Source organism: Oncorhynchus keta, chromosome 14, assembly GCF_023373465.1.
Source record: "Oncorhynchus keta strain PuntledgeMale-10-30-2019 chromosome 14, Oket_V2, whole genome shotgun sequence".
NCBI classification, from domain to species: Eukaryota; Metazoa; Chordata; class Actinopteri; order Salmoniformes; family Salmonidae; genus Oncorhynchus; species Oncorhynchus keta.
The window spans coordinates 28,177,226-28,321,404 of record NC_068434.1 but is presented as its reverse complement, the minus strand read 5'-3'; the positions used below and the strand labels follow the sequence as shown (position 1 = coordinate 28,321,404).

The following is a 144,179-nucleotide window of genomic DNA, read 5'->3' as shown; positions in this document are numbered from 1 at the left end:
TGTCTCAAATTACTGTCTCCTATATCGGTAGGCCTCAAAGGCTTCTAAAGCCATACCTTATGGTTTTGAGTCATGTATTTTATGACTGACTTCTGTACATTACTGGGAAGGAAATCCAAGAAAACAGAGTTAGGTAAAGATGTTAGCAGGTGCTCCATGTCAGGAAACATTGTCACCGTTTCAGAACATAATAACAACAAATAGAAGGACGTGCCATATCTCTTGACTGCCTCACCTAAACCGATAATGATGGATAAACTAAACGAGGAGATGAAAAGGCAATGGCAGCTGGACCAAATAAATATTATAGTGAAGGGATTTCCCTATCACATACCTGATGGCATGGGACCTCGTGAGGAAGGCCTGGTAATGCGGGAGAGTTTCTTTCAACAGGAGTGGTCATGATAAACACTACAGCTTCCAGCTTAGCTGTCAGGTCTTCATCTCACACCACAAAATGATGCTGTCAATTACTTAATTGAATAGTATCAGAATATTTGACCCCCCCATATTTTCTTTAGTTGTTGAAATACCAGCTTGATTGAAGTGGATGTAGAAAATCTTAACTTTTCTCTAATGATAAAATTACATGTATATACAGTTAATAAACACGATAAATGGTAAATGCCTTTACTTAGATCATTCCAGTGGACTGTTCTGTCTTAGTTTGTAGAGGAGTGAAGAATAATACTACCTCCAGTTTATTAGTTACACTTATTAAGGCAAAACAGGACCCCGCTTCTCAGTTATCCCTAAAATCTTAATACAACACGCCCATTTGACAGCTCCGTTTTACAGCCTCTTGAATAATTAAGTTTTACACCTCAAATTCCTGTAGTCGGTAATGTTATGCAACCTTTATGAGGAGAACAACATCATTTTGAAAGCAGTTTTGAACAAGCTGGTCTTCATGCCAAGTGTTGCTTGTAGTGGTGTTAACATGAATTCCATTTCAGTGCTGCCTCGACTGTGGAGAACAAGATGTGCTCTGCTGGTGTGTATTTAGGTTCAGGTCTGCTGACTCTAGTGGCTGATATCCTGGGGACAGCCTAGTGATCAGTGGGAACAGCGGTATGGGGGGACTCCTGTCCTGATCCATCCATACCCAATTTCCACTGTGTTTATGTACCTTGGTGAGCTCCAATCCCTACTGAAGTGTGGTACCATTCTGAGCCAAAACTTTAAATCTCCAGTAGGCTTCACTGCTTAATAATAGCCAAAGAGTTCCAGCTGAAGAGTTACAGGTAGCAGGGTTAGGCAGAATATCAGTAATAACAATGTCGCCGAAGTGTTTTATTGTGCATGTTGTAGTCAAAAAGTTTGATGTAGATCTAATAAACCCCAGCAGCAACACTAAATCTGTAAGCAGTCTGAGGTAGTTTTCTGTTACCTGATAGAGCCCAGAGATTCTGGAGTAAACTAAACTGGGTGATTATTAGGAGATTCTGATGGATCTACCATACTCTAAGGACTGAGACCACATACCTAAGCAGCTCTCCCAGCGAGCAATGAGGAATCGGCCCAGAAGCGGCCTAATGCAAATTTAAATGAAAGAATACAAAATTACCCGATTTAGTCATTTTAAATATTATTGTTATACATTTTATACATACAAAAACATTTTGTGTTGGAGGAAACACCATACAACTGGTGACCGTGTTAGCGTGCACACGCCTGGCCCGACCGCAGGAGTCACTACAGCGCATTGGGGGACAAGGACATTCCGGCTGGCCAAACTCGGACGGCGCTGGGCCAATTGTGTGTCACCACATAGGTTTCCCGGCTGCAAGAGGCATGGGTCTCGAACCAGCATCTGTAACAAAGCAGTTTGCACTGCAATTCAGTGTCTTAGACCACTGCACCACTCGGGAGATTCTATCCAGAAAGTTTTTTATGCTTATCAATTGCCTTGCACAAAGTATCAACATACTCAAATACTACTTAAACAGGACTCTTATATACATTTAATTTAAATGTTAATTGTACTTGTTTTATCACAGAAACAATGAGAAAATATGGATAAATAAATAATGAAATGTTAATTATATAAAACAGCCCATGCATTCGTCTGCCAGAGAGTAGCCCAAATCGGGCCGAGCCACAAGTAATATATTTGGGCCAGATAACTCACACCGGAATCGGCCCGAGCTCAATCCTCGCATCCTAGCCATAAGTAATACTGCCGAAGGCGGCCCAGACTCGGGCCACATGACATAGGCCAAGTCTGAATCTCCGACGAGTGCCCGGACTCTCAGCGGGATTCAGCCCAGATCCACTGTGCTAGCTGGGCTATTGCTTTATTTATGCACTGTCCTGTTAGCCATGTCTCCTATTTAAGCTATGTTCTACCTTCTGTCACGATCAATGATATGCAAAATTGATTAATGCATGTACAGTAATCTAAAAGTCAGTACTCATACAGCACTTAGTGAGGGGATTCCTTTTTCTTCTTGATTGGAATGAAAGTGGAAGAAGTTGAAACGACTGTAGTTATGCTTAGCCGCCAAATATCTGACAGAACTTGAAGCCAGGAGACTTTCTTTAATGATGTACTGTATGTCTGATGTGTCTTCACTCACTGTTCTCCATTTCACATTAGTCTGCTAGCCATCCATCATTTTATTCAGATCAATTCCTGCTTAATGAGTATATTTCCAAGCCACAGACAGTGACCCTAAACACCTGGGCGTACACTCTGTCCAGTTTATTTGGCCAAAGTCACTAAAGTGTGGTGTTTTCCTCCCCAATGTTTGAGAATAGCATCTGTATTTGTGTGTTCCTGCCAAGAAACACACAACTTTCTGTGGTCCCAGAAGCCCAGTCGCCTTGTGCAGAGATGCATCCAAAGAGCAGAGACGCTGATGACTGATTTCAACATCTCCCATTGAGAGACCTTGACAACCAGAAACACTGGTGACCTTTAACCTGACCAGGTCCAATCCTCTCAGCTGGACAGTGTTATATTGCTCTATATAACCATTTTTAGATATAATCTATGTAGCCCTCCCCTCCTGGTGGTTCATCATTCTGGCACATTGTGGGCAGAGTTAGAGTCGGGGCACTACTACTGCAGTCACACACAGGTAGACCACACTGAGCTCTTTGAAAGTTCAGCCTGTTTGTCTTGGATCATTAGAACTCAAATAAGCAGACCAGAAGTTGGGTAAAATACTCAGGCCACCATGCTCCCCAGCTGCTCCATGGGGTTCATCCCCAGACCAGAGAGAGTTACAGCATGGACAACTTCTAATGAGATACTGATGGTCGAGAGCATTTAATCACCAAGACCTACAAAACTGCGGTAGAGGATCATGAGGTAGTAGGATGTGTAAAGATGCACTGGTACAATGGGATTAATTGACTGTGACAAACATTTGGTTGTTCTGTATTCTTACTTTTTATAGGAAATTTCTCCACACTTGACATTCACCACAAAGAGAAGGCTGTATTGTTGGCTGGCCTTTTTCCTTTATGTGTCCCCACTGTGATTGTGTTTGACATGAGCTTACAAATCAGTCGTGATGATTTCCTCTCTGAAAACAATAGTTAATCATTTTCTGGAAGGCCTTGGCTGCCTAGATGAGGAAAGCAGAAGGAAATCACTCTGCTTAGAAAGCCTTTGGAAAAATAAGTCATTCTTGACCCTGTAGCCTCAGCTTCCTCATTATATGTAAGCAATAAGGCACAAGGGGGTGTAGTATATGGCCTATATACAACGGCTACGGGCTGTACTTACGCACTGCGCAATGAGGAGTGCCTAAATACAGCCCTTAGCCGTGGTATATTGGCAAATACCACAAACCCTGACGTACCTTAATGCTATTATAAACTGGTTACCAACGTAATTAGAGCAGTAAAAATAAATGTTTTGTCATACCTCGTGGTATACAGTCTGATATACCACGGCTGTCAGCCAATCAGCATTCAGTGCTCGAACCACTCCGTTTATAATGCCATATTAAACATGAGGGCGTCCCTGACTGTCTGTGGGTTATCCACAGAGAGATTCCCACTCACACCTGTCCAGCAACTCTTCACCGCCTATAAATATCTGGCCTTTTGGATTGACAAACATTTTACATTTAAAAAACATATGGTTGAGCTAGTTAAGAAGCTGAGAATTAAAGTAGGTTTATTTTATAGATATAACAACACAAGGCAAGACCTAAATGCAGACATGGGAGGCGAATGGTTTGATCTCTGATATTTATTATTTATTCATTTATTTTATTTATTTAACCTTTATTTAACCAGGAAGGCAAGTTGAGAACAAGTTCTCATTTACAATTGCGACCTGGCCAAGATAAAGCAATGCTGTTTGACACATACAACGACACAGAGTTACACATGGAGTAAAACAAACATACAGTCAATAATACAGTAGAAAAATAAGTCTATATACAATGTGAGCAAATGAGGTGAGATAAGGGAGGTAAAGGCAAAAAAAGGTCATGGTGGCGAAGTAAATACAATATAGCAAGTAAAACACTGGAATGGTAGATTTGCAGTGGAAGAATGTGCAAGGCAGAAATATAAATAATGGGGTGAAAAGGAGCAAAATAAATACATAAATAAATACAGTAAGGGAAGTGGTAGTTGTTTGGGCTAAATTATAGATGGGCTATGTACAGGTGCAGTAATCTGTGAGCTGCTCTGACAGCTGGTGCTTAAAGCTAGCGAGGGAGATAAGTGTTTCCAGTTTCAGAGATTTTTGTAGTTCTTTCCAGTCATTGGCAGCAGAGAACTGGAAGGAGAGGCGGCCAAAGGAAGAATTGGTTTATATATATTATAGTCCAAGGGGTAGGCAAAAGGCAAGAGTTCATAACCAGGTCAATGTCAGAGTCCAAAACGGCACAGGGCGGCAGGCAGGCTTGAGGTCAGGGACAGGCAGAATGGTCAGGCAGGCGGGCTCAGTCAGGACATGCAAGGGTCAGTAGGAGGAGGATGAGAAAAACAGATACTGGGAAAACCAGGAACTAGGAGAAAACGCTGGTTGACTTGGCAAACAAGATGAACTGGCACAGACAGAAAACACAGGTATAAATACACAGGGGATAACGGGGAAGATGGGCGACACCTGGAGGGGGGTGGAGATAAGCACAAGGACAAGTGAAACAGATCAGGGTGTGTGTGACAGTATCCCCCCCCCCTCGAGGGACGCCAATCTGGTGTCCTACCCGGGTGCATACTTGGTTGACCAGGGTGCCGGCGGTGGAAGTCGGCGATAAGGGCTGGGTCCAGGATGTCTCTAGCGGGGACCCAGAACCTCTCCTTCAAGGCCATAACCCCCCAGTAAACCAGGTAATGGTAACCCCTGCCCCGTGGTCGAACACTCAGGAGGCGTCTCACTGTGTACACCGGATGGCCATCGATGACATAGGGGGATGGGTGGGCCTGGAAACAGAAGACAAAGGGCTGTGAGACACGGGCTTAATCCTAGACATGGAACGTAGGATGAATACGGAGAGCACGGAGTAACAGAAGACGGACAGCTTTGGAACTAAGGACTCTAGAGATGGTGAAAGGACCAATGAAATGGGAGGGAAAGTTTGCGGGACTCCACCCGAAGGCGCAGGTCCAATGTGGATAGCCATACCCTCTGCCCAATACGATAGCGAGGAGCCAGAGTCCGGCAGCGGTCCGCTTGTTGAGGATACCTGGAGTTGGTCTTGAGAAGAGCTGCCCGAGCTCCGTCCAGGATCCAGGAATGTGAAACCCCATCCTCGTTCATCCGGACTCGTCCCGTCAGCTTGTGGTTGAGGTCGATGCATTTGACGTTGGAGTGGGGGCTATCCTGTCCCTGTGGTGGACCAAAAGCTTCATCCCTGTGCCTTTCTGTCCCATAGTTTCTTTCTGCAGAATTGAGACAATGACGCAAGTAACTGAGAACTCCTAGCGGTCAAGATGGCACTAGAGGGGTGGAGGGACTGGCTGGAAGGAACAGAACATCCATTTTTGGTTTGGACCGACCATAAGAATTTGGAATATCGCCGCACAGCCAAATCGCCTTAACTCCAGGATGGCCCGGTGTTCTCTGTTATTCACCAGATTCAACTTCACCATTTCCTACTGCCCAGGATCCAGGAATGTGAAACCTGACACACACTCTCTTGCCTACACAGTTCCGCTGCCACACCCTCTGATCCCGAGACCATCCTCCCTACCTCATGGCTTCAGTGGGCCGGGGTATTGAGACCCTGGTCCACAGGCACAACGTTCCCAGCCTGTCGCTGGAGGGGGCCCAGCTAACCGGTTGTTTGTCCCTAATTCAGTACGGTCCCAGGTCCTGAAATGGGCTTATTCCTCCAGGCTTACCTGCCATCCGGGTTCCCGTCGAACACTGACCTTCCTCTGACAACATTTCTGGTGGCACACAATGGTTCCTGATGCCTCTGCCTTCGTCACATCATGCACTGTTTGTGCTCAGAATAAGACTCCGCGGCAAACTCCGTCTGGCCTCATTCAGTGTCAGGTTTCACATTCCTGGATCCTGGGCAGTAGGAAATGGTGAAGTTGAATCTGGTGAATAACAGAGAACACCGGGCCATCCTGGAGTTAAGGCAAGGCAGTTAAGAACAAATTCTTATTTTTCAATGATGACCTACCCCAGCCAAACCCTAATCCGGACGACGCTGGGCCAATTGTGCACCGCCCTATGGGACTCCCAATCACGGCTAATTGTGATGCAGACTGGAGTCGAACCAAGGTCTGTATTGACAACTCTAGCACTGAGATGCAGTGCCTTAGACTGCTGCGCCACTCAGGAGCCCAGTACAGTGTGCAAGATGGACATTTATTTTGTGAGACTGGGGGATTGCTGTGGTTACTGTGGTGGGTTGAAACTGCAGACTGCAGTGTATCAACTCTAATTGATTTGTCACATGCTTCGTAGACAACAGGTGTAGAGGAACAGTGAAATGCTTACTTACTGGATAAGATAAGATAACAAATTGAAATAGTGACACAAGGAATAAATGTACAATGAATAACGAATAAAAAGAACAAGTTAAATAACATGGCTATGCTGTGTATAGGCAGTAGAAAAAACATGGCTATATACAGAGAGTACAAGTACTGAGATGATGTGCAGGGGTATGAGGTAGTTGAGGTAGCTATGTACTCTACATATAGGTAGGAGTAGACAATAGAAAGTAGCAGCCTGTGTGTGTGTGTGTGTGTGTGTGTGTGTGTGTGTGTGTGTGTGTGTGTGTGTGTGTGTGTGTGTGTGTGTGTGTGTGTGTGTGTGTGTGTGTGTGTGTGTGTGTGTGTGTGTGTGTAGGCAGAAGGATAGATAATAGACAGTAGCAGCTGTGTATGTGGTGTCTGGCATCAGTGTGCATGTGTGTGTGTTGGGGTATTGGGGTGTCAGTGTAAATATGTGTGAGTGTCTGGGTATAGTCCAATGTATGTGCATAGAGTCAGTGCAAGAGAGTTAGTGAAAAAAAAGGGTCAATGCATATTTATTCCTGCTCACAGAGCACTCTGGATAGAAGAGGAATCCTACTGATGTTATTGTTTCCCATGTTCTGCAAACCTGTGCAATACTTTCCAGATTCAAATATGGACTTCTATCCCCAAAAAAGACTCCAGGACGAGACTCAGTTTGGAGGGTGAAACCAGAGGAACCACAAAGTGGAAATTTGCTATTTTCCACTGCATATGAGATGAGACTACTGTACAATTGGTGGGCCTGGATTCAACAACCACAGACTACAACATTATTTCCATACACGTTTCACAAGGCAATTTGATAAAGTAATTTCACATTCAGGCTGAATTTCCTGTAATCTGAAGGGATGGTAATTAGATTTAAGTATTGTTAAAATTATATTACATAATGTATCATCATAGCATACTTGTGGAAAATGTATTGGATAAAGTGCATTGAATAAGTGTATCCATTGTCCATATCATATACTTGAATAAGAATTCAAAACCATTTAGAGCTCCATTTAAGAAGTCTATCTCAGGCCACAGTACTGTAGTACTGTAGTTGTCATGTTCGTCGTAAGGATCGGACCAAAGCGCTGCGTGAGTAGAGTTCCACATAATTTTAATAAATTGAAACTCACTGAACAAAACAACAACCAAACGAAATGTGATGCTACTGATGTGCACTAAGGCAACTATACATAGATAAGATCCCATAACACAAATGAGGAACATGGCTACTTAAATATGATCCCCAATCAGAGACAACGATAAACAGCTGTCTCTGATTGGGAACCATATCAGGCCAACATAGGCATACAAAAACCCAGAGACATACAAAAATCCTAGACATACAAAAACTAGAGTATCCACCCTAGTCACACCCTGACCTAACCAAAATATATAGAAAAACAGAGATATCTAAGGTCAGGGCGTGACAGTACCCCCCTCCCCAAAGGTGCGGACCCCGGGCCGCAAACCTGAACCTATAGGGGAGGGTTCGGGTGGGCATCTACCCTCGGTGGCGGCTCGGGTTCTGGACGCAGCCCCCCCTCCTCCTTACGCTGATCCCTCCGCTTCTGTGGAACCGGCTGGAGGCCCCGGACTGGGGAACTTTGCTGGAGGCCCCGGACTGGGGACCGTCGCTAGAGCCCCCGGACTGGGGACCGTTGCTGGAGCCCCCGGGCTGGGGACCGTCGCTGGAGGTTCCGGACTGGGGACCGTCACTGGAGGTTCCGGACTGTAGACCATCTCTGGAGGTTCCGGACTGTGGACCGTCACTGGAGGTTCCGGACTGTAGACCATCTCTGGAGGTTCCGGACTGTGGACCGTCGCTGGAGGTTCCGGACTGTGGACCGTCGCTGGAGGTTCCGGACTGTGGGCTGTTGCTGAAGGTTCTGAACTGTGGACCGTCGCTGGAGGTTCCGGACTGGGAACTGTCCCCGGAAGCTCTGGACTGGGATCTGTAGCCAGAAGCTCTGGACTGGTAAATGTCACCGGAAGCTCTGGACTGTGGAGGCGCACTGGAGGCCTGATGCGTGGGACAGGTGGCACCGGGCTGAAGACACGCACCTCAAGGCGAGTGCGGGGAGGAGGCACAGGACATACTGGACTGTAGAGGAGCACTGAAGGTCTGGAGCGTAGAGCTGGCACAATGCGTCCTGGCTGGATGCTCACTTTAGCTTGATAAGTGTGGGACGCTGGAACGGGACGCACTGGGCTTTGAAGACGCACTGGGGATATAGCGCGTAAAGCCGGCGCAGGATATCCTGGTCCGAAGAGGTGTACTGGAGACCAGGAGCGCTGAGCCGGCACAACCCGTTCTGGCTGAATGCCCACTCTAGCGCAGAAAATGCGGGGAGCTGGAATAGAGTGCACCGGGCTATGAATGCGCACTGGAGACACCTTGCGCATCACACGGTGCCTGACCAGTCACACGCTCCCCACGGTAAGCACGGGGAGTTGGCTCAGGTCTAAACCCTACCTCCGCCAATCTCCCCGTGTGTCCCCCCCCAAAATATTTTGGGGCTGCCTTTCGTGCTTCCGACATTGCCTTGACTCCTCGTATCGTCGCTGTTCCTCTTTCGCTGCCTCCGTCTTCTTCCATGGCAGGTTCTTGTCCCCTGCCATTACCTCCTCCCAGGTCCAGGATGTCCTCCACTCACTTTTCTCCCGGGCCCAGGATCCCTGATCTTCTTGAACACACTGCTTGGTCCGTTGTTGGTGGGATCTTCTACCACGTTTGTCGAAAGGATCGGACCAAGGCGCAGCGTGAGTAGAGTTCCACATAATTTTTATAAATCGAAACTCACTGAAGAAAACAACAAACAACCAAACGAAACGTGAAGCTAAAAAAAAAAAACTCTAGACATACAAAAACTAGAGTACCCACCCTAGTCACACCCTGACCTAACCAAAATATATAGAAAAACAGAGATATAAGGTCAGGGCTTGACAGTAGTTGGCTTGAATTCAAGTAAAGAGAAGAGACAGTTACCTAAGAGCAGGAGTACGGTGAGTCTGAATGGTTATGGCTGTGGTTCTGGACTTGACCAACCACTCACTCAACTGCATAGAGGCGCTCAGTGGACCACATCAGAGGGACAGAATAGGATGGAAAATATCCCCACAGCCCTAACACACACACACCCCTATCCCCTCGGCTCCCTGGTCCAACAGGCTCTGCTTGAGCTCATAGTTTGGCCCCACCTCTGCAGTCTCTTTGTGCTCATTGAGGAGCTCCTCCACAGCTACAGGACACAGGCCCACCATTCCTCCTTCTCCTCCACAGCTACAGGACACAGGCCCACCATTCCTCCTTCTTCTCCACAGCTACAGGACACAGGCCCACCATTCCTCATTCTCTTCCACAGCTACAGGACACAGGCCCACCATTCCTCCTTCTCCTCCACAACTACAGGACACAGGCCCACAATTCCTAATTCTCATCGACAGCTACAAGACATAGGCCCACCATTCCTCATTCTCCTCCAGCTCCTCTTGCTCTTAAGATCAAAGAGTGCTGTGTTTAACTTGGCAGCACTGAAGAGTGAAGCACTTTCTTTTACTCCTTCAAAGTTCTTCATTGAGAGTTATAAATGCAACTAATTGGCAATGATGACTCAGGTTGAATGGGTTCTTCTTCCGGTGAGGATATGAACTGATTATATCACTGACAGCACACCCACCCATTCAAACCTTATCAAACACAACAACATTGTGTGAAACTGCCAATGAGATGCTCAACATGAAATGCTATCAATCTCTAACTGACTCCTTGGAGTTGATGTGCACTGTACACCTTTAAGAGCAAAGTGGGGCCTCCTGAGTGGCGCAGCGGTCTCTCGACCTTCGCCTCTCCCGAGTCCGTATGGGAGTTGCAGTGATGGGACAAGACTGTAAATACCAATTGTGGAGAAAAGGAGGAAAAAGTTTTAAAAAACAAATAAGAGCAACCTGGTCTTAGAGCATTTCGTATTATTCTGTACGTAAATCCAAGACACTCTATTTAGTGTGATATGTTAGGTTTCGTATGGTATGTATTAATTTGTGGATGACCATCACCCATATCGTATTATATGTTACGAATTACAATTCGTATTATATGTTGCGAATTTGCTAAACGTACGATATGTTACAAACTTGCAAAATGTATGATATGTTAATGCTCTTTAAAGGGTCTTGATCTTTTGCTCACTGAGTCGAATGGAATCATTGCCGTTTTGAAAGTCATTGGCTCATAAATCCACAGCAGTCTTCTAAATGAACAATAGATTAACTGTTCACCTGCAATGACTACATCTTGTTAGCATGAAAAGTGGTGTCCTGTCATTGCAGACATGTTCCAACAACATTTACAGGAAGGTATTTTAGGACTTTATTCTAGGCAGGAGTTACAAGAACTGCTTGTCAGATAAGCCCCAAGCATACTTATATTTCTAAACGTGTATGGGGGAGAGGGAGATGGGGACAAATCCAGTATAGATAGAGTGAGTAACTTATTGGCTATAGGCAATGTGAAAACCTGTCATGTGAACGCTGGGAGTCGGGAAGCAAGTACAGGGTGTGCAAATGTAATAATAAATAGACCATAGTACAAAACAAGAAACATGAACCGCGTACAGACATGAAACAGATAGAGAGACAATACTACCTGGTGAATGGAACTAAAGAGGTGACATAAATAGGGGAGGGAATCAGGAAGGTGATGGAGTGCAGGTGAGTGTCATGAGGCGCAGGTGCGCGTAACGATGGTGGCAGGTGTGAGTAATGATGCGACAACTGGCGACGTCGAGCTCCGGAGAGGGTGAGCGGGAGTAAACGTGACAAAACCTTTCTTTTACCTGACCGTTTATTTCAAGGTCAGCCTCCCTCTACCTCGGCAAAGGAAACAATAATAATATGTTCAAAACTCCACACAAACAGGTCAAATACTTTGCCTTGACTTTTAACACCACTCACAGGAGCATTCCACTGTCATGACCTCATATGAGGCAACAGGACCAGAGGGTAGTAAACGCCACAGTGACTGCCTCTGTGGAGATGGCTTTTCCATCCGTGTTCTCGTCTCCACCCTCAAGGACTGTCTATGAGGGTGTGAGAGAGAGTCTGTGCGATGCAACAGCAGTCACCGTCCTTTACTCTGCACTGCAGACTCTGGCTTAAGTGGTTCAGAGTTACAGTACATGTACTGTGAGGACCACTTCACACTGGGTTCTCTTATAAAACAGTTGCAAAGCCCCGATTGAACATGAATGATTATGTAATAAGTGATGGATAACAGGCACACAAGCAGACATATAAATAAAGGATCGATGCCACTGAATGAAAGTGAGAGTACATTCCCAGGGTGTTTCTGTCTGCAGAGTTCTTCCCCTTTGGAGAGAGGGGTTTTAAGGACACTGCCAAGAGAAAGCCAGTGGAAAGAGCTGACACATCCGTGGAAGCTAAACATTGGCTGCCACTTCATGGAAGGTATGAGTAACAAATATTAGGTAACTGTGCTTTTCCTTCTACTTTCAAGTGGTGAAGATAGTAATATGAGACCTACAGTGCATTGGGAAAGTATTCAGACCCCTTGACTCTTTCCACATTTTGATTTGCATTACAGCCTTATTCTAAAATGTATTCAATTGTTTTTTTTCTCATCAAACTACACACAATACCCCATAATGAAAAAGCAAAGACAGGTCTTTAGAACTTTTTGGAAATGTATTAACAATAAAAAACTGATATCAAATTTACATATGTATTCAGACCTTTACTCAGTACTTTGTTGAAGCACCTTTGGCAGTGATTACAGCCTCGAGTCTTCTTGGGTATGCTTGGAGCACCTGTATTTGGGAAGTGTCTCCCATTCCTCTCTGCAGATCCTCTCAAGGTTGGATGGGGAGCGTTGCTGCACAGCTATTTTCAGGTCTCTCCAGAGATGTTTGATCGGGTTCAAGTCCGGGCTCTGGCTAGGCTACTCAAGGACATTCAGAGACTTGTCTCGAAGCCACTCCTGCATTGTCTTGTCTGTGTGCTTAGGGTCGCTGTTCTGTTGGAAGGTGAACCTTTGCCCCAGTCTGAGGTCCTGAGCGCTCCGGAGCAGGTTTTCATCAAGGATACAGTGCCTTGCGAAAGTATTTGGCCCTCTTGAACTTTGCAACCTTTTGCCACATTTCAGGCTTCAAACATAAAGATATAAAACTGTATTTTTTTGTGAAGAATAAACAACAAGTGGGACACAATCATGAAGTGGAACAACATTTATTGGATATTTCAAACTTTTTTAACAAATCAAAAACTGAAAAATTGGCAATCATGAGTTAAATGACTGTATGGGCACAAAATAATATTCACCAGGACTTGCATATTAATCCCCATTAAATACATGTTTACATTCCTTAAGCGCTACTTATAATATGGTTGAATTAGAAGCCTACATGTAGCGATTCAATTACATCCAAGTGCTTTGTTTTGATTAGGTGTGTGACTAGAGAAGCATACTGCCCATGTGCAGAACAATAATGCTTTTCAGTAGGAGCTTTGGTAATTACAGCTTTAAACATCTCCAGGGGTTCAGTAACATCCTGCCTGGAAAAGCAGCCACTCTGTTGGTTGGCTGCAGAGTAGCAGCCTATATTATGAAGTCTACCTATTTGTGAATTCAATCAACAGGCCCCCTATTGTTCCAAACGGAAACAAGCTGCCAGGTTGGCTGAGTAAAACCAATGAAATGTTTCATTAGACATTGGTACTGGATGAATGCAACTTTTGAGCTCTCAGCTATATTTTTATGTCTTAATGTCAAGTCTACAGAAATGACATGTGATCTTTACAGGAACATCTGTCACAAGAAGTTAGAAAGGAAATAATCATTTCTCATTCTGCCACTAGGAGGAAATTAAACTCTTCACTATCTTAACAGCCTGGTCTCAGAGTGATTAACAGCAGCCATGGACATTTACAGACTTCAAGGTTCATGCAGCTTGAAATGTAATGCACACTTATATTTAGCCTCTCCCGTTTGTACTTTTACAACACCAATTGCTCCTGCAAACCTCTCCTGACTGTTGCATGAAATACTGCTGTGGATGGTTGTAAAATGTAGCTAAACAAACGCTCTGCAACCTCACTGTAGCCATTTTGGACTTACAGTATACTGTAGACAGGCTATAGTCTAATGACAATATGGAATGTACAATACGTTGTCATGACCTGTGGTGGACTTCAGTGTTTAATAAAGGTGTTTAGAGAAATGTGATCATATTGCCCTGGGAGGTTTGTACTGTGCTAGTAGTATCTTGCAGGGTGTGTGGAGTACAGGCATTTTAAGAAGACAGAGCCATAACCATGTATCTAAATATACCAAGGTCAGTCAGATACAGATTCACAAGAATAACTCTTGGGAATGAGAGAGAGGACTTGTGGTGTACATTCTCAATGGATCAAGCCTGATCCTTGAAACCATTCAAGGGATCATTGCAAGGTTGAGTCAAGAAGAGACGGATGATTTCACAAACAGCCAGTTGAGCTCTTCAGGGTAAATGGCACTTTGTTGAAACCTTCAATAAATCGGTAATTAGAGCTCCCTCCCCCACAGCAGAGATCAGACAGGTGTTAGCTGCAATGGTCAATGGTTTCAGGCAGGCCATGCCAGCGAGAGCACACTCCAGGCTTGCTCCTCAGTCTGTTCCAGGGCACTGGCAGTGATGCATGGTTATCAGGCCCCCACCACCAGCCCTCTCCCTGGGGTCATGTTGCTGGAGGCACTGCCCCGCTGGAGCCCAGCCACCAGCACTCTCATTTCCAAGAAGCTCAGCTCTTATCCCATACATCCTAGACACTCTTAAAGTCTCAAGTCTCTCAAATGGAGCCAAATACGGGAGAAAAAGATAGAGGATTGCTAATTATTACTGAATGACTGCTCTGCCAAGACAAGCAGTCCTTTGGTGTGTTATGCTGGCTTTTATTTTCTCTAAGTTGTTGGTACATATAAGACATTGGCCTACTTTTAGTTGCGGTAAAGACTTAAATTTATTGGATTCCTTTTTTATGTGCCATTCTACATTGAAACAATACTTAAGCAATAAAACCCAACTCTTTCTATTTTGAGACGAAGTATATTTTATTGAGCCTGACCACACCACTATAAGTATATACTATATTTTTATAATCTCAATGATGATATTGATCAAAGATGCTTTTCACAAACTTTAGCTACATGTGTGTATCCACTTAAATCAAGCTAGAGATCTGCATCGAGGGAAGTCTGGTCAAGTGTCCACTTCCTTATTTAAAACGTGTGAAACAGCAGTGAAACAGATAGTGTATGTTGTAGGTGTTAAACACTTGCTTGCTGTTGTTGACTCTCTACACATGGTGCAGGTAGGCTGTCATGAGTGAGCTGTAGGCCATTCAAGGTCACCAGGCTACCCACTGCATTTTCCCTATGATGAATGCGAGGGTCAAGACCTCTAACCCTAACCCAAAGGTTGCGAGTTCGAATCTCATTACGGACAACTTTAGAATTTTAGCTAATTAGCAACATTTCAACTACTTACTACTTTTTTACTACTTTGCAACTACTTAGCATGTTAGCTAATCCTAACCTTTACCTTGTTAGCTAACCCTAACCTTAATCATTTTGGCTAACCCTTCCCCTAACCCTAACCCTAATCTTAAACCTAACCCCTAGCCTAGCTAACATTAGCCAGCAAGCTAACATTAGTCACCTATTCGTAACATATCATACGTTTTACAAATTGGTAACATATAATATCAATTGTAATTCGTAACATAGCATACGAAATGGGTGATGGACATCTACAAATTAATACATACCATACGAAGGGTTACATATTGTATCATACTAAATGGAATGTGACGGATTTACGTACAGAATAATATGAAATGCTCTGAGACCAAGTTGATACCACGTGTATTACACAAATTACTACCATTGCTAGTGGCTGTATCCGTGTTACATTGTGCATAAGAACAGCCCTTAGCTGTGGTATATTGGCCATATACCACACATCCTTGGGCCTTATTGCTTAAATATAACCTATCTAGATGTGTACAATGTCATTGAGTCCTTGGCTATTTGGGTCCAGTAGTCTGGCAGAGCACAGAGGAACAGCTGTCCAAAACATGAACTTTTGGTGAAAAAGTTCATTTACAAGTGTCTGGTTACAGGCGTTGCCAGCATGGCATCTGGTTCAGCAGCAATAGGAAGGAAGAGTGGTTGGGCACTCCTGCTGTTACTGAGCCTGAAACAACCAAATTCAGTGGGGTTTCTACCTTGATCATCACATTTCTGCCACATATTATGCATATGTTGTGGTGGAATCCACCTACCAAATTGTTTGTATAAAAATGCCCACTGGTTAACTGTCTCTCACAACTGGCACCCTGAGGGTTATCATACGGAGGCCCAGAGTGATCAACTAGACACCACAACATGGTCCTATTTTTACATTATGTGACCTGTGTCATGTCGCCAGTGATATTTTAACGTAGACCAAGGTGTTCTCGTTGCTGGTAGACTTCGCCTTGGCGTGAGAAAGCAGACACGGTTCCAGCAGTGAACAGCATGGGGCTTGCCTGAGCATAATCACCGGTGCAGGATTGACAATTACCTGTCCAACAGTGCTGTAAATCTCAGCCTACTGATTACTGGACAACTGTGGGACTGGAGAATGGAAAGTTAACTCATGCTAATGGGGCAGAAGGCTGCAGAATAACCCTAAGGGGGTGGTAAAGTTCCACTGATTATCATTACATGCAAGCTGTGTGGCAGTGTGTTGAGGATGCAAGTATGCCTCTTATGCAATATTTTTGCCACACATTACATAAAGAATTGATGAAACAATGTTAATGCTGCTGGGTTTGTAGATTCCTGAAAGGTTTTGACAATCACTGGAAAAAATGACTAATTCTGTCTTCTTTGTTCTGTTTCTTTCATATTGGTGTAATTGTTTTTCTACTTTTTCATATTTCTCGCTGAGAAGAAAACAGGAAGTGCACACCTCTTTTGAGTAGTTATGTATGTTGAGTTAGATCTTTGTGTAAAACTCTCAGGTGCTTTGTCTATTTGTAAGAGGGCAGACTATTTCTCCATCACTTGATTTATTTTTCTGAATTGTGTGAAAGCAAGTCCTGGATGGGAAATTGATGAGCAACAACATCTGACCTGGCATGGTTACTATCTTTATCAAATGTCTGTGCTATTCTGCCAGACATGAACTAGCATCAGACCCAAAACAGTAGCGGAGCATGTTTTAAATGAAATAAAACTGGATAATTATGGTCCAATTCCTTGTGGTATTTTCACCTACTTCTACCATGTATGAACACTTTGGGGATTTGTAGTAGGCCTCTTTTTCTCCAAACTGCAGTCCCTGAGTATAATGTTAGGAAGCATTGCTGGCTGGATTGGGGGGACTTTCATCCAGTTTTTTTGTACAAATGAAAGAACAGATCCCTGAGTGTGATCCAACCTCACATATTTTTAAATTGACATTTCTGAAAATGTTGACTCAGGCCCTACTCAATATCCTTCTTTATACCTGCTGTTTACAAGAAGCCTTGTGATCTGATTGTGATCAGATCTTCCTGACCACCTCCGGAGGTAGTCAGTCAGGCACACATTGTGTCTGGATGTCTTACAAGTGTAGAAGGATCTGGACAGTGAAATTATTTAAATCATTATACCACCCTCTAAAATCATTGACAGGTGGCAACATTGACTTAGGCCATCAATATGTGTCTTAAAATAAATAAATATAATTTGGAAAGAATAGCAGTGAAATAATTAGCATAAATGGTGGGACCAGGACATCAGAGGGGTATCCTTCGAAGCAGGTTATATGGCAAAGAATCCTTCAGAACTAACCTGCTCCGGGGCAGGCTAACTCATAGGTAACTCCACTTACCCTGAATGAAATGACTAAGGCACGAGTTAAGGACCAGTGAAATCAGATTCCTCTCTCTTGCAAATATTGAATCAGGATAAGGTAAAGCCCAGAGGCAAAGGTACAGGACGGCAGGCAGGCTCAGGGTCTGGTCAGGCAGAGGTCGGAAATCCAGATAGGGGCGATGTTACAGAACGGCAGACAGTCTCAGGGGCAGGCAGAGTTGCCAGTGCGGGCTGGTTCAGGGTCAGGACAGGCAAAGGTAAAAAACCAGGAGGGTGAGAAAAAGAGAGGCTGGGAAAAGACAGGAGCTGAAAGGACAAATGCTGGTAAGCTTGACAAACAAGACGAACTGGCAACAGACAAACAGAAAACACAGGTATAAGTACACAGGGGATAATGGGGAAGATGGGTGACACCTGGAGGGGGTGGAGACAAACACAAACACAGGTGAAACAGATCAGGGCAGGGCAGTACACCCCCTCCCTCCACCTGGCGTCCAACCTGGGCGGATACCTGGGCTGATACCCCAGGGAACACTCGAAGGGAGATAGGCCCGTGGCAGCGAAGGGAAGGGTGTTGTGGAGTCCCGGTGGAGGGGTTGGCGGAGACCAGGCAGCACAGGGTGGTCTCAAGGTCCTGGTTAGCTCGCTCCGACTGGCCGTTGGACTGGGGGTGGAACCCAGAGGGCAGGCTGGCCGACAACCCAATGAGGGTGCAGAACGCCTTCCAGAACTGAGACGAGAACTGAGGACCCCGGTCGGAGACCATGTCCACGGGCAATCCATGGAACCAGAAGACGTGCTGCACCATGAGCTGGGCCGTCTATTTGGCAGAGGGTAGTTTGGGGAGAGGAATGAAGTGGGCGGCTATAGAGAACAGATCCACCACAGTCAGGATGGCAGTGTTGCCATCAGATGGGGGAAGACCTGTGATGAAGTCCAGGGAGATGTGGGGGACAGGCAGAGGTTGGAGGAGACCAGCCGGAGCTTGCCAAGGAGTCTTGTTCTGTGCACAAACTGTGAAAGCGGCGCAAATGCGGACATGTTCGGGACCATGGTAGGCCACCAAAAGAGCTGTCGCACAAGGGCCAGGGTCTGACAGGCATCCGGGTTGTAGGCCAACCTGGAGGAATGGAACGATGTCAGGAATCAGGCCCCCCCCCATACTTGGATCCCGGCCAGTACGAGAGGGAGAAGTTGAACCGCGTGAACAGCAGGGTCCATCTGGCTTGCCTGAAGTTGAGATCTTTGGCGGTGCGGAGATACTTCAGCTTCTGGTGGTCAGTCCACATGATGAACGGATGTTCCGCACCCTCCTGCCAGAGCCTCTATTCCTCCAACTCCACCATGAGAAGCTCCCGATCCCCCACATTGTAGTTCGTTTCCGTGGCGTTGAGGCGATGGGAAAAGAAGGTGCATGGATGTAGCACGAGGTCAAGGGAAGAACGCTGGGATAGGACAGCCTCCAAACTGACGTGCGAAGCATCGACCTCCACCACGAACTGACGAGATGGGTCCGGATGAACCAGGATGGGAGCTGTGGTGAAGAGATGTTTGAAGTCCCGGAACACCCGGTCAGCCGCTGTTGGGTGAGGTTTGGGTGAGGTGAGTGCTGACAGGGGGGGAAAGCCAGGGTGCTGTAACCCCAGTTAAAGCGGATATAGAAATTGGTGAACCCCAGGAAATGTTGCAGCTGCACCCTGGACGTAGGCTGAGGCCAATCAATCACTGCTGTCATCTTCTTGGGATCCATCTGGACACTCCCAGCAGAGTTGATGTAACCCAGAAAGGGGATGGTGGAGTGATGGAACTCGCACTTCTCCGCCTTCACAAACAGCTGATTCTCCAGAAGGCGTTGAAGGGCCTGCTGGACGTGGAGCACATGTTTTTGAGAGGAGCGGGAGAAGAGGGTATCATCAATGTAGACGAAGACGAACCGGTTCAACATGTCACAGAGAACATCATTCACCAGAGCCTGGAACACAGCAGGGGAGTTGGTGAAGCCAAAGGGCATGACAATATACTTGTACTGGCCACTGTCCGTGTTGAAGGCTGTCTTCCACTCGTCCCCCTCTCGTATCCGCAGCAGGTGGTAGGCATTCTGTATATCCAGTTTGGAAAACACAGTGGCCCCCTGGAGCGGCTCGAAGGATGAGGAGATGAGTGGTAGTGGGTAACGGTTCTTAACCGTAATGTCGTTGAATCCCCAGTAGTCAATGCACGGGAGTAGGGTCTTGTCCTTTTTCTCCACGAAAAAGAAGCCTGCGCCAGCGAGAGAGGAAGAGGGATGAATAAATCCAGCAGCTAGGCAGTCCTCAATGTAGGTATCCATAGCCTTGGTACCTGGTCCCGACAGAGAGTACAGATGTCCCCGGGGCAGCATAATGCTAGGGAGAAGGTCAATCCCGCAGTCATTGGGTCGGTGCAGCAGAAGCGACGTGGCCCGGGCCTTGCTGAACAACTCCCAGAGGTCCTGGTACTCCGCGGGAATGGTGGAGAGGTCCGGGACATTTTCCAAGTCCACAGGAAGACATCCCAGGGCAGGTTGTGCTGACTTCAGGCAATATAACAGGCTCCAGCCCATGATGGTACCAGTAGACCAGTTAATGAAGGGATAGTGTTGTTGGAGCCAAGAGAATCCCAATACCACGGGAATCAGAGGGGACTTAATGAGCAGGAACTGGATAGCCTCGCTGTGGTTCCCAGACACGCATAGGTGGATGGGAGTGGTGTTGTGGGTGACTCGGCCTATAGAGCGCCCGACCAGCGCTCTAACATCCATGGGAATGGAGAGGGGCTGAGTGGGGATGTTCAGCTCAGACGCCAGGGTAGCATCCAAAAAAACTCTCGTCGGCACCAGAGTCAATGAGAACACAGAGAGATTTGGACTGGTCCCCACAGCAGAATGGTATGAAAAGGGGTGCAAGCAGGGGAAGCAGGAACATTCTCCATATGGCCCTTGAGTCCTTGCCCCTACCGGTGAGCCTGGCTTCTTTAGAGGACAAGAGGACACGAAATGACCAAGAGTCTTTGTGTCGATGCTGTATTGGCGTTCCGCTGGCGACAGCCCAGCTCTGCCTAGTGGCATAGGCTCAGGAAGTGGTGAACCGGTTGTCTCCGGCATCCCTTGGGACAGGTCGGGAAGCCTCGGGTCCTCTTGGCAACGTGACCATCGGGAGCTTCCGGGTTGACTCGTAGGCAAGGTGGGATCCATGGGCGTGCGAGCAAAATTGAATTTCCTCTCCCTCCGTCGTTCCCTTAGTTGCCCATCAATTCGGATGGTCAAAGCGATGAGGGAATCAAGATCTGTAGGTAACTCCCAAGCAGCAAGCTCGTCCTTGACCTCCTCCAAGATGCTGTGCAGGAAAATATAGAACAGTGCTTCCTGGTTCCAAGCACTCTCCGCTGCCAACATGCAGAAACACGGCAGAAGCCCTGCCGAAGCTGGATTAGCCTCCAGGCAGCTTCTCTCCGGGAGAAGAACCTTCTTCACCTCTGCCACGAATCCCTCCAGACTAACTCATATGGCCGGCTGCTATTCCCATACAGCAGTAGCCCAGGTGAGAGCCCTCCCGGACATCAGCGTGATGAGATAGGCTATCCTGGAGCGATCCGAGGGGAAGGAGGAGGGCTGAAGCTCGAAAATGAGGGCACACTGATAAACTATAACTATAAACACTCAACAGGTGCTTGACTCTCCATTGAATCGTTCTGGAGGAGGGGTAAACAGGGCTCCCAAGAAGGTGGAGCGGCCGATAAGACGGCGCTGCTAGCAACTGGGTTACGAAAGGGCTGTGGAGCTCCTTCCCAGACAACCCGCAGAATTGCTCCAGCAAACCGTTCAATGGTTATGGCGTTCAGCCAACTTTTGGACCCCCTCCACAAGGCCACAAACCAACTCCTCGTGCCTCCCGATGGTGGTTCCCTGGGAGGAGATGGCATCACGCAGCTGGCCAGGGTTTGCTGGGTCAGTCACGGCCAGTTCGCACTATCAGGATAAGGTAAGACCCAGATGCCGACTGCGTTGAAGTAACAAAGTTTATTACAGCAACAGAGGCAAAGGTACAGGACGGCAGGCAGGCTCAGGGTCAGGCAGAGGTTGTAAATCCAGATAGGGGAAAATGTACAGGACGGCAGGCAGGGGCAGGGGCAGGCAGAGTGGTCAGGCGGGCGGGTTCAGGGTCAGGACAGGCAAGGGTCAAAAACCAGGAGGGTGAGAAAAAGAGAGGCTGGGAAAAGACAGGAGCTGACAGGACAACTGCAGGTAAGCTTGACAAAGAAGATGAACTGACAAAAGACAAACAGAAAACACAGGTATAAGTACACAGGGGGTAATGGGGAAGATGGGCGACACCTGGAGGGGGTGGAGATAAGCACAAAGACAGGTGAAACAGATCAGGGCGTGACAGATTGTGTCAATCATAATGTGGACAAGATCAGAACATAGGACCCATGTTAGCACCGGGTAAAACGGGGCTTTTGACATCACCTCTTCTGGTCACCCACACCTCTAAATCCTTGTAAGGTGAGTTTTGTAAGGTGATGATGCCAGTAAATAGATGCCAGTAAGTAGTTGTATTGTGACAAAAAGTTTAATCATTCATTTCCAAAATTTCATAATCTGTCTGTATCAGCAGTGGGGCAAACTCACAAATGTATTTTTCAGATGAATGCCAGCAAAGCCACTACACAACCCACACTAAACAATACATTAATTACACTATAACAGTGACAAACAGAGCCCACAAACTGTTAGGGGCTACACGAAGCTGTCCCAACAGCAGACCCAACACCTTACCACTGCTACACAAGGCTTTCAGTGAAGCCTTGTCTGGCAGCGAAACAGTTCATTCAGCCTCATTTACTGCCTTTAAAAAAACATAGCTGATATGGCTGACTTGCTTAATAAACAAATGTGGTTTCTACTGACAATTGAGATGTACAAACTCTGGCATAAGGGGACGATGAGAGGATACGAGGTAATCTGTTTTTTCGATTAAGACATTAATGAGCGAGCTAGGACGGACGTAGTCCATAGAACTATTTGTTCAGCACTTTTCAAATGTACAGTAACAGCATTCAGAACATGGGCCGTTCTTACAGTATTCTCATGGTACACCAAGTCAGAACTGTAGGATAAATAAAGCGGCATAAGGAGACAATGAAAGCTCTTACAATATTTGATTATGCCATTTCTCTAAAACATGTTATAGGCTACATGTGCACCACCAAGTCAGAACAGTAGGCTACATTATGAGGGGAAAATAGACCAAATTATTATGGTGAGGCACATGGGCTACTAACAGCTTACTACACAACACACACTTACATGCTGACCACGCCACGAGCGTTGCAAAATAAATATAAACATACATGTTATTCAATTATTGCACCTTCACTGCTCGCGCGCACCAACAACCATCTGCGTTGTCAAGAGTTAAAATAGTAGTCAGTTCTATTTCTGATGCTGAACGCGATGAAAGTCCTGCCTCTCCCATCTCCTCATTGGTTTATAGAAACAGATACCCACGTGTCATCTCCTCATTGGTTATACCCGGTCGTTGTGGTAACTATGAAAGTTAGATGCCAATTACCATATAAAGTCCAAAGAAGAAAAAGCCTGGAAGGAGGAGAGATGACTAGAAAAGATTTGGATGACCGTTTTGTGTGGATTAATTGTCGGAGTAGAGGACCTTGTGCATTTCAGGTAAAATAACAACTCAATGTTTATATCCCAGGACGAATTAGCTAGCAACAGCAAGATAGCTAAATATGACAAATTGGCTAGCAACTGCAAGCTAGCTAGCTAAATTGCCATAAATGTTTAATGCTTTTCGACCTGTCCCCAAATTAATATAATTGGTTCAGAGATTGTTTTGTTATTTCAACCTGCGTGTTGTGATCGCTTTGGTGTATGGGGACAAAATCAATTTGCGCAGGATGGCACGCGGACGGTTTGGATACTGTGTTAGTATTACTTTCTTAGCTACAGTATACATATCTCCCTGGCATATTACATAATTTATGCAGCAGCATAAAATACATTTTTGGACTCAACTTGTTGTGCTGTGCTCACTTGAACAGGAAGGTGGCGCGGCAGTCTTGCGTGGGCAAATTTTGTCATCAGACTTTGTCATCAATGTCTGGCATTCTCTGGATTTATGTTCGAGAACTCAGACAAAAACTAAGTCAAATCAAAATGACATCAGTGATCTTCAGGTTGGAGCTCTAGAAAAATGCCAGAGTTCCCAACTTGAAATTCAGAGTTAGATGGCCATTTTCCCAGTCAGAGCTAATTTTTTTCAGAGTTCCAAGTTGTCTTGAACTCACTGAAGTCTGAGATTTCCCAGTTCCAAGTTCCCAGTTGTTTTGAGCACAACATAAATCATGCTGGATTGACATCATGGCCAATGTTGAATGTTTATCCTTTTAAGCTTGGAAAAGAGACTCCACTGAATAGCATTGCCTTGCAATGTTTACAGTTAGCCATTGATTCCTTCAAAACCACTCATTGTTGAATTTGCAATTTCCAACTTGTGTAAAGTTTATGTCCAATGGATGATGAGCACCGATATATTTAATCTATAATTTCTCTTCATTATTTATCTTCCTATGACAAGGGTTGAAAAGGATTTGCCAGTAGTTGGTCAACTTGATTCATGATGATAACTACCATGATGATAACTATAACTATCAGTGCATTCAAAGATACTGTACATATGTGATTTGACGTAATTTTATCTGTGGCCAATGACCTTGAGCCTTCTTGGATGGGCACTTGTAATGTAACTCTATGGCAGCACCCAGGGGCTTGAATTTTCGAGCTCTACCCGTAGATTGACAGAACACTGAGCCAATCACGGTGCAACTAGAGAACATTTACCAAGACCTACTCTCCATATTTTCTGCTGGCTGTCCCATCACAGAAAGCACTGTGCTAGGATGGAACACCAGCATTTTGGAGCTGCCTTACTCAAGGGGAAAAAAAGAGACCAAGTTTATATGCGGCTTTATAAGTCAATTATATATATTTTTTTACATTGTTTGCAAACTGATAGGTGATATTTACTGCCAAAACAACATGCAAAACAGGCCCAAAAAATTACAGGTCTCTACTGACCAGCAGTTGTTGCTCAGCCTCCAGGAAGTCTTGTCCCTGCAGACAGGTAAACGGTGAGAGGGAAGGTAGGGTGGAAAGTGATGCTCTCTTAAACAGACGGGGATGGAATGGGATGGGGGCAACTTGATATGGGTGGGTATGAGTGGGTTCGGAGTTAATGGGAACATGGTGGGTGGGCCCCCTCTCAACAGTGGAATATGATGTCATCGGCTACATATTCTATAAGCAGACATATGAAGCTTTAATACAGGCCAATGAAAATAGATCCTGAACTGAAACTAATTTATAATGTACATACTCCCATATGTTGGAAGGGAACATTGTCTCGCGCCGTCAAGGGAACTGCAATGATTTACCAGTACCACCCAGGGGGCATGTTTGAGACTTGATTGAGGGGGCATGATTGAGACTTCCAATGAAATCTTGTCTGTTGCAGCTCAGCTTTTTACCCAAAGTTTGTTTGTTATATTATTATGAACAGTAATGAAGGAGAAGACTATATGCTCTGTTACATAGTAGTTTCAATTAAATGTATTACACAATTAATATTTTTTATTTTAGTCATTTAGCGGACGCTCTTATCCAGAGCGACTTACAGAAGCGATTAGGGTTAAGTGCCTTGCTCAAGGGCACACCTACAGATTTTTCTCCTAGTTGTCTTAGGCATTCGAACCAGCAACCTTTCAGTTACTTGGCCAATGCTCTTAACCGCTAGGCTACCATTGCAAATTTGCAATTTGTGTGTGCATCACTGGATTTAATGGCTGCACATTGAATGGTGTGATGGCGTTTAAGGTTCTCTCAATGACACAGTTATGAGGATTGTTTTTCGTAGCTGCCATAGTGACCAGTAAACATTACCATCTCATCCTTTATGCCTAATTGGTGGGCCAGTGGAAATGGAATGACTAAGAATAAGAATATGTTAATCAACACATTCACTTATGTCTTTAGTAACTGGGCTGTGGGAAATTATTGTCATTTAGAAATATTTGGCTTCATACATTTGGCTTCTCGGTTGAGCATAACATTGACTAAACACTTACTAACAAATCTTGTTAATGGTTCTAAAAACATGTTTCCAACAGCTTTGTATTTATTCACCCTCTTATATAGTCTGAGAGCATGTTTAACTTTAAGCAGTAGGACAGGAATGCACTTGGACTGATTCATTGAATACTGAAGAACATTGGAAAGAACATTGGAAATTACACAAGATTTACACAGGCACGCCATTGACATTTCTGTCAAGACTCATGGCAGGAAAACATTGCATTACCCAGGTTTGTCAGTCGGATGCAACACCACCAGAAAGTATGCTGTATTAGTGGTCATCTCAAAGTTTTGAGAAGTGCAGTGTCACATACAGTAAGTATTCTCAATGTGTAAAGGAACAGTATTGTTGTCTATTTAAAAAGATTGCTCATTCTGTGGCGAAAGTGCCTACCCTCGGCTGAAGTCCTCTACCACACCGAGTCATGATGGTTGAGAGTATTACTTAAACTGCCATGTAGACAAAAGACTGATGAGTTATTATGATGGTCTGAAGCAGATGACATTACTCATGCTGCTATTTTTGAGGATTCCAATGACAGAATGTACATGATTTTGTTATTTCATTTCTGACCTGTGATAAGATGTGTTGAGTTTCTACAGTGGTTGTTAGACTTTTTGTGCCATGAGTTAATTGGGGGGGGTATTGTTTTTGCTTTGTCTTTATGGGGTATTGTGTGTAGATTGATGAGGGAAAACAACCTTATTCTAAAAGCAATTTTAGAATAAGGCTGTAATGTAAGAGAATGTGGAAGAAGTCAAGGGGTCTGAATACTTTCCGAATGCAATGTATTTTTAATATTAGGATATTATTTCCTACCAGTATTTGGGATACAGTAAACTAGACCTAGTAGCCTCACTTTGCTCCCAAACCTCTCTTTTGCTGGAAGGCTTAAAGTTGTAATGCCGATGGTTGCGGTCAGAGTTCCATAGCTTCCACACAGTAATTGGATAAAATGTTGTGCTCATTAGAGTGGAGCCCATAGTGTGGCCATGTGTCCTGACATCCTGACTGTTAAAAGCAGTAAGGGAGACGTGGTTAGAAACCATCCTCAGCAGGGACAAACCAATGCTGCTTCACTTCCACAAATACTCTACTTTTTATAGCACTGTGGAAAAAGACCCCAAGACTGCCGTGATTGCATGTGTTAGTAGACATTTGTAAACGTAAAAACTTTATAAGAGGCCTACATTTATTTTATTCAACCCAAATGAGGTGTAGTCATGCTGTTTTTCCCAGACAATGATGTTGATTTCCCTTTTGATGCTACTTTTACTTGATTTGTGTGATTGCTATTGTCCTAATGATCCTCCTCCACCCATTTCCAATGGTTCAGACTGCATATTGACATGGTACTAGGTACACATGTTCTACTTGGTAACTAACTACACATGTTCTATAGGTTTTATAAATGTCTGTCTAGAAGCAAATGGTGGAAGAAGTAAGGCCCTAATGTGTGCTTATCACAGAAGATATACTGTACAACAGTGCTTGGAGATGTTGGACCAATCAGTTTGACACAGTGGCTGAGATATTGTTTAATCACACCATTATTTATTGCATTGGAAGAATAGCAATGTTTTAAAAGCTTTGATTTACTGTACATTGTCTTCTAAAACACAAGAGGGCACTATTTCTCCAAGTATCAACACGGTTCCCATAGAATAGCCTCACTTGCCATGTTAACAAGACTGCCCACTGTGCAAAAACTGGTTGAATCAACTAGTGTTGTCACGATACCGAAATGTTACTAATGATAAGATACAAGGCCAAGTATCAATACCGAGTTGTATCATGATACCAAGGGGGAAAGATTCAGTTGTGGGTAATATGGCACAAGCAAAGTTGATAGGCTATGTAACAAAACAGATAATTAATCTATAGGCTACTTGCATATGTAATGCATGTGTGAAACTTACTCCTCAGCCTTAGTGTTCCGCTTGCATCACCTCAATATCTAGCTTTTGGGGCAGAGATCCCGAGTTTGCGCCAGGTATGGGCCGAATCGGGAAGAAGTGGCCCTCATTAAGCAAGCACAGTGATGTCATTTACACATATCATTTGTTTTAAGTGTCAATTTGTACTCATGTTCTTTCCCAAACTGGGTACAGCACCTGTCAAACTCTGCCCTCAAAACACAGGGATGATTATTCACAAAGGATAAGTATTATCAGAGGACCTGGGAATAAAAATAAAAATAAAAACATTAGGTTTTTAGGGCTGGGATAATAACCTTTCTGCCAAGTAAAAAATGACTGACATGGCAGGTTCGGATGAGACTAACATTATGGATGTGGTGATTTGTGCTTGTGCACATAATTACATTACCTGAGCTCCCCCAGTAAAACGTATCCCGTCCGACAGATTATTTCACTTATAATTCACTGTATCACAATTCCAGTGGGTCAGAAGTTTACTTACACTAAGTTGACTGTGGCTTTAAACAGCTTAAAAAAATTCCAGAACATTATGTCATGGCTTTAGAAGCTTCTGATAGGCTAATTGACATAATTTGAGTCAATTGGAGGTGTAGCTGTGGATGTATTTCAAGGCCTACCTTCAAACTCAGTGCCTCTTTGCTTGACATCATGGGAATATCAAAAGAAATCTGCCAAGACCTCAGAAAAAAAATGGTAGACCTCCACAAGTGTGGTTCATCCTTGGGAGCAATTTCCAAACGCCTGAAGGTACCACGTTCATCTGTTACAAACAATAGTACGCAAGTATAAATACCATGGGACCACGCAGCCGTCATACCGCTCCGGAAGGAGACACATTCTGTCTCCTAGAGATGAACATACTTTAGTGCGAAAAGTGCACATCATTCCCAGAACAACAGCAAAGGACCATGTAAAGATGTTGGAGGAAACAGGTACAGAAGTATCTATAGCCACAGTAAAAACGAGTCCTATATAGACATAACCTGAAAGGCCGCTCAGCAAGGAAGAAGCCACTGCTCCAAAACTGCCATAAAAAAGCCAGACTACGGTTTGCAACTGCACATGGGGACAAAGATTGTAGTTTTTGGAGAAATGTCCTCTGGTCTGATGAAACAAAAATATAATTGTTTGGCCATAATGACCATCTTTATGTTTGGAGGAAAAAGAGGGAGGCTTGCAAGCCGAAGAACACCCTCCCAACCGTGAAGCACGGAGGTGGCAGCATCATGTTGTGGGTGTGCTTTGCTGCAGGAGGGGCTGGTGCACTTCACAAAGTAGATGGCATCATGAGGCAGGAAAATTATGTTGATATATTGAAGCAACATCTCAAGACATCAGTCAGGAAGTTAAAGCTTGGTCGCAAATGGGTCTTCCAAATGGACGATGACCCCAAGCATGCTTCCAAAGTTGTGGCAAAATGGCTTAAGGACAACAAAGTCAAGGTATTGGAGTGGCCATCACAAAGCCCTGACCTCAATCCTCTAGAAAATGTGGATGCATCCCTCTAAAGACACATTTTCAAAAAATCGACTAGCGACTTTTTCTGGTGTTATTGGAGACTTTTGGAGACTCTGACGTGAAAGAACTTATCGTTCTTACTCTTCTCAACGAGCAGCGGGTGCTGCCGGGGGCCCCACCCCCATCCAAAAGCACTCTCAGGCGGCCCAGTCCTCGCGCAGCAGTCCCTCCCAGCTGCAGACAGGACAGGAGATGTTCACCCCTCCGCGTCCAGACTGCAAACGAATCGCGCATGCGGGAAGCCGCCGCTGGCTGATCCCGCCCTGGCTTACATTCAGGGCGGGATGTAAATGTAAAATGTTCTTTGTCTAAAATAAATCACTGCACAAAAATAAATCGCTGCATTTGACTCACACAGCCTAAGTCACTTACTCACCTTGTCCACTGTGTGTGTGCCTCTCTGTGACATAAGCTAAACATCTAGCTGGCTAGCTCATCATGTCTCAGTCTAAACTGTACATATAGAAATTAATGGGAATCAAACCCTGAATTCAAATGCTGGTTGAAGCCATTTATTGGAGATGATACACGGGCATCCTGCCTGTATTGTAAAGCTGATTTAGACTCCAAACTTAGTGATGTAAAAAAAACACATGACAACTCAAAAACATACTCAAAAGGCAAAGCCTTATAACAGTTCCAACCAAAACAAGCTGCCATTTATGGTTAAAAACAATTGACTGCAAAAAAGGCTGAGGCCACCATGGCATTAGCTATCGCTGAACACTGTTCCATGCTGGCATGTGATCACATTGGAGAAGCATGTAGAGCTGCTTTCTCAGACTCCACTGCTGCTACCCACTTCAAAGTGCACAGAAATTATTAATGGTGTTCTAGGACCATACTTTCTGAAAAAGTTGGTCGCAGATGTGGGTGACCAGCGTTTCAGCCTCCTCCTTGATGAGTCCACGGACGTAAGTGTTTCTAAGTACCTGGGGGTTATGATAAGGTACTTTAGTGACACCAAGCTGACAATTGTATCAACATTTCTGGGGCTTGTTGAGTTGGAGGGAGGAGATGCCAAATCTATAGCCCGTGCTGTTGTGGCTTTCCTCGAGAAGAGAAACTCCTGGGAATAGGGACTGACAATGCCTCTGTTAGGACGGAGATTAAAAATGGGGTCCTTAAAGTGCTGAAGGAGTACTGCCTCAAATATCTGGTTATTTTTTGCTGTGTGTGCCACTCTCTGCAGCTTGCTGTAAGTCATGCTTCCAATGACATCATCCCCTGTAGTGTGGAGTACTTGGTACGAGAGACTTATACCTGGTTTTCAGTGTCTCCAAAGTGCAGGGAGGCCTAAAAGGCCATGTATGAGACCATCAACTGTGGGGAGAAACCTTTACAGATAACCAAGGTGTGCCACACGTTGGATCTCCATTGAACCCGTGGTTTCACCCATTCTGGACCAGTGGGAGGAGCTTAGGCTGCATTTCACAGTCACCAAGTCCAGTGAACACTGCTACATGGCTGAGGTTTTATACTCCATGTACAGTGATCCTCAAAACATATTGTATCTGACTTTTTTGAAGTCAGTGCTGGGTGAGGTACAGTTGGCCATCAAGGCTTTTGAGGGAGAGCAAGTAGATCCTCTTAAGCTACTTGGCAGCGTGGTTAGTCCGATCATGTCTGTGAGCAGCAGGGTGCAGAATCCACTGGCACATGTTGATGTACTCAAAGGGTTAATAAATGGATACATCCGGGCCAATAGATGGATACATCTGTCCCAAACCGTACCTTGTTTACCTTTTTGAGTCAAAGGCAGCTGAGCTCCACCTTGCGCCTGAGGATGAAAACAATGTCCGAAAGCGGTGTGTAGACTTCATCATCTCCCTCACTAATGAGTTGAGGGTGAGACTGCCGGACAACATCGAAGCATTGCAGTACATGTCAGTTTTTAATGTGGAGGAAACTCTAAAGCACAATAAGAGCCCTGGAGAACTAGAAAAAATAGCCAAGCTCCTTGGCTACTCCTCTGCAGAGATAGACAAGGTTGTCCAGCAATGGCGAGCCATCCATCTTAGTAAATGGAATGAGACAAAAAACACACTGGGCTTCTGGAGTGAGATGTGGAAGTTCAGGGATGCAGCTGATATCAACCCGTTTCAAGAACCTGCCATGGCTGCTGTGTCTGTGTTGTCCTTGCCACACTCCAATGCTGAAGTTGAGAGAGTATTCAGCCAGATGAGTGTGGTAAAAATCTAATTTGGAAATTGGATGTGCTTGCAGACCCATAACTCCATCCTGTACATTCGTTATGGACTGAAGCTGTCTGGTGAGGCTTGCTATGAGCACCAGCTGCCTGATAATGTTTTGCAGCTTTTTGGCACATCAGCTGCTTACTCATTTAAGTCAGCTCCCTAAGTTGCTGAACCTGCCATAGAGAGCCTTGACCAAAATGACAATGACCCACCCACTCTTTCTGTGAGCCAGCACAGCCTGTGTGTGTGTGGAGGGGGGTCTGGAAAAAAAACAAGTCACCTAAATTCAGGCCAGACCAGTTACCATAATTTTCTCACATTGTCATTGACAGTTTATTCTATTGTCTCTTTTTGGTCCGTTTAGATTGTTAATGTAGATTGTATACAACATTTTTTTTTTTATGTTATGGTTAAAAATGTTCATGTTTTACTGTGACTTGTTGTAGGCTCCTAAGTGGACCATAAGGTTAAAAACCAAACCAGATTAAGATTTTATTTTATTTTTATAAAATAAAATAAAACATTTTTTTTTAAAGTAACTCCACCAGTGTGTCTCTTTTGGGTTACTTTTGCCGGTCCCAAGCCCGGATAAATGACGAGGGTTGGAATTGTGAAATAAAAAAAACAAGAATCGACAAAAGAAAGTTCATTTGTAGTTCTAAACATATTTAGGGTGTTTTTTTTACATTTTTTTTGTCTCTCCCACGACGTTATTCCTCTCTCCTACAGCGCTCATCACAATTATTTGCACATGGCCAATTATGCAAATTAGGCGATGATGTCATTTTGCTACTTCTAGCGACTTTTAGGACAGCCAAAAGCTACGTTCCTTACTGGGGAGTTGGCAACACTGTAAGCTGCTCTTATTAGTAGCATACAGTTGATCAGACTGAAAAATAGTATCGTTTTCATCCCATACAGCATGTCAGATTTCTAATGTTCAGGTGTAGCCTAGGCTGCTGCAAAATGAATGGAAGGTGGAACAAATTGAGCCTTTTTTTCAATTCTGATTTGAATGTCATTGAGAACTTTTTTTTTGCAAACATCCTTTCTGAATTTAAAAGTCATCCTCAAAGTAATCTAGTTTTTCAAAAGTATCAGTAATCTGATTACAATGTTTTCACTGGTAACATAACGGATTATAGTTACCGTTTTTGTGACCCCTCCACAACCCTGCTGATATTCAGAGTTTAAATGGCCAAGTTGATTAGTCACAGAAATCAGGACTAATAAAGCCAATGCAACGGCCTGTTTTACAAATGGTGGGACTACAACATGGATCGGTATTCAAAATTCCATTGTGGGCCGACATGTTACCTCGTGCTTACTGGGGTGTAGCCTGCCATCTTTTGGACATCTTGTTGTTGTTGTGTTTTACAAACAGTAGGCTCACCACAGATGGGCATTCAAAAAATGGCATTTCAGGCAGCACTGTAGCCCTCAATGTCTGGAAAATATGAATTTTCAACCTTCTGGAAAATATATATTTTAAACATATGGAAAATACCTTTTCACCTTTCATTCAAGAACCTACATTTTAACCTTCAACCTCTGGAATAGGAGGGGGGCATTTTTGGTATCGTCACAGGCAGCAGAACAGCAAAGACCAGCCTTGGAGGTCGTGCTGCAGGTAACTGAAACAGTTCAAATATAATTGTGTCATAAATGGCTAAGTTTAATTTCATTTTCTCATTGGTTGACTTACAGTTAAAACACATTTAACGTGCATTACTACCAATGACTAAAGCGGACAGTAATACACATTTTCCAAAATAGACATTTTATGATGAATTTGCTGGCATTACATGTGTATACAGTGACACTGAAATGTTGGTTATTTCATCATACAGCTAATAGAAGGGAGGGTGCAGTCGAAATTCTAAAGAAATGTACACTGCACTATTGCAGCCATGATTTTGCTGAGTTTGTTCAGCATGTTTAATTCACACAAGTTTTATTGTGCATCTTTTATATGAATATTCATCTGCTTCCTCTTTCCCTGTTTCACAAACACCCACTGAATGTGGTTCTTCACATTTTGGGGGTTGTGTGTGTGCACACTGAGTATGCTTTTGGTTAAACAATAAATAGTTGTTGTTCAGCACGATGTCTTTGTTGCTTCCCTCCCTCTATGGTTTTTAACCATGGAATTTTGAAACACATTTAGAAAGATGAATGGCTAAATCAGAATACGACAGCCTACAGACTAAACGTGATTAAGCAGAAAGGGACATTTTCTCTGATGTCCATGTTGTGGCCCTGCTAGTGGAGGCCAACTCCATTCAGCACAGAGTCCAATGAGAGCAATGAAACTCAAATGGTCTTCTACTTCCTGCTTAAGATGGTTTAGTCCAGGCCGGGGGAAGAAATGCTTCCTCATCCGTTTGTTCTTGTAACACAAGCACCATATGGCTCACTGCTTCGATGAAGCTAAGGCCATAAACTTAAACACACATAAGTACAGTACATTCAGAATAACACCTTATAGCTGATTCATGTGACAACAATGACTTAAAAGAATAGGAAGACACAAGATAAAATAATATTGACAAACCTGTAGCATTTTCACAATATAAATAGCTGTACGCCATTCTAATGCTATAGGACCATCTTTGGCGTGTTCATTGTGATAAATCCAACAAAACAGAACAGATTTTTGACTAAACCATGTCCTCACAGTTTAAGATCCATTTCAATACAGTTTATATTGTACCACAGATAAGGGTACAAATATCAGTGAAATCCTTAGGGATAATACTGTTTGCCTTGTCTCATGATTAGTGCTTTCTTGGCTTGGCTTGGTTGGCATGCTCGGTCTCCCAGGCCGGGAGCCTGATTCTACAGAGATTGAGGAAGGGGACAGGGGCCTCTTAGGGGAAAACACAGTCAGTTCCACGTTGCAGCTGAGGGGGGCTCAGTAGGGGTATCTAGAGATGGAGATGTAGATGATGAAGATGCTCTGGTATGTGATGCGGCCCTGTGTGGAGAGGGTGGTGGCCTGCACCCTCAGACGCACCAGGCCTGGTCTCTGCAGGGGCCGTAGGGTGAAGATGATGCCCCTGCCTGCCTCATCCCTGATGCTAAATAGCTGGCCCCCTGCCCCCGGATCCCCCTCGCTGCCCTGCTCCAGGATGGTGAAGGATGTTCTCTCCTGCAACACCCCCGCCTCAGAGAAGGCCGACAGGCGCACCACGTTGTGATTGGCTAGGATGCCGAGGGGGAGGGTCAGCAGCTTGTACTGCAGTAGCAGAGGTGAACCTCCAGAGGCACAGTCCCAAGAGCAGGGTCTGTAGCACGTCCTGCCATGGTGAAAGAAGAGTCAACTGTTACACTTCCAGAGGTTCCGATACTGTTGCCAGCTGGCTCTAAAGTTCAGTGACACATACAATACACAAATACCGTACACAACAACCAATTCATGGTTTTGTGGCATCAATGGTCAGTGACTTATTACATAGCTAACTACACAAAACATGACTATGGTTGTGTGATAAGTAACTACGGTAACTACAATATTACAAAAATACCCAGGAAACAATCTGTCTAACTAGCCACACATTGCAACAGGCCCATTACCCTGGGCTCCCTCCTTTCTGATAGGATGCAGGGCAGGGCGTGTCCAGACACTGATGTCCTCCACGAGTGTTGAAGCACATCTGGTTGTGTCCACACTGGATGCCTTGTACTGCACACTCATCAATGTCTGCAAGCATCAGAAAGGAAACTCAGTACCTGTGTATGTTCGTGGCAATGTAAACCCAGTTGTGATGGGTGGTTATGTGTATTTTCTCCATACCTTTACAGCTCCTGCCGTTGGGTAAGAGCTGGTAGCCTGTAGGACAGAGGCACTGGAAACTGCCTATTGTGTTTCGACACTCATGTTGGCACGGCTTCCTCAGCAAGCACTCATCCACATCTGTACAGAGATCAATGACATGATGAGGTAAGCATCGGTGGTATCAGATTAAAGTCCCTTGCTTGCGGCCTTTGCTTACAGACGTTCAAGGAAAATTAGAAACTTCTTCTCCATCTTGTCCACAAAAAACAGATGCCAATTAGATGACAGAACCAAAGTGCTTTTGGTGGTTTGGGTTATTTAATAACAACATCTTTATGTGGGGAAATGCTTCCAAAGGGACTTCTACTTTAGGGGGAGCAACACTCACCGACACATGTTCCATCTCGGTTGGTGTAGCCTATGGGGCAGCTCTGTCTGGTGATGCGGGATACCCCATGATGCCGTGAGAGGATGGGCCTACCGAGCGATGACACCAGCTGTGGGCGCAGTCTTTCCCTGATGCGGGTACCGTTGGAGAAGGCCTGTCCTCTCTCTAGGCCAGCACAGGAGCGCCCATCCCCCAGTAACACAGTGCCTGGTGGGCAGAGGCACCGGAAGCTGCCTGGCACGTTACGGCACTGGTGGGCACAGGGACTCGGCGTCTGTAGGCACTCATCAACGTCTGAAAGGCAAAACAAGACTCAGACACTACTTTCTATTGGACAGTAGCATATTGTGTTGTGGAGTAAAACATGACTATGCCAAAATGAAGTGTCTTACCCAGGCATGGACGGCCCACCCCCTGGGACCGATAACCTCTGGGGCAGACACAGCCGTACCCCCCAATAGTGTTCTGACACATCTGGCTGTAGCGGCACATGTGGCTCCCATCCTGGCACTCGTCCACATCTGTGAGACAAAACGTTGGTAAAACCAGGGCTTAATGAATGTGAGGGTCATCATTCTCATGGCACAAAGCTGTACCTGCATGCAACAACAGCCAGAGTAACAGAGACATTAATTATGAATGGCATCATACCCACACAGGCCCCATTCTCTCCCATTCTCATGCCAGCTGGGCAGCTGTCGAAACACTGGTAGCCTCCCTCTGTGTTGCGGCACTGCTGGTGAGCTGGGCACACATTCCTGCTGCACTCGTTGATGTCTGTTTACAAACAAGCATAAAGGAGTTTGAGATTCCATAAGTTAACTGCTTCCATAACTTACAGTTTACTGCTTCCTGGTGTGAAACATTTGAATCTGTTGAAAATATCATCAGTGAGCTGCAGGGGCCACTGACCTAGACATCGGTGCCCAGAGAGCTGGTAGCCAGGGTTACAGACACAGCGGAAGGAGCCCAGGGTGTTCAGACACTGCTGTTGACATGGGGAGAGAGACGACTCCTGGCACTCATCCACATCTGAAACTCACACCACAGCCCTACCTCTGTTACTAATATGCCTTATACAGGTGATGAGCGGTTGAAAGAAAATCCTAAATAAACTTTTAATTTGTTGCGAATAGACTTGCCTTCACAGCCGGTTCCCATGGCGCTGGGCTTGAACCCTGGGCCACATTTAGCCTGGCAGCGGTACGTGCCAACCGTGTTCACACACTGCTGGTTGTAGTGGCACATGTGGGAAGCCTGGGCACATTCATCAATATCTGCAGAGAGGTACCACAAATTTGAAGTGAAACATAAGAACACTGTCTACAATAACAGTGTTTATACATTCACAGCGATACCATCAGTTCAGATAATCTCAGAACCAGATATTGTGTGCACTAGCTACCTGACTATTTAAATGAATGTAAATATGTGTGTTTTTCTATCTGTCACAATAGATTGCCTTCTAAATACAGCTTACCAATCAACATGATACCAGCCATATACAGACAGATCACCTAATGTAATTACGTATCTAAATAGGAGACATAAAATGGTGTGATAAAGTGTGCAGCATTCAGTGAGTGTTTCCTGTGGCTGACCTTGGCATGTGTTGGTCTTTGGAGAGATGGTGAAGCCGGAGGGACAGACACAGGAAAAGCCACCCATCACATTGTTGCAGGAATGAGAGCAGGGCGATTCTGCAGCACATTCATCCTCATCTAACGATTCAACAGTTACAGTTTATTAAGACTTTCTGCATGAGTTCATTGTATTGTAATACTTTGTAATTGTATTGTTGTAATACATTCTAATTACACTGCAATACAAAATATGATTGGTCAATCCAAAAAGGGTATTTGGATTATTTTAATTTCAACAATTTTCTACTGTATACATTGTTGTTTTTTAGCTTATTTTTTATTTTAAATCACAGAAGGCAAAAGTATACAAAAACATACCAGCACAGTAAGAGGCTGTATCCAGGACGAAACCTTTCGGACATGTTTCTCCATCACCATCTAAAAATACAGAGCACCACCTTAAGTCTATGAACCGATTAAATTGCAACTTACATTTAAACAACTACAATGACAAAAATGCAACATGTTTGCTACAGTACATCAGTTTAAAGTCAAGTGTTTGTCTGTCTTGTGTTTGTCTGTCTTGTGTTTGCACTGACCTGGTAGGAGGAGTGAGGCTGTCATCTGGAACTCCAGACTGAGAGTGAATATGCTGTAGATGCCACTCATCTGGGACACCTTAAGCAGCTGCAACAGGGGCCCCTGGCGCTCCTCTCGGCCCTCGTAGATGATGGAGTGGTTACAGCGCAGCACCATGGGACCGCCTGCTCTCTGATGTGCCTGGGACGACCACGAGTACAGCTGTCCTGGTCCAGTCTGCACGTATGACTCATCAAACTCCTCCAGGACACAAAGCAATCATCATATTAGAGATAGAGTGTCATGGTTAGTCACGGTCAGGGACTTGAGCTGGCTTTAGGATGAGAGTGTTAGTCATTACACACCTGCAGATTGAGATGGGAGGTTGATAATGTTGGAGGGACAAAGCCATTGATAACGATGTCCATTAGGAGAACCCCCTCTGAGTCCAGACCTCTGGCTACATGTGTTACCCGAAGGCTCTCTCCTGGTTACACACACACACAAACAGAACGTTCAGATACAGCATAGAATAATACAAATTAAAAATAAACTTGTTTTGAACATGAACTTTCCACACCCAAAATATTAACTTCCCATTATTTACAACCACTTCCTGGAGCACTCACAGACAAGACATGCCTCTTAGTCAAAGTCCAGAGTAGAAAATGCAGTCAAGCGTTTTGATTCCATCAGAGTACACAGTATCCCGTAAAGCAGAAATGTATATTAGCAATCACACCGTCTTCGCTCTCAGACTCATTTACCCAACTAAGAGAATACCATCAATATGACCAATGGGCAGAGCATTATCAATTATAGGGAGTACTATGAATTAATTTACCCAAAATATGTTATACCGTATTTGGTAATACTTTACTTGACACCCAGTGTCATAACACATTACCACACGATCATAACTATGTCATGTGTCATAACAGCTGACATAACATGGCCATAACTGTCATGACCCATATATTTACATCTGTTGTGATATATATTGCATTATTTTATGGCTGGTTATGACACCTACATTACTGTCAAAACCCACATTTATTCAAATTAGAATTTTCACTGCCAAGAAGTTAACTTTCATTTGAAGATCTCTTTTAAATCCTTTGTTTTGATGTAATGAATTCTTTACAGTCATGTTGTTTTCATCATGTTTTAAATAACTTGCAGAAAATACACTTTATGACCCTGTCATGAAGCATTATAACATCCTGTGTCACTTCACTTGGACTAAGAAAATACACTTTGACACTGTCATGAAACATTATGACCTTAATAATCATACAAGCCAGATAGGCCTATCTCGTACACGCCCTTATATCAGTCATCAGTCACAAAGAGGGTGTCTTGTCCTGCTGCTGAAATCTGTTCCTGCATTCATCTCAGTCATCAGCAACAGAGCATTGGGGTAAGCTGCATGTCTGACATCGATGTGTGCACAATTACAATAATAGCAGGTAAAAAAATATATTTATATAGAAGTTTTGACACTTAGGTGCCATAACATTGTATATAGACTTATTTTTCTACTGTATTATTGACTGTATGTTTGTTTTACTCCATGTGTAACTCTGTGTTGTTGTATGTGTCGAACTGCTTTGCTTTATCTTGGCCAGGTCGCAATTGTAAATGAGAACTTGTTCTCAACCTGCCTACCTGGTTAAGTAAAGGTTAAAAAAAACATAAAATAATGCAATTGTGTCACGTTATAACAAGTTCAAATCAAATCCAATTTTATTTGTCACATACACATGGTTAGCAGATGTTAATGCGAGTGTAGCGAAATGCTTGTGCTTCTAGTTCCGACAATGCAGTAATAACCAACAAGTAATCTAACTAACAATTCCAAAACTACTGTCTTATACACAGTGTAAGGGGATAAAGTATATGTACATAAGGATATATGAATGAGTGATGGTACAGAGCAGTATAGGCAAAAATACAGTAGATGGTATCGAGTACAGTATATACATATGAGATGAGTATGTAAACAAAGTGGCATAGTTAAAGTGGCTAGTGATACATGTATTACATAAGGATGCAGTTGATGATATAGAGTACAGTATATACGTATGCATATGAGATGAATAATGTAGGGTAAGTAACATTATATAAGGTAGCATTGTTTAAAGTGGCTAGTGATATATTTACATCATTTCCCATCAATTCCCATTATTAAAGTGGCTGGAGTTGAGTCAGTGTCAGTGTCAGTGTGTTGGCAGCAGCCACTCAATGTTAGTGGTGGCTGTTTAACAGTCTGATGGCCTTGAGATAGAAGCTATTTTTCAGTCTCTCAGTCCCAGCTTTGATGCACCTGTACTGACCTCACCTTCTGGATGATAGCGGGGTGAACAGGCAGTGGCTTGGGTGGTTGATGTCCTTGATGATCTTTATGGCCTTCCTGTAACATCGGGTGGTGTAGGTGTCCTGGAGGGCAGGTAGTTTGCCCCGGTGATGCGTTGTGCAGACCTCACTACCCTCTGGAGAGCCTTACGGTTGAGGGCGGAGCAGTTGCCGTATCGGGCGGTGATACAGCCCACCAGGATGCTCTCGATTGTGCATCTGTAGAAGTTTGTGAGTGCTTTTGGTGACAAGACAAATTTCTTCAGCCTCCTGAGGTTGAAGAGGCGCTGCTGCGCCTTCTTCACGATGCTGTCTGTGTGAGTGGACCAATTCAGTTTGTCTGTGATGTGTATGCCGAGGAACTTAAAACTTGCTACCCTCTCCACTACTGTTCCATCGATGTGGATAGGGGGGTGTTCCCTCTGCTGTTTCCTGAAGTCCACAATCATCTCCTTAGTTTTGTTGACGTTGAGTGTGAGGTTATTTTCCTGACACCACACTCATAGGGCCCTCACCTCCTCCCTGTAGGCCGTCTCGTCGTTGTTGGTAATCAAGCCTACCACTGTTGTGTCGTCCGCAAACTTGATGATTGAGTTGGAGGCGTGCGTGGCCACGCAGTCGTCGGTGAACAGGGAGTACAGGAGAGGGCTCAGAACGCACCCTTGTGGGGCCCCAGTGTTGAGGATCAGCGGGGAGGAGATGTTGTTGCCTACCCTCACCACCTGGGGGCGGCCCGTCAGGAAGTCCAGTACCCAGTTGCACAGAGCGGGGTCGAGACCTGGGGTCTCGAGCTTGATGACGAGCTTGGAGGGTACTATGGTGTTGAATGCCGAGCTGTAGTCGATGAACAGCATTCTCACATAGGTATTCCTCTTGTCCAGATGGGTTAGGGCAGTGTGCAGTGTGGTTGAGATTGCATCGTCTGTGGACCTATTTGGGCGGTAAGCAAATTGGAGTGGGTCTAGGGTGTCAGGTAGGGTGGAGGTGATATGGTCCTTGACTAGTCTCTCAAAGCACTTCATGATGACGGAAGTGAGTGCTACGGGCGGTAGTCGTTTAGCTCAGTTACCTTAGCTTTCTTGGGAACAGGAACAATGGTGGCCCTCTTGAAGCATGTGGGAACAGCAGACTGGTATAGGGATTGATTGAATATGTCCGTAAACACACCGGCCAGCTGGTCTGCGCATGCTCTGAGGGCGCGGCTGGGGATGCCGTCTGGGCCTGCAGCCTTGCGAGGGTTAACACGTTTAAATGTCTTACTCACCTCGGCTGCAGTGAAGGAGAGACCGCATGTTTTCGTTGTTTTGTCAGCTGTTATGACATGATTATGACTGTGTCATAATGTATTATGACGCTGGGTGTCAAGTAAAGCGTTACCTGGTATACCATATAGCCTATGTTTTATACAATTCCTTTTTGCAATACAACCCAATGAGAATGAAAGTAAAAAACAACATAAGGTTGCAAAGAATTATATTTCTGATGAACTGGACAGTATTAAAGTGATACTGAATATATGGTGTTTGGCTCCGTCCAACAGCACTTTATGCTTTTGGTTCAGCCTTTTCCACAGTGCTAAATGTTTCATTTACGTATGAAAGCGTGTCAGCACACAAACCATACACATCCCAATGACAAAAATACAACCAAATTTTGCGTATGGGAAATGCGTGAGGGTGAATGGCGAGAAAACATTTTTACCTTATAAACTTCTTCGGATCCAAACATGTCATACTCTAATAAAAAATAAATGAAATACTAAATACTTCAAGTTCATTCCCATACATGAAAGTCTGTCTTAGGAAATAAGGAGGATTCTTAGAGGTTTCAAAGGACGGCGTAAACCATTGCTTTACTAAGGCTTGTCCTCCACATCTACTACATTTGACCTGTAACTAGTACACACTCAGGCTCTTATAAGACACCCACTGTGAATGTGTCATCCTGTCTGCTTTTCACCTTGCTCTGACTTCCCACTCCTGATTATTAGTCTATACTTCTACCCACTTGATAAACTTTAAGTGTGCCTTGTCCTACAAAATGGTCCACCCACACAGACAGTGTGGTGAAGAAGGCGCAACAGCGCCTCTTCAACCTCAGGAGGCTGAAGAAAATTAGGCTTAGCATCTAAAACCTTCAAACTTTTACAGATGCACAATTGAGAGTATCCTGTCGGACTGTATCACCACCTGGTACGGTAACTGCACCGCCCACAACCGCAGGGCTCTTCAGAGGGTGGTGCGGTCTGCACAACGGATCACGGGGGGCTAACTACCTGCCGACCATGACACCTAGAGCGCCCGATGTCACAGGAAGGCCAGAAAGATCAAGGACAACAACCACCCAAGCCACTGCCTGTTCACCCTGCTACCATCCAGAAGGCGACGTCAGTACAGGTGCATCAAAGCTGGGACCGAGACTGAAAAACAGCTTCTATCTCAAGGCCATCAGACTGTTAAACAGCCATCACTAGCACAGAGAGTCTACTGCCTACATACAGACTTGAAATCATTGGCCACTTTAATACATGGAGCACTAGTCACTTAATGTTTACATATCTTGCATTACTCATCTCATGTATATACTGTATTCTATATTATCTATTGCTTGTTAGCCTGTGCCGCTCTGTCATTGCCAATCCATATTTTTATATAATCTTATTCCATTCCATTAATTAGATCTGTGTGTATTAGGTATTTGTTGTGGAATTGTTAGATATTACTTGTTAGATATTGCTGCACTGTCGGAACTAGAAGCAAAAACATTTTGCTACACTCGTAATAACATGTGTACGTGACCAATTACATTTGATTTGGACATTTTTTACAAGCTTATCACCTTTTTGTACCATGAAAACCATTGATTCTTACAACTGATTCATGACTTTCGGATTACTCAGTGAGACTTATCTTCTGTACTGTCTGCCAATTGACTTGCTAGTTCAGATACACGTCTGTCTAACTGAACAGGGACTGGTAAGGACAGCCTTGTAATGGAATCAGGATAATTAAGGTACAATGAATGTAATACCTGTGAATTGCAATATGATGAGCTATTTGCAGCATTTACACAATGATTTAGCATTTTGTGTAGGCCACTAAAGTCTGCCGTGCAAGCTCCACATTCTAGTCCAGTAAATAAATTATACAAATAATAATTTTCATGATATGGAAGGAGCTCCACCCAGATAATACATGACATATTTTACAATAAGCAATTTTTAAAAAAGTAAATTATACTGTATAGGTTCAGCTTGAATACTTTCTCCCGTTGCTCTGTGTAACTCCAGCGATCAATTATGTTGACCGGATTAACGAGATGAATTAAGCACTTGCTATATACAATTTCATTTGTCTAAACTCACACAATCTATTCCATTGTACCACCAGAATGTCAAATAAGCAGGTAGAAGCAAAATCCCAGATGCCAGTGAGTCTTGTCGTCACAAAAAAAGACAGTAGCTGTCACTACAATTTCACAGATCACAGAGAGATATGTACTGTATAAACTGAAGTGAGAGCAAATCACATTGTTCAGTGGAAGCTGCTGTAGCGGAGTAAATGGAATGGCATCAAACACATGGAAACCATCCCCTTTGTGTCCAGAGCCTGGAGCCCTTCTCTCCTTCCTCCAGCCTCCTGTGCTGTATGACCCAGGACTGATCCACCGCTCTGTGCCGGGCCTCCTCCAGCACATGTTCCTTCTCCTCCTCTGTGACACCGTAGTGGATGTTGAAGTGAGTCCTGTTTTGCATCTGGATGTCAGCGAAGCTCCCACCACAGTTATCATCTGGGACACGGTCATGTTGGCGCCGTTGTCCAGAACCCGACCCACTACGGTGTGGCCGACCACTCCTAGGTCCCCCTCCACAGCAGGTCAGGCTTGATGAAGTAGTGAGTATCCAGAACGCCCACCATGAAGTGCAGGCCTGACAGGTAGACTGCGTGGTTTAGGACTGCTGCCACACAAAGGCTGTCCTCGCTAGCAACCCCAATGATGAGATGATGACATCATCTCTGATGGCAAACTTGACGTCCTTACTAAAGATAGAGGAGATGGCAGAGAAGCGGGGCCTCCGGCCATGCCATGCCCCCAGCTGACCACTCACCTTACTCATAGGCAGCCGGTCCAGAGTGATTAAGTTCTTCAGGTGTTTTGGCAACTCACACTGGATACCCAACAGAACCTTACTAGGGTCCCAGTCTTGTGTCTTGGTTTGAGTCCTAATCATTGTGTAGGTTTGCTCCATGCTCTCCACCTCCGGCTTGGGATAACCAGGGACAACATTGTGGAGCTGAAACCCAAACAGTAGCAACCAACTGCTAATATCTGTAGCGTAGCTGTTGTTGAAGGAGTACAGGTTGAAAGGCTTGGGTTGATGCTGAGCTCCATCCACAGGTTATGGTTGGGAGTGTTTCACCTCCCAGCCACCACATCATACATAGTCCCTCCTCCCCAGGTGCACCAGATTGGTTAGCGGGTCATAGAGACCGCAGAGGAACCCGATGATCAGCTAAAAGGAGAGTTTTAGTCTTGGTAATTGTCTCTGTAAGTGGTGTAGAGCATCTCCTTGACAATGTGTCCGTGGCTACTGAAGATGGCCAGTGGCGTGCCAGAGTTATCACAGGCTACGTAGTATTCCTCCCCGCTGCTTAGCTCCATGGCGATGAGATGGTGTCCCTGCAGGTCAAAGTAGAGGGAAGTGATCTCAGAGCTGGAGTGGTTGAACATGTCGGTCACCCTGGTAGGTTTGGTCTGGTCAGGCCAGCATAGAAGAACTGAAGCTGCGGGCCGTCACGGGTCCTGCCTAGGCCGTTATAGCGGTAGTGAACACTCCTCTCCGACACTGTCATTTGGAGCAATAATCAAACATGACATTGTCCCGCAGGCGAAGGAAGCCATCTTCATCCATTTCGTACTGAATATCTCAGAGTCTTGTCATGCGGTCTTGTAAGTCATAGCGCAACGGCATTAGTCTGGCACTGTTGCCATGAATCAGTCAATTAATGTTGCCGTTGAGATCGTAACTATAAGCTGACTATTAGCATCATACTTGTATGAGTAGCGTGTGATGTTATCCACACCAGTCCTGATCAGCGGAGGCTGGTGGGATGAGCTATTGGAGGACGTGCTTATTGTAGTGGCTGAAATGGAATAAATGGAACAGAGTCAAACGTGGTTTCCATATGTTTGATACCGTTCCATTTAAACCATTACAATGAGCCCATCCTCCTATAGCTCCTCCCCCAAGCCTCCACTGATCCTAATCTCACAGATAATGATGAGTCCCCTTTTGTCATACTGCACTAGACTTCAGGATCTCATACTGGACCTCCATCACTTGTCTGTTGGCATTAAATATCTTACTGTGCTTCATGATGTGAATCAGGTAAGTTCATGAAGTTCATGAAACTGAATTTCCCAAACTGTTCAATATTTCCAGACACGTCAACATAATGGTAAAGGTCAATGGGAAGAGAAGTTTCATTGATCATGGCCTGCATGCTAGTGACCCGGTAGTTATTATTGCTGTAGTCAAATCTGCCAATCACCAGACCCTCCACACTAAACCTATAGATCTGTCTCCCAACCAGAGGACCTGTCCGTCTGTAGAGGATGGTGCACATGAAGCCCTGGTTCATGAGGTTGTGGTCTTCACCCCCCTCCTCCTGGAGATCCTTACGACTTTTTCCACATTTTGCTAGGTTACAGCCTGAATTTAAAATGGATTCAATTGAGATTTTTGGGGGGTCACTGGCCTACACAAAATACCCCATAAGGTCAAAGAGAAATAATGTTTTTTTGTTTACAAATTAATGAAAAATGAAAAGCTGAATGTCTTGAGTCAATAACTATTCAACCCCTTTGTTTATGGCAAGGCTTAATAAGTTCAGAAGTACAACTTTCCTTAACAAGTCACATAACAAGTTGCATGGACTCACTCTGTGTGCAATAATAGTGTTTAACATAATTGTTTGAATGATTACCTCATCTCTGTACCCCACATATACAGATAATTGTAATGTCCCTCAGTTGAGCGGTGCATTTCAAACACAGATTCAACGACAAAGACCAGGGTTTTCCAATGCCTCTCAAAGGGCACCTATTGTAGATGGGTAAAAATAAAATAAAAACAGACATTGAACATCCCTTTACGCATTGTGAAGTTATTCATTACACTCTGGATGGTGTATCAATACACCCAGTCACTGCTGTAAAGATACAGGTGTCCTTCCTAACTCAGTTGCTGGAGAGGAAGGAAACCAGTTAAAACCAGTTACAAAGTTTAATAGCTGTGATAGGAGAAAACTGAGGATGGATCAACAACATTGTAGTTACTCCATAATACTAACCTAATTGACAGAGTGAAAAGAAGGAAGCATGTACAGAATAAAAATATTCCAAAACATGCATCCTGTTTGCAACATGGCACTAAGGTAATACTGAAAAAAATGTGGCAAAGCAATTCACTTTTTATCCTTAACATAAAGTGTTATGTTTGAGGCAAATCCAATACGACACATTACTAATTACCACTCTCTATATGTTCAAGCATAGTGGTGGCTGCATCATGTTATGGATATGCTTGTAATAGTTAAGGACTGGGGAGTTTTTCAGGATAAAAAAATAAATGGAATGGAGCTAAGCAGAGGCAAAATCCTAGAGGAAAACTTGGTTCTGTCTGCTTTCCACCAGATACTGGGAGATTAATTCACCTTTCAGCAGGACAATAGCCTAAAACACAAGATCAAATCTACACTGGAGTTGCTTACCATGAAGACAGTGAATGTTCCTGAGTGGCCGAGTTACAGTTTTGACTTAAATCTACTTAAATCTATGGCAAGACCTGAAAATGGTTGACCAGCAATGATCAACAACCAATTTGACTGAGCTTGAAGAATTGTTTAAAGAATAATGGGCAAATGTTGCACAATCCAGCTCTTAGAGACTTACTGCTGTAATCACTTCCAAAGGTGCTTCTACAAAGTATTGACTCGGGGGTGTGAATACTTATGGAAATTAGATATTTCTGTATTTAATTTTCAATAACTTTGCATGCATTTCTAAAAACATGTTGTCACTTTGTCATTATGGGGTATTGTGTGTAGATTGGTGAGAGAAAAAAGTAATTTAATCGATTTTGAATTCAGGCTGTAACAACTAAATGTGGAATAAGTCGAGGGGTATGAATACTTTCTGAAGGCACTATGTTTTGTGAGAAGCTGCTGTTGTGTTTCACTGTTCTTGTGTATTATTGAGACAAATTTGGGGACAATAAAGGACTAGGAATCTGAATTCTCAAGTGAACAAAAATGAACTGCACTCAAGGAGAAATATGCCCTCTGCTGGTTCTCTTACAATGTACATGCGTAGGATCTTAATTAGACCACTTTATAATTTCAGGAAAATAATCCTGCAGCAAGAGGAAATGTGCATTATTGTGATGAATATTAATTAAATGATAATTTGTTTAGGTGTTGATACATTTTTTTGTTAGAGCAAATTAAATCTGACAAGTTTCTAAGCCCTGTCTAAGCTGGGGCGGGGGGTTCTACTAAGCTATATGGAATTGTTTTAAGATTGTCATATCAGGGATCATTTTGCTATTTAATTTGGTATTTTAAGACACCTCGAAGTATCACAAAAAAATATTTAAAAAAATGTAATTTGATGAAACATTATTTTTGGCCTTACTGCTATTTGGCCATAGAAATGCATTGAATAACAGAATCACTACATGAAACAGCGATATAAGAAAGATGAGAGGAAACATTTGTTATTTCTTTCTTACGTGTATTTAACCCCTTATTTTTGGCACTAAACAGTCTCCGTATATACTACCATTCATTTTTTCAACTGCTACTGGGGACCTTCAGTCTTGTGGGTCCTGTGCAAAACAACAGACATGTACATGTTCGTGAGAGTCTCACCTTTCCACAGAGGGGTTAGTGTGTAGCCCAAACTGTTCGGACGCTACAGACAGAAGATGGTAGATCGGCTGTATCGACTTCAGATGAGTCCCAAGACGCTCGTGAGAGTCTCATCTTTCCATAGAGGGGCCAAACAGACGCTACAGGCGATTTTGTGAGAAGACCGATCTTCAGGATGTCTCATGGGCTGACAGACACCGTTCTAGCTCTGTCACCACAGATGCTGAAGTGCGACATGGGCAGACGCAGTGGATTGAGACGCATCCAATATCTATCTTAAACTGACTGATTTTTATGGGGATTGATTTTATTATGCTAATTCAATATCCAGGGGGGCACGGACATCGACCTTAGGGGGGGTCAAAGTGGAAATTATAAACTTGAGAAGCCTGTTTAACCTTGCAATACACTACAGGTTTGTATTTCCTGCTATTAAGAACATTTCTTGCAACAACAGGGTGATCCAATTAAGATCTTACACCTGTACAGATTTAAAGGGAACATTCAGTTCAGTAGAGACAAACACTGTTGTAGGACTACATTTAAAGTAGAGTAAAAAAAATCAAGTTATTTTGCAGAATGTAACTGTATCTGTTCTTAACTGACCTGTGTCAAACTCCAGTTGGGACTCCTGTCTGAACAGGCCCTGGGTCAGTGAGTAGCCGTTCCTGGCTGCTCCAGTCTGCAGCACTGTGGTCCAGTAGATGGGAGCAAACACAGACACGAGCGCCCGCAGCAATGGACCTGCAAAACATCCGTAGTAAGACCACAGCTTATATGGAAACATCTCTAAGAGTATGATAGGTCAGGGTACAGACATGCTCAATGACAGTGACTGAGGGATATATACACAACGTCTTCACAACTTGATTAAGTTACTGACTTGATTGATATTTCTAAACAGAATCCTCTCCCACTCCCATACTCACCCACACTAGGGGGGATGTTGTCCAGGTGGGCCTGCAGGGTGCTGGTTCCCTCCTCTCGGTCCTCTGTGATGTTAACCTCCAGGAACGACACCCCAAACTCCCTATCATTCACCATCCCTATCAGGCTGCCCCTGGCCTTACGAGGGGCCTCCCCTTCAGTCACCAAACATAGAGAAAGATGGAGGGGGGAGAGAGAGAGAGAGAGAGAGAGAGAGAGAGAGAGAGAGAGAGAGAGAGAGAGAGAGAGAGAGACAGATTGAGAGAGAGGGGGGGGATATAGTACTAATCTTTTTATTTACATTATATAATTCCATTGTTAAACTCAGCTGCATCTGTTTGGAGTGACAGGAGATCAGTTCAATCAGTCGTACCTGGACAGAGTCCAGTCTGACATCTTCTGGAGTCCATACTGGGACCGTCGCATGATCGCCCCCCATTGACTGGCTCTGGATTGTTGCATAACCTGATTCGCTCCTGAACCCCTCGTCCACAGGTGGTGCTGCATGGGCCCCACTCCTCCCAATTAGAGTAACCTCCCTTAACTGTGGCAAGAGAGAGAGAGAGAGAGAGAGAGAGAGAGAGAGAGAGAGAGAGAGAGAGAGAGAGAGAGAGAGAGAGAGAGAGAGAGAGAGAGAGAGAGAGAGAGAGAGAGAGAGAGAGAGAGAGAGAGAGAGAGAGAGAGAGAGAGAGAGAGAGAGAGAGAGAAAACATTTAGAGAATGAAATAAAAAATGTGTGTAATTTTAAGAATACTCCTTTTTCATGTTTTCACAACAGTATTTGGATGTTGGTGTGACTGTGTTTATGGTCCACTCATCACTTACTCTGTATTTTGAGAGAGACAGTTCTCTCCGCGACTCCAGCCTCACTCTCAGCCACACACTGGTACTCCCCTGCATCTCCTCTCTAACACCGATGGCGACAGATAGATGTTATGGCATAAACACATTTAACACAAGCACATTATTATTGTCCCTCTGAAATATGAGGATTGATATTGCTGGTGGGGACCCTCATCCTTTCACTCTTCCAAATAACATCATGGAATGTAGTGACATTACCCCAGTGGTTCAGCTAAATGTGAGTGTGTAGTGTGTGTGTGAAGATTGTGAATGTGTGAGTGTGTAGGCTTCTACTAGAAGCTGCACTTGTCATATTCATATGCTAACAATAACCTGCATTAATTGGCCAATTATTAACTACGACATTTATAAATCAAGCTGATGATGTCTTAAAACATCTTTGTTTAATCCTCTGTATCAACTTTGTGTACGTCAAAGATAATAGAAAATAGGTGATCTTGACTTCCAAACTGATCATCATGTCCTGTCAGCATTATATCCTTCAGTGAAGTAACATTCTGGTATGACGACCAAGGGATGAGTCTTTTAGGTCCTGCCCTGTTTCAAAGTTTCTAAAAGGGTGTGTTAGCTTACTGACGGGTCAGAAATACGTTTCCATCTGCTGAAGTATGGTGTACTGTTGAATGCTGCTGAATAAAGTCTTGCTGTCCTAAGAAGTCCCGTTTGAGTTTCTTTGAGTGCGTCAGTCAACTCTACAATAAACATTGTGTTCCACTGGCTGTTTTCATTTTTTTTTCTGTTGAAAAGGACTGATGCATATTTCCGATTTTTTTATGGAACTTCTATCCCTCATTGACGCATTTAAAAGCTGACATTTTCTAAAAAGGAAAGTTTATGGTTTTTCCGTTAGCTCGTTCGGCAATAACTCAGTATGACAACAGAGTATCACAGAGCTCTCTGTGAGAAGAACTATTTGTCTTTGAGAGTGTCAGCTGCAGGGTGTACTATTCCAGCATTAGCTATAGAGGTAACAAAGTTAACAACGTTACAGCCGGCAGAACAGGGAGAGAGCCTGGGAACATCCATATCTGAGCTCCCTCCTTCCCTCTCTAGCTAATACTGTTAGCCTCTGACTGAACTCACGCCATTCTGATTACGGCCAGACTCGGACACTGCAGTTATTGTAGGTCACACAATGTTCCATGACCCAGGATTGCAGATGGAGTGCAGATTGACTGCAGTCAGTGGTCCATCCTCTCACTCTTAAGCTGACTTCAAAATTGTCCATCATTTCTTGTGTAAGCCTACTCTCTTTTTGTTTGTACAGACATTTTTTAACTCAATATATGAACTCTCAAATTCAAAGAACACTGGATAAAAATATTTCTGAGGGAAACAGATAGGACACGTGATGTGTTACCGTGACGCTGTAGATGGCCAGGGAGCCATTATGGAGGGGTTGCAGGCGAAGGGAGCGGAGAAGGGGACTGCCGTCACGGAGCCAGCGGAGGACAGGACTAGGGTTTCCCTGGACAGGACAGTCCAGCATGGCGGTGCCACCCTGGGCCACAGTCTGAGAGATGTGGGCCTCTCCCTTCAGAACTGGAGGTTCTAAGGATACATGATACACCCCTTACATACAGTGTACCCCTATCAACAAATAGAACAATACAAATATAAACAGTCTAAACTCTGGTCATGTCTTTAAAGTGCTCACCTCTAATGCGGACAAATGAGAGTGCTCTAATGGTGCCCACACTGTTCTCTGCTAGGCACACATAGGTTCCCGCATCACTCATGGTCACATTCTCTATGACCAAGGAGCTTCTGCCTGCCTCATCCACACTGGAACCTGAGATAGATAGAGTTAGATAGATAGATAGATAGATAGATAGATAGATAGATAGATAGATAGATAGATAGATAGATAGATAGATAGATAGATAGATAGATAGATAGATAGATAGATAGATAGATAGATAGATAGATAAAGATCTAGAGAGAGAGACTATTGCAGCAATCAAGATCATTATATCAATCCTTAAATCAATCATAACAGAATATGTAGCCAGTGGAGTACCTGGATAGGGGCTGTTGTTAGCGGTCCAGGAGATGACAGGGGTAGGGGTGCCCTGGCCATGGCAAGACAAGCTTAGACTTTGGCCTTTGTTCAGGGTCACGTCACCAGGTAACTCCTTGAAGGCGGGCCTCATGTTGACGGACAGGCGGGTGTCCTGTCTCGCTGTGCCTGCTGTGTTGGTGGCTACACAGGTGAACACACCACCATCACCTGGCTACAAGGGACAAAAAGTTGATCAGAATCTTCACCTAAATCACCTTGATTATACACTGTAAAGTAGAAACGTCTCTGACCTCTGCCCTCTCAATGATCAGCTCTCCTGATCGCAGAACAGTAAATTTGCCAGGCAGGTTGGGCACGGTGTTATCGTCCTTCTCCCATGACACCCTGGGCTCTGGCAAACCCTGAGCCGCACACGGCAACAAGGCCTGGAAGCCCTGGACAACAGACAGCTCTGGCTGACCAGCAGGAATCATAGGTGGGACTAGAAGAGAAAGAAAGACTCTGTTTATTACTGGCAAATCAGTTACGCCATTCACTGTTAATCCTAATGTCAGGTTAAATTACGGTTAAATCTGTCTCATGCCCTCAGTTCCTATCCACTCACTCATTATGACAAGCCTCATGTCATGGCTGGCCCTGCCAACGAGGTTTTTTGCAGAGCAGGTGTACAGGCCAGCATCACTACGTTGTGAGGCCGCGATCCTCAGGGTGCCGTTGGCAAAGAGCTGTATGTGTGCCCCCTCTGTGACGGGCCTGCGTTCCCTGTGCCAGGACACCTCCGGCTGGGGTTGCCCATCTGCCACACACTCCAGGCTCACTGGCTGGCCCAGCACGGCCGTGTACTCCACACGAGGAACACTCAGTACTGGGGGAACTGGAGCAACACCATCACACATAGTTGAACCTTTCACTATTGAGATATACATTATTTACATTTCTCTGAGGCCCACAAACATTCAACTAATCACCAACAAGTGCCTCCATACTTTTCAGACAAAATGTATATGCTCTGTAGAGGTGTAGTGTGTTACCTTGCAGCACGAGCCGTGTCCTTCCCATTGCTGTGCCAGCTTCATTCTGTGCCAGGCACTGGTAAGTGCCCGCATCACCCAGTGTGACCCGAGAGAACTTCAAAGCTCCATTTGAGAGGAGAGCCAGTCTGTGACCTGTAGAGCCATAGAAAGAAGACATCACTATTCAGAAGCAGCAGAGTATAACTGACCAATGTGTTATATAATGGCTTGATTTCTGATCAAGTGTTTAAAAGAGGACATTCTCACCAGTTAATATGGGAACACCCTCTCGTTGCCAGGTGATGGAGGGTCGAGGGAAACCTTTTACCTCGCAGGGCAGAACCGTCCCATGATGCAACACTACTTGTACTTCCTCTGTCATGGGCCTGATCTCAGGGGGCTCTGAGTCGGAGAGGGCAAATCCATTGTCGTTGTTTATCATATACAGACGAACCATTGTTAAATGGCAAAATTAAGACAGAGAGTTAAAAAGCAAAAACATTAACCATTACTGTATAACCTTAACAACAATCCACCCGAGGACCCACCTTGCACTGTGAGAGTGATGTGTTTGTGGGCCACCCCTGCAGGGTTCCGGGCAGAGCAGGTGTACCTCCCTGCATGACTGGGGGTAGCAGCTGTAATCTCCAGCACCCCTGGATCCAAACAGTACAGTACCACAACAATGAAGACCAAAGTACTAACATGACAGAATCACTGATGGCCACAGTACCATGTTACACTCTGAGCAGCAGTTGGACCTACCTGTGGGCAGGACCCGATAACTCCCTCCTCGGGAGCCCAGCTTGGCTCCACTCTTGGTCCAGCTGACACTGGGCTCTGGGCGGCCCTGGGCATGGCATGGCAGCACCACAGGGGCCATTTTGATAGCAATGACTGTTGTGATGTCATCTTCAATGGTGGGGGGGGCTAAAGGGAAAGAGAGAAGAAATCTCAGTCTTTATCTTAGATTAAATGGCTCTCTACCAATGTTGGATTAGGACCTAAAAGCAACAATACCTTGTAGGATAACCTCAATGACACTGCGCTCCTCTCCAACCTCATTGGCTGCTGTGCATTCAAAGTATCCCTCATCCTGATTGGATGGAGAGAAAAGGACCAGAGATCCAGAGGAGAGTAACCTTGAAACAAAACAAAGTCACACACAATAATTCAAAATGAATCCTTTGTATGTATGTCCATTGTTTTATAACTCACAGGAGGACAGGCCATTCTGCTCCACGTACCTGTATGTGCCAGACTGCTGGTTGAGGTCTATGGGAGTCCCATTCCTCTTCCAGGTGACTTTAGGTGCAGGTATACCTGTGGCCTCACAGCTCAGCACGGCTCTCACCCCTGTGGTCACCGTCACGTTGAAGGGACCAGGGTTGATCGAGGGACCAACTACAGGGACCCAAGTCATAAAAAAATAGATATGTATGGCATACAAACCAATCTGACTGTAAGGTGCTGACTGTAATGCAAGTGGCTGAAAACCTGAATAAGAGTGTCTGATCCAAAATGTTCATGTAAAAAGGTCAATCTACTGTATTATGGTGTGATTCTGTTTTTCTCTGAGTTGTATTTATTTACCAAACACGCGTAAGTCCATCCCATGGTGATCTGATCCGGCCTGATTGGACACGGTGCAGTAGTAGCGTCCAGCATCACTCAGCTGAACAGCCTTTACACGCAGAGAGCCTTCAGACAGTGTGGTGTACCTGGGACACAGGACACACACAATCAGTCAGCTCCTCTGACAATCTACACATCTACAGTCATACAGAAGATGACATTCTGCTTTATGTGTAAAGACAGTATCCCAATAACCTCTATTAGCTAAGTCAGTGGAACAAAAAGTAAGAAGCCCTTACTTGTTGTCATCAGGACTTATAGGGATGCCATCTTTCCTCCACAGGATTGTAGGTGAGGCCTCCCCCTCTACTTCACAGGGCAAGACTGCATCCTGACTGATATGTGCAGTGACCACAGAGCTGCTCTCTCTGATGACTGGTGGCACTGGGGGGAAAGAGACATGAAAATACACATTATAATTGATTGAGGTTTATACTGCAGAACTATTCCATATCACTGAACGCATGATCTCAATCTTCTTCCTAACTCATCATGTTATCAACTCACTGAGGATCTCCACAGTGAAGAAGAGGTTGGTGCTTCCAGCCATGTTGGTGACCACACAGCTGTACTGGCCACTGTCCTGAGGCCTGACATCCTGGATCTCCAGGTACTGACCCCCGGCCAGCCTCTGGATACGACCCCCCAGCTGGGACCAGGGGAGAAAGAGGGAGACGGGAAAAGAGAGAGTCAATAACGTTTTGTACTATATTGTGTGATTCCTGCCACCCTGTTTCCATGACGTCCAGTCTGACCTGTAATTTCACGTCGTCCTTGTACCACTCTATGTCTGGTGGAGGGTCACTGTCAGCCTGGCACTCCAGAGTCAGGTGTCCTTTGGTTGGGACTGACAACGTTCTGACATCATCAGAACCAAGAAGAGTTGGGGGAACTGGAGCAGGGAAACAAGCGTTGATGATTAGGATCAGGATTTGATTTATAAGTACCTTGCTATCTATTAGCAGGATTGACAATATACGGCTAGGAAACACATGTATCACCTTGAACACGGACCCAGTGGTTACTTCCATCCTCGCCTGCTGGGCTGCTAGCCAGACAGGTGTATAGACCTGCATCCTCCACCTAACAACAGAGATATCACTGGTATGATCTGGTGTTTACCATTATACAGCAGTGAGGTCTGAATGTCAACAAAATGCTGTGTCATTACGTTTGTGACTTACTTGCACTTTGGTAATCCTGAGGAAGTGTCCGTCCTCCTCTACTATCTCACTATCTCCCTGTAGAGGGCGCCCATCCTTGAGCCAGCTGAGGGTAGGAGAGGGGACGCCCTCTGCAGTACACTCCAGCTCCAGAGCAGTGTTCACGGCCACCATCAACTCCTCTGGAGAGCTGATGGAGATCTTTGGAGGCTCTGTACAAGAATAGAAAATGACACCATTGTTAAACAACATTCCTATTGCTTCAGCGGAGCTTCAACTTTTCATCTGTGCGTAGGTGCTGTTTGGGTGAATGGAGAACGTTTGTTCTGCCTGCTCACCCAACACAGTGAGGTTGAAGCTCTTGGTGCTGCTGCCAGCCTGGTTGCTGGCCACACAGCTGTAGAGGCCTCTGTCAGAGAGCCCCACGTCAGGCAGCTGCAGCCGCGTCTCCTGGCCGTCAAGCAGCAGGTTGCGATGCAGGGACAGAGGCTGGCCGTCCTTTAGCCATTTCAAGGAGGGAGGGGGGACACCCTGCGCCTCACAGGTCAGCGTCACCAGGGACCCCCGCACCACTGTGACCGGCTTTACAGGCTCCACATGGTCCACACCTGGAGGAACTGAGACAGAGACAGGCAGGCAGACAGACAGACATCCGTTTACAGGTATAACACTTACAGCTCATTGGTGTATTCATCAAAAGGAGGTGGGTAAGTTAGTACCTTGGACCTGTACATCAAAGTTAAGCTCAGCGAGGCCAGCACGACTGCGTGCCACACATGTATAGACCCCAGAGTCTGACAGCTGCACTGGAGAGATCCTACACACACAGAGGGCATACACATTCACTTTCACCTCACCTGAAACTCAGGCATACTTACTAAAACAATATCCTGTTTATTCCTTCATTAAGGCAGCTTTGTGAGAGAGCAACCAAACTAGACATCTGTCATGTATAGAATCTTACCTGAGTACAGTGTCTGCGGAGAGGAGGCGGATACGTGGAGAGAGGAGCAGGGGGCGTCCATTCCTGAGCCAGCTGATCTGGGGTGGAGGGTTACCTGCTGCCTGGCACTCCAGGGTCACCACACTGTCCTGGGTGGTCTGCACCTCTCTGGGGGCACTGGTCTCACCCGAGATAGAGGGGGGCACTGTGCGGAATTACATCATCATTATTACCAAGAATCCAGATTGTTTCTAGGAAGCTCAGTACTAATTTAGTTAGGAAATATTTTCTTTAACACGTAGATAAAAGACAACTGACCCAGTACAAGGAGGGTAAAGATCTTGCTCTCCTGGCCAGCAGGGCTGACCGCCAGACAGGTGTAAGTCCCAGAGTCCTCAGGCCTGAGCCTTAGCAGGGTTAGAGTGCTCCCATCAGGGGATATGCTGTAACACAGAACACACACACATCAGTGATTACGAAGCAGGGCTGGACATTCAGGTAAATTTGCCAGTGTCACACAGGTCCAGTGCCAACTGAAGGCTACTGGCCCCTCCAAGAAATAAAATATATATAAAGCATTTTATTATCACATAAACCACATAGGTGAAGTGAAATGTGTTGTTTTACAGGGTTGGCCATAGTAGTACAGAGCCCCTGAAACAAATTAGAATGATTAACCCTGCTCAAGGTCACATCAACACATTTTTCACTTTGTCGCCTTGGGTATACGGTCTGCAACCTTTCGTTTACTGGCCCAAGGCGCTAACCACTAGGATACCTACAGCCATATGAACATTTGACAGGAAAGCAAATGATGAAGCATCATTTCAATAGCAGGTGATTTTTCTCTTTCATTGGCGAGCTAAGCAAGTAGCCTATACAAGGTTAATACAGTCATTGGCAAGTCAAATTCAAGGTCTTTCACTTATTTTTTTGAGCACTTAATTGTAATTTTCAAGAACCAACATTTTATATTTCACTGTTGTAATAGTCTACCACTAAGCCACTAAGCATAATAAGCATACTGCATTACCGCTAAGCATAATGCATTTTTACATTCTAAAATATGTCAGAATAATGTGGGCATTGCCTGACTAAATAGACATCATGCTCCGGACACAAACTCACTAATTAAGTCTTTCCATGTGGTCACTAGTCAGTCTCGCCATTTGAGATGCTGAAGAGTTATTGAGGGGTGTCTGTATCATGTTTAACTCTTAAGGATCCGTCCTTTTTTTCAATTTTTGTCCAAAATGACATACCCAAATCTAACTGCCTGTAGCTCAGACCCTGAAACAAGGATATGCATATTCTTGGTAACATTTGAAAGGAAACACTTTGAAGTTTGTGGAAATGTGAAAGGAATGTAGGAGAATATAACACAATAGATCTGGTAAAAGATAATACAAAGAAAAAAACAACCATTTTTTTTGTACCATTTGTATCATTTTGGCCACTAGATGGCAGCAGTGTATGTGCAACATTTCAGACTGATCCAATGAACCATTGTATTTCTGTCCAAAATGTTGTATCAAGACTGCCCAAATGTGCCTAATTTGTTTATTAATAATTTTTCATGTTCAAAACTGTGCACTCTCCTCAAACAATAGCATGGTATTCTTTCACTGTCCTGGCAAATATTCTTGTTACTTACAACCTCATGCTAATCACATTAGCCTACTCAACCGTCCCGCAGGGGACCCACCAATCCTGAAGAAGTTTTAAAAACTAGAAGGTGAACAAAAATAGGTTTCCATTTGAAATGAAATGCTTTGCATGGAAAACAAAGTTCAAGCCAACATTCAGTGTTGTCTTGCTCATAATAACTTCACAACACCCTTCAATTTAAACAGCGGGAAACATACGAACGTTTCTACATCTCTCATGAAAACTGATCAGAAATGAAATCACAGAATAATTATATTGGAGTAGTAGAACCTCTAAAGTACAAATAAAGAAAACCATTGAATGAGTAGGTGTGTCCAAACGTTTGACTGGTACTGTATGTTTTTTTTAAAGGCAGTAAATTATACTGAATGAACTGTTTCGCTGCCAGACAAGGCTCCGCTGATAGCCAAGTGTAGGTGTTGGGACTGCTGTTGGGACAGCTTTAAGTAGGCCCTAACAGTTTGTGGGCACCATTTGTCACTGTTATAGTGCAATTAATGTATTGTTTAGTGTTGTGTTGTGTAGTGGCTTGCAGGCATGCATCTAAAATACTTTGTTGGAGCTTGCCCCACCAAGATTTACATGATCAAATCACCACTGGTGATAAATAATTGACATAAGGAACAGACAGCTAAGGGATTTCATCTGCTTGTTTGTCTTTAATCAGTTATATAGCCTAGTTTAAAAATAGCCTTATTACAATATTTCCTTCACTGGCCCAAGCGGGGCGCTGATGGGGATGCTCGACTGAGCGTTTTCAAAACCTCCCCGGGCCAGCAGGCAGCCCTGTATATCGAACCCTGTTAAGAGAATAACACTGATACACATACAGTTGAAGTCGGAAGTTTACATACACATAGGTTGGAGTCATTAAAACTCGTTTTTCAACCACTACACAAATTTCTTGTAAACATACTATAGTTTCAGCAAGTCAGTTAGGACATCTACTTTGTGCATGACACAAGTCATTTTTCCAACAATTGTTTACAGACAGATTATTTCACTTCTAATTCACTGCATCACAATTCCAGTGGGTCAGAAGTTTACATACACTAAGATGACTGTGCCTTTAAACAGCTTGGAAAATTCCAGAAAATTATGTCATGGCTTTAAAAGATTCTGATAGGCTAATTGACATAATTTGAGTCAATTGGAGGTGTACCTGTGGATGTATTTCAAGCCCTACCTTCAAACTCAGTGCCTCTCTGCTTGACATTATGGGAAAATCAAAAGAAATCAGCCAAGACATCAGAAAAAAAATTGTAGACCTCCACCAGTCTGGTTCATTCTTGGGAGAAATTTCCAAATCCCTGAAGGTACCACATTCATCTGTACAAACAATAGTCTGCACGTATAAACACCATGGGACCACGCAGCTGTCATACCGCTCAGGAAGGACACGCGTTCTGTCTCCTAGAGATGAATGTCCTCTGGTGTGAAAAGTGCAAATCAATCCCAGAACAACAGCAAAGGACCTTGTGAAGATGCTGGAGGAAACAGGTACAAAAGTATCTATATCCACAGTACCACGAGTCCTATATCGGCATAACCTGAAAGGCTGCTAAAGCAAAGAAGAAGTCACTGCTCCAAAACCACCATATAAAAGCCAGACTACGGTTTGCAACTGCACATCATTATGTTTGGAGGAAAAAGGAGGACGCTTGCAAGCCGAAGAACACCATCCCAACCGTGAAGCACGGGGGTGGCAGCATCATGTTGTGAGGGTGCTTTGCTGCAGGAGGGACTGGTGCACTTCACAAAATAGATGGCATCATGAGGCAGGAAAATTCTGTGGATAATTTGAATCAACATTTCAAGACAACAGTCAGGAAGTTAAAGCTTGGTCGGGTCTTCCAAATGGACAATGACCCCAAGCATACTTCCAAAGTTGTGACAAATGACTTAAGGACAACAAAGTCAAGGTATTGGAGTGGCCATCAGAAAGCCCTGACCTCAATCCCGTGGAGAATTTGTGGGCAGAACTGAAAAAGCGTGTGCGAGCAAGGAGGCCTACAAACCTGACTCAGTTACACCAGCTCTGTCAGGAGGAATGGGACAAAATTCACCCAACTTATTGTGGGAAGCTTGTGGAAGGGTACCCGAAACATTTGACCCAAGTTAAACAATTTAAAGGCAATGCTACCAAATACTAACGGAGTCTATGTAAACTTCTGACCCACTGGGAATGTGATGAAATAAATAAAAGCTGAAATAAATCATTCTCTCTACTATTATTCTGACATTTCACATTCTTAAAATAAAGTGGTCATCCTAACTGACCTAAGACAGGGAATTTTTACTAGGATTAAATGTCAGGAATTGTGAAAAAAACGGAGTTGAAATGTAGTTGGCTAAGGTGTATGTAAACTTCCGACTTCAACTGTACTTAGGCTGCCAATTGTAAGTGAGAGGGACTCACTCTATCTCTTGGGTGTCTGAGCCCTCCAGAGTCACTCCATTCTTCAGCCAGCTGAGGCGGGGTGTGGGTGTCCCTTTCACTTTGCACTCCAGAGTCAGCTCATCGCCCACTGGGGCACTCAGGTCAGATGGATGGCCAGAGTCCAGGATTGTGGGGGACACTGAAACAAAAGATAGGCACTATGACTCACAACACTGACATGCAAAAGGTCTTTGATTCTCCTCACGACATGTGATTCTCTTGGGTGTAATCTAATTTACAATGTGTAGGGACAATGGAGGTAAAACATTTAAAAAGTTATCCTTTTTAGATAAAACTACACTAAATATATTCTCATGTCACCAAATCATTTATTAAACCACAATGTCTTGCAATATAGCTTTATCAGCACTCTGTAGGGTAGCACCATGGTGTCGCCAGAAAACAGCTAGCTTCTGCCCTCCTCTGGGTACATTGACTTCAATACAAAACCTAAGAGGATCATAGTTCTCACCCGCTTCCATAGACTTACACAGTAATTATGACAACTTCCTGAGGACATCCTCCAACCTATCAGAGCTCTTGCAGCATGAACTGACATGTTGTCCACCCAATCAAGGATCAGAGAATTAATATTGTACTGAAAGCATAAGCTACAGCTAGCTAGCACTGCAGTACATAAAATGTGGTGAATAGTTGACTCAAAGAGAGAAAGACAATAGTTGAAATGTTTTGAACAAATTAAGTTCTTTTAAAAAATGGAGGACCGAGAGAGAGAGTGAAAGAGAGAGCTGGCTATATTTCCCCCCAAAAAATGTCACTTTCACTTTAATTTACTTAGGTAGCTAGTGCAGCTGTCACGACTTCCGCCGAAGTCGGCTCCTCTCCCTGTTCGGGCGGTGTTCGGCGGTCGATGTCGCCTGGCTTTCTTGCCATCGCAGCGGCTCCATTTTTCATGTATCCATTTGTTTTGTCTTGTTCCCTGCACACCTGGTTTTCATTCCCCAATCAATTCATATGTATTTATTCCTCTGTTCCTCATCATGTCTTGTGTAGAATTGTTTGTGTTATGTGTATTTTGATATTGTGGATATGGTTACACGCATTACTTTTTATCTATGTTCCGTGTTTTGGGCACATTTTATGTTATTTTGTGCTGTCAGTGTGACCTGAATAAAAAGTGTGCCTGTTCACTACACTCTAATCTCCTGCACCTGACTTCGCCTCCAATACACACTCCTAACAGCAGCTAGCTAGGTTAGCCTACTCAAATACCCGGCTCAAATAGAGAGGCATACTATGTTAGCTAGCTGGCTACTGTATGTCTATCCAACACTGGAACTCTTCCAAGTCAAGGTAAGCTTTGGCTTTACTAATTTATTGCTACTGGGGCCCACCGGCGTAACTGTTAATTGCTTACTGACTGTACTACATGATTATAGTACGTTTACTAACGCGTTAGTTCTATTAGTTATGCTGACTATGACGTTACTTTTGCTAATATGTTGACAACAATGTAGGCTGTGTGTAGCGGTTATGATATGAAGGTTTGGCTTGAAAAGGTTTAATCGCCTGGTCACAGACAGCTGATGTGTTGTGCATTGATGTCCATAAGCGAAGGGAAAAGGTGAGAGGAGGAGAGCACGTAGATGCGAGAAGTAATACAACAAGTTGTTTTGTATCTGGCTCTGAAAATTAACTGTTTGTGTGTGATCAGGGGTGTATTCAAACGGAAGCCAACGAAACACGGATAAACATACCTGAATTTGTCCAACAGGAACTCTAGTTTGCAACTGTTGGACTAATGATTACACCCTAGATCAGCTAGATGCAGGCAAGAGTGTGCAAGGCGATATTAAATGTGTTACTGTCTGTCACTGTTTCCTGAAATCTTTCTTTCGACCTGTGTGCACTTACGTTTGTAAACTTTCATTCATATGCTATGTTATAGCAAACTCATGATGGATATAGGGAAAATTTGAGTTTCATGTAGTAGTCTAAATCTATCGATGTTACATTGAACTGGGTGAATGTAATATGAATGACAGTCATCTAATATGCTGTAATAGAAATAAAGCCATGCTTCTAAAAATAAAAAAAATCATACTCCCTCATCTTGAACGTCACCGACTGCCACTGTTGTGGGGGAGTCTGTAGCCTACCTTGCACTGTGAGAGCAAAGTCCTTCTGAGTCTGTCCCTCCCTGTTCTTGGCCACACAGGTGTAGGTTCCAGCGTGAGAGAGGGTCAGAGGACCCAGCTCCAGCCTGTTGCCTCGTACCGACCACTGCCACTGCAGACTGCTCTCTGGGAAAGAAATAACCACACAGGTCAGGCTAAACCAGCAGCTGGAGGTCTCATTCATTCAAATGCATTAATACACGTGTCAAAATGTGATCTTGTCAAAACTGAACTTTTCACAGTTCATTTATAAAACTACAGTTTCTTACCAATAGGGATGCCATCCTTCAGCCATGTTATACTGGGTACTGGGACCCCTGTAGGCTCACACAGCAAGGTGACATGGGAGTCCAGGTTTTGGGTGAGGGACTCATGAAGAGGCCCATCCAGGACAGGGGGTACTAAGGAGGAGAACAGAATAGAAACAATGATATTCATTATACTGTGACATCTGATATGCCAGTATTACCATATGTAAGACACAGATCTAATGGAGGTTACATGGGAGGCAAGTCTCACCATGAACAGTCAAGCGGAAGGTCCTGTCCACTTGTCCAGCCACATTGGACACCTTGCAGATGTACATTCCACCATCAGCCACCTATGGACCATGAACCATAGTCAGCATGAAACAGAACAACAGTGTTTCACTTTGATGCTTAAAACAGGGTTAATCTCATGCCCTTAGTTATCAGTGCTAACTCTTCTAAAGCAGTTAGGACAGCACCAACTGAATGTGATGACAGTGTGTTCACCTGCACTCCTATGATCTCCAGCTGATGCTGCTCCACTTTCAGTCCAGTCCTAGCTGCCAGCTGCAGCCCGTTCCTGTACCATGTGACCTCAGGTGTTGGAATGCCCTGAGCTTCACAACGCAGAGTGACAGATGACCCCACCTGAGGGGTCAGGACCTCTGACTCAGAGTCAAGGCGGGGCTTCAGCGTGGGCAGGACTGTAAACCCATAGGAATAAAATAGACAATATTTAAGTGCTAATTAAGATATTGTAGCAAGTGAAGTTTGACACTGAAGAGGGCAGCACAGTTTCTCACCATAGACACTGAGCAGGATGCTCTTCTGGTCCTGGCCTGCTGAGTTGGTGGCAGTGCACACGTACTGTCCCGCATCCTCTAGTCTGGCCCGGGGCAGCTGCAGCATCTGACCTCCTACAGTACAGACAACAATACGTAGTTCAGAAGGCATAGTTCATGTTCAGTGAATTAATCAGAATGACAGTACAGTAAACTAGATGGCAGGTATCAGAGGATGTCAGCAGAGAACAGCAGAAAGACAGTGTACAGTAGACAAATCACAGATAAAAGTAGACAGTAGACAAATCACAGATACAATTGAATTGCTATGCGTTTATTGTGTATGGTTGGACGATTGAGTACACAATGAGTTATGGAGTGTGTTATGGGCTCTGGGCAGTGTGTTGAGGAGCCAGCTCTGACCTGGCAGGATATGGATGCCCGTGCTGAACTGGAGGACCTGTCCATCTCTGGTCCATGTGATCTCTGGAGGAGGATACGCCTGGACGTCACACAGCATGGACACCATGTGACCCTTTATCACACTCACCTCCTCCTCCCTGCCAGCTACCATCCTTGGGGGAACTGGAGAGGAACAGGAATACATCAGCTCACACTCAGCTAACACGTAAACACATTCACAGGATATCTCTGTCCTTCCTGTGTGAATTGTAGAAATCAGCTTGATGTGGCATTTGAAGAGATGTTTGTACTTGTGGGCTCCATCTCACCTTGCACAGTCAGACTGAAGAGTTTTTCCACTGCTCCAACCTTGTTCTCAGCCACACAAAGGTAGCTGGCCATGTCTGACACCTGCACACTGAGGATCTGAAAGACAGAATAATTAATAACATAATATTATAGACCTGCCCCCTGAGACAGATGAAATAAGAGAGGGCTGTATATTGAATTAAATCAAATGAGTGACACCAGTGCAGGACGGGGGCCATTCTATTCCAAGGGAAGTCCTTATACTGTACTAAGCAGTGCAGTGCTTTGGTATACGGGATTCTGACCTGTAGTTGTCTCCCGTCCTCACTGATGCTGTGGTGTTGTCCGGAGGGCAGCGGTGTGCCGTCCCTCAGCCAGGAGATGGCTGGTTCTGGGTGACCCGTCACGTCACAGTGGAGAGCCACGGTACTGTTCACCACTGCTCCTATCTCCTCCATGAACTCATCCAACTGGCCCGTTATCACTGGGGGGACTGGAAAAACAGGACGCCAAAAGAGAAAAACATTCGGAAATGGCGCATCCGTTTTGCAGGTTTAGGCATTAAGGCTTTTGACTGTACGAGGACCATGATTGAATAATAAGTTGACAGAATAACAGGGATAGTAACAAAGCGTGCCTACCCAGAACTTCCAGGTCAAAGTGCATGCGGTCCTCCCCTGCCTCGTTCACTGCCTGACATGTATATTTCCCAGCATCCTCCTGCTGGACCCGTGGAATCTGGAGTACTTGCCCACCTAAAGGACAACAACATAACAGAGCATCTTATTGGATCACAGTGGAGCTGATGCTGCAGTAGTGCCATACTGGTCGTTGTACCAGTTTGATATCGTAGAACTAGACCTAGAGGGCATGGTCCCCCTCTCACCTGGCAGCAGTACCACTCCGTCAGCGGTGGAGAGCTTGCGTCCCTCTCTGTACCAGCTGAGATGGGGCGGAGGGATGGCGTTACTCTCACAGGACAGGCTGATGGGATGCCCCAGGACCACCTCCCTTCTCTCTGTCATCTCATCATCTCTAACCCCTCCTCCTCCCTCCTCCTCTTCCTCCTCCTCTCCTCCCAGACCCCAGGCTGCTGCACCGTTACTCCCCCGATGGAAGATGGGAGGAACTGGAGAGAGAGAGAGAGAACGAATGTTCAGTTAGTTTCACAAGAGTGCAGTGAGATTATGTTGCATAGTGTGAATTAACTAATTTTACCAAAGGCAGACAGTTCAAATTCCATACGTGGACACTCACCCTGAATAGTGACGTGGAAGTCTCTCTTGTCCTCTCCTGCAATGTTGGTGACCATGCAGGTGTATTGTCCCTCATGGGAGAGCATGGCATTGTCTATGTGAAGAAGGTGACCACTCTCACGGATACCAGTGTGGGAGTTCCTAGTCAACAACTAGAAACAGCAAAAATAAATACAAAAATGTTTCAAATAAGCAGAAATAGACATCTATTGCGTTAAATGAACTTGTGTGAAATGCAGTAGCTAGACAGAAACACAAACCAACCTGTCCATCTTTGAACCACTGGGTCTTGGGTTCAGGGAAGCCTTTAGCCAGACAGGACAGGGTTAATGAGCCGTTGATCCGGACTTTCTCATCTCGGCTACCGAAACTCAGAGATGTAGAGTCCCCTTCAATCTGGGGTGGAACTGATCAAATCAAACAGGCAGTCAAATACCTCTCTGGTATTTACGTACATTGAATTCTAATGATGTTAGACTACTGTTCAGTACATACACCAGAATCAACCCTCTCCTTGTCTGGTTCCCTTACCCAGCACACTGAGTGAGTAGTGTTTAAGAGTGGTGCCTGCTGGGTTTGAGGCTCGGCAGGTGTAGAGACCGGCACTGTCGCCCTGTGCTGCCCCCAACCTCAGTGCCTGCCCACCCCGGGTGTAGGTGAGCTGGGCACTGGACACGATGGGCTGGTTGTCCTTCAGCCAGGTGATACTGGGCATGGGAGAACCTTCTACATCACAGGGCAGAACCGTGGGGAAACCCAACACCACAGACACCTCTGAGGTCTCACTGGGGCCCATGATGGTGGGGGGAGCTGGAAAAACAGGCGGAGAGAGGAGGAGCGTGAGAAGAGAGAAAGGTGACATTCTAAAGGTATACTGTAGTATAGAAGGTGAATCTGCTTCAGCGATAAACATTGTAATTATTTCTGAGATGCAGAAGGAAGTTTGTGTTGTTGGTATGAGGTCATTGAGAAGGAAACATGAGAGAGGGAACAGTACCTTGCACAGTGAGTCTGAACTGGCGCATCTGTGTCCCAGCGCTGTTACTGGCCAGACACTGGTACAAGCCCTGGTCCCTCAGTCTGACTGCCTTCACCTTCATCACCTGGCCCTGCTCATGAAACTCCACATGGGGGTCCCCGTCCTTGGACAGCACCCTGGAGTAGGAGGGAGAGGGGTCAATACTCCAAAGCCTGACAGTGTATTGACTAGGCTAATCCACACACAAAAAGTGATATCTGACACATGGGGTATGTACAAATGTAGGATATTAATTTGAGCTAATTTTGCTACAGCAGGAAAATAATCCTGCAGCAACAGGAAATGTGAATCATTATGTGGATTATAATTCATGGATATTTTTGTTGGGTCTGATACATTTTTCATTTGGACAAATCAAGTCTGAAATTTCAAAGTGGAAATTACAAACTTTAGAATCCTTTTTAAAACTAAAATACACTACAAGTTTGTATTTCCTGCCGTGCAGGAAAATTCTCAGCAACACAAGAGTAATCAAATTACGATCCTACAATTGTATATGAGTGTGAATAAACAATTTAATTTGATGGGTAGTAGCTATATGCACAAGTGTCAATGTCAAGAAAGACTCACTCTCCATCCCGGCTCCATTCAACTTTGGGGGCTGGGCGCCCACTGACCCGACACTGGAACTCTACCTCCTGTCCTGACACCACTGACAGATCCTGTACCCTGGACATCCCCGAGATCACTGGTGGGGCTAACTCACACACACACACACACACACACACACACACACACACACACACACACACACACACACACACACACACACACACACACACACACACACACACACACACACACACACACACACACACACACACACACACACACACACACACACACAGAGAGAGAGAGAAGTTAGGCCATGGTAGGATGCAATTCAAACTTAGACCTGGAATTGCTAAAATATACTTAAGAATAAAAAGTTAAAGTATAAATCATTTCAAATTAGTGACACCAGCGCAGGATGGGGGCCATTTTCTTGTATTTTAAATTTACGGATAGCCAGAGGCACACTCCAACCCCCAGACAACATTAAGCATGTGTATTTAGTGAGTCCGCCAGTCAATGGCGATATAGGCGACACGGGCAACTGCCCCGGGCAGCATCTTGCAGGGGGCGGCATGGTGACATTTGTACGATCGGTTTGCTATCGCTCATTTGCACGTCACATCAATGATATCATGTCACCGTGTGGGACTGTGGGTCAATTAACCTTGTCGGAGTGGGTGCCCTGATTCTAGTTTGTGAGCTAGGCAGGCTACTGCCTGGGAAGGTCTCCACTCAGAAGTACAAGACGGGGAGGAAGGTGGGGTTAGCTTAACCTCAGGTCTCCCCACTGAAAGCCTGAGGTTGGGGGAGTGGGGGAATCTATCAAATAGCGCACCTCTAACTTTGTACAGTACTAATGCAATTAGTAAAATTAGTCACATTCCGAAATGCAACAAAATAAACCACAATTCATAATACTGTGAATATATAGTTTCACAGACATATTGTTGCATTTTTTTTTAGGTTTAAGCGAAATGGTTAAGAATAATATAAAAGCAGTCTGCACACCACCAAGGTGAACTGGTTTAGTCTTGACTCTTGGTTGACAGTGTTGGGGGATTCGGTAATGTATTGATGCTCGAGTGCCAAATCAACACAAATTTGTATTTTTTAAATATTTTTTTCTATTTGTCTTTGTTACTTCTTTTTGATATTTAGGAGTCTTATTTTTGTATATGTTTTAATTATTATATAGTTTTAAATGTTACGATTATTTATTTGCGTGGTTCTAAATGTCTGAATAAAAAGTACAGTTAGTGCAGGATAGTTTCTGTCTTTGTTGGTGGGGGGGGGGGATTCGTCTAGGGAGCCGTACAAACTAGAACCGCCACTGCCGCCAGGTCAGAGACAGTAGGGATGACCAGGGATGTTCTCTTGATAAGTGTGTGAATTTTACATTTTACAATTTTCCTGTCCTGCTAAGCATTTTGGGTATCAGGGAAAATGTATGGAGTAAAAAGTACATTATTTTCTTTAGGAATGAGTGAAGTAAAAGTTGTCAAAAATATACATAGTAAAGTCGAGTACAGATATCCCCAAAAAATGACTTAAGTAGTACTTTAAAATATTATTTTACACAACTGACTTTGCTTAACCTTTAAATAAGTCGCTCTGGATAAGAGCGTCTGCTAAATGACTTAAATGTTAAATGTAAATGTAAATGTAAAATCAATGGGAGAGGTAGGACACCGACTTGATTTTAAGCACTATGAAGGCTCACCTTGAACAACAATGTTGTAGTCCCTTTGGGCCTGCCCAGCTGTGTTACTAGCTATGCAGCTGAACTGGCCACCGTGCTCTGTCTGGACCCGGTAGATTCTCAGAAGTCTCTTCCCATTCTGTAGATACACTCCAGGGGAGTCCACCACCTATACACAGCCAGACATACATTGTAAGTGCTTGTTACAGTAAGATCAATATTGGACTGTGATAAACTAAATGACCACTTGGTGTCACTGTGTTGCTAGATACAAATAACATGGTTGTCCTCGAAGTCAGTAGAAGTATGGTCACCTATACCTATACGTAAAAAAAAAAAGTGTTTTAAGAAGTGTATTTGAATGCCTGGTAGGTGACTCACATTCTGCCCGTCTTTACTCCAGGTGATTGTGGGGGAGGGGATACCAATGACATCACAGCCCAGAGTGAGTGGCTGCTTCAGGGTGACTGTCAGGTTCAGGGGCTGTCCATCATCCTGGATCTCAGGGGGAACTAGAGGAGTATGAGAGACATACATCATCCAGAAGTCCCTTTGTTAAGACATTTTATTGTTATCTGAACTCACATCAGTTTTGAATAAAGATGGAATTGATAAGATCTCACCATGCACTTTCAACCGGGTCTTCCGCTCCACAGAACCTGCATCATTGCTGGCTACACATGTGAAGTCCCCACTGTGACTGGCAGATGCTGAACCAATCACAAGAGAGCCGTCCTGTGCCACAGAGAGCTCTGATTGGTCAGGGTGTATCTCCAGACCGTTCTTGAACCAGCGTACCTTGGGAGGGGGTGAGCCTGCGGGTGTGAAGATAGCAGAGAGGGTGGTGAGAGGATTCTTTATCGATTATAGCTGACAGAAACAAACGTTACTTCTGTCTGCGCCCCCACCTACAGGAAGGGCTGAATGGGAAAGTGTCCCAGACTGGAAAAAGCAGGCCCTAAATTTACAGTGGGGCAAAAAAGTATTTAGTCAGCCACCAATTGTGCAAGTCCTCCCACTTAAAAAGATGAGAGAAGCCTGTAATTTTCATCTTAGGTACACTTCAACTATGACAGACAAAATGAGAAGGAAAAAAATCCAGAAAATCACATTGTAGGATTTTTAATTAATTTATTTGCAAATTAAGGTGGAAAATAAGTATTTGGTCACCTACAAACAAGCAATATTTCTGGCTCTCACAGACCTGTAACTTCTTCTTTAAGAGGCTCCTCTGTCCTCCACTCGTTACCTGTATTAATGGCACTTGTTATCAGTATAAAAGACACCTGTCCACAACCTCAAACAGTCACACTCCAAACTCCACTATGGCCAAGACCAAAGAGCTGTCAAAGGACACCAGAAACAACATTGTAGACCTGCACCAGGCTGGGAAGACTGAATCTGCAATAGGTAAGCAGCTTTGTTTGAAGAAATCAACTGAGGGAGCAATTATTAGGAAATGGAAGACAAGACCACTGATAATCTTCCTCGATCTGGGGCTCCACGCAAGATCTCACCCCGTGGGGTCAAAATAATATAATATAATAATATATGCCATTTAGCAGACGCTTTTATCCAAAGCGACTTACAGTCATGTGTGCATACATTCTACGTATGGGTGGTCCCGGGAATCGAACCCACTACCCTGGCGTTACAAGCGCCATGCTCTACCAACTGAGCTACAGAAAATGATCACAAGATCGGTGAGCAAAAATCCCAGAACCACACGGGGGGACCTAGTGAATGACCTGCAGAGAGCTGGGACCAAAGTAACAAAGCCTACCATCAGTAACACACTACGCCACCAGGGACTCAAATCCTGCAGTGCCAGACGTGTCCCCCTGCTTAAGCCAGTACATGTCCAGGCCCGTCTGAAGTTTGCTAGAGAGCATTTTGATGATCCAGAAGAAGATTGGGAGAATGTCATATGGTCAGATGAAACCAAAATATAACTTTTTGGTAAGAACTCAACTCATCATGTTTGGAGGACAAAGAATGCTGAGCTGCATCCAAAGAACACCATACCTACTGTGAAGCATGGGGGTGGAAACATCATGCTTTGGGGCTGTTTTTCTGCAAAGGGACCAGGACGACTGATCCGTGTAAAGGAAAGAATGAATGGGGCCATGTATCGTGAGATTTTCAGTGAAAACCTCCTTCCATCAGCAAGTTTTCTTTTCTCATTTTGTCTGTCATAGTTGAAGTGTACCTATGATGAAAATTACAGGCCTCTCTCATCTTTTTAAGTGGGAGAACTTGCACAATTGGTGGCTGACTAAATACTTTTTTGCCCCACTGTATCTGTTGGACAACAGGACAGATAGAGACTGAGAGCTCTATCGGTGGGCTGGGATACTTCAAGGTTAGAAATTAGCACATGAACGCCAAACACAATATGTTTGTAGATGCCTGATTTAAAGTGTTAATGTCGTGATTTACTACCAGAATCATAGCTTGAGGACCCTGGACAGTAAGAATAGTGGTTGGGCCAAAAGTTCTAAGCCTTGATGTGATGTATAGGCACCTGAAACAGATGTGTTTGGAGCTTTACAATGGGGAAAAGGGCCGGGAGCAGTGGCAGGAGTCTGGGATGGATATAAAAGTGGAGCACGGGACGGAACAGGGTTAGGAGGGTGCACCTTTACCCGATATACCCCAGTCTGAGGTCTCTCTTACATAAATAGGACTGGCCATACATAGCTGTGCGGACATCCAGTCCAGCTTTTTGCATTAAGAGCAAAGAAGGAAGTAAATCCCTGTCCCATCTCTATTTACAGAACATATCCAAACACAAGAGAGAGAGAAGGCTGTATGGGAAACTAAACACATATTTCATCCCCCGTCCAGAAATACTGAGGGGACAGAGAGGAACCACAGAGAGGAACCAAAGGTAATGTTATCACCCGGTCCCACGCGGAGCACATGTTTACACTTTACAGCACTGACTCAAATGTATAATCTCATTGCTGGCAGGAAATACAGATGCTCTGTTTAGATTAAAATAATTAAAACCTGTTTCTTATATTTATCTTCTTGAGTTCACTACGCTTCCTTCCATTATATCTTTAATTTTCTTTTTTAAACAAGTACTTCCATTGTTATGGGGCATTAAGTGTTCCTGTTGGTAAAACATAATCATTTCCTGATGGCAGAATCTCCTTTCATCTTGCCATCCAACATTCACACAGACAGACACATTTCTTCGATACAATGGGGGATGAAAAATCTATTGTCTCCTAGTTTCCTTAGCCAGACACCTAGAGCTGCCTGCCTGGAGCTGTGGCTGCCTGCGAGCGTTGCTGTGAGGGCCCTGTAACAATACCAGTAACAGTGTGGGCTCTACAGGGAGGGCCAGTGGACCCAGCCTCCTCAGCAGAGGAGCACCACAAACATCTCTGTCCATTATCTGGCAGCAGCAGCCTGTAATTAGGATTCCTCTCCCAGCAGGTCCCCTCGCAGAGCGAAGAGGAAAGCAGATGTGGCCCGTTGAGGGAACAGGCAGAATGATGTTCCAGCTGTTGATGTGTCCGCATTAGCCTACTCCTCACCTTCTCAAACATGCCCCGTTACCATGGCACGGCTCCATACAAACAACACCTATTTAAGTGCCCTGTCAACAAGAAGCTCAATGGGCCCACGCATAAGAAATAATGCACACACACACACCCTTTCTCAGCCATGCTGAGTGCTACCTCCCCCTTTGCCAATATGCTAAAATAGAGAAAGAAACAGTATACAAATGAATGAAAGCACACCATTAGGATAGCAGGGGTATTGAAACACACAATTGTTTCCACAGACTAATGAAAGCCTCTGGAGATAGCAGAGCAATGCTTTGAAGGTACAGTAGCTAGATAAGTCCACACCTTTGTCCTACATTTCATATGGAGCCAAAACGGTTTCATCCAAACATACCTGGAAAAAGATTCACTAGATCTGTTCACTTTGGTCAGGCTGTGTAAATTGTGTGTTTTGTCTGACACCAGACTTGCACTGTATGTTTCCTTCTAGCGTGTATCTGTTTCCCGTAAAACGGACATACTGTACATCATAAATCTTATCCTACCTTCAGCAGGACAGGGAATGGTGACCTTGCTGTTAGACACTTTCTCCATGATGGCATCTCCAGCCTCTGCGAAGGACGGGGCCTCTGTGGAACCGATAAAGGACAGAGCATTATGACAACACAGGGAATAAGCTACACTGTATGACCAAAAGTATGTGGACACCTGCTCGTCAAACATCTCATTCCAAAATCATGGGCATTCATTTGGCGTTGGTCCCGCCTTTGCTGCTATGACAGCCTCCACTCTTCTGGGAAGGCTTTCCACTAGATGTTAGAACATTGCTGCAGGGACTTGCTTCCATTCAGCCACAATAGCATTAGTGAGGTTGGGCACTGATGTTGGGCGATTAGCACTGGCTCGCAGTCAGCGTTCCAATTCATCCCAAAGGTGTTCAATGGGGTTGATGTCAGGGCTCTGTGCAGGCCAGTCAAGTTCCTCCAAAACCAATCTCAACAAACCATTTCTGTTTGGTCCTTTGTGCACAAGCGCATTCACTGGAACTAAGGGGCTTAGCCCGAACCATGAGAAACAGCCCCAGACCATTATTCCTACTCCACCAGATTTGACAGTTGTCACTATGCATTTGGACAGGTAGCGTTCTCCTGGTATCCTCCAAACACAGATTCGTTGTCGGGCTGCCAGATACTGAAGTATGATTCATCACTCCAGAAAACACATTTCCACTGCTCCAGAACCCAATAGCGGAGAGCTTTACACCACTCCAGCCAACGCTTGGCATTGCACATGGTGATCTTAGGCTTGTATGCAGCTGCTCGTCCATGAAAACCCAGAAGAACAGTTATTGTGCTAACGTTGCTTCCAGAGGCAGTTTGGAGCTCGCGCTTCAGCACTCGGCGGCAGTACCACTTCGCAGATGAGCCATTGTTGCTCCTAGCCATTTCCACTTCACAATAACAGCACTTACAGTTGACCTGGGCAGCTCTAGCAGGGCAGAAATGTGACAAACTGACTTATTGGAAAGGAAAGTCACTGAGTTCTTCAGTAAGGCCATTCTACTGCCGATGTTTGTCTATGGAGATTGCATGGCTGTGTGCTAGATTTTATACACCTGTCAGCAACGGGTGTGGCTGAAATAGCCGAATCCACTAATTTGAAGGGGTGTCCACATACTTTTGTATGTTTAATGTAAAGGGTTTATTCAACATCATGAGTTATATAAATCCACAAGGGCTACTCTAATCATAAGTGTAAAAGTTAGGTTGAGAATTTTATAAGATATGGTCTTCATTTTTGTTTGAAGGTTCTGGTCGAGGAGCATTAGGGTAAGACAGTGTGAGGCTTAATCCTAGGGGTAGGGTGAAGATGTGCTTCTGGCCTGTGACAATGTGAGTCATGTCTCCTATACCCCATATTCACTCGTTAACCTGCAGCTCTGGCTTCCTCTAATCCTTCCCTCAGCTAAAGCTGACCTCTAAGGTCAAAGTGCACCTCAATCAACCCCCTAACATTAACAGACTGATCCATGCACTGGTCAAATAGAATGGGGTTTATAGGGGTGCTTGCACTCTGACTATGGTGCTGTGTTTCCAGAGAAAGCACCTCTAAAGACTACTGTCCTTGTCTATTCTGTCTTTGAACTGGGACACATTTTTCTCTCATGTAGTGCTGAGCGATTAGTGCTTTTTGAGGTGGATTCGGTTTTGGCCCCCTTATTTAAAATAATATCACGGTTTCACATTTAGATGTTTATTGTTTTACATAAAGCAGTATGCATTACGTGGGTTGAATACAGTAACAACACAGAACAAAACAATGAATTAAAGTCCCATGACGATAGTGACCGCTTACCACTTAGGCCTATTAACCACCAAATGTCCACATTACATGACTTTACTTTATTTCAATGATGTATATTACATTTGTTTTATTTGATGACTTTATTATTTCATTCAAAGTAATCATCTCTCTATAGAGCTGCTGCCTATGCTGTCTGACAAAATCACCATTTTAGTAGTTCTTCAAAGCAAATAAGTCATACCAATTATCCATCACTTAGATCATGTATTTCCAGGTAGAAATACCTCGCGAGCAACTGCTCTCTATCTCTCTCGTCGTGCATTCTACTGTCTCCTTTATGTAGCAGCCGTAAAAGAAACAGAGGTGACAAGAAAGGTGCACAATGGATTATGGTCTCTTTTAATCATGTTTACATCATGTTTCATGTTTACATACTTGCTTTACTCATCTCATATGTATATACTGTATTCTATTCTGCTGTATTTTAGTCGTCCTAATATTTATATATTTCTTAATTCCATTATTTTACTTTTAGATTTGTGGGTATTGTTTTGAATTGTTAGATATTACTGCACTGTTGGAGTTAGGAACACAAGCATTTCGCTACACTCGCAATAACAGCTGCTAAATATGTTTAGGTGACCAATAACATTTGATTTGATTGTAGTTAATTACCACATTTTCTGCGCTAAATTATCTAGAATATTGGCCTGTTGGAAACTACAACTCCCTACTACATCGCACAGTTCGGGCTTTATTTGATTTATCTCTAGAGAAACTGCAATGTGTGCACTGACCTCACAGAAGGGGAAAAAAACGAACAAATGGAATTCAAAGAGTTGAACCGGAGTCAGTCAATTAGTTGTTTAAATGTTGGTTAATCGCTCAGCACCACTCTCATGTAAACCTGGAGGTTATCTGCTCTACCTATAATATTACCGTTCTTGCTGTGTGAACTTCTTTTAACATGTAATGGTTTGGCTCAGTTAGTTTTCCTTGCTGATGGCAAGGGGTGTTATCAGCTGACAAAAGGATACATGGGTGTACAGTATTAGGAAAGAGAAAAGCTGCATCACATTGATCAATCAGATCCCTCAAGTTAGAGACCCACCTAGCACCTCCAGTTTGACCTCCATGGTGTCCTGTCCAGCAGTGTTCTTGGCCACACAGCTGTAGATGCCCTGGTCAGTGAGGCTGGCCCTGTGGATCTTGAGGGCTGCAGTGTCCTTGGCCCAGACAGGACTTCCGTCGTGGAACCAGCTGATCTCAGGGCTGGGCTCCCCCTGAACCACACATGGCAGAACCACTGTCTGGCCTATCAGAGCCTTCAGCAGGGACGGAGCTGCCTGGATCTTGGGTTTAGCTGGGAAACAAACAAACAAGGTTTGTTTCTCATGATATCTATCTGCCTGTTTAGCATTTTGGGTCTTAGATGCACAACAGCATCTTGAACAGTGAAGTGAAACAGGCTCTACAAAGTGACTATCCATAAGGAGGTACCTTGTATGTGTAAATTGTAGTTGATAGACACGTTGCCTGCTGGGTTTTTTGCCGAGCAAGTGTAAAGTTTACTATCAACCAGTCGGACATCAGTGATCTTCAGAGAGCCGGAAGGCAGCACGGTGAACCTGGACATGGAAAGAGGTCAGAGGTCAAGCTGGGATAACACTGTCAAGGAGTCACAATGAATATGTGGAACCCTGTAGGTGTTTCTGTGAATATGTGTGTGTATGTGTGCATACATGTGACCGTGCATGCCTGTGTAGTTCTGGCTGTTGTAATACCATTCATATTGCACAATAGTAACTACACTTCTCAACTGAACTGAAATCCCCAGCAGAATGTCATAACTATTTGCTTTAGTACCTACCCAGCTGCAGAAATGCACAAATGTAAACAGTGCTCTGAGATTTATTTGGCATAAGTGTATCTGCTCAGCAACTCAAATGTAGTTTGCTTAAGTGAAAACGATCTAGAACCACAAAGACTCCTCTTCAACACTGTACATGTTACCGTACCACTCTGCTCCCCTACTGCTTCAAACCCAACCTGTAGCATACATCATTGAAATAGAATGACTGGCTCAGCAATCAGTGTCTAAGTCACCTTAGCAGAGAGCAGGGAGCTGAGCACACATTGGAGACATGGACCCAACACACAGTCCCAACCATCTCCCCACATCACTCCCCACTGTGGTTTACACTCATCTGTGTACACAGGCTGACAGGGACACATTGAGCTAGAGGGGTCTGAGTGCAGCTCCATAGCCTCCCTAACTGACACAATGTGGACTAGTGCTCCTCTCTTCTCCAGCTTTTCTAGCTCTCTCTGTATACAGCACTAGTGCTCCTCTCCTCTCCAGCTGTGCTAACTCTCTCTGTATACAGCGCTAGTGCTCCTCTCCTCTCCAGCTGTGCTAACTCTCTCTGTATACAGCACTAGTGCTCCTCTCCTCTCCAGCTGTGCTAGCTCTCTCTGTATACAGCACTAGTGCTCCTCTCCTCTCCAGCTGTGCTAGCTCTCTCTGTATACAGCGCTAGTGCTCCTCTCCTCTCCAGCTGTGCTAACTCTCTCTGTATACAGCACTACTGCTCCTCTCCTCTCCAGCTGTGCTAACTCTCTCTGTATACAGCACTAGTGCTCCTCTCCTCTCCAGCTGTGCTAACTCTCTCTGTATACAGCACTACTGCTCCTCTCCTCTCCAGCTGTGCTAGCTCTCTCTGTATACAGCACTACTGCTCCTCTCCTCTCCAGCTGTGCTAACTCTCTCTGTATACAGCACTAGTGCTCCTCTCCTCTCCAGCTGTGCTAACTCTCTCTGTATACAGCACTAGAGCTCCTCTCCTCTCCAGCTGTGCTAACTCTCTCTGTATACAGCACTAGTGCTCCTCTCCTCTCCAGCTGTGCTAACTCTCTCTGTATACAGCACTAGTGCTCCTCTCCTCTCCAGCTGTGCTAACTCTCTGTATACAGCACTAGTGCTCCTCTCCTCTCCTCTCCAGCTGTGCTAACTCTCTCTGTATACAGCACTAGTGCTCCTCTCCTCTCCAGCTGTGCTAACTCTCTCTGTATACAGCACTAGTTCTCCTCTCCTCTCCAGCTGTGCTAACTCTCTCTGTATACAGCACTAGTGCTCCTCTCCTCTCCAGCTGTGCTAACTCTCTCTGTATACAGCACTACTGCTCCTCTCCTCTCCAGCTGTGCTAGCTCTCTCTGTATACAGCACTACTGCTCCTCTCCTCTCCTCTCCAGCTGTGCTAACTCTCTCTGTATACAGCACTAGTGCTCCTCTCCTCTCCAGCTGTGCTAACTCTCTCTGTATACAGCACTAGTTCTCCTCTCCTCTCCAGCTGTGCTAACTCTCTCTGTATACAGCACTAGTTCTCCTCTCCTCTCCAGCTGTGCTAACTCTCTCTGTATACAGCACTACTGCTCCTCTCCTCTCCAGCTGTGCTAGCTCTCTCTGTATACAGCACTACTGCTCCTCTCCTCTCCTCTCCAGCTGTGCTAACTCTCTCTGTATACAGCACTACTTCTCCTCTCCTCTCCAGCTGTGCTAACTCTCTCTGTATACAGCACTACTGCTCCTCTCCTCTCCAGCTGTGCTAACTCTCTCTGTATACAGCACTACTGCTCCTCTCCTCTCCAGCTGTGCTAACTCTCTCTGTATACAGCACTACTGCTCCTCTCCTCTCCAGCTGTGCTAGCTCTCTCTGTATACAGCACTACTGCTCCTCTCCTCTCCAGCTGTGCTAACTCTCTCTGTATACAGCACTACTGCTCCTCTCCTCTCCTCTCCAGCTGTGCTAGCTCTCTCTGTATACAGCACTACTGCTCCTCTCCTCTCCTCTCCAGCTGTGCTAACTCTCTCTGTATACAGCACTAGTTCTCCTCTCCTCTCCAGCTGTGCTAACTCTCTCTGTATACAGCACTACTGCTCCTCTCCTCTCCAGCTGTGCTAGCTCTCTCTGTATACAGCACTACTGCTCCTCTCCTCTCCTCTCCAGCTGTGCTAACTCTCTCTGTATACAGAACGAGTGCTCCTCTCTTCTCCAGCTGTGCTAACTCTCTCTGTATACAGCACTACTGCTCCTCTCCTCTCCAGCTGTTCAAGCTCTCTCTGTATACAGCACTACTGCTGCTCCTCTCCTCTCCAGCTGTGCTAACTCTCTCTGTATACAGCACTACTGCTCCTCTCCTCTCCAGCTGTGCTAACTCTCTCTGTATACAGCACTAGTGCTCCTCTCCTCTCCAGCTGTGCTAACTCTCTCTGTATACAGCACTAGTGCTCCTCTCCTCTCCAGCTGTGCTAGCTCTCTCTGTATACAGCACTAGTGCTCCTCTCCTCTCCAGCTGTGCTAACTCTCTCTGTATACAGCACTAGTGCTCCTCTCTTCTCCAGCTGTGCTAACTCTCTCTGTATACAGCACTACTGCTCCTCTCCTCTCCAGCTGTGCTAGCTCTCTCTGTATACAGCACTACTGCTCCTCTCCTCTCCAGCTGTGCTAACTCTCTCTGTATACAGCACTAGTGCTCCTCTCCTCTCCAGCTGTGCTAACTCTCTCTGTATACAGCACTAGTGCTCCTCTCTTCTCCAGCTGTGCTAACTCTCTCTGTATACAGCACTAGTGCTCCTCTCCTCTCCAGCTGTGCTAACTCTCTCTGTATACAGCACTAGTGCTCCTCTCCTCTCCAGCTGTGCTAACTCTCTCTGTATACAGCACTAGTGCTCCTCTCCTCTCCAGCTGTGCTAGCTCTCTCTGTATACAGCACTACTGCTCCTCTCCTCTCCTCTCCAGCTGTGATAACTCTCTCTGTATACAGCACTAGTGCTCCTCTCCTCTCCAGCTGTGCTAGCTCTCTCTGTATACAGCACTAGTGCTCCTCTCCTCTCCAGCTGTGCTAGCTCTCTCTGTATACAGCACTACTGCTCCTCTCCTCTCCTATCCAGCTGTGCTAACTCTCTCTGTATACAGCACTAGTTCTCCTCTCCTCTCCAGCTGTGCTAACTCTCTCTGTATACAGCACTACTGCTCCTCTCCTCTCCAGCTGTGCTAGCTCTCTCTGTATACAGCACTACTGCTCCTCTCCTCTCCTCTCCAGCTGTGCTAACTCTCTCTGTATACAGCACTACTGCTCCTCTCCTCTCCAGCTGTGCTAACTCTCTCTGTATACAGCACTAGTTCTCCTCTCCTCTCCAGCTGTGCTAACTCTCTCTGTATACAGCACTAGTTCTCCTCTCCTCTCCAGCTGTGCTAACTCTCTCTGTATACAGCACTACTGCTCCTCTCCTCTTCAGCTGTGCTAGCTCTCTCTGTATACAGCACTACTGCTCCTCTCCTCTCCTCTCCAGCTGTGCTAACTCTCTCTGTATACAGCACTACTGCTCCTCTCCTCTCCAGCTGTGCTAACTCTCTCTGTATACAGCACTACTGCTCCTCTCCTCTCCAGCTGTGCTAACTCTCTCTGTATACAGCACTACTGCTCCTCTCCTCTCCAGCTGTGCTAACTCTCTCTGTATACAGCACTACTGCTCCTCTCCTCTCCAGCTGTGCTAGCTCTCTCTGTATACAGCACTAGTGCTCCTCTCCTCTCCAGCTGTGCTAACTCTCTCTGTATACAGCACTACTGTGCTCCTCTCCTCTCCAGCTGTGCTAGCTCTCTCTGTATACAGCACTACTGCTGCTCCTCTCCTCTCCAGCTGTGCTAACTCTCTCTGTATACAGCACTAGTTCTCCTCTCCTCTCCAGCTGTGCTAACTCTCTCTGTATACAGCACTACTGCTCCTCTCCTCTCCAGCTGTGCTAGCTCTCTCTGTATACAGCACTACTGCTCCTCTCCTCTCCTCTCCAGCTGTGCTAACTCTCTCTGTATACAGAACGAGTGCTCCTCTCTTCTCCAGCTGTGCTAACTCTCTCTGTATACAGCACTACTGCTCCTCTCCTCTCCAGCTGTTCAAGCTCTCTCTGTATACAGCACTACTGCTCCGCTCCTCTCCTCTCCAGCTGTGCTAACTCTCTCTGTATACAGCACTACTGCTCCTCTCCTCTCCAGCTGTGCTAACTCTCTCTGTATACAGCGCTAGTGCTCCTCTCCTCTCCAGCTGTGCTAACTCTCTCTGTATACAGCACTAGTGCTCCTCTCCTCTCCAGCTGTGCTAGCTCTCTCTGTATACAGCGCTAGTGCTCCTCTCCTCTCCAGCTGTGCTAACTCTCTCTGTATACAGCACTAGTGCTCCTCTCTTCTCCAGCTGTGCTAACTCTCTCTGTATACAGCACTACTGCTCCTCTCCTCTCCAGCTGTGCTAGCTCTCTCTGTATACAGCACTACTGCTCCTCTCCTCTCCAGCTGTGCTAACTCTCTCTGTATACAGCACTAGTGCTCCTCTCCTCTCCAGCTGTGCTAACTCTCTCTGTATACAGCACTAGTGCTCCTCTCTTCTCCAGCTGTGCTAACTCTCTCTGTATACAGCACTAGTGCTCCTCTCCTCTCCAGCTGTGCTAACTCTCTCTGTATACAGCACTAGTGCTCCTCTCCTCTCCAGCTGTGCTAACTCTCTCTGTATACAGCACTAGTGCTCCTCTCCTCTCCAGCTGTGCTAGCTCTCTCTGTATACAGCACTAGTGCTCCTCTCCTCTCCAGCTGTGCTAACTCTCTCTGTATACAGCACTAGTGCTCCTCTCCTCTCCAGCTGTGCTAGCTCTCTCTGTATACAGCACTAGTGCTCCTCTCCTCTCCAGCTGTGCTAGCTCTCTCTGTATACAGCACTACTGCTCCTCTCCTCTCTCTATCCAGCTGTGCTAACTCTCTCTGTATACAGCACTAGTTCTCCTCTCCTCTCCAGCTGTGCTAACTCTCTCTGTATACAGCACTAGTGCTCCTCTCCTCTCCAGCTGTGCTAGCTCTCTCTGTATACAGCACTAGTGCTCTCCTCTCCTCTCCAGCTGTGCTAACTCTCTCTCTGTATACAGCACTAGTGCTCCTCTCCTCTCCAGCTGTGCTAACTCTCTCTGTATACAGCACTAGTTCTCCTCTCCTCTCCAGCTGTGCTAACTCTCTCTGTATACAGCACTAGTGCTCCTCTCCTCTCCAGCTGTGCTAACTCTCTCTGTATACAGCACTAGTGCTCCTCTCCTCTCCAGCTGTGCTAGCTCTCTCTGTATACAGCACTAGTGCTCTCCTCTCCTCTCCAGCTGTGCTAACTCTCTCTGTATACAGCACTAGTGCTCCTCTCCTCTCCAGCTGTGCTAACTCTCTCTGTATACAGCACTACTGCTCCTCTCCTCTCCAGCTGTGCTAACTCTCTCTGTATACAGCACTAGTGCTCCTCTCCTCTCCAGCTGTGCTAACTCTCTCTGTATACAGCACTAGTGCTCCTCTCCTCTCCAGCTGTGCTAGCTCTCTCTGTATACAGCACTAGTGCTCCTCTCCTCTCCAGCTGTGCTAACTCTCTCTGTATACAGCACTAGTGCTCCTCTCCTCTCCAGCTGTGCTAGCTCTCTCTGTATACAGCACTACTGCTCCTCTCCTCTCCTCTCCAGCTGTGCTAACTCTCTCTGTATACAGCACTAGTTCTCCTCTCCTCTCCAGCTGTGCTAACTCTCTCTGTATACAGCACTAGTGCTCCTCTCCTCTCCAGCTGTGCTAGCTCTCTCTGTATACAGCACTAGTGCTCCTCTCCTCTCCAGCTGTGCTAACTCTCTCTGTATACAGCACTAGTGCTCCTCTCTTCTCCAGCTGTGCTAACTCTCTCTGTATACAGCACTACTGCTCCTCTCCTCTCCAGCTGTTCAAGCTCTCTCTGTATACAGCACTACTGCTGCTCCTCTCCTCTCCAGCTGTGCTAGCTCTCTCTGTATACAGCACTACTGCTCCTCTCCTCTCCAGCTGTGCTAACTCTCTCTGTATACAGCGCTAGTGCTCCTCTCCTCTCCAGCTGTGCTAACTCTCTCTGTATACAGCACTAGTGCTCCTCTCCTCTCCAGCTGTGCTAGCTCTCTGTATACAGCGCTAGTGCTCCTCTCCTCTCCAGCTGTGCTAACTCTCTCTGTATACAGCACTAGTGCTCCTCTCCTCTCCAGCTGTGCTAACTCTCTCTGTATACAGCACTACTGCTCCTCTCCTCTCCAGCTGTGCTAGCTCTCTCTGTATACAGCACTAGTGCTCCTCTCCTCTCCAGCTGTGCTAACTCTCTCTGTATACAGCACTAGTGCTCCTCTCCTCTCCAGCTGTGCTAACTCTCTCTGTATACAGCACTAGTGCTCCTCTCCTCTCCAGCTGTGCTAACTCTCTCTGTATACAGCACTAGTGCTCCTCTCCTCTCCAGCTGTGCTAACTCTCTCTGTATACAGCACTAGTGCTCCTCTCCTCTCCAGCTGTGCTAACTCTCTCTGTATACAGCACTAGTGCTCCTCTCCTCTCCAGCTGTGCTAGCTCTCTCTGTATACAGCACTAGTGCTCCTCTCCTCTCCAGCTGTGCTAACTCTCTCTGTATACAGCACTAGTGCTCCTCTCCTCTCCAGCTGTGCTAGCTCTCTCTGTATACAGCACTAGTGCTCCTCTCCTCTCCAGCTGTGCTAGCTCTCTCTGTATACAGCACTACTGCTCCTCTCCTCTCCTATCCAGCTGTGCTAACTCTCTCTGTATACAGCACTAGTGCTCCTCTCCTCTCCAGCTGTGCTAACTCTCTCTGTATACAGCACTACTGCTCCTCTCCTCTCCAGCTGTGCTAGCTCTCTCTGTATACAGCACTACTGCTCCTCTCCTCTCCTCTCCAGCTGTGCTAACTCTCTCTGTATACAGCACTAGTGCTCCTCTCCTCTCCAGCTGTGCTAACTCTCTCTGTATACAGCACTACTGCTCCTCTCCTCTCCAGCTGTTCTAGCTCTCTCTGTATACAGCACTACTGCTCCTCTCCTCTCCAGCTGTGCTAGCTCTCTCTGTATACAGCGCTAGTGCTCCTCTCCTCTCCAGCTGTGCTAGCTCTCTCTGTATACAGCACTAGTGCTCCTCTCCTCTCCAGCTGTGCTAACTCTCTCTGTATACAGCGCTAGTGCTCCTCTCCTCTCCAGCTGTGCTAGCTCTCTCTGTATACAGCACTAGTGCTCCTCTCCTCTCCAGCTGTGCTAACTCTCTCTGTATACAGCGCTAGTGCTCCTCTCCTCTCCAGCTGTGCTAGCTCTCTCTGTATACAGCACTAGTGCTCCTCTCCTCTCCAGCTGTGCTAACTCTCTCTGTATACAGCGCTAGTGCTCCTCTCTTCTCCAGCTGTGCTAGCTCTCTCTGTATACAGCACTAGTGCTCCTCTCCTCTCCAGCTGTGCTAGCTCTCTCTGTATACAGCGCTAGTGCTCCTCTCCTCTCCAGCTGTGCTAACTCTCTCTGTATACAGCGCTAGTCCTCCTCTCTTCTCCAGCTGTGCTAGCTCTCTCTGTATACAGCACTAGTGCTCCTCTCTTCTCCAGATGTGCTAGCTCTCTCTGTATACAGCGCTAGTGCTCCTCTCTTCTCCAGCTGTGCTAGCTCTCTCTGTATACAGCGCTAGTGCTCCTCTCTTCTCCAGCTGTGCTAGCTCTCTCTGTATACAGCGCTAGTGCTCCTCTCTTCTCCAGCTGTGCTAGCTCTCTCTGTATACAGCGCTAGTGCTCCTCTCTTCTCCAGCTGTGCTAGCTCTCTCTGTATACAGCACTAGTGCTCCTCTCCTCTCCAGCTGTGCTAACTCTCTCTGTATACAGCGCTAGTGCTCCTCTCTTCTCCAGCTGTGCTAGCTCTCTCTGTATACAGCACTAGTGCTCCTCTCTTCTCCAGCTGTGCTAGCTCTCTCTGTATACAGCACTGGGGCTTGTGATGGAGGAGGTGGAAGAGAACAGGGCTACGGCAGCAGACACTCAGAACACCCACTGACTGAGTTATTCCAACAATCAGCTCCCCCTGCTCACACCGGCTGGGCCAGGGGATGGGGGGTAAATAGACTCCCGGATGGAGAGAATGCATCTCCTCTCCTGTGGCTGAGGGCTAAGAGGGTTGTTGGTGGATGTGTGTTATTCTCATCAGACAGCCAGGGCTGGTAGAGAGTCAACATGCTCTTTTATGGCAAGAGATCCACAGGGGAGCCAAACGTCAAACAGGCTTTACTTCTGTCTCTTCTTCCATCAGTGTTCCTCCCTTCTTCCTGTCAGCACACCCCTCCTCTACTCCCTCTCTCCTTCCTGGCCCCACATGAATCATCCTCATTCTACCACAACCATAGCTTTCAACACTGTTGCTCAGTTCCTCCAGGGACAGGTCATGGCCAGTAAGTCTCTAATTTGTGCCCTACAGACAGACACCACCAGACAGTGAAGTCTGTACCGAGCGACCACAGACCCAGGCATGAGAGAGTCATGTGTGGAACCAGATGTTATTCCTCAACCGTTAATGACTGCTTTGGATAGCAGCCGGCTTCAATCAACATCCCTTGTAAAAGGAGTTGGTTAGTTAAGTCAGGGGTAAGGTAATCGCCTTGGTATGGTGAGAAACTTGCCCTTTATTGCCTATTTACCATTTTCACTGCTACACTCTTATGTGACCAGTACTGGGAGATGGGACTTCCTCTTACCAGGCAGTGACTGGAGGGATGGGCTGGCCGTTCCTGCTCCATGTGACCAGGGGAGAGGGACTGCCCTGGACCTCACAGGGGAGGATGACCTCAGAGCCCACCTCGGCAGCCATCTTAACTGTGTTCTCCTGACTGCTCACACCTATGATCTTAGGCTTGGCTGGGGGAAAAGTAAACATTATATATTTTACACAGTACCGGTACTTCTATCAATGAAACACTTTGAAGAGAGGCCATTGATATTGCAGGCACTGGACAGCCTTTGCAGTAAGTACATTTGCAGCACTTACTGTTGACACTAAGCTGGATCTCACGGCTGGCGTAGCCCACTGCACTGGTGGCTGTGCAGATGTATATGCCTGCATCCTCTGCAGTGGGGTTGAGGATGTGGAGGTAACCATCATTGTCTGACTGGGCAGAGGACATGTCCCTGGGCAGGGGCTCCCTTCCCTGGGGGCAGAGCAGGCAGAATGAGGCCCGGGCCCAGATACACACTCAACTGCACTGGGGCACATATCTAGGCCAAAGGTTCAAAACGCAACTTCACTTCTGATGCCTGCTATAATTACAGAGCCGAGCCCCCTTCCCAAATTAAACCAAATAGATGCTCTCTCTTTCTCTCACACACACACACACACACACACACACACACACACACACACACACACACACACACACACACACACACACACACACACACACACACACACACACACACACACACACACACACACACACACACACACACACACACACACACACACACACTTCCCTTTTGAACACAATATGGCTTTCATCTGACAAGAATATACATTTAGTTCGCTCTAGTGCACTAATCTGAGAATGTATGGAACAAGGCTATGAGGAAACGTTCCTTAACACAGGCAGCCGTATAATATATAAACAAGTGTTACGTTAGTTTAAAGTTTATTAACATGATGTTAGTTGCCATTCATTTTAAGACAGATGGGCTGTGATTATAATCCCCTCTAGATTCCCTTGTGCTAAATTACACGATTTGTCACGGGCCATTTGTCATATGTGTTTCGAGAGATGGAGCCAAAACCATCATTAGAGAAAAAATAGCTTCTGAGCAGAAAGCATAACATCCTACCTTGGACCAGACAATAGTTGGCTTGGGAACTCCACTGGACTCACATGACAGGGTGATGGCCACACCCTCATTGGCTATGTAGTGGTATGGACCAGCGCTGATCTCTGGGGGCACTGGAAAAGTAGGTCACAAGTACAGCTGTCGACTGAGCATGGACAACCATGGAGGCAGAATTATCACTGGATTTAGCTCACAGCATCAGCCTTCAAGGCATTTCTTCATTACAACATGTTGATGAACCCTAATCTGTGTGTGTGTCTGTCATTATTGTCTATGGACAAAGTGACTGTTCATCAATGTATGTAGTCTTAACTATAACACTGCAGGGTGCTCAAGTTACTCAGAGGTTGTTTTCCCATACTAATAGTCAGCGTGTTCTTAAGATCATTAAATGACCCCATGACTATAGCAGGTGGGCATTTATTGGGATGACTCATGTACTGGAGGCAGCTCTGCAGAGTGGTCACTAGCTGGCACAGTCACAAAGTCATGCATTCTGATTTTAAACCTAACCCTAACCTTAACCAAACTGCTAACCCTAATGCTTAACCCTAACCTTAAATTAAGACCAAAAATCTACAGTACTTCATGCATTTTTACGATGCAGACAATTTTGACCTTGCAGCTAGCTCACCTAGTTCCTCAGTTCCCCTCAATAAACGTCAACCTGCATGACACTAGAGAATCTGCTATAGCCCTGTATTGACCATACTGTAAATCGCTTATCCTCTCACCATGGACTTCCAGGCTGACAGATATGTTGACTGACCCCGCTATGTTCACCGCAGTGCAAACATACGTCCCAGCATCCTCTGTGAGTGCCCTCTCTATGTACAGGCTGCCATCACTCCTCAGGAATGTCCTGCCACTCAGCCGCAGCTAGGGAACAGCAATGGATTAAATTAGACAATGATAAACACACATTGCAAGAGGTAGTAAGATTGTAAGATTATTTGGGACAGGTCATCCTCACTTCATTTCCATTGTGGGTCCAGTGTCTCTCTGGCAGGGGTATTCCATCCAATAGCATGCAGGGAATGCTCAGAGACTGACCAATCCCAGTGGTGATGACTGGTGCACCATGTGCCAAAAAAGGGGGCTCTGTTGGACAAAAGCAGGGGGGATATCGTTACATGAGCAGATAGACAGAGATACAAAGCAGCAGTAGAAAAAAGAATGTATGATCAAACTGAAACTATTATGGGGAGAGGAAGCAATGGATACTAGTGTTATCTATCAGCAGAGAAAGGTAAGACTGAACACAAACACGAGCTCATACCCAGTCCACTGACACTGACTCTGGCCTCAGTCCTGATGGTTCCAAACTGGTTCTTGGCCTCACAGACATACACGCCTTCATCATCCAACCAGACACCTGTGGACCAACGTATAGCGGGGGGAGTATACTGTTATCAAGATTAAATATATATCCGGATTGCACTCTATAGGATGGAAATATATCTCCATGCAAACCTCAGTATGAGAAAGGTAACATGTGGAAGTAATGTATTTAGAGTTGACAAGTGCATGCTAACAAGACATCATTTTCATCAACTTTGTTTCAACCGTCTACTGGCATTATCTTGGTTTAATTATAATGTCAGTAGGGTTCATTGAAAACGGATGAATACAATTAGGTGCAAAGTAGTACAGCTGCCCGTACAACATGTCTTACACAGTATATTCTAGTTAGAACACATGATGACAGATGGAAACATGATTCAATTGCCAGTGTCCACATGGCTGATGTCAACCCATGTGACGAGTCAACAGTGAAAGTGGTGTGGTTCATGCATGTACAATATTTAGCCTGCATGTGGAATCTGACACATGAATTAATAGGACACTGGACTCTCTTACTATAATCAATGGCAGGTAAAGACAGAAGTATCTGCTGCCGTTTAAGCAAATCAGGTCAGTGTGCAGACACAGACGGGGCGAGTGATGGAAGTCCACTTCTCCATGCAAATACTACTGTTTCTCCCTCGCCAATAAAAAATAACCCAGCCTTTAAATATTGAGGATCTATGCTGTGGATATTTCAATCTCTCTCTCTCTCTCTCTCTCTCTCTCTCTCTCTCTCTCCTCTCTCTCTCTCTCTCTCTCTCTCTCTCTCTCTCTCTCTCTCTCTCTCTCTCTCTCTCTCTCTCCCTCTCTCTCTCTCTCTCTCTCTCTCTCTCTCTCTCTCTCTCGCTCTCTCTCTCTCTCTCTCTCTCCACCCCCCTCCGTCCGTCCCTCACTCACTGGACAAGGCTAAAGTCATGGTCCAAACGATATTATGTCCACATCATACAGTTCCAACTCGACTCAACCCTGATTTAACATGGACATCTCTGTCAGATCTCTAAGGCCCTCAAAGTGCCTCAGTTTGCTTCACTGCAGGAGAAAGGGGAGACGCTCTATTTATTCAGCAGTGCCAGCTGTATCCTGTTACGCTCACTCTCTTAAGAAAACGTTTACTGAATCTGATCTGAGGGGCTCCACCTCTTCAATATTTATGAACCCAAAGAACGTCAGCCGTGCCAGTCACACACTTGGCGCCAATGGAGGTTCTGGTCTCTTTGGAGCCTGCTGCTTTGGAATGAAATGCAATAGTGGGAAAGGGACATAAAGACTCACTCTGGATCAGGAGATGCCCTTTTTCTAGTTGCACATGGCTGCCGCTGCTGTCTACGTTAGTGAGAATCGGTCTCCCATCATCTCGACGCCAGGTAACCTTGGGCAATGGGAAACCATGGGCGACACAGTGCAGGGTGACATTCTCCCCCACATCTGCCATCATGTCAACGGGGGTTTCTGAGAACAGAGGGGCCGCTGTGGGAGAAAGAGTGGGGAGATCAGTGTGAAGTTCTCCATACACAAATAGTGTTAAAAAAAAGTGGAATACAGACTGTTTATGTATTTTAAGTAGAGTAGTTATATGTCCTTTTTAAATATGTCCTTTTTATATACTATTTATATAAAGGGTGAAATGCCTTGCCATTATTACTGGTTATCTGAAAGTAGCATTAATTCAGTAAGGCCCTCACCTCCAACCTCCAGAATAACGGTAGCAGAGGAGGTTCCAGCCGGGTTTCTGGCCACACAGCTGTACTCCCCGGCATCCTTCTCCTGCACCCCTCGGATCTGCAGCGTCCCACGATGCACGTCCTGCTCAGCAAAAGGAACTGAGCCTACTTGCAGATCACCTGAGAAAAAACAAGAAAATTACACACAGACACAGTGACTTATTAATGAATTCAAATATCAACCTAACAGGTATCACATCACAACGAATCACTCAGAGATCAGTATTTACCTTTGGACCATTTTACCAGAGGAGGGGGGACACCTGTTGCTTGGCATGCCAGAGTGGCATCACCTCCAACTGCTACCATCACAACCTGTTTCGCCACCCAGATACTGGGTTCCTCTGTAGGAAGGGAAACCAAGATAGAGCTTAAAAAATAAACATGACCCAAACATGTTAATTATCTACCAAATCGGCAGACATGTTCTCAATGCTATACATGATCAGAATAGCAAAGTAATGTGAAATTAATTTTGTAAATTGACTGGGCAGCGGCCCAGGCAGGAGGTAAAAATAGAAGTATCGCTGTCTGACATTTCACACGCCTTGTACGTCAGTGGAGACGTGACAGAGACAGATGCTACAGTAGTCAAGAGAGAGAGACAGCTGAACGGATAAGACGATGCATCCAGCCCGAGCCGGAATGATGGTGTCTTGACAGACTAGTGTTGTTCAAAATGACACTCCCAGACAAAAGTGACTATAATACAAGCACACCCCAAGGAAAAGCTGCCATGGTCCATCAGTGCTGTGCCCTCTGTCAAGCACTCACTGACAGCAAGACTAAAAATACATCCTGACGACTGTCAACCCTGCCCACACAGGGAAGTTTCAACCCACTGAGCAAGACAGGAGGAAATATGCCACTGTCAATCTGAGCTCTACTCACAGCTAGACAACATAGTCCAAACACCATGGATCAGAGAGAAATTCATTCAAACAGCACTCAACAAAGTTTTCTAACACATAAACCATACAATAGTGACCCTACTCTGAAAATGTATGTCCGGGGAAGCAGTGGAAAATAATCTTGAGTTGAACTAGTCGAGAGAGAACCTGTCATAGCCTTTATAGAGCTGTCTCGCTTGACCTACGGTAGGACTAGGGCTGTAACGACATCTCTACCTACCTGCATAATTGAGAGACACAGTCTGTTTAGCAGTTCCAGCCTCATTGGTTGCAAGGCATGTGTAGTTCCCACCATCCTCAGGGAGGGCATCTCTGATTGTAAGGCCACCATGTTTGGATATAGCCATCCTGTATCATGTTAGACAGACATCAGTCACGGGAATGAATGTTTGTTGATTTAGACGATCACAAATGCAGATGTCTCAGTGAAATTCATCACTAGCTGTCCTAGGAACTGTTTGGATTGCTTAAGGCACTTCTCTTTTGAAAATGTATTTATTGGCAGCCATATGTAAATGTACTAAAAAATCTGGAATAATATAGTTTTGTGGTTAGATGTAACTATAAAATGAAGCAAACAAGATGTGTCATTTGTATATTCATAGTAGGCATTTAAAAAGGAATCAAACAAGTCTCTGCAGCTGCTGTGGTGTAGATGTTGAGTGGGCTGAGAGTTCCTTTACCGTGTCTGATTAGTGAGGAAGATGTTTCCATGACTCCAGAAGAGCTGTGGAGTGGGGGAGCCGGACACTGTGCAGATGAAGTGGACCTCAGACCCCCTGGAGAAGGCTTGGCTCTGGGGGCTGACTACCACAGAAGGGGCCTCTACAGAGATAGAGGGGATCCATAGTAAAGGGCTGATGACTCAAGTCCCAGTCATGGCTTTATGATAAGTAATTTATTACAGGCAGGGGTGATCATGGCTAAACTGTGGTGAACCTCTGCTAGTCTGGGGGCAGATCAGGATTAACAGGGAGGGCCTGACGTCATGATCACAGCGGATCACAGTCAGAGACATGTTTCAAATTTGTTTGGAGGTTTTCAAACGCATTTTCAAGCATCTGATGCCATACCCATGATAGAACCTGCAATTTTCAACTTGCATCAATTGGGCTAATTTGAAACATGTTCTGACTGGGAGCATTTCTGGAGAAGTGGATAAGTCCTTCTACTAAGGCAGTAATGAAAAGCAGATGCCAGAGGCCTGGAGGAGGTATGGAGGAGGCCCTGGTGTGTTTAGTGTTTAAGCAGATAACCGGTACGGTGCGGTTGGGGTGCGGTGAGCTACAGTACCTGGGACGAGCAGCCACACTGTGACTCGGCTGTCTCCATGGGCGTTGGTGGCCACACACTGGTACTGGCCGGCGTCCTGGGGCCGCAACCCACTGATCTCCAGGAAGGAGTTGGGCAAGACTTTTACCCTCCCAGAGCGGGTCAGGATATTGAGTCCTGCCCGCTGCCAGGTTAGGTTGTGGCGCATTGAGCCCTCCACCTGGCAGGCCAGCACAGCCACGGCCCCCACAGTAGAGCTCACGTTCACTGGGGCCTTCAGCACCGGAGGAGGCTCTGTCTCATGAGAAACACAGTCAACACAGTCAACACAGTGAGACAAACAGCACACTATCAGCAGGGACTAAACAGTACAGACATAGTTTACTGTCAATGTAAACATTTGGAATGACATGTATTGTATCAGTGGACTTTATATCAGCAATATCTAAATAAGATAAGTATTTTGAAATGCTATTCATATATTTGAAGTGGTGTGTGTGTGTGTGTGTGTGTGTGTGTGTGTGTGTGTGTGTGTGTGTGTGTGTGTGTGTGTGTGTGTGTGTGTGTGTGTGTGTGTGTGTGTGTGTGTGTGTGTGTGTGTGTGTGTGTGTGTGTGTGTGTGTGTGTGTGTGTGTGTGTGTTCTGCTGACATACCTCTCACAGTCAGCTGTGTGAGGGCTCGTCCCAGTCCCGCGCTGCTCTGAGCGATGCACTCGTACGGACCCTCATCCTCACCTGAGGCATGCGGAATTTCCCATGATGCTTTGCCAGAAAACCTGAGACATATGAACAGTTAGCTGGCAGGTGAATGATGATGGGAACAGGATACTGTCTTACAGCACTGACAAATTAGCCTCTCTGGCACAGAGACACAGTGAATTCCTCTCGTCAGAGGTCGGCATTATTTAATGTACACTACCATTCAAAGGTTTGGGGTCACTTAGAAATGTCCTTGTTTTTTAAAGAAAAGCACATATTTGGTCCATTAAAATAACATCAAATTGATCAGAAATACATTGTAGACATTGTTAATGTTGTAAATGACTATTGTAGATGGAAACGGCATACTTTTTATGGAATATCTACATAGGTGTACAGGCCCAATATCAGCAACCATCACTCCTGTGTTCCAATGGCACGTTATGTTAGGTAATCCAAGTTAATGATTTTAAAATGTTAATTTATCATTAGAAAACCCATTTGCAATTATGTTAGCACAGCTGGAAACTGTTTTTTCGATTAAAGAAGCAATAAAACTGGCCTTCTTTAGACTAGTTGAGTATCTGGGGCATCAGTATTTGTGGGTTCGATTACAGGCTCAAAATGGCCTGAAACAAAGACCTTTCTTCTGAAACTCGTCAGTCTATTCTTGCTCTGAGAAGTGAAGGCTATTCAATGCGAGAAATTGCTAAGAAACTGAAGAACTCGTACAACGCTGTGTACTACTCCCTTTACAGAACAGCACAAACTGGCTCTAACCAGAATAGAGAGAGGAGTGGGAGGCCCGGGTGCACAACTGAGCAAGAGGACAAGTACATTAGAATGTCTAGTTTGAGAAACAGACGCCTCACAAGTCCTCAACTGGCAGCTTCATTAAATAGTACCTGCGAAACACCAGTCTCAACGTCGACAGTGAAGAGGCGACTTCTAGGCAGAGTTCCTCTGTCCAGTGTCTGTGTTCTTTTGGCCATCTTAATCTTTTCTTTTTATTGGCCAGTCTGAGATAAGGCTTTTTCTTTGCAACTCTGCCGAGAAGGCCAGCATCCGGGAGTCGCCTCTTCACTGTTGACGTTGAAACTGGTGTTTTGCGGGTACTATTTAATGAAGCTGCCAAGTCTAGTGTCTTAGTGTGTTCAACGCACAGAAGAGACAGATACTCACTGGAACAACTTATCCTCTCCAAGAGACACTCCACTCCGGGTAAACCTCAGCCTATAGGGAACATCGCTCTCTACCGAACAGCCAATCATAGCGGGCTGCATATAAAAGCTGTTCACCACAAGGGGCATGCTCACCGCTGGGGGATCTGTTTCAAGACAAAAAGGAGAGGAGGGAAGAGGTCACACACTGGACTAGGGCTGTCTGTGAGACAGTAGGGTGGAGACTGAGGAGAAGAGTCTCTTACCTGGGATGATGTTTGTGTAGGAGACACTGGACAACCTCTGGAAGCGGTAACCTTCCTCATCCTTCCCTGTCACCTTGAGGAAGAAACTTTGGGAAGGAGTGCGAAATTCTGGGACATTCCAGAGTCCTCGGCTGCCCCTGTCAGAGGGCAGAGGCACAGGGAGGGTGCGTAGGGAGCGTCCTGAACCTGACACTAACTCCATATGACTCAGCTGACCTGGTGGCTTCAGTCCTGTACACTTCAGTAACACATGGGCTGGAACTCCTATGAAAGGGGAGGAAAGCCAAATGTTATTCAATGCAATCACATATACATACAAAGATGTAAAATTACATGTACACATTACCTTTGATGGGTCTCTCCCTGGTATAGTTGAACTCAGACACTGGTATACTGGAGAACCCAGCCCGGAAGTCCAGATTGCTGACCCCTGTTACTCTCAGAGTGTGGCGGCCACCACAGCCCACCTGGTCATAGAAAGGGGTCATTCAGTTGTTGTTTTGTACATCAGAGGTGACTAAATCAGTTATCTCATTCTCAATGCAGGATGATCACAACCATGTCAGGAGGTGCTACGGTACAGTACCTTCAGAGTCCAGGATCCAGGTCGGGGGAACTTCAGGTTGACAACACGGGCTGAGTTTGGGATATTCAGTAGCTCTGTGAGGCCCTGCTCCACTCCAACAATGCGACCTAAGCAATTGAAACATATAACAATGTAATGTCAAAATGTGAAATAGCATTTGATGTTCAGCTAAATGGATATATAGTATTATTCTCAAGTAGTGACAATATTTTCAGTGAGAATACATAATGAAAGCATAATGTACCAAGGGGATCCCTGAGCTCGATCTGAGGGGCTGGCCCACTAAGTGACACAGTGAACTCCTTCAGGCTGGGGTCAAAGGGCACCTCCCACTGGTTCTCCTGAGCACTGTCATGGTTGGAGGAGAGCAGGTGGACCTTCAGGCCCTGTACTGTCTCTTCCACCCACTTCAAGACCTGGCAGGAAAGAAGACATCATCTCAGCAAGACAGCAGCACACCTCACACCCCACACAGCTAGAGGACAAACTAGACAGGGGTGGTCTGGAACCTGTCACACTAAACTAGACTATATAGACATTCTGGCAAAGACCTCTACTGGAAACCAAATCAGAGTGAAAGGACAGGAAGGATGTGCATGTGACCTCATGACCCATCTCTGATTCTGAAACTGTCTGCTTCAACACTGCAAGCTGGTCTTTGTCTTTGGACCATTCTTCCATCGCCAAAGTATGTCTCAAAGGGATCTTCCATAAACAAAAGGAAAGTGAAACAGCTCAACTGTCAAAAAGATAACATACAGTTTTCTGCACTCTTAAGCATGAATTCCCCAGAGGAGTTTATCTCACAGTGGAAGGCAGCACACTGTCCTTCTGCAAACCACCTTTAATGAATCATGGGATTGGTTCTCCTGTCCTGGCTTTACAAGAGCCTTGGAGAGATCTATTCCAGATTATAAACAGGTCCAACTGTGCAGGATAAATGAAGACTATCAATGGGTCAACTGTTTTACTCTGTATTATCTGAAAAATTGGGTGGGCTTTAAATAGCAGATGTGGCCTGAGAGGACTGGTCTTGTCTGGAGTTGATGGGATTGTGGCGGCTTCACTGAAATGAGGCTCATTATCTTGTTCTCAGAGAAAAGATGACCCAATGCCTGGCTTCTGCTGAGACTGAAATAACCCTGGGTGGCTTGATTGCATTCAATTCCAGTAGTAAACATCACTGAGTATACTTTTCCCCATGACGATTACAGTAGAATATTTGACCGGTAGAATTTTTATCTTTGAGTTTTCAACCCTGTAGGTGAAATCATGCTGGTGGTTATGAATCAGAAGAAAAACAACCTGTGTCCTTTCTCCTTTACAGGAAAAGAAGAGCATCACCCGCTGTGTAACTGTGTCTTATTCATTTCACTGGCTGGACCATCCTTTTTTCCATCTTTCAAGTGCTTTACAAGCAACTGTGGTCTTGTATTTGATTTGACCCCATAATCGTGAGGGCAGACATTATGGTTGCATTGTGTCTATAATAAAACAAACTGAAAATGGCCCCTCTGAAAAAAGGGGCTTATTCAACACATCTTCATATATTTAGGAATAATGAAGATTGGAGTGAGCAAAGCCTTTGATAATTTAATTAGCAGGCCTCCCCTCTCTGTGTACCGGCCCACTGGCTCCTCTCAGCAGCTGGTTCCTCTCAGAGTTTACAACTGGAAACAGCTGTAAGGTCTGCCACATGTGCAGCCGTCCCCAGTGGAGCAGGAAACTGCTGTAGAGTGAGCTACATCTTCCACAAACCGGTGTCTATTTCATCTCCAGCACCCAGGGAGGACACAGAGCAGACAGTCATCTCCCCACAGCCTTAGACAAAGGGACATGGAGACACCGAGACATTCATCTCCCCACAGCCTTAGACAAAGGGACATGGAGACACCGAGACATTCATCTCCCCACAGCCTTAGACAAAGGGACATGGAGACACCGAGACATTCATCTCCCCACAGCCTTAGACAAAGGGACATGGAGACACCGAGACATTCATCTCCCCACAGCCTTAGACAAAGGGACATGGAGACACCGAGACATTCATCTCCCCACAGCCTTAGACAAAGGGACATGGAGACACCGAGACATTCATCTCCCCACAGCCTTAGACAAAGGGACATGGAGACATTCATCTCCCCACAGCCTTAGACAAAGGGACATGGAGACACCGAGACATTCATCTCCCCACAGCCTTAGACAAAGGGACATGGAGACACCGAGACATTCATCTCCCCACAGCCTTAGACAAAGGGACAGGGAGACACCGAGACATTCATCTCCCCACAGCCTTAGACAAAGGGACATAGAGACACCGAGACATTCATCTCCCCACAGCCTTAGACAAAGGGACATGGAGACACCGAGACATTCATCTCCCCACAGCCTTAGACAAAGGGACATGGAGACTGTCTGGTCTGACCAAGGTGTGTCTCAAGGAACATGCTGTGTTCTGATGGTGCTGCTACAGCCGCTCCCTGCCTGAGCCATGGGGAATCCAGAGAATCTACGGGTCTTTGAAACCTCATCCGCTGTGTCTCAGCTGAACAGGCACATGCCGGTATGTCAGGAAGAAGCATGCACTGTTCTTTACTTCCTCCAGCTTGGTGGTTGTCTACAGGGATTCCTCTTCCTCATGCCCCTTTGAACCCCTCCAGTAGACCGCCTGACTGATGGGTTCTCTCATCGTGGTTGGGGAACCTACAGACTACAGCCCTCCTTGCAGACAGGGGTCATCAAGCTCCTGCCCTGAGGTTAAGACGCCACCACCATCGCGGTGAGAGAAGAGACGGGGTGCCAGGAACCAGGCTATTAGGCCAGATCAGTCCCAGATGGATCCCCGTTCTCCTATTGGACGGGAATGTCAAAACACCTGCCTTGCCTTTCCCCCAGACAACAGACAAGAGTCTACCACATCTGTCTTCCTGTCTCTGGCCTAGACCACAGAGAATGGCTTTGTTCACTAACCTCAGGAACACAACAGAGGATACAGGTTAACTGGATTTCATTTATATTTTCACAAACACTCCTGTCGCTTTAACTCACTACTGGGCCCACCTGAAATCATTTGGCCAATTTTCCAGTGGTTCTTTTATGGAAGGAAGTCCAGCTATTTCAGAGAGGAGTACATGTGGATCACAGGAGGTTGGTGGCACCTTAATTGGGGAGGATGGGCTTGTGGTAATTACAGGAGTGGAATAGGTGGAATGGTATGAAATGCATCAAACACATGGGAGCCATGTGTTTGATGCCATTCCATTAGCTCCGTTCCAGCCATTATTATGAGCCGTCCTCCCCTCAGCAGTCTCCACAGGTGTGGATTTGAACACAGAGACATGAACATGCATTGGCCAGGATACTGCCATGGTGATCTTAAACAGTCTACAGTAGATTATAGATGGGAGGGCAATAACTCATGAGCTCATGGCCTGTCCTGTCTCTTTCTCACCCTTATTGAGTCTAAGCTGAGGCAACAGAACAGACATCCACAATATGCATGGATTCGTGCATGGATGAAACCTCCCAGAGCCCAGAACGATTTATCTTGGCCAGGTTCTCAGTCCTCTTCACATCATTCACACACTGAGAACTGAGGATAGCCTCTGTGATCATTAGGACCATTAGTGTTAGAGTGTTCTTGTTCTACCCGAGCTCGGGATTGTTTGGCTATTTGCTCCAGTGATAACAACAAGTTAAGTCTTAAGAGTTGAAGGAGTGTCACACACAAGGTTTCACAATGAGCTGTTGTGTGTGGACTTGGAGCCAGCTCCAGTGGGCAGCTGTGTTGGAAAGGGAAGCCATGACAGATCATATCCTGGGATTAGACAGTAAAATAAGCAGTCTGTTTTCTCTCCACCTCTCTCCCCGAGACCACAAAACACTATGTATATTTGATTTGGCAACAGTTTATTAAACTTATATTAAGGGGGAAGATGTTAGTTAGACGTGAGGTATTCATGTGGTTTCTAAGGATTAAAGGATTTACATTCATTTAGTAATAACATGCCACCTAGGAGTTACAATCCCACTGGTTGTAAATGCAACTGAAATACGGTAGTAGTTCTCCATGTGGCTCCATACTAAATGAGTAGAGAGAATAGCATGACATTTTAATAATGGGTCACATTAAAACATAAAGGCACTCCTGTCACTATCTACACTCGGGCCCAGGTTGAGAGGACTGGTTTCTATTGGGGGGGGACAAGATAGCTCCTCACTATTAACCATCACAGCACTGTCCTGCAATGTGGACATGCCATTCAGACACTCCTCAATGAACTGTGGAGGCTAGGAAGTGCTCATAGAACCAAATCCCACACACATACACACATACACACATACACACATGCACCATACATACTTGTATACATAAAAACCGGCATGAGTTGAAAGAAAGCAGACACACATAAAAACACACATTGAGAACTGGGTTCAGGGGTTCAGTGAGCCACCTCTCCCAGTGAACAGTCATACTTGGCTCCAGTGTAGAGCTGCCCTCTCCTCAGCCCAGCCATCTCATGTGATGTATTCATGATACCACTGTCTCTCCCAAAGGAAACCGGCTTCTTTTATGTTTGATTGGGAGTTATTGAGCCTCGTTGAATTTGGCTTCCAAGATTTGGGGTTAAGTTACATGATAAGATAAAGGAATCACTCACCCCTACTATGTAGTTCCTGGTGAGTTTAATATTAACTTCGAAAATATTTGATGTGTGTCTATGAACTATACAATGATTACATGTTCGGGTGATATGGGATTCATATCGCTAGTCTTTCAACTGCTTTCACATATCAAATATTCTCCATAAACCATTTGTTCACTTGAACCCACCTGCATTTTATTTAACCCATGTCCTGAAGAGACAATAAACCTTTGCTTCTTACAGACAAATCACACTATGGTTGACCATTGACTCAGCACAACCTCGTCAGTATGCTTGAAAATAATATCAATTTGTTTGATGACCTCTCACCTCATTGACTTGCTGCTTGTTCAGATGAAAGATCTGTCCAGAGCTGGTGGCAGCGATCTCCTCATAGGCTCTGTACCCAGGCTGAGAGCGGTCTCCGCAGTCCCCAGTCAAGACAAACACAACCTGGGTGCACACAGAGGACAGCAGTGGAAGGTTATCATTACTCAACTTATACTGAGATTATTGTAATCATACATTTGCAATCAATCGTTACCTGTGACTGTCGGAGCTGCACCAGTTGCAGCACGTCCCTTTTGAGGTGGTAGTCCTTGGCCCTGGCGTCAGTGAACACGTAGATAAAGGAGCCTGGTAGAGACACCTCCAGGGCCTTCTTTATGGCTCCTACACTCATCTCTGGACAGTCTCCACCTCCCTGAGAGAAGACAACACACAGACCATTGATCCAACGCCATCATTGAGGGCCTCAATAGGAGCAAGCAATACATCACTATGCATAGACCTGTGCTATGCTGTGTAGCCTAACCATAATCTTATTGAGGTTAGAAAACGATAGTATACTGTATTGACTATAGAGTCTATGGGCTTTATATTCTAAGTAGTCTGCATTTATATTGTACAGATCCTGCATAGCCTACCTCTTTCCTGGTCTACATATTGATATCAAGCATGTACAGCCTATCCTATGGAGTCTGTCAGATGTTCTGGCAGAGGTGGTATAGCTCTAACGCTGTAACAGGCTTTGGTTCTGGTACACACCTGGACAAACAGCTCCTGCAGATCCTGCTGGAACTTCTTTGGGTCAGTGGTGATGGACACAGGGCCAATGTCTAGAAGAACACATCATGTGGACGCTATTAACATTATACATGACGATTGGCTGGATAATCAAAGGACAATCAATAAAAGATGAAAATGAAAGATAAAACGAAAGGTCAGTTGCACTGGATAATTATAGGGTTCTGGATGATAGTCCATGGTTAAATGGTAGTCCATGCTGCTCACTCAAAAATATTGCTTGCAATACTCTAATTCATTAGTGGTGGACAATTAAGTATCACATACATGCTAGATGATATAATAATATAGCATGTCTGTGGGGGTATTGTGCCATCTCTGGGTCAAAAAGCCCATGATGACTGAGTAATCATTAGTTGTGTTTAGTGCTGAAGTTAAAGGACCAGTGCAGTCAAACAGCAAACCACCCTGCATCCCACTGCTGGCTTGCCACTGAAGCTAAGCAGGGTTGGTCCTGGATGGGAGACCAGTGTTGGAGTGTTGGAGGGCCAGTAGGAGGCACTGTTTCCTCTTGTCCATTTTAAAAAAAGATTCCAAAGCCCCAGGGAAGTGATTGGAGACATTGCCCTGTGTAGGGTGTTAACCCCGGTGTCCTGGCTAAATGATTGTGGACTACAGCAAAAGGAGGACTGAGCATGCCCCCATTATCATGGGGCTGTAGTGAGAAGGTTGAGAGATTCAAGTTCCTTGGTGTCCACATCAACAACAAACTATCATGGTCCAAACACACCAAGACAGTCGTGAAGGGGGCATGACAATGCCTTTTCCCCCTAAGATGATTGAAAAGATTTGTCATGGGTCCTCAGATCCTCAAAAAGTTCTACAGCTGCACCATCAAGAGCATCCTGACTGGTTGCATCACTGCCTGGTATGGCAACTGCTCGGCCTGTGACCGCAAGGCACTACAGAGGGTCGTGCGTACGGCCCTATACATCACTGGGGCCAGACTTCCTGCCATCCAGGACCTCTACACCAGGCGGTGTCAGAGGAAGGCCCTAAAAATTGTCAAAGACTCCAGCCACGCCAGTCATAGACTGTTCTCTCAGCTGCCACAAGAGCAAGCAGTACCGGAGTGCCAAGTCTAGGTCCAAAATACTTCTTAACAGCTTCTACCCCCAAGCCATAAGACTCCTGAACAGCTAATCAAATGGCTACCCAGACTATTTGCCTTGCCCCCCCTCTCTTTTACGCTGCTGCTACTCTCTGTTTGTTATCTATGCATAGTCACTTTAACTCTACCTACATGTACATATTACCTCAATTACATAGACTAACCGGTGCCCCCGCACATTGACTCTGTACCGGTACCCCCTGTATATAGCCTCGCTATTGTTATTTTACTGCTGCTCTTTAATTATTTGTTACTTTTATTTCAAATGTTTTACTATTTTTTACTTAACACTTATTTTTCTTAAAACTGCATTGTTGATTAAGGGCTTGTAAGTAAGCATTTCACTGTAGGTTTTGAAATTCACACTCTGGCCCTCAAACCATCATGGCCACCTAATCATCCCAAGCTTTCAATTGGCCCATTCCTCTCCTCTGTAACTATTCCTCAGGTGGTTGCTGTAGATGAGCACGTGTTCTCAATCAACTTACCTGGGAAAATAAGGGATAAATGAAAGTCAAAGACGTGAGGTTGAAATAATACTTTTTTTTAACCATTTGAATTGAAAACAATCACAGTAATGATTTGATTTTGGGATAACAAGTTCCTGCATTGGCCCTTTAACAGAGAGTGACCTGGTCCCCTCTCATACTGCAGTGTATCCCAGCATGACAAATAACAGCCTGCTAAGATTGGACACTTATTTGGACTCCTTCAAGGGATGATTGATGTAGCAGTAAACATTAACCGACAAACAGAGAATATATTGTTTGTGATAGAGAATAGGTTAGCATATAGAACAGTATTTCACTCAAGTGTGAGGGATGGGCCCGGTAGGTTGGGGTGGGGCCAACGTATGTGTGTTTTTGTGTGTGTGTTTGTGTGTGTACGTGTGGCGTGTGTGCTTCAAGCTTTGCCATCAAATTGCAAGCCGTGCTTACTAAATATAACTATTACAATAGACATTGATAATTTGTGGACATGTCAGACTGTCAGTCTGCCTGGTGATTATTTCTTGGTCACTCTCTCTCTCTCGCTCACCCACCGTCTTTTTCTTGTCAGGCTTTTTAAATCTTTGTCCCCACTTCACTCATAAAAGCCCATAAAACATGGATACTGTCACGCCTCTTTGCCAATCACCCAGTTTCTTTGCAATCTCAGGAGTTTTACAAGGTCCCCAAAGACAGAATGTGTGGCGTTAGTGTAGCTAGCCGAGCACAACATCCCCCTCCCAACTTCCAGCTCTTAGACCCAGGCTTGGTTACTGGGGCTGGTAGGCTTTCCGGAGGGGTGGATGGGGGGTGATTGGGGTAATTACACACAAGCAGGCAGCATATGCTTCTCATCAGGGCTCAAACACCCTCCCCCAATAGGGCACTCTCTATTTTCAAACTCCAGCTTTCCCATAGAGGGAGATTGGAAGAGGGACGCTTGGGGAAGAAGCTTACCTGTTGCCATCCCCTTTAGCCCAGTTATCCTGTTCCTCTGTGTGAGTCATGTTAAGCACACTAACTGTAGCCTCAAATGTAGCTGGGTTGTTCCACCAAGTCGTGCCTTTTGAGATGTGTAACTTAAAGATTTTCTGTTGTGGTTGATATCACCTCATTTTAACATTCTGTCATAAGGAGCACATGTTCAACTTAATACAACACCTGCTTTACCATCTCAAGAGGTTTATAAAGTGCCAAATAAAGTGACAGGGTTGACGATAACAGGGGTGACGATTTCATCTTTCATCAGCCATAAATCCCCTTGTGACAGGGGAAATGGAAGCTTGTTGGGTGCAACAGAGGGGCAATTGAATGCAAGCTTCACAACAAACAAACAAAAATTGTTAAAATACTTCTAGGTTTTCTATCTATGGGGTAACAGGGTTGAAGTGTTACAGTATGCTAGACTCACTCGGTTTTCCACCACAAAACACCAGAAAATGGGCAAAAACAGTAGAGCCAGCCAGCCAGCTCGCTTGCTTTTATATTATGATTTGACTATTAGATAGATGTTCAATGTTTCTTTTGAAAAATATATTTTAAAAGGAATAGTTTCAACATATTAATACAAGAGTTCAGTTCACATAACAGGGTTGACCTTAAAATGAGGGACAGGTTGTTTTTTGTTCAAATGTATCACTACTCACATGAAATAAATACTCATCTCCAGAAATGACTTTGTCAAAGCAACAAAATAACTAGGACACTGATGGCGAAAACTTGGTTAAGTTCATTAAAATCTTCCTGGAATGTTGGCACATTGGCAAGTCTTTATTCATATACAAATCTGATTTATTGAATTCTCCATGTGGTATATATTAAAGGGCACTTCATTGAATACAACAGGCTTTTAAAATGTTATTCAACATTGGTGCACAACTTCTAATTAAAATATCAAAGGGTTGCAAAAGGTACTCATTTCGTGGAAAGACCCAATTAGTGTCTTATTTTTCGAATTTGTTTATCATGAAACAGAGCCATAAACATCTGTAATTTGTAGTTTGCTTCCAGTTAAAAACCTCCGATTAGCCAATGGATAATAATTTGCATAATATAAATCAGATAAGGTTATACTGTATAGGCTACAGTTGATTTGGCTAGTAAATATTAAGATAAGTCATGAGTGAAATGCAGGAGACTGAAATCAATTGTTAATGTCAATTGTTTAATGTAAATAATGTAGGCCTATTGTCATTTAAAAAAATGCTAAATCTCTTACTCTTGTTTTACTCTTGTAAGAAATAATTCGAGTTCTGCAACTTTTCATCTTTATTTTTTTTTTACCTGGATCATGAAACGGGACGAGGACAAAGTTTTTGATGGGTCTGGTCCTCCGGTTGAGGGTCTTTTCCAGGATCCGAGAAGCGCCCTCTATCACCTGTTTGAGGTCGTCGTACATTGAGCCGGTAACGTCGAACACAAAGGCCAGGGTTGAAGCGCTGTCACTGTCCATGGAATCAAAGTCCTCCTGGACCCCCTCAACTCGCAGGTCAGCCAGTACTTTGGACCCGCAAATAAAGAGCGCCAAGACAAGGCACTTCAACATAATACCGGTCATTATCAATTCACTGCATCTGTTTTTGTTTTCAGAAATGTAACAAACCAGTTAAAACACAAAACGTTTGGCGAATAAAAAAAATCACCTAGGCCTATAGAAATACAATCATTGGAAATGTTGCCTCAATTGAAATGCACACCGATCTAGAGTAGATGATGTAGCACGTTATTTCCTCCGAGTTACATCCATGTACAAACGTTTGGAGGGACTGGAACGAGCTTCTCCCCTGGAGAAATGTAACGCTGAGCGCTCAGAACGGGGGCGGAGATGGGTGTTAAACGGGTCCTGAGTAGGAACAAGCAGATTTTTTTTGTGTGTGTAACTTGACCCGGCTATGACTTCCAGCCCCAACCCCATATCCCAAATTCTCCTGGCTGGGTACACTTTATCTAACAGCATTGGATCCGGCCAACCTAGTCTGGTGCAAAGCAATTGTGCACAACTTTTACAGTGGATAATATTTGTGGTCATGACTGAAGAGCATTGTCCAAATGGCTTGGGTTTTATAAATAGCAGCGTTTATATTCAGCTGGCATCTAAGTTTGTACATGCTACTCTCTGGTAGTAGCCTGTCATAACAGTATACTATCCCTCTGGTGCATGAATGGAATCAGTGGCCTGACAAGATACAGAGAAATACTGTACCAGATGTGTTTTCAGAGGAAAGGTTTAGGAAGCCAAACGTCTCTTTCTCTTCAGATTACACATTCTGATAAGAGCGGATACTTCGATTGCATCACATGCTGAAGCATTCGCTCTCAGTGATCTATTGTCTGTATTTTTTTCATTAGATTTATTTGAGCCCAAATAAATATGTAACTGTCACGCCATGCAAGTCGTGAGACCGAGGTAGCATATCCGTACATTTGGCGAGGAGATAAGGCAACCTACATGAGGAAGGAAAGGGGATGTCTAGATTGTGGACAATTCAGAGACCCCAAAAATAACCATTGGTGTCTGACAGGAAATAACAGGAAATCGACAGAGATTTAGAGTCACACTTCTGTGACTAAAGGAATTATCATTTCAGTCTCCTATTCCACATTTCTTCTTACACAAGAAAAGCATATAAAAGAGGGTTAGGGTTAGGGTTAGGGTTAGAAACAATACCGTTTATAGGATGCTGCTGCAAAACAAGAACTTAAAGCTGTTTGCTACAATGACAGACATTTTCTCTTTCTGAACCAACCAGGTCATAATTCAGACAAACAGCTCATTCGGAAAGTATTCAGACCGCTTGACTTTTTCCACATTTTGTTATGTTACAGCCTTATTCTAAAATGTATTTTCCCTCCTCATCAATCTACACACAGTAACCCATCATGACGAAGCAAAAAAAAACATTTTTTTGACATTTTTGCAAATGGATTACAAATAAAAGATGGAAATATCACATTTACATAAGTATTCAGACCCTTTACTCAGTACTTTGTTGAAGCACCTTCGGCAGCGATTACAGCCTTGAGTCTTCTTGGGTACACCTGTATTTGGGGAGTTTCTCCCATTCTTCTTTGCAGATCCTCTCAAGCTCTGACAGGTTGGATGGGGAGCGCCACTGCTCAGCTATTTTCAGGTCTCTCCAGAGATGTTTGATCGGGTTCAAGTCTGGGCTCTGGCTGGGCCACTCAAGGACAATCAGAGACTTTTCCCGATGCCACTCCTGCGTTGTCTTGGCTGTGTGCTTAGGGTCAATGTCCTGTTGAAAGGTGAACCTTTGACCCAGTCTGCGATTCTGAGCGATCTGGAGCAGGTTTTCATCAATGATCTCTCTGTACATTGCTCCATTCATATTTCCCTCGATCCCGACTAGTCACCCAGTCCCTGCCGCTGAAGAACATCCCCCAGCATGATGCTACCACCACCATGCTTCATTGTTGGGATGGTGCCAGGTTTCCTCCAAACGTGAAACTTGGAATTCAGGCCAGAGTTCACTCTTGGTTTCAGCAGCCCAGATGATCTTGTTTCTCACGGTCTGAGAGTTCTTTAAGTGTCTTTTGGCAATCTCCAAGCTGGCTATCATGTGCCTTTTACTGAGGAGTGGCTTCCACTCGACCATAAAGCCCTGATTGGTGGAGTACTGCAGAGATGGTTGTCCTTCTGGAAGGTTCTTCCATCTCCACAGAGGAACTCTGGTGCTCTGTCAGAGTGACCATCGGTTTCTTGGTCACCTCCCTGACCAAGGCCCTTCTTCCCCGATTTCTCAGTTTGGCCGGGCGGACAGCTCTAGGAAGAATCTTGGTGGTTCGAAACTTCTTCCATTTAAGAATGAAAGAAGGCCACTGTGTTCTTGGGGACCTTCAATGGGGACCTTCCCCAGATCTGTGCCTTGACACAATCCTGTCATGGAGCTTTACAGACAATTCCTTCTACCTCATGGCTTGGTTTTTGCTGACATGCACTGTCATCTGTGGGACCTTATATAGACAGGTGTGTGCCTTTCCAAATCATGTCCAATCAATTGAATTTACCACAGGTGGACTCCAATCAAGTTGTAGAAACATCTTAAAGATGATCAATGAAAACAGAATGCACCTCAGCTTAATTTTGAGTCTCATAGCAAAAGGTCTGAATACTTATGTCAATAAGGTATCTATCTGTTTTTAATTTTTTATACATTTGCAAAAGTTTCTGAAAACCTTTTTTCACTTTGTCATTATGGGTTGTTGTGTGTAGGTTGATGAGATTTTTTTTTATTGAATACATTTTAGAATAAGGCTGTAATGTAACAACATTTGGAAAACATGAAGAGGTCTGAATACTTTCCGAAGGCACTGTATGAGCATGGCACACTTTCGTCCCCCTTTTGCACCACGTAGTAACTCCAATTCTAATGGCTCTAAGATCTCCTGCACTCAACCAGATGGATAAGAATGAACAGACAGTGTTTAACTTGCTGAGAACCTGCCTAGCCTGTACCCAGCCACTATAAACCCAATCACGAAGCATAAGCATTTCGCTACACTCGCATTAACATCTGCTAACCATGTGTATGTGACAAATACATTTTGATTTGATTTGATTTTATTTTTCACCCACACAGTGATGGCACATCAAGAACATCACTACTTCTTAATGGACCATTTGAAGTGAGGCAGTCTGCTGTAGGAATACTTAAAGTTAGGGCATAAAAGCTTACACTGCGAGCCTATGGTGTTAGACTAGAGTATGGGTTTGAAATGGAAAGCACTCTTTACTCATATCTATGAACTGTCATAAAGCTCTGTTTAATGAACAAGTTAGTCTTTGTATCACCAAGTGAGACCACCAGGCTTTGATGGATAAATCCCTAATTAATGATAACAGGGTCATTTATGTTTCAATTGTACAAAAGCCAGAATCTCCATTAAATAATGACTTCAACCACTTTCTGAGTTCTGTTCCTGTATCCCATTTCGAATAAAGGGCATTTGAGGGAACCGAGCCACGATTTAGGAAATAAATTCAATCACACAAATGTAAAGCCAGCCACTTTTAAAATGATTTTTATTCTGTGCTCTGTGTTCTTAAATGTAAATGACAGCACAGGGGGAAATGATCTTTCTCACTTGAGTAAGGCTAAATCAATGAAGCTGACAAATACCTAATGTTCAGACTGAAATAACCGAGACTGGAGGGGAAAAAGCATCATCGCATGCTGGGATCTGTGATTTCTGTTGAACACACAGGACAGACACAAAGACGACAGGCTCAAACACACAGCCCGCAAACAGCTTTACAACGAGAATGTATGCCTGTTTGTTCTCAATAGCCGAAGCTTTGTGTATACACAAGGTGGAGTAAGATGCGCTCAAAGGAAATAATGAGCCTCAATTGAGATATGTCAACTGTGAAGAATTACACTGTGTTGCTTGGTCATGCCATTCAAGAAGTGGCTTTAAACATTACAGTGCCTTGATGGTAGTGCTGATGGGAAAGGGAACAGACATCGAACACAATAGGAGGCACATACCACAAACATAATAAATGAATCCTTACAAAAGCCACTCCCTGCCCACTTTCCACTCAAATAAAAATATAAAAGAAATCTCCTCAGAAGGAAGCAGTTTGTTTTTGAAGGAGGATAAAAAAAAGGCATACCATTTTTTTAAAGTCTTAAGCTTCATTTCATGTGAATAAACAGCACTCCAACAAATGCAACAAAGCAACAAATATTAAATGTTACACACCTATTTACACTGAGTGTACAGAACATTAGGAACACCCGCTCTTTCCATGACATAGAATGACCAGGTGAATTCAGGTAAATGCTATGACCCCTTATTGATGTCACTTGTTAAATCCATTTCAATCAGTGTAGATGAAGGGGAGGAGACACGTTAAAAAAGGATTTTAAAGCCTTGAGACAATTGAGACATTCATTTTAATTGCCTTTGAACAGGATATGGTAGTAGGTGCCAGACACACCGGTTTGAGTGTGTCAAGAACTGCAACACTGCTGGGTTTTTCACACTCAACAGAACTGAGGCTGTTCTGAGGGCAAAAGGTGGTGCAACGCAATATTAGGAAAGTGTTCCTCGTGTTTTGTACACTCAGTGTATACTATTTCATATGTACATGGGTTTATAAACAAGTTGATCTCTCTCCACACTCTCAAATCAGTGCCTGTTGATGTCTCCCGCTGTAGTCTTTCAGGTAGCCATGTCACACCACTATGGCTCTGTTGAGCGCCGTTCACAGTTCACACACACCTCAAGGGGTATCCTCCAGTGTAGACCACAGGGAAAAACAACCTTTAGACTCTCTCTAAAGCTGCTCTTCAGTGCTGTCCATCCCTTGTTTGAGTTCTTGAATGAAGTCCACAGACATATACCATCAACAAATTCCTTCCTCGCATGTTACGTTCAGTGTCTCTTACCCTCTTGCCCTTATTTTATTTCACATGTTGTAATATCAGAGGGCTCCGAGTTGTTTTCAATGCTTAGTGGAGATGAATATGTGCAATTGAGGACAGTATTACACAAGTCTGTGCCCGCCTCCTCACCCTCCCACGTCTCCTTCTGGATGGTGCATGGAGGGATGTTGATGTTTGTAGATGCTTCTTCTCATAGCAGGTGATGGCACTGTGTTAGATTCACTTGGGAATCTGTAATAATAATCACCATTGAGTTCAATGTGGCAATGAAATCAGACATGGAAACAAACAGTGCAAGATCCTATTGACAATAAGGGACCCTGAACTCTATAAGAAGTAAATGCAAGGCTACTTTAAACCCAAGCGGCCCCATGGATCTGTCTATATTGAGCTCAAAAACTCTGTCACATGTTGAGCCGAACATCAGCTACAATTGGCAATAATGGGCAGTTGAATACATTAGACAGAGGGAGGAGACCAGCTAACTGTCCTCTTTGCAGCTGTGGTCTGACAACGGCTGCTCTGTATTGTTTTTAGACCATGCGAGTCTCTGACCACTGTACCATGTCATCCTCAACAGATCAATTGACCACAATTCATAGTTTCTCTAATTATAGCAACAACAACAAAAATGTGATTGTATGATATGTAGAACCATGTGACATTTCCATCACTGGGATGCTGCATGATTAAGATAAAGAGATTAATCACTTTATTGGTCAATTACACACAAGGTCCAACCAAACTGTTACTTCAGCTTTTAACCCCAACCCCTCACATACATACAGGTTTTTACACATACATGCAGTTGAAGTCGGAGTCATAAAACTCATTTTTCAACCACTCCACAAATTTGTTAACAAACTATAGTTCTGGCAAATCGGTTAGGACATCTACCGTGTGCAAGACACAAGTAATTTTCCCAACAATTGTTAATTGTAATTTATAATTCACTGTATCACAATCCCAGTTAGTCAGAAGTTTACATACACTAAGTTTACTTTAAACAGCTTGGAAAATTCCAGAAAATGACGACATGGCTTTAGAAGCTTCTGATAGGCTAATTTGTAATGAATTTCCTCTTCTTCCGAAGAGGAGGCGAAACGGATCAGAGGACCAATACGCGGCGTGGTAATTGTCCATGGTTCTTTTTAATGCGTTAAGATACACATGAACAACTGACTACAAAAAAACAAGAAATGTGAAAACTCAAAACAGTCCTATCTGGTGCAAAGATAGACAGGAACAATCACTCACAAACACACAGTGAAACCCAGGCTACCTAAGTATGATTCTCAATCAGAGACAACCAATGACACCTGCCTCTGATTGAGAACCATACTAGGCCGAAACATAGAAATTCCCAAAATCTAGAACAACAAACATAGACTGCACACCCAACTCACGCCCTGACCATACTAACTAAATACAAAACACAGGAAATAAAAGGTCAGAACGTGACAGTACCCCCCCTCCCCCAAAGGTGCGGACTCCGGCCGCAAAACCTTGACCTATAGGGGAGGGTCTGGGTGGGCGTCTGTCCGCGGTGGCGGTTCTGGCGCGGGACGCGGACCCCACTTTACCATTGTCTTAGTCCGCCTTATTGTCCGCCTCCGTGGCTTTCTCACCATGGCAACCCCTCTCAATGACCCCACTGGACAGAGGGGCTCGGGACAGAGGGACAGGGGCTCCGGCGTCTCTGGGCTGAGGGGCTCCGGCGCCTCTGGGCTGAGGGGCTCCGGCGCCTCTGGGCTGAGGGGCTCCGGCGCCTCTGGGCTGAGGGGCCCGGCCGCGGGAGGCCTCTGGGCTGAGGGGCTCCGGCGCGCCGGACTGGGCTGAGGGGCTCAGCCAGGCGGGAGGCTGCCACAGGAGGCAGCGGCGCCGGACAGGCGGGACGCTCCGGTAGCGGCGCCGGACAGGCGGGAGGCTCCGGCAGCGGCGCCGGACAGGCGGGACGCTCCGGTAGCGGCGCCGGACAGGCGGGAGCACCTGCAGGGAGGAGACTGAGAGACAGCCTGGTGCGTGGGGCTGCCACAGGAACCACCAGGCTGGGGAGACCTTCAGGAGGCTTGGTGTTAGGAGGAGCCTGAAAGACCGGGCTGTGGGGGAGCACTGGAGCTCTGGTGCGCAACCTTGGCACCACTTCCCCAGGCTGGACAACTACTCGAGCCCGGACCCTCCAGAGTGCAGGCACAGGTTGAACCGGGCTGTGGGTAAGCACGGGAGATCTAGTGCTTACTACACGCACCTCTCCCCTAGGCTCCACTCCCACAGTTGCCCGGCACGAGCGGAGCGCAGGCAGAGGACGCACTGCACCCTCCCAGCGCCCCGGAGACACAGCACGCAGAGCCGGCGCAGGATAACCTGGACCAAGACTGCGTACCTGCGACCAGACCCGCTGAGCAGGCACCATACGCCCTGGCTCAATGCCCACACTCGCATGGCACTTTCGGGGGGCTGCCCTATAGCGCACCGGGCTATGGACACGCACTGGCGACACCGTGCGCTTAACCGCATAACACGGTGCCTGACCAGTAATGCGCTGCTTATCATAAGCACGAGGAGTGAGCTCAGGTCTGCTACCTGGCTTAGTACCACACCTCGTGTGCCCCCCCCAAAAAAATGTTTTGGGGCTGCCTCTCGTACCTGTCGCACTGGCTTCGCCAAACACATTCTCCTGTAACCTTCCTTGCATTGCTCCATCGAATCCCAGGCGGGCTCCGGCACTCTCCCTGGGTCGACCGCCCACCTATCTATCTCCTCCCAAGTTGTGTAGTCCAGATTCTGCTCTGATGCTGGCCGCTGTTGTTGCTGCTGCTGCTGCTGCTGTCGTCGCTGTCCTTTACCACGCCGCTTGGTCCGGTTTGGGTGGGTGATTCTGTAATGAATTTCCTCCTCTTCTTCCGAAGAGGGGAGGCGAAACGGATCAGAGGACCAATACGCGGCGTGGTAATTGTCAATGGTTCTTTTTAATGCGTTAAGGTACACATGAACAACTGACTACAAAAAAACAAGAAATGTGAAAACTCAAAACAGTCCTATCTGGTGCAAAGACAGAGACAGGAACAATCACCCACAAACACACAGTGAAACCCAGGCTACCTAAGTATGATTCTCAATCAGAGACAACCAATGACACCTGCCTCTGATTGAGAACCATACTAGGCCGAAACATAGAAATTCCCAAAACCTAGAAAAACAAACATAGACTGCCCACCCAACTCACGCCCTGACCATACTAACTAAATACAAAACACAGGAAATAAAGGTCAGAACGTGACATAATTGACATAATTTGAGTCAATTGGAGGTGTACCTGTGTATGTGTTTCAAGGCCTACCTTCAAACTCAGTGCCTCTTTGCTTGAAATCATGGAAAATCAAAGGAAATCAGCAAAGAACTCTGCATTTTTTTTGGAGACCTCCACAAGTCTGGTTCATCCTTGGGAGAAATTTCCAAACGCCTGAAGGTACCACGCTCATCTGGCCAAACAATAGTACGCAAGTATAAACACCAAGGGACCACGCAGCCGTCATACCGCTCAGGGAGGAGACTCGTTCTGTCTCCCAGAGTTGAACGTACTTTGGTGCGAAAAGTGCAAATCAATCCCAGTTAAACAGCAACGGACCTTGTGAATATGCTGGAGGAAACAGGTACAAAAGTATCTATATACACAGTAAAACGAATCCTATATATATCCACAGTAAAACAAGTCCTATATCGATATAACCTGAAAAGCTGCTCAGCAAGGAAGAAGCCCCTGCTCCAAAACCGCCATAAAAAGCCAGATTACGGTTTGCAACTGCACAAGAGGACAAAGATCATACTTTGGAGAAATGTCTTCTGGTCTGATGAAACAAAAATAGAACTGTTTGGCCATAATGACCATAGTTATGTTTTGAGGGAAATGGGGGTGACTTGCAAGTCGAAGAACACCATCCCAACCATGCTGCACGGGGGTGGCAGCATCATGTTGTGTGGGTGCTTTGCTGCAGGGAGGACTGGTGCACTTCACAAAATATATGGCATCATGAGGCAGGAAGAGTATGTGGCTATATTGAAGCAACATCTCAAGACATCAGTCAGGAAATTAAAGCTTGGTGGCAAATGGGTCTTCCAAATGGACAATGACCCCAAGCATACTTCCAAAGTTGTGGCAAAATGGCTTAAGGAAAACAAAGTGTGGCCATAACAGAGTGGCCATAACAAAGCCCTGACCTCAATCCTATGGAAAATGTGATGGCAGAACTGAAAAAGCATGTGCGAGCAAGGAGGCCTACAAACCGGACTCGGTTACACCAGCTCTGTCAGGAGGAATGGGACAAAATTCACCCAATTTATTGTGGGAAGCTTGTGGAAGGTAAACTCAAACGTTTGACCCAAGTTAAACGATTTAAAGGCAATGCTACTAAATACTAACTGAGTGTATGCAAACTTCTGACCCACTGGGAATGTGATGAGAGAAATAAAAGCTGAAATAAATCTCTCTACTATTATTCTGACACTTCCCATTCTTAAAATAAAGTGGTGATCCTAACTGACCAAATACAGGGAATTTTTACTAGGATTAAATGTCAGGAATTGTGAAAAACGGAGTTGAAAGGTGTATGTAAACTTCCGACTTCAACTGAACATATGCAGGTTTTTACAAACACATAAATATACAGGTTTTAATATATACATACATATACAAGTTTTCACTGCTTTACTCACCAAACACTTTATGCCTTATACCAGCCCATCGTACAGTGACAGTGCCTGCACAATGGAGGGGTCTGCCTTGGAACCCTCCTGAAACTCCTGCAGGGTCAACTTGCCATCAGCATTCTGGAATAGGAATACAGGAGAAGAGAATGCAATGGAACTGCAGCTGTATCGCAGATCAGGATACCTTTACTCAATCTTACCAGCAGGGGGCAAAAGTGTTTCTCAAAGAAATCCTGAATAAAGTACCAGAGCCTGTTCAACACGGCTTGGCTGATCTAGTTCAGTGCACTTGGATGGTCAGCTCTCTTCCCTCTGCCCATATAATTGACTGAGTGCTGCTGCTGTGCTCTGAAGCCAATCCTATTGGCTGATTCTGGCACTGGGTATTGAACTGACAAACACCCAAGCTGGCTCTATCTCATCTCTCTCTAAGCCGAGGACGAGGAGGGCCTGAGTGAGCTGACTGGGCATTAGCACTGGGCTGTGGTGGTGAGGATAAATCTGTGGTGTTTATACACCGCAGGCAGTGTTAGTGACGCTGGGATGGCTATGGCTAAGAGGTTAAACTACACTCCCCGCCTCACTGCACTACAGCACAGGGACAACAGTAAGAACAAATCCACATTCAGTCTTTTCTGTTGATTTTGCTAGTTAGTTCATTACAATAGTACTGCCACTTACTTGAACAACAAAGTGATCTATAAATTGTACAACAAAGTGCAAAATAGCTACCAACATACCAAAGATCAACACGTAGTTACATAATGATATCATATCATAACCCCCCCTTGGGTTGTGCCGTGGCGGAGATCTTTGTGGGCTATACTCGGCCTTGTATCAGGATGGTAAATTGGTGGTTGAAGATATCCCTCTCGTGGTGTGGGGGCTGTGCTTTGGCAAAGTGGGTGGGGTTATATCCATCCTGTTTGGCCCTGTCCGGGGGTATCATCGGATGGGGCCACAGTGTCTCCTGACCCCTCCTGTCTCAGCCTCCAGTATTTATGCTGCAGTAGTTTATGTGTCGGGGGGCTAGGGTCAGTCTGTTATATCTGCAGTACTTCTCCTGTCTTATCCGGTGTGCTGTGTGAATTTAAGTATGCTTTCTCTAATTCTCTCTTTCTTTCTCTCTCTCGGAGGAACTGAGCCCTAGGACCATGCCTCAGGACTAGCTGGCATGATGACTCCTTGCTGTCCCCAGTCCACCTGGCCGTGCTGCTGCTCCAGTTTCAACTGTTCTGCCTGTGATTATTAATATTTGACCATGCTGGTCATTTATGAACATTTGAAAATCTTGGCCATGTTCTGTTATAATCTCCACCCTGCACAGCCAGAAGAGGACTGGCCACCCCTCATAGCCGGGTTCCTCTCTAGGTTTCTTCCTAGGTTTAGGCCTTTCTAGGGAGTTTTCCCTAGCCACTGTGCTTCTACGCCTGCATTGCTTGCTGTTTGGGGTTTTGAGCTGGGTTTCTGTACAGCACTTTGAGATATCAGCTGATGTAAGAAGGGCTATATAAATACATTTGATAACCCACGGTGGTGGTTTTGGGTTACTACAGTGTTTTATATAGCGATATACCTTGTCCATCATGGCAAAAATACGGTCCACTCTCTTCTCAGGTGTATTCTCTTCTTCTGGTAACTCTACAGTGTTCCCCTGGAGTACAGAGGCAAATATACTGTCAATATACATGTCAATGTATTTAGTGGGGGCGGCAGGTAGCCTAGTAGTTCAAGTGTTGGGCCAGTAAACAAAAGGTTGCTAGATCGAATCCCTGAGCTGACAAGTTTTTTTTTTTTTAAATCTTTTGTTCTCCACAAGGCAGTTAACCCAATGTTCCTAGGCTGTCATTGTAAGTAAGAATTTGTTCTTAACTGACTTGCCTAGTTAAATGTAAAACACTATGTGCATGCTACCATTTCTCTTTGACATTGGAACATTTTAGCATTGTATAACTTACCACCATCAGATATATGGCATCTACGATGTTTAACATCTCGTCTCGTGTGATGTAGCCATCGTTATCAAGATCATACAATTTGAAAGCCCCTGTAAAGACAGCAAAAAAATGGTGAATGCCCAGTTCTGACTGTAAATAAAGTTGTTTTGAGATTGTGCAGATGGGGATCGGTGAGTGTATGTAGCCTTTCTTTTGTACTAATGTATTGTATGCTTGCCAATCAGATTGAAAATGAGTGGCTGTGTGGGGGAGTGGAGTAGGATGAGGGTTTTGAAATGGAATGAACCCCTGCATAGTCAGAACCATTTTCCCCAAATATCCAAACCCAGGGCTCACACAGTAGGCAACATAATTTAGCTTAATGCGTAACCATTTTTAACTATCTCTTATTTGTTGTCTTCTGTGAGCCTGTTAAGCTCTTTGTTTTGTTCATGCATAACAATAGGATCACAAAGAGCCATGTCCTGTCACTGAAGTGTCAAAGTGCATCTGGGGGTCACTGCATAATGTGAAGGGGTCATCTCTCCTTACATCTGAGCTTCTCGTCCAGCGTCCCCCGAGAGGTCACCGACAGGGCCTGGATGAACTCAGAGAACTCTATGCGTCCATCCTATTCAATGACAGAGAGAGAGAGAGAGAACGAGGGGTAGGGGAGTCAGACAGGCAGAGAGAGAGAGTGGGAGAGCGAGAGAGGGGGGAACAGTCAGGCAGCAAGAGAAAGAGAGTGAGAGGGGGGATAATAGAGAGAGAGGCAGAGAGAGAGAGAGAGAGAGAGAGAGAGAGAGAGAGAGAGAATGAATATCTTCTTTCACACTAACACCCCAATACACTTTGTTTAGTCTATTGCTGAAAAATGGGACAGACTTGTGCTCCGTGTCCGCTGCTATTTCTGCACTGCACCTGGCTCTCCCCCGAGGCTAAAGCATGTCATTGCTGGTCATTAGCGAGATGGATGCATGCTGTACGATATTTTGAAAGTTATTACACACTCATAGAACCACTGTATATTAGAGCCAAATAAGTTTCACAGCTTTCACATCGATTATACATCTGAAATGGACATCACAGGTTTCTCCCTCTGTCCTACAGGGTAAAGCATTCTCCAGGCAGTTTTATTTCACTCCAGCTTTCTTGGATTCCCTCACAGCATCCTGTCACAGCACTCAGAAGAATTTCCAATTACCTTCCAAAAATTGGGGGCAAATCGGTGGCCTGCAGCTTACTGCTGCAAGGGTTCAATTTGTGCAGTACATGGAAATGTCTGCCAATAAGAGATAGTGGTCAAGTATAAAATGGAGTCATAAAGCAGCACTAACAAAGACAGACTGGCTGCAAATTCAGCTCTCTTGATGAAGTTCTGAAATCAAAGCTCATTCAGCAGTACCAGAATTGCACTAATGTATTCTTTAATAGTGCAGAGTATTTTGCTATTCATGCTCTAAAGCAGCATATCTGTGACAGTATCTGCTCCTAGTAAAGCCTGAGAATTGACACCTTGGATAGGATAGTAACCCTGAGAAGAAGTTCCCCACTGCTCATATTCAGATAGTCTGACCCTACCAATGTGTTCTCTAACTACAGGGTGCTTAGCACAAATTAAGCCCATAAATAAAGAGCAGAACCAGTGTGTGTGTGTGATCTCCATGGCACAAAACCCATTACCCACAGGCTATGGCCGCCAGGGGTCATGGAAGGGCTGTTCTTAACAACACATAGTCCATTTCCCTTTCATTTTCAGGCACCTCTAACCTGTGCTTTGTCAACCCGTCTCCCCTCTGAAATGCCCCACAGAAAGGACTCCTTTCTGTGCTCAGATTCCACCTCTGATTAGAGACCATAACACTGCACTACCAGTACCATGACTAGACACTACCAGTAATATGACTAGACACTACCAGTACCATGACGAGACACTACCAGTACCATGACCAGGAACTACCAGTAACATGACTAGACACTACCATTACCATGACTAGACACTACCAGTACCATGACCAGACACTACCAGTAACATGACTAGACACTACCATGACTAGACACTACCAGTACCATGACCAGACACTACCATTACCATGACTAGACACTACCATTACCATGACTAGACACTACCAGTACCATGACCAGACACTACCAGTAACATGACTAGACACTACCATGACTAGACACTACCAGTACCATGACCAGACACTACCAGTACCATGACCAGACACTACCAGTACCATGACTAAACACTACAAGGACCATGACCAGGCACTATCAGTACCAGACACTACCAGTGCCATGACTAGACACTACCAGTACCATGACCAGACACTACCAGTACCAGACACTACCATGACCAGACACTACCAGTACCATGACTAGACACTACCAGTACCAGACACTACCAGTAACATGACCAGACACTACCAGTACCAGACATTACCAGTAACATGACCAGACACTACCAGTACCATGCCCAGACACTACCAGTACCATGACCAGACACTACCAGCACCATGACCAGACACTACCAGCACCATGACCAGACACTACCAGTAACATGACCAAACACTACCAGTACCATGACCAAACACTACCAGTACCATGACCAGACACTACCAGTACCAGACACTCCCAACCATGACCAGACACTACCAGTAACATGAATAGCAACTACCAGTACCATGACTAGACACTACCAGTACCATGACCAGTACCATGACAGACACCAGTACCATGACCAGACACTACCAGTACCATGACCAGACACTACCAGTACCAGACCCAGTACCATGACCAGACACTACCAGTAACATGAATAGCCACTACCAGTACCATGACTAGACACTACCAGTACCATACACTACCAATACTATGACCAGACACTACCAGTACCATGACCAGACACTACCAGTACCATGACCAGACACTAACAGTACCATGACCAGACACTACCAGTACCATGACCCAACACTACCAGTACCATGACCAAACACTACCAGTACCATGACTAGACACTACCAGCACCATGACCAGACACTACCAGTACCATGACTAGACACTACCAGTACCATGACCAGACACTACCAGTACCATGACCAGACACTACCAGTACCATGACCAGACACTACCAGTACCATGACCAGACACTACCAGTACCATGACCAGACACTACCAGTACCATGACCAGACACTACCGGTACCATGACTAGACACTACCAGTACCATGACCAGACACTACCAGTACCATGACCAGACACTACCAGTACCAGACACTACCAGTACCAGACACTACCAGTACCATGACCAGACACTACCAGTAACATGACTAGACACTACCAGTACCAGACACTACCAGTACCATGACCAGACACTACCAGTACCAACCAGAGACAGCACCCTCAACCTTTGTACTATATGTTACCGTTTGTTTACTGAGATTGCAGTGACTTTGAAATTGTAATTAAAATCACATAAAAAGCACATGTACTTGTGGAGGAACAAATGAAGGAATCAACAATCAAGAACCTTGTTTTCATCAAAGACGTTGAAGACAAAAGAAGCAAACTTGGTGGGGTCACCAAAAGGGAAGAACTGCTTGTAGATGTTCTGAAAGCCCACCGCATCCAGCTGACCACTTGGACAGTCCTTTATAAAGCCTTTGTACCTGCAAGACATGATGATGATGAGAGGGGAAGGCAAAGAGAACACAAGAGAAGGTTAACAGGATAAGGATACAATTATGCCTATTGAATATAATGTGAAAATGTGTTCAATGTGTCAATCAGCATTTATCTAGTATAAAACAGCATGCTGTATCAAAATGTTCAACCCAAAGCTATTTGTCTTGCAGAAAAGACAATGTCTCTAAACCGATGAAGAGGCAGAGGGAGTTTAATTCAAATTACTTTCTTGTCTCCTGCTAATGTGCATAAATGATAGATCAATCTGTGAGCTTCTAGCCTCTGGAGATGATACATCCAGAATGACATGACATCACAGTTAAATACAGAACCATGTTTCACATGCAATTTCCCAGTCAATCAAACAGAGACAGTCTCATTGTACAACTCAATAAAGAAACAGTGTTATCAGTGGAATAACAAGCCTTTAATGGGTCTGTACAGAGGCAGGGAGGGGAAAGGAGAGGACAGATCCTGGGCTTCGTTCAGTCCTTCCTTTGGCTCCTTACTCTGAAACTCATACTTTTAATCTGCCCAACAGACAAAACACGCTCTTCCATGGCCTAGAATAGGACAGACAGACACAGGGAATATCTTCAAATATGCTGAGAACAGTTTGAAGAGAAGACCATAAACCCTCCATAAACCCTCCATTTGCATATCCAGATGTGGAGATGAATGAAAACCCAGCGAAGAACAATGAGGAATCAAGTCTAATTGCCATTCGGTGTGCAGGCAATACAAAGCACATCATAATCCCAAAATGACCCATTTCAAGTGAGATAGATTTCGTCTGACTCATTTGTGAATTTCCCATTGTCTCCGTAAAAACTAAATCTTTTCAGTAGATTCATTGGGGAATTTATGCAAAAAAACTGTTCATGCAAAATCTCACAGCCCTCTAGATTTTATCAGTTGGTTCGCAGCCATTGACTACTAATTGGACATTAAGCAAGATGATCCCTATCTAACTAAACTAAATGTGAAGCAGCTCTTTCTAGTTTGAAGTAGCTCTGGCTAACTCAGTAGCATATGTGGAGTTGTGCATGGACACATACAGTCTAGCCTAGTGTAATGGATGCCCTGCTGCCTGCTCAGCGAGTACCGCTTCCTCCTGATTCGGCGTATACCGAGGCTTGAACCCAGTACCTCTGCTTTGCTTCTTACCAGTCGGCACAGCCAAAAATCTAGCTATTCAGTGACACAAGTGGGGACACTTCAGGCTCAGGAGTGAGCTTCACACATCCCCATGTGATAGATTAATCCCCTAAACTTAATCCACAACGACCCCAGCGTTGTTCTGAGTGCAACTTCAGATCCAAATCACAGCACCATGTGTAACGGATGTCACATTGCCAGTTTAGCGAGTACTGCTTCCTCCAGATTCAGTTCATACCGAGGTTCCAACCCATGGGATCTCTGCCTTGCTAGCAGACGTGACCACCCTCCAGGAGATTCTTACCAGTCGACGCCACCAAAAAGTTAGCTATTCGGTGGTGCAAGTGGGGACATTTCAGGCTGAGGAGTGAGCTTCACACATTCCCATGTGGTACACTAGGTCCCAGGCCATTCAGGATAATTGTATTTATTCACATAGAGATAGCCAGTGCAATTATGTCCCAAATAGTGAGCCAACATGACTGACAGTGTTGTGGACTGCTAATAACCATCCACCATGATATTTAGCCATTTTCCCTTGTTGTTGTCCAGTTGACAGGGATACTTGGCTCTGTCCCCCTGTTATTGATTGCAGGTGAGCACTAAGCATACTAACATTTCCCCCTGAATATATTAGCATATAATCAATACGGAGGAGACATTTAATGTACAGCACCGGCATTTATCTAACCCCGCTAATTCTTCCATGTCTGTCGGTGGCTCCTCCACTAATTACACACCATCTGGCATTTCCCCTGTTTAAACTGTCTCTCATCCTTCACACTCAACCATGATGATTGCGGCTGATCTTCAAGTGGGGAGTCATGCAAAGTTTCCATGAAATAATGTATGGGAGGGCCACTCAGCTGGCTGCAGTGCCCAGCCAAGGGGTTATTCTGCCCCAGTGTATCCAGGCAGCCCCTGAGACTGGTCAGCTCTGTAGCGCCGTGCTAGGGAAGCCCGCCAAGCATTCTCTTTATTCTGCTGCTGCGTGTGGATGTGCCCTTGCTCACTGGCCCTATCAGAGAGGGCCAAGTGCATCAATACACTGACTGGCTGGCACACGAGGCACTGACTCCTCTCCCTATAGTACAGTCAGGATCAGGTTTTGACACAAAGCCAAGGCCGATAAAATAGTGTTAAAGACCATGCGAGATGGACAGGGAAAGGCAGCATTGGCACGTGATATTGGTTACTGTAAATCCTAATTCATTGTTTAGGCTAGATCTAGCCTGGGGTGAGATGTATTCAACTCTTTTCCACCACTCATTTACTACAAGAATAAAAACAGAAGCATTTGCAGTGTGGAATAAGGATCCAGTAGGCTCAGCCAGCTACATCATCATTTTGCTTTGAGATTAGTTGGTTGTGTTTTATAGCGTTACATGGCAGAGGACATGACCCAATTCCCTGTGTGCTACAAATTGTAAAAAAAATAAAATAAAATAAAAAACTGTGAGGGTGAAAGCCATGCATGCAAAGACAAAGAGTACCTATAAATACTCACATCCTCTACAATAGCACCAATCCTTGACTCTGTAGGAAAAAGTCATTATATTTTCAGAACTCATCTGTCTCCAAGACAATGTGTGAAAAAACAACTTTAGCCTCAAATGCAGTAGCACTACACAATCTATTAGTGATGGGAGGGGAAACCGATACAGTGACATATATCGCAATACTATAGTTGGATGATATTATATCGATATTTGACCCCAAGTACTGATTGAAAAAATACATCAAATATATATTTTTTGCTACTATTGTAGCGTTAGCTGGCGCTATAGTCAGCGGTACCTGCGCCAAAACGCAGGTATTTTTAATCCTATAGGTTGTTCTCCATTTTCTTTTAAATAGTAAGCCAACATGTTTCCCTGACTGATCAAAACGTGTTTTCTCATGCTCTCTCTTGTCTCTCTGCAGCAGATATATGGTGAGCAATATGTTTGGAAAATCGACTCACAATACATATAGAATCATGAGAATCGCAATACATATTGTATCAGCACCCAAGTATCGTGATTAGGGTTGCAAAGTTACCGGTAATTTACCAAAGTTACCGGAAACCTTTGCAATTTTTGTAATTAACAGGTCATCTATGGCAATATATGGTAACTTTGGTCATTTATACTTGAATAACTTTTAAAAAATGTATTATTTTTTTTATATCTGTGTCCATATTGTCCATGATTTTCTTGTGGATAGACCATATGGTTCAAGAGAAAATACCCAAATTAATGAAAAAATGATCTAATCAACAATGGCATTATTTTCAATTAACTATTGACTTTTTTCACAACTGCCAGCAGTTTGGCGCAAAAATATTTAAAACAAAGACATATTCACATAGTAAAATAAATGAACGCTTGTAAAAAAAAACATATAATGTTGAAACCCTCATATTAAACAATGGCATGAAATAACATTAAGGACCTGGCATGTGAGATTGACAGAGAAAGGCAGCATAGGCACGTGATATAAACTCAGCAAAAAAAGAAACGTCCTGTCACTGTCAAATGCGTTTATTTTCAGCAAACTTAACATGTGTAAATATTTGTATGAACATAACAAGATTCAACAATCTGCATCTCCTCCTCATGGACTGCACCAGATTTGCCAGTTCTTGCTGTGAGATGTTACCCCCACTCTTCCACCAAGGCACCTGTAAGCCTCTCTCAGCCTATTGCGAACAGTCTGAACACTGATGGAGGGATTGTGAGTTCCTGGTGTAACTCGGGCAGTTGTTGTTACCATCCTCTACCTGTCCCGCAGGTGTGATGTTCGGATGTACTGATCCTGTGCAGGTGTTGTTACACACTGTCTGCAACTGTGAGGACAATCAGATGTCAATCCTGTCTCCCTGTAGTGCTGTCTTAGGCGTCTCACAGTACGGACGTTGCAATTTATTGCCCTGGCCACATCTGCAGTCCTCATGCCTCCTTGTAGCATGCCTAAGGCATGTTCACGCAGAAGAGCAGGGACCCTGGGCGTCTTTCTTTTGGTGTTTTTCCAGAGTCAGTAGAAAGGCCTCTTTAGTGTCCTAAGTTTTCATAACTGTGACCTGAATTGCCTACCGTCTGTAAGCTGTTAGTGTCTTAACGACCGTTCCACAGGTGCATGTTCATTAATTGTTTATGGTTCATTGAACAAGCAGGGGAAACAGTGTTTAAACCCTTTACAATGAAGATCTGTGGAAGTTATTTGGATTTTTATGAATTATCTTTGAAAGACAGGGTCCTGAAAATGGGACGTTTCTTTTTTTTACTGAGTTTGGGTTACTGTAAATCCTAATTTATTGTTTAGGCTAGATCTAGCCTGGGGTGAGATGTATTCAACTCTTTTCCACCACTCATTTACTACAATAATAAAAACAGAAGCATTTGCAGTGTTGAATAAGGACCCAGTAGGGTGTGTAAATTACCTGTTACTTTGCCACCCTAATCACGATACTTAGGTGCCGATAAGATATGTATTGTGATTCTCACGATTCTATATGAATTGCGATTTGATGTTCCAAACATATTGTTCACCATATGTCTGCTGCAGAGAGACAAGAGAGAGCATGAGAAAACAAGTTCTGATCAGTCATGGAAATATGTCACATGCTTCAAGATGACCACCATTTTTCCTGTACCCAAGAAGGCAAAGATAACTGAACTAAATGACTACCGCCCCATAGCACTCACTTCTGTCATTATGAAGTGCTTTGAGAGACTAGTCAAGGATCATAACACCTCCACCATACCGGCCATCCTAGACCCAATTCAGTTTGCATACCGCCCCAACAGGTCCACAGACGATGCAATCAACATCACACTGCACACGGCCCTATCCCAACTGGACAAGAGGAATACCTATGTAAGAATGCTCTTCATTGACTACAGCTCAGCATTCAACACCATAGTACACTCCAAGCTCATCATCAAGCTGGAGGCCCTGGGTCTCAACCCCTCCCTGTGCAATTGGGTCCAGGACTTAGACGGGCCACCCCAGGTGGTGAAGGTAGGAAACAACATCTTCACTTCGCTGACCCTCAACACTGGGGCCCCACAAGGGTGCGTGCTTAGCCCCCTCCTGTACTCCCTGTTCACCCACGACTGCATGGCCATGCACGCCTCCAACACAATCATCAAGTTTGCAGATGACACAACAGTAGTAGGCTTGATTACCAACAACGACGAGACAGCCTACATGGGAGGAGGTGAGGGCACTCGGAGTGTGGTGTCAAGAAAACAACCTCTCACTGACCGTCAACTAAACAAAGGAGATCATTGTGGACTTCAGGAAACAGCAGAGGGAGCACCCCCCTATCCACACTGACAGGACAGCAGTGTGGAGAAGGTGGAAAGTTAAGTTCCTCTGCGTACACATCACAGACAAACTGAAATGGTCCACCCACACAGACAGTGTGGTGAAGAAGGCGTAACCTCAGGAGGCTGAAGAAATTTGGCTTGTCACTAGGGCTGGGCGATATGGCCAAAATATTAAATCACGGTATTTAGACTGTATTTTTGTTTTTGAATAATAAAAGTTCTACATTTGCTTTATGAGTAATGAGTGATCCTAGGGTGGCAACACATACATTCTAAGTGATTTCAGTGAGTCTCTCTAAATTCTGAATATTTTATACTGTTCAATTCAACTTCAACCAAAACAAATTTCAGAGGTGGAAAATTACCAAATTATCATACTTGAGTAAAAGTGAAGATACGTTAATAGAATATTTCTCAAGTAAAAGTCACCCAGTAAAATACTACTTGCGTAAAAGTCTAAAAGTATTTGGTTTCAAATATACTTAAGTATCAAAAGTATATGTAATTGATCAAATGTACTTAAGTATCAAAAGTAAAAGTACAAATAATTTCAAATTCCTTATATTAAGCAAACCTTTTTATTTACGGACAGCCAGGGGCACACTCCAACACTCAGACATCATTTACAAACTAAGCATTTGTGTTCAGTGAGTCCTCCAGATCAGAGGCAGTAGATGACAAGGGATCTTATCTTGACAAGTGCGTGAATTGAACCATTTTCCTGTCCTGCTAAGCATTCAAAATGTACCGAGTACTTTTAGGTGTCAGGGAAAATGGAGTAAAAAGTACAGCATTTTCTTTAAGAATGTAGTGAAGTAAAAGGTGTCAAAAATAAAAAACAGTAAAGTATAAAAACCAAAAAACAACTTAAGTAGTACTTGGAAGTATTTTTACACCACTGCTCAATTGAGATAATTTCCACACAAGGCTGCACAATATGGAAAAATAATCTAGGATTTATGGAACTATTTGTACTGAGAGTCAGGAAACATGTCCAGGGAGTGAGTGTTTTAATAACATAAACAGAACATAATATAAAACAAGAAACACTACCAGCACACAGACATGAAACAAAAACAATGACACCTGAGGAAGGAACCAAAGAGAGTGACATATAGGGCAGGTAATCAAAGAGGTGATGGAGTCCAGGTGAGTGTCATGCGCTGATGCGCATTACGATGGTGACAGGTGTGCGCCATAAGGAGCAACCTGGTGACCTAGAGGCTGGAGAGGGAGCACACGTGACAACTTATTTTTAACCAAATGTTGCAATTGCAATTTGACTTGCGAATTAGAGAAAAACTGTTGGAATCATGAAAATAGAATGACTATTCTAGAATATAAAGTGGGCACTTTGAATAATGTGTTGTTTGAGATGAAAACAAATGAAAATGCCAGGGAGTTGTTATTGTGACATGGTAGGAACTAAAGTGTTGATATGTGTTTCCTAGGGGACCCTATTAGCTTTGACTACATTGCTTGTTTTCTCTTAGCTACTTCATGTAGGTTACATATTCCTCTTTGATTTAGAAGATACTGTTGCAAAAACAACATGCTGATTTAGGTCTACACCATCACTGCTATTATCAGGTTGTATTAGCTAGCTACGTTTGCTCTTACTCAGTACATTTATTAGTGGCTAACAATTAGTATCTCAAGATTTAGTACAACTTGCTAAGAAAATACAAACAGCTGTTTGCTAATGTAAGAAACACAAACTAATATTGTCATTATAGAACGCTAGTGGATTTATATTAATAAGCATAGTGAAAACAGCATTGTTGTCATCAACATTATTGCATGTGCTGCATTGACCATGCAGACTGAATGCAAATGTCTCGTGGTTGAGGAACATCAAATGTGCTCCTTGAGTGATGGGGCATGGCTAGGTCTGTGTGGAAAGTGGCACGGTGAGAAAGAGCAGAGAGAGATTACTCGATTAGAGAAGTAAACTATAAAAATTGACATTACACATGGTGTATCACTTTTAACAAACCAAACATTCAAATACTGGTATAGAAGTTAACGTAAAAACCCAAACCGATCCCTATATCAATTCCGATATATAATAAAATACGGTATACTTCCCAGCCCTACTTGTCACCTAAAACCCTGACAAACTTTTATAGATGCACAATCGAGAGCATCCTGTCGGGCTGTATCACAGCCTGGTACGGCAACTGCACCACCCTCAACTGCAAGGCTCTCCAGAGGATGGTGCGGTGTGCACAATGCATCACCGGGGGCAAACTACCTGCCCTCCATGACACCTACAGCAACCGATGTCACAGGAAGGCCAAAAAGATAATCACGGACAATAACCACCCGAGCCACTGCCTGTTCACACTGCTACCATCCAGAAGGCGAGGTCAGTACAGGTGCATCAAAACTGGGAACCGAGAGACTGAAAAACAGCTTCTCTCTCAAGGCCATCAGACTGCTAAACAGCAATCACTAACTCAGAGAGGCTGCTGCCTACATTGAGACCCAATCACTGGCCACTTTAATAAAAGGATCACTAGTCACTTTAAACAATGCCACTTTCGGCCATTGCTCATCCATATATTTACATGTACATATTCTCATTCACACCTTTAGATTTCTGTCGGAACTAGAAGCACAAGCATTTCACTACACTCACATTAACATCTGCAAAGGATGTGTATGTGACCAATACAATTTGATTTGATTATTCACTAAATTGATGGTTTATATTTAGGACAATGTTTTACAGCTTCGTCATTATATATATATTTATATATTATATGTATATATACAGTACCAGTCAAGAGTTTGGGCACACCTACTCACTCAAGGGTTTTTCTTTATTTTTACCATTTAGTGAATATTAGCGAAAACATCAAAACTATGAAATAACACATATGGCATCATACAGTTACCACAAAAGTGTTAAAACAAATCCAAATATATTTTATATTTGAGATTCTTCAAAGTAGCCACCCTTTGCCTTGATGACAGCTTTTTTCTGGTAACTTTGGTAAATTGAAATGCATTCCAGGTGACAACCCCATGAAGCTGGTTGAGAGAATGCCAAGAGCTGTCATCAAGGCAAAGTGTGGCTACTTATTTCATTATTTTATATACTGCCAGGTCGCAGTTGCAAATGAGAACTTGTTCTCAACTAGCCTACCTGGTTAAATAAAGGTGAAATAAATAAAAAATATACTGTATTTTGCATGAGGGCCAGAGATAATTACAGAAACCTGTGATAATCCAAAGTACCCATAAGGGCCACTAGATGTTTTGTGATAAATTACATAAATTCCTTGAAAGTTACTACAATTGTGGTCGTTTACTGGTAAACTTCTAAAGTGTCCAGTAATATACCCTCCCTTTGCAAGCCAAATCGTGATCATATCGTAGCGTGAGGTCTCTGGCAATTCCCAGCCCTACAATTTAGCCTACTTAAATACTTTATCCATGGATTTCACTTTAGAAGCAATATCCATGCGCCACGGAACTATCAAATCGAGGATTTAATCAAGGGGCTATATAAAGTTAGGCATGCTCTCGGCACTCTGAAGAAAGGCCTTAATAACCAGAGCAGAGTTGGAGCATCAGTCAGACATGAGTAAACAACTCTTGACACAGTCTGGCTGCTGCTCAGGAAGCTCCAGCCCAGCCAGCTCACCTCCCAGTCACTGGGCACAGCTCACGGAGCAGCAGACCTGCATTCCAGAGTCAGACCAGTCAGCCTGAGCCTGCAGGCTTCAGCCAGCCTTTAGATGGGACCCATTCAGCAAGGCATATGGCCCCTGGAGTACCTGACATTAACACCAGAACACCTGCCAAATTTAGTAAACAGCACATGTTGCAGGTGAATCTGTCACTCACCCACATTGACAGGTACAGTTCTGAGAGTCTAATTGAGGACTAGGCCCAAATGCAGACTAGAAGAATTTTAGTTTTTGGAAGAAGAGAGGGGTAGAAAAGGGTAGAGCAGAAAAGGGAGATTTGGAGGGTCATTGAAAATCACATGTACTTACCACTGTTGCACCTCTTTCTCTGTAACTGGAAGAAAAAAGGAGAGTTTTAGCAAGAGGGAATAAAGTTATGTACCATGTCTCAGACCATTTAGATGACTTGGACAAATCCACTGTCAGTTGAAAATCACAGATTCCCATGACTGCATAGGATTGGGCTGTAACAAAAATAATCAAATTATGATTGCACTGAGCACTTTTGGGTTTCTTATCAATTTGCACCCACCCTGAGGAATAATGTGTAATTATTTTTGTTGTTTAATGTATAATTGAATTCAATACTTGTGTTTAATGTGTAATTTAATTCAGTACTTTTGTTGTTTAATGTGTAATGGAATTCAGTACTTGTGTTGTTTACAAACTGAATGATTCATCACACCTGAAGCTATGGAATTCACTCATCTGCTACATTGCTCCCAAGGACTTCCACGTTATTATAATTCAAAAGGTCAACTTAGCAGATTCATGGACAGAGGAAGAGAGGGAGAGAGAGAGACAAAGAGAGAGACAGAGAGGGGTTAGCAGGAGGAAAGTGAGTGGCTTGGGGAGCAAGACGTGTTATCATGCCCGCAAACAGCGTTAGTATCAACCACTCCCTCGTGGTTCTCCCTCCAGCCTCCAAAGTAACCAAAGCAATTTTCACCATCTGAACAATGAGGCATACTTTCGGAAAAATCTATGGCTGTGTAGGTAACCTGGTAGACCTGTGAGGGCGTTTTGAACGTACACTGCTCATAGCCTCAGTGCAGACATGGGGTATTCTCTAAACCGACAGGATGCTTCTTAATAAGGCTCCACAAACAACATAATGAACTAGATGTTCATGGGCTAGATTTGGCTGTTCCCACTGCCACAGGTCATACTGACACATGGATATGGTGGTGTGGTACTGTTGCCTCGGTAATGAGTGTTCTAATGTTGTAGTCCCCATAACCTTAGTTAGATTTTTAAAAAGCTAATATATAGAATCTTTCAGTCTTTGGAGGGAATAATTCATGGTTTTGAATAGTCACAACTATTGTATTACCTGAACCATTGTATTTTGTTGTTGTATTTTTTATTTAACTAGACAAGTCAGTTAAAGAACAAATTCTTACTTTCAATGGCGGCCTAGGAACAGTGGGCAGAACGACAGATTTGTACCTTGTCAGCTCGGCGGTTTGAACTTGCAACCTTCCGGTCACTAGTCCAACTCTCTAACCACTAGGCTACCCTGCCGCCCCACAGTGAGGGCTCTATTTTAACAAAACTAACGCAATGGTAAATCTAAGCACTGGCGATAGTGCTATTGGTCAGGGGGTGGGTGAGAAATATTTGTCTATTTTCACAGCCTTCATTATCAGCGCAATAGCTGGCGGTAGTTCAAAATGGTTGGGTTTTGAGAGGCAGGTTCTCAATAAGCAAAATATACACTACATAACCAAAAGTATGTGGACACCTGCTAGTTAAACATCTCATTCCAAAACCATTGGCATTAATATGGAGTTGGTCCCCCCTTTGCTGTTATAACAGCCTCCACTCTTCTGGGAAGGCTTCCCAAAAGATGTTGGAACGTTGCTGTGGGGACTTACTTTCATTCAGCCACAACAGCGTTAGTGAGGTTGGGCACTGATGTTGGGAGGTTGGGCACTGATGTTGGGAGGTTGGGCACTGATGTTGTGAGGTTGGGCACTGATGTTGGGAGGTTGGGCACTGATGTTGGGAGATTAGGCGTTCCAATTCACCTCAAAGCCCGAACCATGAAAAACAGCCCTAGACCATTATTCCTCCTCCACCAAACTTTACAGATGGCACTATGCATTCGGGCAGGTAGAGTTTGGCATCCGCCAAACCCAGATTCTTCCGTCGAACTGCCAGATGGTGAAGAGTGATTCATCACTCCAGAGAACGCGTTTCCACTGCTCCATAGAGATCTTAGGCTTGTGTGAGGCTGCTTGGCAATGGAAACCCATTTCATGAAGCTCCTGATGAACAGTTCTTGTGCTGATGTTGCTGTCAGAGGCAGTTTGGAACTCGGTTGTGAGTGTTACAATCGAGAACAGACGTTTTCTACGCGCTTCAGCACTCGGCAGTCCTGTTCTGTGAGCTTGTGTGGCCTATCACTTTGCGGCTGAGCCCTTGTTGCTCTTAGACGTTTCCATTTCACAATAACAGCACTTAGAGTTGACCGGGGCAGCTCTAGCAGGGCAGAGATTTGATACAGATGGACAGGTGGCATCCTATCACGGTGCCACGTTGAAAGTCACTGAGCTCTTCAGTAAGGCCATTCTACTGCCAATGTTTGTCTATGGCGATTGCATGGCTGTGTACTCGATTTTATACACCTGTCAGCAATGGGAGTGGCTGAAATAGCCAAATCCAATAGTTTTAAGGGGTGTCCACTTACTTTTGTCCATGTAGTGTAAGTAATGTATAAAGACGAAGCTGTAAAACTTTGTCCTAAAAATAAACCATCAATTTAGTGAATACCATTGTTTAATATGAGGGTTTCAACATTATATTTATTTTACACACGTTTATTTATTTGACTTTGTGAATATGTCTTTGTTGTGAAGCGCCAAACTTCTGGCAGTTGTGAAAAAAGTCAATAGAACAGTTGCAGAGCTAATTTAAAAAACAATGTTTAACCTTTATTTAACTAGGCAAGTCAGTTAAGAACAAATTCTTATTTTCAATGACGGCCTAGGAACAGTGGGTTAACTGCCTGTTCAGGGGCAGAACGACAGATTTGTACCTTGTCAGCTCGGGGGTTTAAACTTGCGACCTTCCAGTTACTAGTCCAACGCTCTAACCACTAGGCTACCTTGCCGCCCCAATTGAAAATAATGCCATTGTTGATTAGATGCGGTTTAAATTAATTATGCTATTTTCTCTTGAACCATATGGTCTATCCACTGGAAACAAATGGACAATATGGACACAGATATAAACAATGAAACTATATATGAATAAATGTTTTCAAAGTTATTCATGTATAACTTATACATGTTGTGTATATATAGTGTAGCCTAGGCCTGATGTTGATACTGAATTATAGGACTGAATAATTGAAATACGTTTGGAGGAGAGCGTCTTTGGTAACCAAATGAGAGGCGCTCTTTGGGAATGGGGATGGATACAAGCCGCATGGAGTATGCACTGCAGGTATGCCTATGTGAATTGTGAGTACTGCATGAGTAGATGACCATTTAGAAAGCTTTTATGGATCTAAGCTACTTGGTGAATGCATGGCCAGGATAAGAAAGACCCCAGATGCATTGCTGTTGAACCCGCTTTCCTTAAAGTAAGTAAGGTGAGGGTAGCTTACTTAGGACTTGTATTTTAATGAAACGAAACGGAAAACAAGCAAATGTTACAGGAAAATAACTGAAATGTTTCCAAATACAAGTGTAACACGATTTATCTCATGTCTCGTTCCATGATGGGCATATAGCCTACAGTAGCCTACAGTTTTTTTTACGCTAATCCAAGATAATAACAGGCGCTGGATAAAATAATGTAAAGCCACAGATAAAAAGGGGATGTCCCCTCACTGTTTTGCTCTTGATCTTTTAATAAAGTTCTGTGATATTTTTTCAAAGAGGCCTAGAGACAAGTCTTTTATCAATATTTTTGACCACTTGGCAAATGCATTGGGCAGGACTAAAAAACAGCCTTCATTGAGAGGAGGGGATATGCTTGGTTTTTAATCAAATTAAATTAAATATGAGGTTTACGGGCACAAAAAAGCACATCTCTCTATTTCCATGTGCATATGGGCACTGTGTGACACGGCTGGATAGGCTGTGCTTCCTTTGTCAAAATCCATGTCATAACCAACAGCCTTAACGCTAAGACCAGCTTTCGGTTGGTCTTCAATTTTGGCACTTTGGCGCACGTTTTTAAGGACACAGCTCAGATATTGCTACCCCTCCAACCTCAGCGCAAGCAAGCTCATATAAGACAGGTATATTACCAGTCCTGGTGCTAGGGTTTGAAAATAGAATAGTACTGGCTTTAACAGGTGAAAATTGCAAAAGAGCCCCGAATGTGCAAAGGTCATGTCCAGGAATACCTGTATTCAAGTATGTAGCCCATGTCAGTGACTGCCTGAATGTGAGTTCCCAGTGGAAAGGGAGAGGGATGATGAATAAACAAGAGTAGGTGTCAGCCTTTCCTCCTACACGCTCAATCAAATATCCTTTGGGAAAATAATGCCTCATTTTAAAGGCCAAAAATATAAACTCTTTATTTACCTCTTTCATTAACAGCAACCTAGACAGCGCCATTTCAATGCTAAGCAGTTGAAATAAAACACTTTATTAGCATCTCACTGTATGTGCAGCAAATGGTAGGCTATTTATACAGTGCCTGGTGCAGTGTTGTTTTCAATGGCTCTTTCCTTGTTAGCAAGGTACTTTATTTAGGTAGATTAGTGAATTTGACAATGTTACAGACATTCCTGACTGTAATACTATGTTAAAGCCTACATCAGTGAAGCTGGGCTATATCCTAGGCCTGTGTGTGCCAGGCTTTCAGAAAGAAGTGTGTATCCAGTGTAAAAGAACAGGAAATGAGTCTCAGCAGAGTCCAGAGATTAGGAAAGCATTTCTTTTGGGAGGAATTTGGAGAGCCTTCAACCAGCATGAGCGAAAAATCATCATTAATTCTAACATTCAGATACTGTCTATGAGTCAGAGCTGCGTCATTGTGTCCATTACAGAAAGAATGGCCACATCCTGATAATGGTGAGATACAAGATATACCATAGATTGAAGACTATATATTTAGTACAAGACAAAAACCTAGGTCTAGAACTTGTTCAGTGCTCTATATTTTGTAGTAGCTGGTGCGTTCTCAAAAAAGAGATTAAAGGTTAGTATTTAGTATTTATTTAATTCATGTGTATTATATAGTATATTTGAGATGCATTATTGACGTGTGAGTATGTTCCAGGAGTGAACACACGAACGCACCTGTCGCTCGTCACCCTAAACAAGTTCACAATAAAGAAGCACACCTTCAGAGGAGACGCTGATGACACTGACGAAAGCTTAGGCCAAAATGTTTGTCTATCTACCGTGAAATAAATACTAAAAAGAAACCTTGAATCTTTTTTTTTGGAGTGTGGACGAGCTATGTAATACGATTTTGGAATTCTATTACATTTTGGTCAACGCACCTGTTCTGAGAGCAGTGGTCACTAGATCTTCCATATTATGTAGTGACAGCTTACAGGAATATTGCAAGCAAGGGATAAAATGTAACTGTTATTATGGTCTCAGCCATAAGCCAGGCTATTAATTATCTCCAACAGACTGGTTACAATATTGGTTTTATTTAATCACGTATGGTGACTGACTGGTGCAGTTAGAATAAGTGCAGTATAGAGACATGTTCATCCCTGCTTCACTTTGCTTTGCTCAGCGATTCACAGGGAATCCTCATGTGACACATTCAGAAATGACAGAGTCAATCTTATGACTGTCAGGCCAGCCAAGCTACCATTAAAATGGCCTCAAAAGTCAATGACATCAAATAATTGAGGCAATTCACCATGCCTGCGATTCAATCAAGTTTTATTACGTAACTCAGTCAAAGACAATGGGCAGTAATATCATCAGCCTATAAGGAGGGAGGAAAGCAGTGAGGCCAGGGCTAGCAGCTCAGCTCCCTGTGCCCTGCAGGGCCTGCTCACACACATCAAGCTTGCACTCTGTCAGTATCAACCCCTGAGCTGAGTCTGACGGCTAACAAAAACACCTATTACATCCTCAAGTCATTTGACAGGGCTTGCTATTTCCACATGATATCAGACCAGTCATTTGTCTGGGCTTGCTCTTTCCACATAATATCAGACCAGTCATTTGACAGGGCTTGCTCTTTCCACATAATATCAGACCAGTCATTTGACAGGGCTTGCTCTTTCCACATGATATCAGACCAGTCATTTGGAAAACCATTTAGGCGTGTTCAGTTTTAGGTACAGTAGGCTAAACTGTGGCCACTATATTCAAAGATGGCTATACTATGCCTTTAGGCATAACATGATATAGAAAATGCTTGTTACAGTGGCAAATTGCAATAGCTAATAGTGACAGAAGCCAAGCACAAGAGCCCTCTCTGCTTTCTGTCCTGCACAACCAAACCTGTAAGACTGGTATCATTATAGATAGGCCTCCAAACGAGCTTCAACGCCATACAACACTCGTTCTGTGGCCTCCAACGGCTTTTAAATGCTAGTAAAACTAAATGCATGCGCTTCAACCGATTGCTGCCCGCACCCTCCTGCCCGACGAGCATTACTACTGGACGGTTCTGACTTAGAATATGTGGACAACTACAAATCCCTAGGTGTCTGGTTAGACTGTAAACTCTCCTTCCAGACTCACATTAAGTATCTCCAATCCAAAATTAAATCTAGAATCTGCTTCCTATTTCACAACAAAGCCTCCTTCACTCATGCTGCCAAACATACCCTCGTAAAACTGACTATCCTACCGATCCTTGACGTCAACGATGTCATTTACAAAATAGCCTCCAACACTCTACTCAGCAAACTGGATGTAGTCTATCACAGTGCCATCCGTTTTGTCACCAAAGCCCCATATACTACCCACCACTGCGACCTGTATGCTCTCGTTGGCTGGCCCTCACTACATATCAGTCGCCAAAATCACTGGCTCCAGGTCATCTATAAGTCTTTGCTAGGTAAAGCCCCGCCTTATCTCAGCTCACTGGTCACCATAGCAATACCCACACGTAGCACGCGCTACAGCAGGTATATTTCACTGGTCATCCCCAAAGCCAACACTTCCTTTGGCTGCCTTCCCTCCAGTTCTCTGCTGCCAATGACTGGAACGAATTGCAAACATCTCTGAAGCTGGAGTCTTATATCTCCCTCTCTAACATTAAGCATCAGCTGTCAGAGCAGCTTACCGATCACTGTACCTGTACACAAACAATCTGTAAATAGCACACCCAACTACCTCATCCCCATATTATTACTTACCCTCTTGCTCCTTTGCACCCCAGTATCTCTACTTGCACATCATCATCTGCACATCTATCACTCCAGTGTTAATGCTAAATTGTAATTATTTTCACCTCTATGGCCTATTTATTGCCTTACCTCCCTACTCTTCCACATTTGCACACACTGCACATAGATTTGTCTATTGTTTTATTGACTGTATGTTTGTTTATGTGTAACTCTGTGTTGTCGTCGCACTGCTTTGCTTTATCTTGGCCAAGTTGCAGTTGTAAATGAGAACTTGTTCTCAACTGGCCGATCTGGCTAAATAAAGCTGAAATAAAATCAAATAAAAATTACTTTGAAGTATCAAAAGAGAATGTCTCAAATTTGGCATTGGATCAAACTGAGGTTGGCAATAAGAGTAAAAAAGTTGCTCATGAGATTTACTTGACTGGCTGTCAAAGTACCTTGGATGCTATTTTTTTTTTAAATCTGCAGAACTGCATCCCTAAATTTAGCTAATGCACAGACGGTGCTCCTCCTCTAAGTTGGGTGTGTGCCTTGGACAGGATAGGAGTGTAAGCCAGCTTCTTTTAATATTTTATTATGGCACTGAAAGCAGGCCTACAACATCCTGAGCTCAAAATTGATCACTGAAAACATCTTCCTATGGGAAAGGAAGAAAGTCACTGCCCATTTCCTGAAAACATCTGAAACCCTACCTCTTCAAAGAGTATCTTAAATAATCCCACTGCACTTCCCCCGCATCACCCCCAAAAAAAAAAAATTGAAGAATTTTGTGAACCAACATTCGCACTTGATTTTTTCCCCCCTTCCTAGCTCTGACATTGCTGATAGCTATTTATTGAAGAAAAATGTACTTACTACGACTGTGATATGTGGTTGACCCACCTAGCTATCTTAAGACGAATGCACTAACTGTAAGTCGCTCTGGATAAGAGTGTCTGCGAAATGACTCAAATGTATGTAAATGCTATAAGTCAGAGGAAGGATATTTAAGCTTCTCAACAGGATAGGGAGAAGAGGATCCAGAAAGAGGAGGAAAGGAGACATAATGAGGAGAGAAATGATAAGGGGTCTAAGTTAGACAAGAGCGGGGTAAGGGAGTGGGCATGCTGGGAGAAACGACTGGGTGCCCCACAGAGCAAAGCTAAGCAGATAAGATCCCAATTATACTAGTTCATTCCTTGCTCAAAGAGGGCAATCAGGGGATGTAGAGAGAGTGAGAGTGTGAGTGAGTGAGTGAGAGAGAGAGAGAGAGAGAGAGTGTGTGAGTGTGAGTGTGAGTGTGAGAGAGAGAGAGAGAGAGAGAGAGAGAGAGAGAGAGAGAGAGAGAGAGAGAGAGAGAGAGAGAGAGAAAACAGGAAAGAGAGCTGGCTAAAGGACAGCAGCAAATAGCCCATCCCAGCACGAAGCCCAATCTTCCTCACCCCTGCAATTTCCTGTCACAGCAGCCTTCCCTGGTTGTGGTGCGGTGAAGTCCACCACGTGAAAAACACTGTCATTAGGCAGCCATAGGCTGTCAACTCCCACCCAACACCTGGCATGCTATGCTACAGGCTAGCCATTCATTAGACTAGATACAGTGAGGGCAACACATTTGAACAATCAGTTAAACTCTAGTCTGTTAAGTACTAAAACAACAAAATATAATTGTTTTTATGCACAATGGATGGCTTGGCTTATATGGATTATGTGATTAGAGAGTTTAGGCCTAAATAACATCATTTTGATTATCTTGTTATTTCTGCAAATGCCTCTAGTCTACTTTGCTTACACAGGTTAAGTGATGTATTGCCAACAATGAAAATATTGGTATTTCGCCTGCTACTTAAAGACCTTTTAAAACACTTTGCCTAAATGTGCATACTTATGGAAATGTATGAAGACTCCAGCAAGCCCATATTTGCTATCTTTGGCAAAACACCAGTGTGATTCCTGATCCAAAGTCTTAACCCCCATCAGCATTTTCAAAAACCTCTCCTTCCCAGTGGAGTGTTTCAAAAGATGCTGATTAGAACCACTTCCAGACCTAAACTAATCACAATTTGTGACACCATATGAGTATTTATGCAAAAATATGAAGGCTATATCCACCGTGGAGCTGACATTTAATTTGTGCTGTTGATTCTGAGGATTAAGAGAAACAGAGGCGAAGATGTCTTACACAGGCTACACGCAAACCAGTTCATATGAGGCACACATTTAGTACTCTTTCTATTCACTGTTGCTCATCTTAAAACGATAATGATTATACATTGTCTTGGGTCACTGCTATTATAGTGCTGTTATGGGTATTAGCCTAAATAGGATTAGTTACTGCATGTTACAATGATTTTGTGCTCCCCAAAAATACAAACATATTAGCATTTTTTACAATCAATGTCTGATCAGTCCCGTTGAAAAGAGAGAACAGAAAAAAGCAAGAAGGCTACTCACAGTAGGTCTTCCTGGTCAGTTCCTCCACCACCTCCTGCTTGAGCTTGCTGTTCGATTTGCCCATGGTCTGTACCTTTCTCCTTACTGCCTTGAGTTACTCCTCCACACCTCCTCCTGCTCCACCTTGACACCCACTAACTGAAAAACCCTCTCAGTCCAGACCTCGCTGGTCAAACAGATGCAAATATGGGCCAGTAGAGGAAAGAAATACAATTATACCACTGAAACAGTCAACTCTGAAAGAGGATCGAACTCAATCCACCCACATCAGGCTTGTGTTCTGTGCAGTCCACTCTGGATGTGTCAAGACTTCAGCCCTCCAGGGCAGCCACTCCAACCCCAGGGGCTCAGGACTGAATAATGTGAGACTGCTGACTATCTGAGTCTGAGTGTTCGCTTCTCCTTTCTTTAGAATGTCCAGTGGGCGAGAGTGGCGTTGTGATGCGTTGCTACCTTCGTCCTTGGTTACAGGAGTCACCCAGTGTCTGGGTGTTGTGTACGCTCTCTACCTCACACTCTGCTCACTGTTCGTCTCACCCCTCCTTTTCCTCCTTTCACTCTATCCCACCCTTTTTCCCCACCACTGTCTCTGTGGTTTCGGGTAACTTATAAGAGAATCGTCCCTCTTCACAGCTGAGATAAGGGGGTGGGTAAACTAAAATACAATGAACATGGCTTGGCCTCAAAAGCATTCCCTTTTCAATTACACCCCCGGCTTGAACTCAGATCCCAGTAGGGCATCCTTCAGACACAGCAGCAGAAAAGTCCAAAGGGCTCTGTGACTTCAACTGTCATTTCAAATGCAAAATGCTGAAATGAGAGAGAAAATAGAAATGTCCCAATTCCTTGAATGAACAACTAAGGCGGTTTTCCCAGTATGTTTCCAGGCTGAGGGATTTACAGAGTGACAGTTCACTTTTCTCCGTCATTCTTACTCATCATTTACCCTACTGCCTGGCCTCACGGCAGCACAGGGTAATCTAATGATTTCAGCCTCTCACAGACGACAGGAGATGGATCATGGAATTTCTCTGTATCAAAGGTCTGAGGTGGCCTTCATTGATGCTTAACCTCAGCAGCTGACTGAGCCTCAGGACAGGACACTACGGCACCTTATCTCAGTAAGCATTAGGATCTATGCCTATGCGTTTGTTCCGTTCCTGGCCTGGACTGTGTTCTCCATGCATGTAACTGTGGTGGTGATAATCATCCTTGTGTTTGCTCAGCACTGTTTTCCCAGGTAACTCAGACACTGTGAAAACAAACAGCAGTTGCAAGGTCAAGGCAGTGCCAGGAGGGCCAGACTACTGTGAACATCAGCTATCCTTAATCCCTGGCATCTCACCCACTCCACACCAATGAAATGAGCACTCATCTGTGTCAAATGGTGAGTACTTGTTCTCCTCAAACACTCACTGTTGGCGAGTTTCCACTCTGGATTTACCTTGGTGTTTTACCCAAAAGACTCAAGACTTTTCTGTTTCCATCTACGTGGACCGGCACCCGCGTCTCACTATGCCATGGCTCCGGCAGACCTGCCCTGATTTGGGGCCAAGCCCAGGTCATGGTGCGGCAGGGTAACCTAGTGGTTAGAGCGTTGGACTAGTAACTGAAAGGTTGCATGCAAGATCAAATCCCAGAGCTGACAAAGTACAAATATGTAATTCTGCCCCTGAACAACGCAGTTATCCCACTGTTCCTAGGCTGTCATTGAAAATCAGACTTGCCTAGTAAAATTAAAATGGGTACTTTTAAGCCAGCATTTACATAATAGAAAACGGTGAACTTTAACACCTTTTCACGAAGCAACTGTTTTGAATGATGCAGAGGTTGTTGATTCTGCTCACCCCATGTCTTAGAGTACTACTCCAGCCTGCTTTTCACCTAATGCATCTCCTGATTTACTTAACAAAAGGCACATCTCAAAAGGTGGTCCAGGTATCTTTTGTCCTCTAATGGTCCTCTATTGTTCCTGCAAGCCAGGCGGGTTGACATCACATCAGACCAACTCCTTGAATGGCCTAATCCTTGTAGTTGGGAGTTGTGTCTAAAAAACAAATTATTTTGCGTAATACTATATTTTTTACCCTTAAGTACAGTAACGTATTTATACTTGGAATATTGTATTTCAACAGGATAAGTAAAAAAATAACTGATGTGTGTCTTCAACAAATTACACTACAGCCAACATGAACATAAAATACAGGTGACCCACTGGTGTGTGGGTAAGTTTCAACAGGAAGAGCAGATACAGCCAAAGAGCAACTTGCTTGACTTTCACTGGGGTGAACGACATGCCCTGCTCCCATGCAGCCCTCACAATACAGGGCTGCTCTTGCCAATACTACATACATTGGATCAATAATACCCCACTGTGGGTCATTCAATGTAGCATATATGTTATCCAAAACCAATAAATTATGCAAGGTGCACTGAAAATAAAATCTAAATTAGATATAATTTTGCTCCTCATTGAACAAACCTCATGCATTTTGGTTTGAGTTTACTACAATATTTCCACTATACCCAGGCTGGGTGATGTTTCTTGCAACAAAATAACTTAATAACAAATCAATAAGGAAAGAGTAGGCTAAAATCTGCGAAACTTTTATTGGGCTCTGTGCATTAACCTACCTTTCCAGGTGGTGCAAAAGAGCCAGAAGAAGAGACGGTTCCAGCACTATTGCTTAGCAACACTAACAGTTTACAGATACGGCCACCGTGAAGGAAATCTAATATAAGACACTGTGAGCTCTTCGCTTTGTAGCTGTCATTCGGTTACTTCTCAAACGACTATCACTGTCCAAGCTATGACAAATATTACCCTTGTAACAGACATAACAGCTTTCTTTTGAAACACTCACCTTAATTAATTTTCAGGCTATCATCCGGAATTGACTACTGTAAATGGACGAATTATTTTCATTCCCGCGAGGCATCTGTACAAGAGCGCGTATTTCCTGCCGCTCTCTACCACTGTCATCTGTTCGATTCAGAACATCTCAGTCCGAACCACTGGACACAATTTGCTGTTAACCCTTTATTTCCTGTGATATTTTCGAAAGCCTTGAACTGTAAATCAGAGGTATTGTGAAATTATTTAAAATGAACAACAATTGAGAAACAATAGGAAAGCAAACCTAATTAGTTTTCCTGCATGTGTAATTGAATAGTGTACTTTATTTTCCCTTTGGTTAGAAACGGAAATTCGTCCTCTGCCTTTCCTAACCCAGTAGACGCACACCAACGTGGCACCGGGTAAACAGTGGTGCAGTGCCTTGAGCAGTTTTGGGGTTGAGTGCCTTGTTCAAGGGCACAACGGCAGTGGAGCTGGTATCACTTATAAATCGCATCACCTTGAGATAACCGTCTCGAGTGATGCTGTAGTGTTCTGGATGAGGGTTTACTTTGTCATTACAGAGGAATTTGAAGAACATGAGAACAGTTAGAGAGATTACTTTCTAGCTGTTGGGTTTGTTGTTTTTCCAGCATTTTACAGAAAAGCGATGTAAAACGGTTCATCCTGGGCCAGAGAACTGCACCCCTGGTCAGATAAAATCCCCAAACACATGCACAGCGCAGACTTCCCCATCAGTTTCAATTTCTGTCTCTGTCAACGGGCTACAGGCAAAATGTTCATTTCAAATGAATTGTTTGGGTTTAAGTGAACTGGGACTGGTTTGAGTAAAGGTTTGAAGCTGGAGGCACATTTTGTGATCATACGCACATCCTTAAAAACATAGTTGCTGGGCTAATAAAGAATACTATTAAAGCTCCCAATTCACTGCTATATTGACAACTTTTAGATCCGAAATGGATCTTCGTTAAGGATAACAAACGGAGTGCTCACAAATACACATTTCACCTCACGTGACCATTGCGGACATGACGCATGGTGGGTGCAAAAACATTTTGTGTAGCTCTAATAATTTAATAACAATGAGATGGGTTTAAATATACCATTTATTTAACTAGACAAGTTAACAAATTATTTTTTACAATGACGGCCTCCCGGGTAAACCCGGACTATGCTGGGCCAATTGTGCACCGCCCAATAAGACTCCCAATCACGGCCGGATGTGATGCAGCCTGGGTTCGAACCACAGCCTTGGGTTGTACCGTGGCGGAGATCTTTGTGGGCTATACTCGGCCTTGTCTCAGGATGGTAAGTTGGTGGTTGAAGATATCCCTCTAGTGGTGTGGGGGATGTGCTTTGGCAAAGTGGGTGGGGTTATATCCTTCCTGTTTGGCCCTGTCCGGGGGTGTCCTCGGATGGGGCCACAGTGTCTCCTGACCCCTCCTGTCTCAGCCTCCAGTATTTATGCTGCAGTAGTTTGTGTCGGGGGGCTAGGGTCAGTTTGTTATATCTGGAGTACTTCTCCTGTCCTATTCGGTGTCCTGTGTGAATCTAAGTGTGCGTTCTCTAATTCTCTCCTTCTCTCTTTCTTTCTCTCTCTCGGAGGACCTGAGCCCTAGGACCATGTCCCAGGACTACCTGACATGAGGACTCCTTGCTGTCCCCAGTCCACCTGGCCATGCTCCTGCTCCAGTTTCAACTGACCTGAGCCCTAGGACCGTGCCCCAGGACTACCTGACATGAAGGCTCCTTGCTGTCCCCAGTCCACCTGACTGTGCTGCTGCTCCAGTTTCAACTGTTCTGCCTTATTATTATTCGACCATGCTGGTCATTTATGAACATTTGAACATCTTGGTCATGTTCTGTTATAATCTCTACCCGGCACAGCCAGAAGAGGACTGGCCACCCCACATAGCCCGGTTCCTCTCTAGGTTTCTTCCTAGGTTTTGGCCTTTCTAGGGAGTTTTTCCTAGCCACCGTGCTTTTACACCTGCATTGTTTGCTGTTTGGGGTTTTAGGCTGGGTTTCTGTACAGCACTTTGAGATATCAGCTGATGTACGAAGGGCTATATAAATAAATTTGATTTGATTTGATTTGGTTCCACCTCTTGCACTGAGATGCAGTGCCTAGACGACTGCGTCACGCAGGAAACCATGTACCATGGGTACATTAAGTAGTTTCAGAAAATAATATATATTTACTAAATGACCAAGTGAGGGACCTGGAAGGCAAGACAAATCAAAGTGGCTTATTCATGTAACAAATGGTCTGATATCAAACTCTTGGTTCAGACCTCTAGGAGACATGGTACACAAACGCTGAATCCAATCCATCAGTTTCAATTTCTACATCTGTCAACCAGCTACAGGCTAAATTGTTTGGGATTAAGTGAACTGGGACTGGGTTGACTAAAGGTTAGAAGCTGGAGGCAGTCAGCACATCCTCTTCACATTCACAGCAGAGAGGAACACACTGCATCTGAC

At 44.6% G+C, this 144,179-nt stretch overlaps 2 protein-coding genes across 4 annotated transcripts; both read right to left on the bottom strand.

Annotated features, from left to right (window-relative positions):
- Window positions 1–33,422: 33,422 nt before the first annotated feature.
- Window positions 33,423–105,003, bottom strand: hmcn2 (hemicentin 2). Its single transcript, XM_035787317.2, has 81 exons — window positions 104,493–105,003; window positions 100,572–100,642; window positions 100,069–100,227; window positions 99,855–99,977; window positions 95,123–95,294; window positions 94,879–94,985; window positions 94,639–94,759; window positions 94,293–94,556; window positions 94,049–94,193; window positions 92,822–92,943; window positions 92,189–92,461; window positions 91,579–91,720; window positions 91,116–91,243; window positions 90,215–90,328; window positions 89,946–90,104; window positions 89,536–89,730; window positions 88,196–88,291; window positions 87,890–88,017; window positions 87,651–87,795; window positions 86,917–87,029; window positions 86,093–86,252; window positions 85,803–85,962; window positions 76,707–76,834; window positions 76,318–76,569; window positions 73,448–73,531; window positions 70,005–70,196; window positions 69,763–69,893; window positions 69,403–69,550; window positions 67,698–67,824; window positions 67,086–67,243; window positions 66,620–66,898; window positions 66,353–66,495; window positions 66,090–66,240; window positions 65,719–65,961; window positions 65,474–65,587; window positions 65,138–65,325; window positions 64,853–64,949; window positions 64,545–64,706; window positions 64,143–64,256; window positions 63,847–64,043; window positions 63,611–63,692; window positions 63,361–63,492; window positions 63,074–63,217; window positions 60,933–61,092; window positions 57,164–57,288; window positions 56,867–57,050; window positions 56,622–56,719; window positions 56,241–56,519; window positions 55,924–56,114; window positions 55,741–55,822; window positions 55,495–55,631; window positions 55,247–55,388; window positions 54,979–55,123; window positions 54,698–54,825; window positions 54,352–54,508; window positions 54,125–54,246; window positions 53,870–54,034; window positions 53,653–53,760; window positions 53,372–53,506; window positions 53,123–53,257; window positions 52,696–52,965; window positions 52,382–52,572; window positions 52,089–52,302; window positions 51,726–51,860; window positions 51,429–51,619; window positions 50,030–50,111; window positions 49,578–49,748; window positions 49,207–49,359; window positions 48,884–49,021; window positions 38,357–38,478; window positions 38,012–38,252; window positions 37,791–37,850; window positions 37,431–37,550; window positions 36,972–37,106; window positions 36,742–36,861; window positions 36,481–36,606; window positions 36,222–36,350; window positions 35,830–36,123; window positions 35,460–35,579; window positions 35,240–35,366; window positions 33,423–34,962 (listed from the first exon to the last, which is right to left on the bottom strand). The coding sequence occupies exons 1-81, from the start codon at window positions 104,764–104,766 to the stop codon at window positions 34,578–34,580; spliced, it is 12,654 nt and encodes a 4,217-aa protein (XP_035643210.2). The 5' UTR covers window positions 104,767–105,003; the 3' UTR covers window positions 33,423–34,577.
- A 2,891-nt stretch (window positions 105,004–107,894) lies between these two features.
- Window positions 107,895–141,828, bottom strand: LOC118393142 (neuronal calcium sensor 1-like). Of its 3 annotated transcripts, XM_052461455.1 has the most exons (11): window positions 141,703–141,814; window positions 140,283–140,420; window positions 138,839–140,090; window positions 129,427–129,451; window positions 122,614–122,642; window positions 119,794–119,932; window positions 116,815–116,893; window positions 116,284–116,372; window positions 115,902–115,979; window positions 114,332–114,445; window positions 107,895–109,849 (listed from the first exon to the last, which is right to left on the bottom strand). In XM_052461455.1, coding segments are annotated over exons 5-10 (486 nt in total). In that variant the 5' UTR covers window positions 122,616–122,642; window positions 129,427–129,451; window positions 138,839–140,090; window positions 140,283–140,420; window positions 141,703–141,814; the 3' UTR covers window positions 107,895–109,849; window positions 114,332–114,346. The 3 variants fall into 3 exon arrangements, with proteins under 3 accessions (XP_052317415.1, XP_035641390.1, XP_035641389.1); XM_035785497.2 differs by lacking the exon at window positions 122,614–122,642 and having other exon boundaries at window positions 107,896–109,849; XM_035785496.2 differs by lacking the exons at window positions 122,614–122,642; window positions 140,283–140,420 and having other exon boundaries at window positions 107,896–109,849; window positions 141,703–141,828.
- Between the last annotated feature and the right edge of the window lie 2,351 nt (window positions 141,829–144,179).

What these genes read in the sequence shown, in the direction of transcription:
- hmcn2 (XM_035787317.2), bottom strand. Translation starts at nt 104,766, where the DNA reads ATGACCGGTATTATGTTGAAGTGCCTTGTCTTGGCGCTCTTTATTTGC. An exon ending in CAGCAGTCTGGCACATACAG is followed by an intron (nt 54,247 to 54,351) that starts GTACGTGGAGCA and finishes TTTTGTTTCAAG; the next exon opens with GTTACTCTCCTCTGGATCTC. An exon ending in TCAGACTGGACTCTGTCCAG is followed by an intron (nt 49,360 to 49,577) that starts GTACGACTGATT and finishes TGGTGACTGAAG; the next exon opens with GGGAGGCCCCTCGTAAGGCC.
- LOC118393142 (XM_035785496.2), bottom strand. Translation starts at nt 138,902, where the DNA reads ATGGGCAAATCGAACAGCAAGCTCAAGCAGGAGGTGGTGGAGGAACTG. An exon ending in GAGAAAGAGGTGCAACAGTG is followed by an intron (nt 119,933 to 129,426) that starts GTAAGTACATGT and finishes CATGTCTTGCAG; the next exon opens with GTACAAAGGCTTTATAAAGG. An exon ending in GCTGGACGAGAAGCTCAGAT is followed by an intron (nt 116,373 to 116,814) that starts GTAAGGAGAGAT and finishes CTGTCTTTACAG; the next exon opens with GGGCTTTCAAATTGTATGAT.